At 43.9% G+C, this 128,714-nt stretch overlaps 1 protein-coding gene, 1 long non-coding RNA gene, 2 other non-coding genes and 3 pseudogenes across 4 annotated transcripts; 4 read left to right on the top strand and 3 right to left on the bottom strand.

The window, feature by feature from the left end:
* The first annotated feature begins 26,770 nt into the window (after positions 1-26,770).
* Positions 26,771-30,072, top strand: LOC138387267 (uncharacterized). Its single transcript, XR_011233931.1, has 3 exons — positions 26,771-26,942; positions 28,831-28,940; positions 29,803-30,072. It is a non-coding gene; the product is annotated as an uncharacterized lncRNA (long non-coding RNA).
* On the top strand, positions 28,015-28,121 carry LOC138388762 (U6 spliceosomal RNA). The gene has a single exon (XR_011234252.1). It is a non-coding gene; the product is annotated as a U6 spliceosomal RNA (small nuclear RNA).
* Positions 30,073-30,891: 819 nt separating the features above from the next.
* LOC138388784 (U6 spliceosomal RNA) lies at positions 30,892-30,994 on the bottom strand. Its single transcript, XR_011234274.1, has one exon. It is a non-coding gene; the product is annotated as a U6 spliceosomal RNA (small nuclear RNA).
* Positions 30,995-40,309: 9,315 nt separating this feature from the next.
* Positions 40,310-40,358, bottom strand: LOC138388945 (U7 small nuclear RNA; annotated as a pseudogene).
* A 243-nt stretch (positions 40,359-40,601) lies between these two features.
* LOC138385953 (protein FRG1 pseudogene) lies at positions 40,602-41,888 on the bottom strand (annotated as a pseudogene).
* A 1,751-nt stretch (positions 41,889-43,639) lies between these two features.
* GLDC (glycine decarboxylase) lies at positions 43,640-123,197 on the top strand. Its single transcript, XM_069476470.1, has 25 exons — positions 43,640-44,218; positions 44,808-44,886; positions 64,740-64,875; positions 72,097-72,261; positions 74,973-75,050; positions 76,045-76,192; positions 76,494-76,690; positions 77,637-77,733; positions 80,726-80,831; positions 81,761-81,900; positions 82,494-82,574; positions 84,303-84,400; positions 84,876-84,960; positions 85,132-85,173; positions 85,926-86,068; positions 94,793-94,868; positions 100,728-100,853; positions 102,178-102,327; positions 103,400-103,512; positions 105,401-105,542; positions 107,922-108,033; positions 116,990-117,085; positions 120,225-120,397; positions 121,670-121,750; positions 122,511-123,197. Exons 1-25 carry the CDS (start codon positions 43,964-43,966, stop codon positions 122,652-122,654), a joined length of 3,063 nt encoding a protein of 1,020 aa, XP_069332571.1. The 5' UTR covers positions 43,640-43,963; the 3' UTR covers positions 122,655-123,197.
* LOC138388643 (small nucleolar RNA U13) lies at positions 94,125-94,218 on the top strand (annotated as a pseudogene).
* Positions 123,198-128,714: the final 5,517 nt, after the last annotated feature.

Raw genomic sequence — 128,714 nt, 5'->3', positions numbered from 1 at the left:
CAGCCTCCCATAGTGCTAGGATTACAGGCGTGAGCTACCACGTCTGGCCTTGAGTTACTTTTTGTTTTTTGTTTTTTGTTTTTGAGACAGAGTCTCGCTCTGTTGCCCGGGCTAGAGTGAGTGCCAGAGCGTCAGCCTAGCTCACAGCAACCTCAAACTCCTGGGCTTAAGCGGATCTTACTGCCTCAGCCTCCCAAGTAGCTGGGACTACAGGAATGCACCACCACGCCCAGCTAATTTTTTCTATATATATTTTTATTTGGCCAGATAATTTCTTTCTATTTTTAGTAGAGACAGGGACTCGCTCTTGCTCAGGCTGGTCTCAAACTCCTGACCTTGAGCCATCTACCCGCCTCAGCCTCCCAGAGTGCTAGGATTACAGGCATGAGCCACCGCACCCAGCCTACTTTTTTTTTTTTTTTTTTTTTTTTTTTTGAGACAGAGTCTCACTCTGTTGCCCAGGCTAGAGTGAGTGCCGTGGCGTCTGCCTAGCTCACAGCAACCTCAAACTCCTGAGCTCAAGGGATCCTCCTGTCTCAGCCTCCCGAGTAGTTGGGACTACAGGCATGCACCACCATGCCCGGCTAATTTTTTCTATATATATATTTTTAGCTGTCCATATAATTTCTTCCTATTTTTAGTAGAGATGGAGTCTCGCTCTTGCTCAGGCTGGTCTCGAACTCCTGAGCTCAAACGATCCGCCCACCTCGGCCTCCCAGAGTGCTGGGATTACAGGCGTGAGCCACCACGCCCGGCCCAGCCTACTTTTTTTATATGGTGAGAAACAGGGATGCAGTTTTATTTTTCTGCATGTGGCTATCCAATTTCCCAGCACCATTTAGTGAGTAAGGTGTCCTTTCCCCACTGTATGTTTTTATCTGATTTGTCAAAAATCGGTTGTAGCTATATGGTTTTATTTGTGGATTCTCTATTCTGTTCCATTGATCTATATGTCTACCTTTATACCACTGCCATGCTGGTTTGGTCACTATAGCCTTGTGGTATAATTTGAAGTCCAGTAATGTGATGCCTCCAGATTTGTTGTTTTTGCTTAGGTTTGCTTTGGCATTCAGGCTCTTTTTTGATTCCATACGAAATTTAGTATTGGTTTTTATATTTCTGTGCAAAATTATGTTGCTATTTTGATGGAAATTGCATTGAACATGTAAATCACGTTGGGCAGTGTGGACATTTTAACAATATTGACTATTCCAATCCATGAGCATAGCATGTTTTTCCGTTTGTTTCTGTCATCTATGATTTCTTTCTTCAGTGTTTTGTAGTTCTCCTTGTAGACATCTTTCACCTCCTTGGTTAGGTATGTTCCTAGGTATTTTCTTGTCTTTGTAGCTATTGTAAATAATATTGAGTTCTTCATTTGACTGTCAGTTTGACTGTTATTAGTGCATAGAAATGCTACTGATTTGTGTACATTCATCTTGTAACCTGAGACTTTACTGAATTTATTTATCAATTCTAGGAGTCTTTTGAAGGAATCTTTAGAACTTTCTAGCTATAAGATCTTATCATTGGCAAACAGGAAGAGTTTGGCCTCTTTTCTGATTTGTATGCCTTTTATTTCTTTCTCTCAGCTGATTGCTCTGGCTAGTTCCTATATTCTTGGAACATGAATCGTTGAGGTTAACATTAGAATATTGTCATTGCAGTTATGCCAGTACAGTGGAAACACCCAACTGGGAAAATTCTGTGACTTTCAGTTCCAGGATCTTTATGTTATTTCCCAGCATTACTCCAAAGCCTTCATTTATTTTTATGTTATTTTATCTTTGCCAGGGTTTTCAATAATCACTCTGAATGCAAAATATGCTTGTTCATCCCTGTGTATTTCCAGGAGTAAATGCTCGGAAATAACTGCTATGCTATGGATATTTAGAATAATTTATATAACCCAAAACTTAGTAATGGGATCAAGTGATAGAAATAATTGCTTAAATAAATGCACTTATTTGGGCCAATAAAAGCTCTATGTAGCTCAAAATTCTTGGTTTGTTTCATGTTCATATAACTCGAGGGGGAAGGTAGGAGGTTAAAGGTGGCCAGTACTGACGGTGCCATTTGAGAGTCTCCCACCTAGGTGGCAGTAGACTGCCGCGCACGCGCAGTAAGACCTGGGCGCAGTGCGGCCGACTGCTTGTAGGGCCTCACGTGACCCCGCACCCACCTGTGCGTGCGAGCGCAGTTAGGCAGCGACCCCGGCGGCTCCGCGCAGCACCTAAACTAAGGCTGCGGCTTCGGAGCTGCCTGATCCTTGGGAGTGGGGTCGACCCACTCCTCACGGAGCAGGGAGGTAACTGGGCAGGAAGGAGGAACTGATGCCCAGGCACCCGCAGGATTCCTTTAGAGCGGGACCTGCACGTGTCCTCGCTCCCCACTTGGTAATAAGTTTCCACGCCCGCCTAGGGACCTTCCGGAGCGGTGACTTAAGAGGCGCGGCCTTCGAGGGGCCTGTGCAGGTCTCATCAGCTTCGGGGCTGGCCTGGGTCTGAGGGATCGCGTTGTGGTCTCCCTCCCTTAGAACCCGGGCCTCTTTGAAGTGGGAAGGTCCGGGTGGCCTTAGGTGTCCTCGTGTGGACCCCTTACAAAGGGGCTGCTTAAACAATGGCCGTGTTGTAAGTTCCATGTATTGGAGGCACCTGTGTGGAGCATGTTTTGCCCCCGCAGGTGTGAGTCTTCAGATGGGCAACCTGAGCAGGAAGTTTCTGAGGAACGCTTAGACTGGCCCGCTTTGGGCTGAAATTGAGAAAATTATAAGTGCAGGTGCACCCTGGTTTCATTGTGTATATCAGACTGTTACAACCTTTGTTTTTGCACTTTAAAGTTAGCTCTTCAGAGTGTCAAATTTGGGTCTTTTGTGCTGCCAGAGGCAGATGGCCAAATGTACCTAAAGTTCAACAAAGGTAAAATGAATTTTTTTAACTGCCTTAAGTGTCCCAGCTGCTAGACCACTGTGGGGCTTTCTTCCATAGTGTCCCCAACCGAGAAAGATGACTCAACGGATTTGGGCGGAGTCTAATTGCTAAGTTTCCTATTGCAGGTTATATTATACTTTGGTTGGTGTAAAGACTCTGTTTCAGTGCTACAAAACTCTAATTTCAGCTTATTTGAAAGATTCTGTGGTCTCTAGTCCCAGATGTTTTCTTGGTTTTGAGGGACACAGTGGGGATAAAGGGAACATGATATGCATGGTGGCAAGGCAAAAATGTTTACTCCACACACTCAACAAAACTTTTGAATTTGCCCCTACACTAGCACACAATTGGGTATGCGATATCAGGCTTCCAACTTTACATAGGAGACAAGGTAGTGAATAATTGCAATAAGGGGAATGAGGCTGGGCCCGGTACCTTACACCTGTAATCCCAACGCTTTGGGAGGCCAAGGCAGGAGGATTGTTTGAGGCCAGGAGTTTGAGGCTGCAGTGAGCTATGATCACACCACTGCACTCCAGCCTGGGTGACAAAGTGAGACCCTGCTAAAAAAACGAGTCATAAACATAATGGTGGCTGAATTGTCTAAAATTACTGTCTGAATGACTCATCTCCCATTCTACCAAAAAACTATTTCACTCAGATTTTTTCCCTCCATTACTCCATTGGTTCAAAATAGGATCATTTCTTTTCCATGACACGCTTTCTTTAGTTGACTGCCTGGACACCCATTTCCTTGGTTTTCTCCTACTTCTCTTATTGCTCCTTCTCAGTGTTTTTTGCTAATTCTCTCCCTTCTTTCAGTCTTTTAATGTTGGAGTGTCTCAGGGCTTAGTTCATGGTCCTCTTCTGTAGACCTAACCCTCACTTTCTTGGTGATTTTATCAAATCTCATGGCTTTAAATTTCATCTATCAGTTGTGCATCTCTGATATATAGCTCTCAAATTCCATACTTTTACATCCAACCACCTGCTTGACATCTCCATACAGACATCAGTAAACATCTGTAAATTAATGTTTTAATACTAAACTCATGATCTTCCTCCCCAAGCCTGTACCACCATGGCCTTCCCCATCACAAATGATAGCAGTTTTATTCTTCTAGTTTCCTGCTTTCTTTCTCTAATCCGACATTCAGTCATCCAAACATTCAACATACCTTTAAAATATGTTCCAAATTTGACCTTTTTTCACCCACCTTCACAGCTAACACTTTAGATGGATTATTATTGCAGGAGCCCCCTAATAGGTGTCTCTGCTTCTACCCTCCCTGCTATTTACCTACTCTCCCAGTCTCAGCATAGCAGCCAGTGATTATTTTATTTTATTTATTTATTTTTGAGATGTAGTCTTGCTCTCTCACCTGGGCTAGAGCACTGTGGCGTCAGGCTTGCTCACAGCAACCTCACACTCCTGGGCTCAAGCAATCCTCCTGCCTCAGTATCCCAAGTAGCTGGGACTACAGGCATGTGCCACCATGCCTGGCTAATTTTTTCTATGTATATTTTTAGCTGTCCATATAATTTCTTTGTATTTTTAGTAGAGACGGGGTCTGGCTCTTGTTCAGGCTGGTCACCAACTCCTGAGCTCAAACAATCCTCCTGCCTCGGCCTCCCAGAGTGCTAGGATTAGAGGCATGAGCCACCGCGCCCTGGCCAGAAAGGAAAGATTTAAAGTACTTTGTTATGTTCTCCTTCTTTTTAAGGATGTAGAACAAGAGATAATGTGGAAGTGTTTATCTGCGTAGGGCCTTTGCAGTTAATATGTCTTAAATGAAATTTATAGGAGGTCATTGTTTGGGAATGAGCTCCTACACTGACCCAACAGAACAGACCAAATCAATATAGAATCATTCATGCTAAAGTTCCATGGCCCCAAACCAGAACTACACTGTGCATCAACCTTTTGAGAAATCAGGAGAGAAATGGCAGCCAAATCCAGTTTTAGCCAGAGTGATAAGGAAGTCCCCTCAGCTGTAACCCTTACAGGGAAACTAACCTGAAGTAACCTGATGTTAACCAATCTGCTTTTTGTATTATGTTGTTTCCTTGTTCCTGCTCAAGCTACCTTTTAAAAACTGGGCTGCCATATCCAACAGAGTGCCTTTTCTAACTGTTTAAATGAGATGCTGCCCAATTAATCTCTAATAAAAGTAAATTTGATCTTTAAACTTGTTAAAATTTTGGTTTTTAATATATGTTTGTGATATGTAAGGGCCACTAAAGTGCAGGGCTCTCTTACCAGATCTAAGAGTATAAATACTGCCTTGTCAGGTATCTATGAAAAGCCCTAAGTACAGGCTACATCTTTCTACTGGACCACATAGTACAAATACAAGTTCAATAAAAACATGGCCATTTGAAAAATTAACACTCAGTAGACCTCAGCAATCCCCTTATGTTCTATTAACTTAAAACGATATTTGTATTGACTCACAGCCTCTCTGGGGGTCCCAGGAACTAGTTGATGGCAGGAATCTTCTACTAAATTGCTTCAATATATGCCTAGTTATGTGATGCATTATCACCAAAAGCCCGTAGTCTTTAGGAGGACACACCAAAGAAAGGATGAATTTAGAGCACCTAGATACTCACCAAAAGACTTGTGCTATAGTGGAAGCCATCTCATTTATAGTCGGTGAACTAAAGACTGCTCCCCAGATGTCTGTTAATGAATTAAACTCTTTTACTGCCCCAAATCTAACTTTTTAGTAATTGGAAATACATAAAAATAGGGTAATTTGACTCTATTCAAAGGAAGCCTAAAATTAAAGGCTTGGGAGCACAGAATTTGTTTGCATTTGAAATAAAGTATCTTAGTCTAGCAGGAGGCATTGAGTAAATCCTAAAATTTAAATGCATCTTACTCTTTTTGTGCTAGTGTAACAGAATATCACAGACTGGGCAAGTTATAAATAGAAGTTTATTGGCTCATAGTTCTGGAGGCTGGGAAGTCCAATATCAAGGCACAGGTAGGTTTGGTGATTCTCATTCCAAGATGGTGACTTAAATGCTGTGTCCTCCAGAAGTAAGGAACGCTTCATCTTCATTTGGCAGAGGTGGAAGGGCAAAGAGAGGGCAAGAGAGAGAGAGAGCAAGTTTCCTCCATCAAACCCTTTATAATGACATAAATCTGTTCATGAAGGCAGAACCCTAATGACCTAAACACCCCAATGGACCCCACCTGCCAGCACTGATATATTGGGGATTAGATTTTAACCCATCAATTTTGGAGGGGACAAAAACATTCAAACAATAGCAATGTGTAACTGAAAGCAGCTCTGTTTTAACATGCAGAGTAGTCTCTGTTTTACAGATAAAATAATTTTTTTTTTTTTTTTTTGAGACAGAGTCTCGCTCTGTTGCCCGGGCTAGAGTGCCATGGCATCAGGCTAGCTCACAGCAACCTCAAACTCCTGGGCTCAAGCAATCCTTCTGCCTCAGCCTCCCCAGTAGCTGGGACTACAGGCATGTGCCACCATGCCTGGCTAATTTTTTTCTATATATTTTTAGTTCTCCAGTTAATTTCTTTCTATTTTTTAGTAGAGGTGGGGATCTCATTCTTGCTCAGGCTGGTCTCCAACTCCTGAGCTCAAACAATCCTCCCGCCTCGGCCTCCCAGAGTGCTAGGATTACAGGCATGAGCCACCTTGCCCGGCCATAAAATAATTTTTCTCTCTAAAAAGAGCTTGGAATGCTACAAATGTATTATAGTTTGTTGATTAAGAATTATATATATATATGGTCTCAAGAACAATTGCCTATTTACCAATCGATTAAAAAAGATACAGCTACATATACTTGCATATATATTTTCAGAAGTGACCTAATGAAGCTTCAATTCATTAAAAAAAAAATGTGAAGACTTTGTTTCTGAGTATTTTTCCTGAATGTATTTCTGGAGTATTAACCAGAAAGATAGCTTGACAGTGTGAAAGACTGTATTTGATGTTGAAAATTCCATGAATTAGATTATTTTAAAATCAATTTTATGAAAAAAAGGATCCTGGTTTCATGAAGGTGTGTGTGGAGCAGAGCCCCAGCCAATCTGTGTTAAGCTGTGATGTGAACAATAAATAAACCTTTATTATGTCAAGCCACCTAAAATTTGGGGTCATTTGCCACAATAGACTGGCTGAATATCACATAGTTATTATAAACCTGATAGAATTGTTGTCAAGGTTAAAGAAAAATAATCTTGCCTAACAGCAGAAGCTCAGGTTCTAGAAAGATGGATGTCAAACCAAAGAGGACTATTTTTTTTTTTGATAAATGATTTAGTAATGAATCCTATTCTCTAAAATATTTATTCCAGACTAGAAAATTTTGTGTTAAATATTTGTCAAATTTCCTAAGGTGATTAAAGACACAATTGTGGTGATCCACTCAGAAACCCAGAGTTGGTATAAAGATTATTTTAAGCTGAAGATATTTGACATTCAACAGATGCAGAAAGAGGCTTCCTTGGGACTTCCCTTATCTGACTAAAAGTGGAAATGTCTGAGAAATGAAGACTGCCATAAATTTCCTGTTTGAGGTGGCTTCTACTCCCAGGGGAGAGACCTAGAGTAAACCTACCATAAATCCCCTCCCTGAGGGAGTTTTATGACCCTGAAAAAGACCACTGCTACCTGCATAAGCAAATATCACAAATTTTCTTATTTCCCATTTGTTCTCTTAAAAACATATTTTTCTTTCCCAGAGAAACTTATTTGTCCTCCCCACAGAAGCCTTTTCTGCACTCCTCCTCCACTTTTCCCTACTGTTGGGTACACTATATAAGCCCCGAATTCTAAGCACTCATTGGAGTTACTCACCACTGACACTCCTGTGTGTATGCACACTGCACATGTAAGTAAACTTTTTTTCATAATAATCTGTTTTTTGATGGTTTAATTTGTGGTTCCCAATCAATGATCCTAAGAGAGTAGGGAAAACATTTTTTTCCTTCTCTACATAATGAACCTAGAGATTTAATGTTTTACTAAAGTAAAATTTTAAAAAACTATGTGGCTTTTTTTCCTCTATCATGATGAATATAGTTTGTACACAAGGCAAAATTAGGATGTCAGGGGCATAGTATATTTTATTCCATACAAGAATTTGGGGTTTTTTTTTGTTTTTTTAGAGACAAGGTCTCACTCTCTTGCCCAGGCTGGATTGCAGTGGTGCAATCATAGCTCACTGAAACCTTGAACTCCCAGGTTCAAGCAATCCTCTTGCCTCAGGCTCCCAAGTAACTAGGACTACAGGCACGCACCACCACACCTGGCTAATTTTTAAATTTTCTGTGGAGATTCGGTCTTGCTATGTTGCCCAGGCTGGTCTTGAACTCCTGGCCTCAAGCAATCCTCCTGCGTCTAAAAGTGCTGAGATTACAGATATGAGCCAACATGCCTGGCTCCATGCAAGAATTTGGAAAGCCATGCAGAAGACAATATTTGTGAAGAGAAATGTAAAATAGATTTAAAAATTAAAAATATCTAAAAAGAAAAAAAAGATAAGTAAACAAATAAGAGCCTGGAAAGCCAGATGCCATAGTGAGACCTGGTCTCTTAAGAAAAAAAAAAAAAAAAGAATTTGGATTCCTGAAATAAAATGGAATAGCTGAAATTTTAAGTAAAATAAAATATAAAATTAGCCAGACATGGTAGCACACACCTGTAGTCCTAGCTACTTGAGTGGCTAAGGCAGGAGGAGGATCACTTGAGTCTGGGAATTGGAGGTTACAATGAACTATGATCCTGCCACTGCCCTACAGTTTGGGTGGCAGATTGAGACCCTGTCTCTTAAATTAAATAAATAAATAAATATAAAACATGGGATTTCAGTTGAAATGTATTACAGTTGAAGTATGTTACAACTGAAAAGTCTTATATATTTTATGAATTGGTTCTAGTAAAACTCAAGAGTAAAACCACCATATTGTTTTTATTAATAATATAGAATTTCGAATGTTCTGGTTCATGTCTCAAGAGTACAATTTCTTTTAAGGAATAGTCCTGCTGACCAATGTGAGGCTTTGGAGGTTCCTTTTAGTGCCGTGGTTTTCAAACAAAGTTGTTTAGGCCTTCTAACAGTTTTTGAAAGCAGTAATGGGATTTATAAGCTTTTCCCAGAATTTCTAAAAGTTTACTAGGGATTGTGGTATAGATGAAAGCGTATGGACTTTGAGTATAATTACTGTGGGTTCTTTAGCCACTGTCCTATATCAAGGACAGTCACTTACTTTACCTCAATTCCTCATCTGTAAATGGTGTTACAGCCAGATGCAGTGAAGTGCACCTACGGTCCCAGCTGCTCAGAAGGCTGAAGTGAGAGCATCAGTGGAGCCCAGGAGTTCGATGCTGTAGTGTGCCATGGTTGCAGCTGTGAATAGCCACTTCACTCCAGCCTGGGAAACACAGATCCCGTCTCTAAAAAAAAGTAAAAATAAAAAAAGTGTCAGAAATACTCAACTCTCAACCTAGGTGTCTGTCAATGGGTGAGTGAACAAAGAAAATGTGGTATACATACACATTCAGCCTTATAAAAAGAGGAAAACCCTATCATTTGCAACAAAATGGATGAACCTGGAGGACATTATGCTAAGTGAAATAAACCAGGCACAGAAAGACAAATACTGCATGATCTCACCCTTATGTGGAATCTAAAAAAGTTATGGACACAACTTAGGATGAGGGAGTAGAAAAAATAAATTTGGGCCGGGCGCGGTGGCTCATGCCTGTAATCCTAGCACTCTGGGAGGCCGAAGCAGGTGGATCGTTTGAGCTCAGGAGTTTGAAACCAGCCTGAGCAAGAGGGAGACCCCGTCTCTACTAAAAAATAAAAAGAAATTAGCTGGACAACTACAAATATGTAGAAAAAATTAGCTGGGCATGGTGGTGCACACCTGTAGTCCCAGCTACTTGAGAAGCTGAGGCAGTAGGATTGCTTGAGCCCAGGAGTTTGAGGTTGCTGTGAGCTAGGCTGATGCCATGGCACTCTAGCCAGGGTGACAGAACAGGACTCTGCCTCAAAAAGAAAAAAAAAAGAAAGAAAGAAAGAAAGAAAGAGAGTTAAATTTGTATAAAGTAAAGAGTGGACTTTACATTTGGAATGGGTTGTTTCAAACAGGAAAAAAAAAGAGTGGACTGATGGTTACCAGAGGCGGGGCAAGGGAGGGAATGGGGAGTTGTTGACCAAAGGGTACAAAGTTGCAGATAGGAAAATAGGCTTTGAGATCTATTGCACAGCAGGGTGACTATAGTCAATAATGATGCAGTCTCTATTTCAAAATAACTAAGTAAATTTCAAATATTTCACCATAAAAAATGATAGGTAACCAAAACAATGGATATGTTAATTAGCTTGATTTAATCATTCCACATTGTATACATCTAACAAAACATCATATTGTACCCCATAAATGCATACAATTATCATTTGTCAATCAAAAATAATATATATATTTTGATATATATATATCCCCCCTCCGCCAAAAAAAAACACTAGATGGCACCATTTAGACAAGATTTTTTGAGTCACTGACCCATTTTTCCCTCCTGACAAAATGCAAGCCAAGTTCCTTCCGAATGTGGAAACTTTCTTCCCCTGATGACCCCCTCCCCAGAACCCTGCTTCCCCAGGGACGCTCCCACTGGCCGGTCAGGGTAGCAGCTGAGATATGAAAGTTACCAGGAACTAAACTAGAAAACGAAGCACTTGTAGAGGCTTCTGGGGAGAGAAGATTAAATAAAAAACAGAAAAACAATGGGCCAGGTGCAGTGGCTCACACCTGTAATCCTAGCACTCAGGGAGGCCGAGGTGGGCGGATTGCTCAAGTTCAGGAGTTCAAGACCAGCCTGAGCAAGAGCGAGGACCCCCCCCTCCCCCGTCTCTACTAAAAATAGAAAGAAATTATCTGGTCAACTAAAATATATATAGAAAAAAATTAGCCAGGCATGGTGGTGCATGCCTGTAGTCCCAGCTACTCGGGAGGCTGAGGCAGGAGGATCGCTTAAGCCCAGGAGTTTGAGGTTGCTGTGAGCTAGGCTGACGCCACGTCACTCACTCTAGCCCAGGCAACAAAGCAAGACAATGTCTCAAAAAAAAAAAAAAAAAAAAAAAACAGAAAAAACAAAAAAAATCTAACCAGCAATTCTGTCTATTATATTTTCCTTTTAAAAGAATAAACAAAAATATTTCATCTTTGTGGTGGTGGAACATGGAGAGAAGGGAATCTTTCTGCATCAATTCCAAAGACCTCATTACTTCATCATAGCAGCAAGTTCTTTCAGCCTTTGTTTTCTTTTCTTCTTTTTAAAAAATCTTTCAAGCTGTATGAGAACTTGAAAGATAATAGAAAAAGAAAAAAAAAAATCTCTACTCCTTGCTTATTTTTCTTTCATTCCCACCTTCAATAAGTATTTCCTAAGTGTTTACACTGTACAGCTTAGTACATGTGTCAGTCTGTGGCTAAGGGTGGGAGGTTAGAAAATACATTTGTACAAGGTGAGCCCTCTACCCTTCAGACTGCTGCAGTCTCTTTCGTGGGGGAAATAAGAAGCTACATAACTGTCACAGTGTAAGGTACGATTTCTGACATGCTCATGTTTTGGTGGCACAGCACAAATGAAATCTTATCCAGAGGCATTTTGCCATCTTATATTGGCATAAGCAGGGAAAGGAGACAAACGAATTTAAGTGTGTAGAGAAGAAAAAATAGTATCTTTTCCTGGCCTATCACAAGGTTCACAGCTATGACTGCTTTAGCAAAAGACATGGAAGGCAGAGGCAGGAGAATTGCTTGAGCCCAGGCGTTTGAGACCAACCTAGGCAATAGTGAGACCCCATCTCAAAAACAAAAAAAATAAAAAGTAAGAGAAAAGCATACAAATTTATTTAAAGTGAGCTTTACATGATGAGGAGCCTTTATAAGAAATGAAAACCCAAAGAAATAGAAAAATTTGTGTATTTTTATGCTTGGGTTTGATGAAAAGTGGACAGTCATGCAAAAGTATGATTAAACAAAGGGGGTATGATCCAATGATAACAAACAAGGGTGGGGGAGGGATTTAGCAAGGTCTGTTCATTCAGATTCTTCTTGTCATCCTTGTGTGACATTCCTTCCTTCCTGGTATAGGGCAGGACACTTGTCATATGAGGGTCTTCAGGGAAGAAGGAAGAGAGAAGGTCAGAAAATGACCTTGCTAGGTTTTATGGCCTGCTTCAGAGAAGGGTGAGGGAGAGGTGAGAGTGGCCTTCCTGCTTCTGCTGTTTTCTCAATTTCCAAGGTGCCATATTTTGAAGAAGTGTTTTACATATTTTTCAGTATGACAAGCAGCATAATGGCTGCTTTACAAAGCCTGTATTGTATTAGGTAGTTTTTACTCATTTTTGAGATCATGAATCTATATTTTACGAAGACTGACTAAAGGCCCAAAGCCACACAATTAGAGGATGGCAGAATCTGGAATTTTTTGTTATTGTTTTGTTTTGGTAACAGAGTCTCACCCTCTAGCCCTGGCTAGAGTGTAGTGGTGTCATCATAGCTCGCTGCAGACTCAAATTCCTGGGCTCAAGCGATCCTCCTGCCTCAGCCTCCCAAGTAGCTGGGACTACAGGTGTGTGCCACCATGCCCAGCTAACTTTTCTATTTTTTGTAGAGACGGGGTCTCGCTCTTGCTTAGGCTGGTCTGGAACTCCTGAGCTCAAGCGATCCTCCTGCTTCGGCCTCCCAGAGTGCTAGGATCACAGGTGTGGGCCATCACACCCAGCCCAGAATCAGGAATTGAAAGTAGGTCTAACTGCCTCCTTAAGAAGCACCATGAGTGAGATGTTAATGCTTTTTGTTTTTATTTTTTTAATGGTTTATTTTTTCACAATATCACACTCATAAGTGTTTGTTGTAGTATGCAGAGTTTTGATAGCCAGAACAGAAGGGAAATGCCCGTCTAGACACAGCATGAGAAATGCAGTGGGCGGGGGGATAGAGGTGGGCAGGAAGGGCTGGCATGCATCTGATAGCAGTGAGGGAGGGTGAAGGAGGCTAGCTGCTACATTCCCAGACCCAGCATTGCCTTTATTAAGGAGAATAAAAGACAGGTCATTGAAAGCTGCAAGGAGAACAAAGCTCTGTTAATATACCTGACTTAGTTGAATTTTGAGGTTTTGCCACTTGACCTGAGGGCTCTGCCACAGCTGGGTTACTGTACTGTGCTTTCCTGCTGCCTCCTGAGTTTTGAATGCACCAACAGAGCTCACAGAGGCAAATATTGTAAGCCTTGCATGCATGTCTCACACATTTAAATGGTTTCTCTCATTTTATCACACACTTATTGAGCTCCTGCTATTCGGTTGACATTAAGCTGTAAGTTGGGAGAGCGAGAGGAATCAAATCAGGCCTTGCTTTATGTCTTGTTTGGGCCCTGTCTTCAAAATTCCTGTTAAATTTTGAACTCCTTGATGGCAGAGACTATGTTAGTATAGTCTAAAAACATAGACTTTGTTTTCAAGAAAAGACTTGGACTTGAGTTTTCTCTAACCTTACTGTATCTTTGGGTACAGAGCAACTTTTGTGAGTCTCAGTTTTCTAATCAGTACAATGGGCGTAATACTTAAACTTTCCTGTTGGGATGATTTTGAGTATTTAATAAGTCACAGCTTCTGGTGCTCAAAACAGTGCCTTGTATACAGTACGCTCCCAATATATTGTAGCAAACAAGAGAGTGGAGTAGAACCAGAACTGGCTCTTATTATCAAAGGAGCACAGGCTTACAGACAGCAACTTTGTGATAACATAGCCTCATGAGGTTTGGCGTGGTTCAGTAAAATATGTAGGCCCTAATGTCCAGAATCATCCCTCGTGTCTCTGGAATGTGTCCAGTTCTCGGCACACTGTGATAGTTCATTAATGCCCAATCCCTAGGGACCTTGAGTTTCTGACACTATCAAACAGCCTTCTTCCAAATTGAGTTGACTGACATAGAAAAAGAAGAACATGTGCTCTGAGTAAAGAGTCATTAAGTAATTGCCAATGAAAATGTTAAACATTAGCAATTCCCTCAGGAAATAAATGAAATCAAGCTATGCTGATAATGGAAATTATAAATAAAAATGAAAACTATGATCTGCAGTATGCAGAGTCCTGATGATACCCATCTTCAGGTCAGAGACAAATAAGCTTACAGAGTTAGTAAGGATCACAAGGAGCAAGTTTGAGGATTTGAGTGAACTCATCAAAGGACTCACATCCAGCCCCACAATACTTGGAGGGAAGCAGAGCCAAAGGCAGATCTGCTTAGGATCTCTTCGAACCTCAATCATGAAATGGTTTTGCCTCAAAACTCTTCACCTAAAACTGGAAGTGAATCCTACCTCCAGAACAAGGTCACTTGAAGAGATTAGAGAGCCCTGAGGACACCATGGCTGAATGCCAGAGAAGACTAATTTCCTAATGGTTCTGTCAAACCAGATACTGTGTGAAATTCATTACCCAAGCTTGAGCTGAACATGGCTGTTGGCAATGACAGACCTGGTTCCATCCCCAATCATAGCCCACTACAACCATGGACTCCTGGGCTCAAGTGTTCCTCCTGCCTTGGCCTCCCAAGTAGCTAGGTCTACAGGCACGCACCACCACCCCAACTAATTTTTCTTATTTTTTGTAGAGCCAAGGATCTTGCTATGTTGCCCAGGCTGGTCTTGAACTTCTGGTCTCAAGCAATCCTCCTGCCTCAGACTTCCCAGTAGCTGGGACTACAGGCGTGCACCACCACGCTAGATTAATTTTTGTATTTTTTTGTAGAGACGGAATCTCCCTCTGCTCACGCTGGTCTTGAACTCCTGACCTCAAGCAATCCCCCAGCCTCAGCCTCCCTGAGTGCTAGGATTACAGGCATGAACCACCAGGCCCGGCCAGACTATGCGTTTTAACAACAGATATTTTCTGTCTCTAGGACTGTAAAAAATTAAAAATAAAATAAAATCTGGGCCGGGCGTGGTGGCTCACACCTGTAATCCTAGCACGCTGGGAGGCCGAGGCGGGTGGATTGCTCAAGGTCAGGAGTTCGAGACCAGCCTGAGCAAGAGCGAGACCCCGTCTCTACTAAAAATAGAAAGAAATTATATGGACAACTAAAAATATATATAGAAAAAATTAGCCGGGCATGGTGGCACATGCCTGTAGTCCCAGCTACTCAGGAGGCTGAGGCAGTAGGATCGCTTAAGCCCAGGAGTTTGAGGTTGCTGTGAGCTAGGCTGATGCCATGGCACTCACTCTAGCCCGGGCAACAGAGCGAGACTCTGTCTCAAAATAAATAAATAAATAAATAAAAATAAAATAAAATCTGGCCAGGCACGGTGGCTCACCCCTATAGTCCTAGCACTTCGGGAGTCTGAGGCAGGAAGGTCCCTTGAGCCCAGGAGTTTGAGGTTGCAGTGAGCTATGATGACGTCATTGCACTCTACCTGGGCAAGAGAGCAAGACTCTGTCTCAATAAATAAATGAATAAAAATTAAAAAAATTAAAAATCGGGGTCAAGTCCATTTACATTTTATATACTCTTAAGGGACACGGCAGATCCAGTACAGGCGGAAGGTCGTCTTTGAGTTTAGCCTGGGGAGACCTAAGGGCTAACGGACAGAAAGTAGCGCTATAGGCCCAGAAACTCTTTCTTAAAAGAAGCGGAGGACGTCGCTGTTTTCGTAAACACGAGAATGAACTCGTGGAACGCGGAGAGCGTCTGGCGCGTCAAAGCAAGCCCAAACGGAGAGGCGACAGGTACCAGCCCTCACTACGCGTCACGCCCACGCGCGCCCCCCATTCCAGCTCCGGCTCTCGCGAGAGCTCCTAGTGGGGGACCGAGTTTCCCGGCGCGCCGCCCCTGCCTGTGGCACCCTTCCTCCCACCTTTTGGGTGACGATCGCGATAGTTGCAGATGAGGGCGAACACCTCCTGGACCACCTTCGCCCCCAGAGCCCAAGAAAGGCAGACAGCCAGAGTGTGTCTCCGCACCGGGAGGAAGAAGACGTGGAAATGGGATTTGGGAGCATCCAGTTGTGTGCTGCGCATGCGCCAAGGAAGCGGCGCTAGACAGGTGGGGAGGGTGAGCCCCGAAGGCACAGTCCGCACGGAGTCTGCTGCGCTCACGCGCAAAGTCGCGCGCGACGCGGCAGTAACAGGACCCGTTCCGCGGAGAGTGCTGGGCGACTTTTGTAGCATTTAGTGAGTCACGTGAGCCTCTGAGAGACTCCAGGCAGGTTCCGTTCCCTCCAGGGACACACACCTAAACTGGAGCGCTGTCCTCCTGCATCTTTTTGCTCCGCAGGGATGGGGACGTCCCCCCTAGTTCTTCGTCATAGAAGAAAAAGATGTTTAAGCAGGCGGAAAAGCAGGTGCATGGGGCGCTGTCCCGTAGCCCACACGGTTTCCTTCAGCCCCGTGGCTGGAGACCTCTGCAGTCTCCTTCCCCAAGTAGAGAAGTCCTAGGAGGGACTTCTCTTACCACGTGCAGGGGAGCAGAACGTCTAAATAGTTTAGTAACAAATGGAAAGAGAAGACCGAAATCTTACCACAAAAAAAAAATCCAGGCCACCATGGCTTCCCTGGCACATTCAAACAGATGTACAAGGAAAACATAATTCCAATCTTAAGGGAAAAAAGCGGGGAGGGACATGAAAGTAAAGAACATGGCCCGGCGGGGTGGCTCACACTTGTAATCCTAGCACTCTGGGAGGCCCAGGCAGGAGGATCCCTTAAGGTCAGGAGTTCAAGACCAGCCTGGGCAATATAGTAAGACCCCTCTCTACAAAAAATAGAAAAAATTAGCTGGGCATTGTGGTGTGCGCCTGTAGTCTCAGCTACTGGGGAGGCTGAGGCCCAGGAATTTGAGGTTGCTGTGAGCTAGGCTGATGCCACGGCACTAGATTCGGGGCAACAGAGTGAGACTGTGTCTCAAAAAACGAAAGAGAACACTTTTCAACTTTTTATGAGGCTTAGCATGCCCCTCATAGGGAAACCTAACAAGAACAGAAAATTGAAGGAAAATTATGTGCCAGATTTGCTGATGAATGTAGATGAAAAAAATCTGTAAGCAAAATAGTGGCGATATCTACTATTGTATAAAAGAAATACTTTATAAGCAAGTGAGGTTGTGGTTTTGTTTTGTTTTGGTGTGTGGTTTTTTGTTTTTGTTTTTTCCTTTTTCTTTTTTCTTTTTTAGACAGGGTTTTGCTCTGTTGCCCAGGGTAGAGTACAGTAGTATGATGTAGCTCACTGTAGCCTCAAACTCCTGGACTCAAGCATAGTGACAGCGGCTGCCACGTAGGCCTCACTAGCCACATTGCGGGCATGGCACACATAGACTCCGGCATTGGTGGGCAGCGCAGCCCTCAGCAGCAGGCGGTACTTGGAGCCATCCTTCCCCCCCACATACCTCCGCCCTCGGGAAGCTCAGGTGCTCTGCAGCAGCGAAAACCAGGTGCTGCGCGCCCTTCTCCCACACAATGGGTGGTGGCTTCCCCGGACCATGCATTTGGGCTCGGCTCTACACCACTTACTACCCACACAGGCCACGGAAAGCCTAGGAAGCACGGGGGGGGTTGGGCTGCCCTGGTCCCCCAGCCACTTTCATCGTGATGGCCGCAGAAGGCGTTGGGGAAGGACGGGCAGCGGGTGCGCTGAGGTCGGGAGCAGCAGCAATTCCCGGCCGGGATCTGCGTCTGGGCAAGGCACGCGGACTTCCCGCAGAGGCTACATCCACGGAAGCTTGGAGCGGGGCTGAGCCCGCGTTTTCTCGTGGATCACCCCAGCTGCAGTGGGCACCGGGGCAGATCTGTCGTACACATGCCTGACAGGGGCTGTGAGTTTGTGGGTGCTCCCTCCCTGCCCCCACTCCTTCTCCCTCGCCAAGTAGTGGCAAGCCAGTCCCTGCTCCCGCCAGGGGATCTAAGACAAAGTATTGTGACTGTCTCATCCACTGCCAGTAGAGGTCTCTGGTGCACCATAACTTTATCTCAGACCTTTATGCAATCAATCGTACACATGGGATCTCGTCCTAGTCCTATTTGCCTGACCTTTGGCAACATAATTCCAGTTGTAAGACGGTATAATAATTCAAGGTTTTATTCAGCAGTCACTTCTGCTCACACTCCAGCAGGTACATTGGATTACAATAACATCATTCTCTGTGAAACATAGACTTTATAGCTATAAGTTTGGCCATTCAGCCAAAATTTTTCCCAAGGGATTTTTATTTTTTTTTTATTTTTAATTTAATTTTATTTATTTATTTATTTTGAGACAGAGTCTCACTCTGTTGCCCGGGCTAGAGTGAGTGCCGTGGCGTCAGCCTAGCTCACAGCAACCTCAAACTCCTGGGCTCAAGCAATTCTTCTGCCTCAGCCTCCCAAGTAGCTGGGACTACAGGAATGTGCCACCATGCCCGGCTAATTTTTTCTGTATATTTTTAGTTGTCCATATAATTTCTTTCTATTTTTAGTAAAGATGGGGTCTCGCTCTTGCTCAGCCTGGTCTTGAACTCCTGACCTTGAGCAATCCACCCGCCTCGGCCTCCCAGAGTCCTAGGATTACAGGCGTGAGCCACTGCGCCCGGCCCCAAGGGACTTTTAGATGGAACTTCCTTATGTTGCAACAAAACTCACAAATAACAAACACAGACATCACATTGAATGCCCAACACAAAATGCCAGGGCCTATCAAGCAAATGGGAATACAAAGGGGACAAATGCCACCCCAAATGGTGCCTCCAATGGTGCTTCACAAATGCCCTTCTATATGGCTCCAAACAAATGCCCTGCCACAGGGCCAGAAGGTTCAAAACCTTCCCCAAATGGTGATGTGGTCCTCCCATTCCCTGGGAACCCCAAATGAGGTCTGAATTCAAACTAGTTTCTTTACTTCCAGTCAATGTCTTGACTTCCACTTCCAAATGGCACCTACAAACAAATAACCCAGAGGAAGGTCTGAAACCCTCCCCCCAATGGGTCGAATCAGGGTCTCAGCATGCATGCCAGGGAACTTACTCAAATGGCTGAAGCTGTCACCACAATTCACAAATCTGTTTCCTTCTCCTCAACAAATCTCAGATTGGTCAGAACTGTGTCCAATTCAGGGAAGAAGAGATGGCAGCTCCCCAGAGCTAAACAGGCTCAGGCAGCTGCTGGGAGAGTCCCTTTCTCTCTTTACTGGAAAAAGGTGATGCTCCTACCCATGGCATGTCCAGGGGCTGCTCCCTGTCTCTCCAGCAGTCGCAGGGTGCCTTGCCTCCAAGGAGCTGATGAGCCCACCCAGGGACACCAAATTCTGTTACCAAAAGCTTGGCACTTGTCACTGAGACCACATCAGAAGAATGAGGACAAGTAGTTGAGGAAAAGGAAAGAGAGATTTATTATTAATAATTTGTCTGCAAATGAGAAAAATGGCAGACTCCCATCTTAAAGTACCAATTCCTAATCATAAGCATAAATACAGGGCTTTTATTTTTTTTATTTTTTTTTACCCCGCCCCCTAAATACAGGCTTTTAAAGGGAGGTTTCAGCTTCAAGCAATTGCTATACTGTTCCATCTCAGGTGAAGACAATCTTGTGACCTCTGCCCCGACCTCCACCTGCCTGGCCCCAGCCCTCTACCCAGACAGTTCCATTGAGCCATCTCCTATAGTCCAAAGAACAAAGGACATTCCCCTGTCCTTCATCACCACTGGCCTGAGGCAGGAATGCAGGTTTTAATTCCCAAAAGAGTTGGGGAGGTTTTAGAGAGACATTTTTACTCTTTTTTAGGCCATTCCCTCTGTTACATTGCTGGGGGAAGCTGCCACAAATCCATCCCTGGACTAAGAGATATCATGGGCTTTTAACAGAGGGGCCATGTCCATACCACCAGGCCCGGCTAATTTTTTTCTATTTTTAGTAGAGACTGGGTCTCGCTCTTGGTCAAGCTGGTCTCGAACTCCTTGTGTCGTGACCCTCCTTCCCAAAGTGCTGGGACTAAAGGCATCAGCCACCACACGCAGCCAAAATGTGACACTTTGACATGTTGAACTGAAGAAGAAGCCTCAAGTTCTCTCTGACCTTCCCCCATTCCTCCCTGCCCCCACTGTCCTTGTATCTCTCCCAAAGCATGGGATGAAGTTATTCTCTGACGTCCCTTATCTGCCTAAAGTTCAGGCACATCAAAGAAGAGAACAATTACCTCTGCTCCCTTCCCTGAGTTTACATTAACTGGACTCATATAACAGGAAGAAACACCGAAGTCTGTCAACACATCTGGACAGACTTTTGTCACAAACCATTGGCTGCTGTGTGGGCCCAACAGACTGTCTCAGGACACTGCGTGTTCTTCACGCATTGAATTCCCCTAAAAATCATTTACTGCACACCCTAAAAATCATCGCCATGTCCCCAACTCCCTTCCCCTAAGAAGAGAGATGTACCCCAATGCATGGAGGGGTAATCACTGTGTAATTCTCCCCATGTGCAAGTTAAAAAATTTATATTCCATTTCTCTCATTAATCTGCATTTTGTGAGCTGATTTTTCAGTGAAACTTTAGAGGGCAAAGGGCAAGTTTTTGGCTTGGCCCCTACACCTCCTGGGGTCTGGCCCTCACCACTGTCACTAGCATCCCCTTTACGACCCAGACACTCTCCTTCCTTTGGATTTAACTCTGTGTATTAATAGTTCCAGCCTCTGAGGCCAAACTACAGTGCCTCCTCTACCCTGGTTAGATAAAATTTTGTTCCCAGGTTAATAGCTACCTGTTATTGAACATCCACTCTATGCCATGTACTTTTCTCTGCATGGAAGGTATCTTACCTCATTTAATCCTTCTAACAACTTAGAGGAAGATGCATTATCACTGGTCATATCTAAAGATGAGGAAGTGTGGAAAGAAGAGGGACAAGGAATTTAAGTTCACAATTCCTGTATTGGCAGATCTGAGGTTCCAACACTGATCCACCCCACTCCACAACCCCAACTTCACCGGGTACTGAGTTGGGTTTAGTCTCTGCTTCACCTCAGAGTCTGACCTCTGCCTGCGTTTGCAAGCCCGTCTGGAAACATTACTTGGATTTCTGATAGTTTCCTTTGCTTAACCATTTACCTTGTGCTGTGGTTTGAATGTGTGCCCCAAAGTTCACGTGTTGGAAAGTTTTTTTTTTTTTTCCTTTTTTTTTCTTTGAAATCTTTGCAACCAATGTGTTGCAAAGTTAATCCCCAATTTAACAGTGTTGAGAGGTAGGAATTTTAAAAGTTCATTATATCATGAAGGCTGTGCCCTCCAGTAATGGATTAATGCCATTACTGAGGGAGTGGGCTATCTTAGCAGTGGGTTTCTGATAAAAGAATGAGTTGGGTTTGAGCTCAGGAGTTTGACACCAGCCTGAGCAAGAGCGAAATCCCATCTCTACTAAAAATAGAAAGAAATTATATGAACAACTAAATATATATATATATATATATTGAGACAGAGTCTCACTCTGTTGCCTGGGCTAGAGTGCCGTGGCATCAGCCTAGCTCACAGCAACCTCAAACTCCTGGGCTCAAGCAATCCTCCTGCCTCAGCCTCCTGAGATGCTGGGACTACAGGCATGTGCCACCATGCCCGGCTAATTTTTTCTATATAGTTTTAGTTGTCCGGTTAATTTCTTTCTATTTTTTAGTAGAGGCGGGATCTCTCTCTTGCTCAGGCTGGTCTCGAACTTCTGACCTCGAGCGATCCTCCCGCCTCGGCCTCCCAGAGTGCTAGGATTACAGGCGTGAGCCACTGCGCCCAGCCAACTAAAAATATATATAGAAAAAATAAGCCAGGCATGGTGGCGCATGCTTGTAGTCCCAGCTACTAGGGAGGCTGAGCCAGGAGGATTGCTTGAGCCCAGGAGTTTGAGGTTGCAGTTAACTATGATGATGCCACTGCATGCTCTAGCCACGTGACAGAGGGAAAGCACTGAGTCAGTCTTCAAATAATTAGGGTGCATCTGATTTTTTGAAGTGAGCACTAGATGGCAGCATTCAGGTGGGATATTCTGTAGCAGACTGAACGGGCTTTTCTCCCTACCCAACCCCATGAAAAAACAGAAGCCAAGCGATCCTCTGGATTGCCTCAGTTGGAATCGCAACTAAGGGACCCTATTTGGGGATGTGATTGACAGAGGCTAAACTCAAGGAACTGCACTCAATAGAGGAGGGGAATGATAGTAAAAGTTTATGTAATATTTACTTATGGCAGACACTCACTGTTCTAAGCACTTTTACATATGGTAAAACAAAGAATAAAGAAATTAACAAAACTCCAACCCACAAGTCCCCTTCTGATATATGTATGTGTATATATATACATATACACACACACATATATATATTTTTTTCTACTTAGAGAAAATAAACAGAAAGTGATTTTTATCTTTATTGTAGTGGAATGGTAGGTGAATTTTTTTCAATCTCTTATATGTATTTTTTCCTTATTTTTCTTCCTTCTTTCTGTTATTACTTTTATTCATGCTTTCTACAAGTACTTCTTAAGTACATAATGTGTTCAAGATACTAAGTGTGTTAGTTTGGGGCCAAGGGTGGGAAGATAAAATTATTCATATATGTTTGTAGGGAAGGAAAAATAATTTTGTCTCTACACTTCATAGTTCTTAATTTGGACAGAGACTCCTGTGGAAAAGAAAAGGCCAATTAACAGGAGACAAACAGAAGTTTAATAGCATGTATACCTCATATATATATGGGAGATACCCATGTGAGTAAATCTCAGAGGTGGCTCTGAATTCATGCTTAAATATCATAGTCCCCTGAAACAAAGAAAGAAGAGGAAGGGTGCGGGGAAGGCCGGTAACGGGAAAATGGGAAGTAATCAGGAAAAGCACCTTAAACAAGGGTAAGCAAAGCTTGTGCTATGCAGATTTAAGTGGTTGCCTTCTTTCTTTCTTCTCCTTCCTTCCCTTTCCTTTCCTTTCCTTTCTTTCGACAGAGTCCCGCTCTGCCGCTCTGTCACTCTGGCTAGAGTGCTGTGGCATCAGCCTAGCTCACAGCAACCTCAAACCCCAGGGCTCAAGTGATCCTCCTGTCTCAGTCTCCTGAGTAGCTGGGACTACAGGCATTACAGGCATGCGCCACCATGCCCGGCTAATTTTTTCTATGTATTTTTAGTTGTCCAGCTAATTTCTCTTTATTTATTTATTTATTTATTTTTTTATATTCTTTTTATATATATAATTATACGGTCAGGAAGGAGAAGCTAATTTCTTTCTATTTTTTTTTTTTTTTTTTTTGAAGACAGAGTCTCGCTCTTTTGCCCTGGCTAGAGTGAGTGCTGTGGCGTCAGCCCAGCTCACAGCAACCTCAAACTCCTGGGCTCAAGCGATCCTTCTGCCTCAGCCTCCCGAGTAGCTAGGACTACAGGCACATGCCACCATGCCCAGCTAATTTTTTCTATTTTTAGTTGTTTGGCTAATTTCTTTCTATTTTTAGTAGAGACGGGGTCTCACTCTTGCTCAGGCTGGTCTGGAACTCCTGAGCTCAAGCAATCTTCCTGCCTCGGCCTCCCAGAGTGCTAGGATTACAGGCATGAGCCACCAAGCCTGGTCCCACAGTGTCACTTTCTGAGGTTTCAGTTACCCACGGTCAGCTGAGGTACAAAAATATGTAGAGTACAATAAGATATTTTGGGAGCAAGACCACATTCCCATAACTTTTACTACAGCATAATGATATAATTGTTCTATTTTATTAATAGTTATTGCTAATCTCTTGTAGTACCTAATTTATAAATTAAACTTCATCATAAGTATGCAAGTATAGGAAAAAACATAGCATATAAAGAGTTTGGTACCATCTGAGGTTTTAGGCATCCACTGGGGGTCTTGGAACATATCCCTTGTAGATAAGGGGGGCTACCATTGCTCATTAGAAGAGTTTATCATTTGACCCAGCAACTTGCTCTGGGTCAGGTCCTATTTGTGTTTTCCCTGTTGCCTCCTGCATGCTGATCTTATCTAGAAACTCACAGAGGTGATGGACATTCAATTCCTGGTTCCCTACACCTGAATAGTTTTGCTTATTCATTGAAACACATACTTTTTTACTCTGGAGCCAGAGATATGCCAAGCACTAGGCTGTGAGGTGTGTGCAAATGCCGATTTTATTGGGTCCCTGCCTCAGGTCCTTCCCTCCAAATCCCTGTCAAATTGGCAGTTAGGACACTAGGGGACATGCTGGCCACTCCCTTTGTATTTTCTTGAACATACATAATTCATACCTAAAGCATGAACTTTAGAGTCAAACAGACCTAGGTTCGATGAAATGGAGCAAGAGAACAGTGAAAATCCCAGCAGTACAGCCCAGATTTTGAAGAAGCAAGTGCTCAGGTTGACAGCAACACTCCAGTGCCGATTTTCTCAGTCTTATGTGATTTTGCACGTGGTAATAAGTATGTGGGCCCAGCCTCAGGCTGCTGAAGCCCCTAAAAGCACATGGTCTCTCCTCATATGTGAGGAAGGATTGTCTTTAGCCTCTGACTGGAGTCTAACCCCTCCTGGGCTTGAGCTTCTCTGACCCTCTAACAGTCTGCTTCCCTGCTGGGTTAACAGAGAGGAGACAGAAGAGTGTCAGTGGTTTGTAGGAACATTGCATGCCCCTGATAAGGGAGTTCTGAGGTAAATGGCAAGTAAAACATTCCAGGAACTGGACACTGCAGGGAGAGAATGAAATCTGGCCACACTGAGGTGGAGATTTTAATTAAAAAGGGAAAATACGATCCTCATTGTGTAGGCTCTTGGTCATCCTTGCCCTTGGGTCAGAGGCTAACACCAAGTTTCTGCAGAAGACATTGTGTGGGGGTGGGGAGAGCAGACTTTGGAGACTGAGTTGGTTCCTCTTCCTGTTGCTCCTCCGAGCGGAGAGGGAGAGACCCCAGGCCAGGCCCGGTTCGTTTCCAACCCTGCTTCTGCCCTGGGAACCCATTTCCTAGAACTGTAGGAGAATCCTAATCCTGGGATGAGGTCAGAGGGAATCTGAGAATGACTGATCGGATGTCAAGGAGATGGAATGCCACGATGGCTTGGCCCACTTACATTCTAAGTGGGATGTCAATGCCCAGGGCTGAGATGGACATGTATAATAGCTTTGGCAATCACTGACCTAGTTCTGGTTCCAAATACTTCATCCCCAGCTGTAGGTCTTGACCCACCCCAGACTCTGAGGTTAATCCAGTAATCTGGTCTCTAAGCAGGGGAAATACCTAGAAGCTTAGTTTTCCTTCTTAGCCTGGGATGGGGTTGGGGGTGGGGGCAATCCACTTGAACCTTATTTTTTGGTTCCAATAACTGAGATTTTGCCTGGAATAAAGATCCTGCCTTGTACCTCGGTTTTAGCAATGGGCACTCTATATCATTTAAGGCTCCTATCACCCAAATGATCTGCAGCTCCAACTGGGTTTTCATTACTCCAATGTCTCCAGGGCCTTACCACCTCAACTGTCTAGACCTTTCTTTGGAGTTACTGCTTGCTAGAACCTCTGCTCGGGCTGCTGATTGTGGCTGTCACTAACAGCTGAACTGGGAGATTTCAAGCTCCTGAAGGATTCCCACTTATACCCTAAAGTATAAGGGTATAAACTGGCCCCATGACCCTCCTCATCCCACAGGCTCTTCAGGCCCCACTACAGAGGCCCCACTGTCACCACCACCAGCCAGTCCCCGCCTAACAAAGTTAGGTGTTTTCATCTTGTGTGTGTGAAGGGTACCAGAATATGCCACCCCAAAAAATGCCTCTTTGGCACATGCATTATTTTGAGCCAAAGGCCATTGAGAACCAGCAGTTGCAAGAAAAGTTCTAAAAGCAGGGCACATGATTTCCTTTTTTAAAGAAAATTTACATTTATAAATGAAATTGCAACTGTAAAATTTGTCTCCCTCTTCCTACAGGGAAGAGGAAGACTCTAACAACTCTTAGCAATCGGAGAGCCACTGACTTAAGTCTGTATAACAAACCTTACTAAACAATCTTTGTTTACTATACTTCCTTGATTACCTTCCCATTTCTTGCCTCCCTCTCCCAGAAGCCCCAAAACTCCTTTTCTTTTGTTTAGTCTGAGATGTTTTATCAGCCCAAGTTTTGTTGTTGTTGTTGTTGTTGTTGTTTGGGTTTTGGGAGGTTTTTTTTGGTTTGTTTGTTTGTTTGTAGAGACTGGGTCTCCGACTTGCCTCTTGTTCAGGGTGGTCTTGAACTCTTGGCCTCAAGCAATCTCCCCACCTCCCCAAAGTGCACAGATTACAGGCCTGAGCCACCACACTGGGCCAGCCCACGTTTTAACCAGACCTCTAGGTTACTCATCTGGGTGTTCCTATGTGTACATGCAAGATGCACGTGTTAATAGACTTCTGTTTTTCTCTTGCTAATCTGTCTTTTGCCAGTCTAGTTTACAAAGCCCCAGCTGGAGAACCTAAGATGGGTAAAGGAAAAAAAAAAAATGTTTTTCTCCCCTGTATGCATTTCATCTTGACGCTACTCAGCCTTTTTCCTATTCATTTTTTGTGAGGACTGTGTTTGGGCTCCAACCTTTCCAAACGTATGGATGAACTGTTCATCTTCTTGCAGTGTCTCTATATCCAATGAACTCACTTTCCAAAGCGTGTAAAGGAGGTTCTATGTGCTATTCCAGAGGTCATTTTTGTAGAGATAAAGGAATTTGAGAGAAAACACCCATGGCTTATTTGCTCTTTTCACAAGCTGGCCACGAAGTGAACTTTGTAATTGACTCTACGATACCTGTTGGTGTAAAGCTCTGGCCGGGGAGTGCTGGATTCCATCATCGTGGCCAGCACTGCCCAGGAAACCCCATGTGGAAAGGCCTCAGACAAGGTGATCCACATAAAAATATTGCCCAGTACCACTACGGTCAGGGGCCGGCCATTTTGAAAACCTTCTCTTGTGGCTGTTCCCTTGAGCTGCTGCGGGATTTTCGTCTCTTCTTTAATCCCCAGCCATGGTAAGCAGGTGGTTGGCATGTGCTGCATGTCTCCCTCATCGCTCTTTCACCCTGCACAGTTGCGCTGGGACCTGGGGCAACTGCTCTCTCAGAGGTCACAGGGGTCTCCTGGACACACACTCCAATGAACATTTTCTGTTTCCTTTCCCTCTAACCTCACTGGGGCTTCTGGTCGGGGTGCCCCCACCCATTTATGACATTTTCTCCTCTATGGTCTCTAGGACACTATGCTATCCTGTCTCCTCTCTGTCAAGACTTCTCTTTGCTTCCTCCAGGGGCTTTGCTCTCTCTCCTCAAATATAGGTGACCCTTGAGGTTTGGTTGGATCCTTTCCCAGAGAGCTTGCCTGGACACTGTGTACTTTTTTTTTTTTTTTTTTTGGGACAAGAGTCTCACTCTGTTGCCCAGGCTAGAGTGTCATGGCGTCAGCCTAGCTCACAGCAACCTCAAACTCCTGGGCTCAAGCATCCTCCTGTCTCAGCCTCCCGAGTAGCTGGGACTACAGACATGCACCACCATGCCCGGCTAATTTTTTCTATATATTTTTAGTTGTCCAGCTAATTTCTTTCTATTTTTATTAGAGACGGGGTCTTGCTCTTGCTCAGGCTGGTGTCGAGCTCCTGACCTTGAGCGATCCTCCTGCTTCAGCCTCCCAGAGTGCTAGGATTACAGGCGTGAGCCACTGCGCCCGGCCGACACTGTGTACTAAGCCCCCCTCACCCCACCCCGGAAACTAGATAGCTCTCAGTCCAATCCCTAGACTGGACCTCTGGCCTTCACCCCACAGTGGCACTGGCCTGATCTGTCTTTCCCGTTGGATGTCTCTTCGTCTCAAACTCACCTTCCTAGAGCTAAAGTCAGCTTCCTACACCATGAACCCGCTTTCTTCCTGGACAGCCCTGTTTCCATTACAGCTGCCCAAAGCCTTCCATTTTCTAGACTCAAAACTCAGGAGTGACCTTTGAGTATTCCCTTTCTCTTGTCCCTCACCTGTAAATAGTAAAGGTTTTCATTATATCTTACTATTACAATATCAAGTAATATTTTTGTTTTAAAAAAATATTTAAGCTGGGTGCTCGCTTCGGCAGCACATATACTAAAATTGGAACGATACAGAGAAGATTAGCATGGCCCCTGCGCAAGGATGACACGCAAATTCGTGAAGCGTAAAAAAAAAAAAATGTTTAAGCTGGGCATGGTGGCTCATGCCTGTAATCCCAGTGGTGAGGAGGCTGAGGCAGGAGGATCGCTTGAGCCCAGGAGATTGAGACCAGCCCGAGCAACATAGTGAGACCCCCATCTGTTAAAAAGAAATTAAAAGGCTGGGCGCGGTGGCTCATGCCTGTAATCCTAGCACTCTGGGAGGCTGAGGCGGGTGGATCGCTCAAGGTCAGGAGTTCGAGACCAGCCTGAGCAAGAGCAAGACCCCCGTCTCTACTAAAAATAGAAAGAAATTATCTGGCCAACTAAAATACATATAGAAAAAATTAGCCGGGCATGGTGGCACATGCCTGTAGTCCCAGCTACTCGGGAGGCTGAGGCAGTAGGATCACTTAAGCCCAGGAGTTTGAGGTTGCTGTGAGCTAGGCTGATGCCACGGCACTCTAGCCCAGGCAACAAAGCGAGACTCTGTCTCAAAAAAAAAAAAAAGAAAAGAAATTAAAGAATCAAATAAAAAAAAGTTTAAAAATATTTTCAGGAGTGTATTCCCCTAGCATGATCCCTCCCCCCCAACTAATATTAAGCCTAATTATATACACTTTATTTATGTATATGAATCTCTCCTTTTTTAAAATGATTGAATTATTAGCATTTAAATATATAACCGTGTTTATTTCTACTCTAACTTTAAGAGTATCCCAACTCTCTCCTCTTGGTCTGTCTGTAGGTAACCAGGCTGGAAGGGCAGAGCCTCCTGGCATGCAGGAGTGGCCCTGAGACCCAGTTCTGACGCAGGGGATACAAGAGGAAGCCTGCAGATTCACCTATTAGATGAAGGTATAAATACATAACGACTCGATTGATTTCTTAACCCAATTCCTATATTTTCTTTAAAGAAACAGAATAATTTCTCCCAAGGAGGGCCACACTGCTGGAAGTTCTCAGCATGGTCTACATCCTGGTCTCTCCATTTATTTATTTGTTTTTGAAATATTAAGGGGGTATAAGTGTTTTCATTATGTGGATATCTTGCATAATGCTTTTGGTGTGCCCATAATCAGAATAGAGTTCGTTATATTATTTTATTATTATTTTTACATATATAGATTTTTTTGTAGAGATGTGGTCTTGCTCTTGCTCAGGCTGGTCTTGAACTCCTGAGCTCAAGTGATCCTCCAGGCTCGGCCTCCCAGAGTGCTAGGATTACAGGTGTGAGCCACTGTGCCCGGCCCAGAATAGTGTTCATTATACCCAATAAATAAGTTTTTATCCCACATCCACCCTCCTGCTCTCCCCATTCCTTGGTTTTTCATGTCCTTTATTTCACCTGGTCTCTCCCTTGAGGCCAGAGAGACACCTTCACAGCCTGCACATCTCCATGGATTTTGTAGGGGGACGTGACCAAGCAAGAGTCCCATGGGCACAGAAAGCAGATTGGCAGTTACCAGGGTTGTGGGGGAGGGAAGAGGGGGTAACTGCTAAATGGGTATGGATTTTCCTTTTGGAGTGGTGAAAATGTTTTGGAACTAGATAGAGGTGGTGGTTGCACAACATTGTGAATGTACTAGATCATGTTGCTGAATTGTTCACTTAAAATGGTTAGTTTTATGTTGTGTGAATCACACTCACTTCAATTACAAAAAAAAAAAAAGAGTTGTCACCAGCAGAGACACCATCCTGCATCACTCTCTATTCCCAGGAAGAAAAGGTATGGAAAATGGTATGGTACCTGCAGCATGTGTTGGTGAAGACCAAGAATTCTGTACTCTTTTTCTTTCTCCTCTGCCATGTTTTACTCAGAGGTATTGACTGCGTCTGAGATGGACGGGTCTCGTGTCAGAACCAAGAAAAGAGAGAAGAAGCCTGCAGTGATTTAGGAAAAGCATGTAATAAAAATTATTTCCATTATCATGAAGGGAGACATAAAACATGTATAAATAAAGAAATTAGTTACTGGACACAAACATAAAAATTCATTGATATATACCTTTTGTAAAATTATTAGAAATAAATAATTTAAATTCCCAAATAATATTCTGGCTTATGTAATTCTGAGAAAGTGATTCAGCAAATCACCCAGAAAAACCACTTCCATGACCATTTTCTTTATAGACACATCATCAAGGCCGTTCTCTGAAGCCCTTACCCCTAGAATCATGGTAAAGACTTTTTTTTTTTTTTTTTTTGGAGACAGAGTGTCGCTTTGTTGCCCTGGCTAGAGTGAGTGCCGTGGCGTCAGCCTAGCTCACAGCAACCTCAAACTCCTGGGCTCAAGCAATCCTACTGCCTCAGCCTCCCAAGTAGCTGGGACTACAGGCATGCGCCACCATGCCCGGCTAATTTTTTTCTATATATATTTTAGTTGGCCAGATAATTTCTTTCTATTTTTAGTAGAGGCGGGGTCTCGCTCTTGCTCAGGCTGGTCTTGAACTCCTGACCTTGAGTGATCCACCCGCCTCGGCCTCCCAGGGTGCTAGGATTACAGGCGTGAGCCACCGAGTCCGGCCGGTAAAGACTTTTAACTGTTCCTCAGCCTCCAATATTATTTCCTTTCACTGAAGGAAAGATTGCAAACATATCCCTCCATGGTGAAAAGCAGCTTCTTCCTGACCTGAAACCCATGTGCCTCTTCCCACAGCAGGGCCCAGTCACCCTGTACCTGCAGGCTGAGCCTCGGTGCCTCCGTCCCTGAGGCAATTCTGAACTTTGGGCAGGTGGCAGGGCCAGCTGGAGTCACAGGACACCCCACTTAATCAACACTGTGGAGTTCCTTTTGATTTTTTTTTTTTTTAATATAGAACACTTCACAAATTTGTGTGTCATCCTTGGGCAGGGGCCATGCTAATCTTCTCTGTATTGTTCCAATTTTAGTATAGGTGCTGCTGAAGCAAGCAACCTTTTGATATTTTTTTAAACATTTATTTGATGGGTGTTTTTTTTCCTGGTGCTTTCAGGGAATGTTTGTTCTTTTAATTTTCCCTTGAGGAGTAGAACAAGGTGGGTTGTGGCAGGTGTGTAAATGGTTCTTTGTGGAAACCTGAGTGAAAGGGTGCCCTGGTGGTGGCTTATTCCTAATGGTTCAACCCGCTAGCATTGGTGCTCAGGGCAGACCTTGAGTGGCCCGCCCCTGATCAGGATCTTGCAGGAGGACTTTGCGGAGGTTTTACATCTGGCTCAATACCTAGGCGACTCGGCATCAAATCAGCTTTGAGGCTGCCCCTCCATAATATTTAATATAAAGACATGTATTCGGGTCTAGGAGGTGGCAAAAGTACCCAAATATCCTAGGAGGTTTCCTTGACATCTGTTATATTGTACCTAACCTTACTCTGAATTGATCATACTCTCAGATCTTTTGAATGATAAGGCTTTGGACATTTTGGATCCTCTAGGCATTTATGACAAGATTTCAGCCCAGTGAATGACCAAAGAGGTCTTGTTCCTGTTGCATCATGTTGATTTACCCAAGTTAGGACATTGTGATGAAAGCAAATAAAAATAACAGTCTCTTTAAATATTTGGGTTAGAATAACACTTTGGTGTTAGAAGAAGAAGGGAGCCAGGTGGGTGGCCCACGCATGTAATTCTAGCACTCTGGGAGGCTGAGGCAGGAGGATGGCTTGAGCCCAGGAGTTTGAGGTTGCTGTGAGCTACGCTGATGCCACAGCACTCTAGCCCGGGCAACAGAGCGAGACTCTGTCTCCAGAAAAAAAAAGAAAAGTTAATAATACTGGCATTCACTTAGAATCTTCCTCCAGGTAACTCACACTCATTTAGGAACACTCATAGAAAAAAAGAGTAAAGGTGGCAAAGATTGTAGAGCTTTTGATCTAGGTGCTAAAACCTGGCTCCCAATCCTCTTTCCTAGCTTTGTGATCTTAGACCAGTCACTTTACTTCTCTGGGATTCCTTAATGTGTGTGAAAGTACTGGGCACACAGTAGGCCCTCTATAAATGTTAGTTTCTTTCTGTCTATAATAGGAATCTGCAAGGAAACACACATGCAAACCAAGAAAGGGAGATTTGATTAAGAGTCTTTCCCTGTTCAGTGCTATAAGAGATGAAAAATAATTTACTCTCTACACTTCATAGTTCTTAGTTGGATCTCTATAACAAAAGGCAGATTAATAAGAGAAAAACAAACAGACCTGTTTGTTTTTATTTATTTATGTATATCTTATGTATATAACCAGGGGAAAATGAGTAAATCTCTCACAGTAAATCTTACAGGGGTGGCTTGAATTCAGGCTTAAATCCTTGAGACAAAGATAGAAGGGTGTGGGTATAGTTATGGAACAGGTGACCAGGAAACATCTTAAACAAGGGTAAGGTTTGTTATGCAGATTTCAGTTGATGCTTTCTCCATTGATTAAGAGTTTCTAGTGGTTTAGAGTCATCCTTTCCTTTCTGGCACTCTTTTTTTTTTGTGTGGGTGGGTGGGGGTGGTGGTGGGGGGTGAGAGGGGATGGGGGGACAGAGTCTCACTCTGTTGCCCAGGCTAGAGTGCCGTGGCGCCACCCTAGCTCACAGCAACCTCAAACTCCTGGACTCAAGCAATTCTTCCGCCTCAGCCTCCCGAGTAGCTGGGACTACAGGCATGCGCCACTATGCCCAGCTAATTTTTTCTATATATTTTTAGTTGTCCAGATAATTTCTTTTTTTTTCTTTTATTTATTTATTTTTCTTTAATTTTTTTATTGCGAGTGGGGAACGCCAATGCAGCACACACACCATCCCACCCTGTCCAGCTAATTTCTTTCTATTTTTTTTTAGTAGAGACGGGGGTCTCGCTCTTGCTCAGGCTGGTCTTGAACTCCTGACCTCGAGCAATCCCCCCACCTCGGCCTCCCAGAGTGTCTGGCACTCTTACAATGGAGATTTCCTTTATAGATATTAATTTCCTTTTACCAAAGGATAACTTCTACTCTGTATTCAGAGCTTCTCCTCTGTCTACTGTTTTCCAGAATAACCAGTTCAAAATAATCCTTATGACAAAGTGGCATATTTTGAGGTGGCCTTATTCTAGTCTTCTATAGTAACATTTTGGGGTTGTGTGTCCTGAACCCCATCAGTACCCGATATGCCTCCATCCCCCTGAGGACCGAACTCTGATTTTTTTGTTGTCCCCAAAAATTCCTTCCTAAGGGGGCTTGGTGAGTCATGCCTACAAATGATAAAATCTCAGTAAACAGGTTTTTATGATGTGGTTTACTTCCCAACCTGATTCCAGTATAGCATCACATAAAAGATAGAAGACCCTTATCTTAACTGAAGCATTCCTTTCTGCTGATTCCTAGTCTTTTGGATGAAACCTAACTCCAGCCAATTGTCAACTAAAGAATCTAAATCCATCTATGACTTGTAAGCCCGCTCCCCGCTTGAGATGTCCCTCCTTTTGGGGCCAAACCAATGTATACCTTCCATATACTGATTGATGACTTTACCTGCAATTCCTGTCTCCCTGAAATCTATTAAACCGAACTGTAACCCAGCCACAGCAAGTCCACTTGCTCAAGGACTCTTGGGCCTGGCTCAGGTCCATGGCCCTCAAATTTGGCTCAGAATAACTCTTCTTAAATTATTTTACAGTTTGTCTCTTTTCCATTGACACCCATCACCCACCACCATTACATTGTTTTGTTTTGTTGAGACAGGGTCTCCCTTTGTCACTTAGGCTGGGGTGCACTGGTGTGATCATAGCTCACCAGAGCTTCGAACTCCTAGGCTCAAGCAATCCTCTCACCTAAAGCTTCTGAATAACTGAGACTACAGGTACGTACCACCAGGTCAACCTAATTTTTAAGTTTTTTGTAGAGATGGAGTCTTGTTGTGTTGCCCAGGCTGGTCTTGAATTCCTGGTCTCAAGCAATCCTCCTACTTCATCCTCCCAAAGTGCTGAGACTGTTGTTGAAACTGCAAGGGCTCTGGGAGGCTGAGGCGGGAGGATCGCTTGAGGTCAGGAGTTCAAGACTAGCCTGAGCAAGAGCGAGACCCCGTCTCTACTAAAAATAGAAAGAAATTTTATGGACAGCTAAAAATATACATATATAGAAAAATTAGCCAGGCATGGTGGTACACGCCTGTAGTCCCAGCTACTGGGGAGGCTGAGGCAGGAGGATTGCTTGAGCCCAGGAGTTTGAGGTTGCTGTGAGCTTGACGCCAGGGCACTCTAACCCGGGCAACAGAGCGAGACTCTGTCTCAAAAAAAAAAAAAAAAGAAACTGCAAGGGGATTTCCACCTGGGTCCAGTTGCTTCTTGCACAAAGATCCAATTATTGAGACAATGAGGATTGCCAAAGAAGAAAGGAAATTTTAATATGACAGATGTCTTGTTGAGATAATGGCAGAAGCTGTGTCAAATCTCTCTGTCCCACTCAGGGAGATCAAGGGCTTTTTAAGGAGGGGCCATGTGCCTTGGGGCAGGTCAAGGGGGATGGTGAATCTTGGCCTCAGGAAGTCTGCCCTGGGGCCTTCAGCATCTCAACTTCTATATCTTGCAGAAAATCCACCATTTCTGGAAAACAACTTAGAAGGTCAGGTAGTTAGTTAAGGGAGAGGATTATACAAAACACACAGGGGTCATTGAAATTTGTTCTTGGATCTGGTTACAGGATTATAGGCCTGAGCCACCACGGGCCGTACATCATTTTATATATGGGATTTGAGCATCTGTGGATTTTGGTATTCCCAGGCATCCTGGACTCAATCCTACTACAGATACTGAGAGACATCTGTACACTCCCCTTCCCATGTTGACTCACCAGGTGACCATGATCTGGGCTCCTGTTCCTACCTCTATCATTTCTGACGATTGCCCTAGCCAGACTGACAAGGAGCCATTATTGTAAGAGTCATGTCTTTCAAGGTAAAGAGACAAATTACTCTTTTTTTCCCAGCCCTTTCCCTAAACCAGTCACACAAAGCACTGTAAAATAAAATCACTTCTGCGTTTCCCAAATGTCTCGCTAATATTTATAGAATTTAGTGTCATCAACTGTTCTACGTGCAATGCCTCATTTACTTCTCACAGTAACTGCGTGAACTGGATACTATTTTTGTTTCTACTTTAGAGTTGAGGAGTCTGGGGTTTAGATTCATCCATGGCCGACAAACTAGTGAGTAGCAAGCAGAGGCAGGATTTTAATTCAGGCAACGTGACTCTTAACAAGCAATACTGCCTCCCTAATGAAAGTGTTGTATTTCTGTTAATAAAAAGTATGTCCCTTGCCTCTCAGCATTACCATATAGTTTGGAGGATACTAGAGTATCATAAGATACATGAGAGTTAAAAACAATGTTTAATTGACACATAGTAATTATATTTATTTAGGGGGTATGGTATGATATTTTGATATGTTGAACATACATGAGATTTTTTAATAAGAACACTGTTTTTGGCAGGGCGCAGTGGCTCACGCCTGTAATCCTAGCACTCTGGGAGGCTGAGGCGGGTGGATCGCTCAAGGTCAGGAGTTCGAGACCAGCCTGAGCAAGAGCGAGACCCCATCTCTACTAAAAAAAAAAAAAAAAATAGAAAGAAATTATCTGGCCAACTAAAAACATATATAGAAAAAAAATTAGGGCCGGGCGCGGTGGCTCACGCCTGTAATCCTAGCACTCTGGGAGGCCGAGGCGGGTGGATCGCTCAAGGTCAGGAGTTCGAGACCAGCCTGAGCGAGAGTGAGACCCCGTCTCTACTAAAAATAGAAAGAAATTATGGACAACTAAAATATATATAGAAAAAATTAGCCGGGCATGGTGGCGCATGCCTGTAGTCCCAGCTACTCGGGAGGCTGAGGCAGTAGGATCGCTTAAGCCTAGGAGTTTGAGGTTGCTGTGAGCTAGGCTGACGCCACGGCACTCACTCTAGCCAGGGCAACAAAGTGACACTCTGTCTCAAAAAAAAAAAAAAAAAAAAAAAAAAAATTAGCCAGGCATGGTGGCGCATGCCTGTAGTCCCAGCTACTTGGGAGGCTGAGGCAGTAGGATCGCTTAAGCCCAGGAGTTTGAGGTTGCTGTGAGCTAGGCTGACGCCACAGCACTCACTCTAGCCTGGGCAACAAAGTGAGACTCTGTCTCAAAAAACAAAACAAAACAAAACAAAACAAAACAAAACCACACCACACTGTTTTTGGTAGGAGGTAGAAGACCTCAATTTCTGCCAGCAATAAGGGAATATTAACACTAAGTGTATGGTGGGAGCTGAAGATGTGCAGGGGATTATAATGGCCATGATTCTTTCAACTTCAAGTGATATATACATATTTATATATAGTATTATATATCATATAATATCCTATACAATATATAATTATATAACATATATAACATGATCATTATACAATTATGTATTATATATTTAATTATATAGTAAGGGACTGTTGGGGAGTAATTACTGGTAGATGAAAGTTTCTGCACAAGGTTCAAAATTCTGTCTGCATAGTTGGTTTGATCTGTTTGAACTCTAACAGCCCCTTTACTGAGAGTCTTTAGGTTGAGATCTTATATATCTAGTAGACACCAATCGTCATTGCTGTTTTGCTGCACAGAGATGAGTGACTCACAGTGGAATGGCCCAAAGTCATTACAAAACTTCTCATCTGCCTCATCCCACATGCCTGCCTACTGCTGCCAGTGGAATAAAGAAATGGCTCTGCCTCTCTTGTGCCTAACAAATATGACATGGGTGTATTTTATGGCTGACCATAAATCACATCCAGGATTCTGCAGGCAATTGAGCCTAAGAGCTATAGTTCCAAGACTACACTCTGTGATAAAGAGAAGAGGATTGGAAAGGAGTGGGAATGCATCCTGGATGCAAAAAAGCAGTCTACCCTTTTGGTTACTAAGCATACCATAGTTACCTGTCTACCAGTAATTTTTTTTTTTTTTTTTTTGAGACAGAGTCTCACTCTGTTGCCTGGGCTAGAGTGCCGTGGCATCAGCCTAGCTCACAGCAACCTCAAACTCCTGGGCTTAAGCGATCCTATTGCCTCAGCCTCCCAAGTAGCTGGGACTACAGGCATGTGCCACCATGCCCGGCTAATTTTTTCTACATATATTTTTAGTTGGCCAGATAATTTCTTTCTATTTTTAGTAGAGATGGGAGTCTCGCTCTTGCTCAGGCTGGTCTGGAACTCCTGATCTCGAGGGATCTACCCGCCTTGGCCTCCCAGAGTGCTAGGATTACAGGTGTGAGCCATTAAGCTTACAAATAATAGCAAAAAGAGCATGCTTCCTGGAGGGTCTGGAGGAGACCAAAGAGTGAAGAATTCCATTCCCCAGCTGGGATAAAGCTCTGACAAAGTCCTTTCTTTTGGAGAGTGGGCCTTTGTTAAGAAGAAAGCCCTGGGCATATTTCACCATAGTTATTCTTCACCTTCCCCTGCCGGTTCCATGAAAACCTGGTGGGGTTCCTAGAAGTGAGGCTCATGAAAGAGTGGGAGCCCCTCTAAGGCTGCCGTTTCTAGGATTTTCTTCCCATCAAACTTGTCCACACTCAGCCTCCATGAATTCATCAAAATTACCGTTTACATACTCCTAGCAGTTTATAGCTCCAGCAGCTTCTGCTCTGGGTAAGCAGACCTTGGCTGTGTCTTTGGATGACCCTGTCTCTCCAGAATTTTAGGTAGTGTTCTGCCCTGCAGTCTCAGTTTTCTGATGTGTCTAGGAAAAGTAATTGGTTTTCAGTTTGTCCAGCTTTCTCTTGTTTTAAGGGCAGGGGTGATGACTTCCATGCTCTTTACATATTGGAACTGAAACTGAAAGTCCGGAATCTCTATTTATAAACTGACTTCTATAACATCTCACTGTGTCTTGTGGGCCAAAGCGGTTTGTTTTAGATGTGCAGGGTTTAACATTATCTGAGAGACAGGTTCTAGTAATCCCCCCCAAAGTCTGGTTATTTTCCTTTCCTTGGTAAATGGACGGTTATCTTTGGTGGATTTCAGGAGGACGCTTTACAGTATATACTTGTAGCAGAGTCATAAGATCTTTCTTCAAGGATCCTTTTTCAAGATTCTCTTCATCTAAGAGGCTCTGGGTTTATGAACTGGCTCAAGTCAGAGAATTGTTTAAGAGGCTGGGTCTCTCCATTTTGGTAACTTATATCAAGTTTTGGTTCACCAGATCAACCAAGACTTTAGTAGGCTACCTGTCAATCTTCCAGCAATAAAGGTCCCTGTGGATCATTAATTTCCTCTCTGACCCACTGCCCATTATGGCAATGTTGTCCATCTTTCCCCGTTGGCTAGTGCTGCCACGTGGCTTCAGGCTTTCAGCAAAGAGCCCATTTCAACAGTGCCATCTTACACCATCTTCTCACACCTGCAGAGGACAGCAACTAGACAACTTTTCGAAAATACAGATGCTCCTCTTACCAATGGATTTCTCAGTGCTTTGGTGAAGGGATTGTCCTCCGGCTCCTATTGAGGGACACACTAAAAAGGTAGAAGAGTGTGTTACACATGACAAATCTACTCCAACCTTCCTTTCTCACCAAGCCTTAGGATCCTTCTTTGCAGCATACCAAGGAAGTTCTAGTACCTTAATCTAATTCAATGAAGGCCATTGTTGAGTCTGGTTTCATCAACCAACTCAGCAAATTGTTAGAGACACTCCCAGCTGATTGAGCTAATATACTGAATCTAAAATCTCTGGTGCTACAAACAGATCAATAATTTCAATGTTACATTCCTTTTTCTTTGGTCTAGAATAAACTCCTACACAGAAATTCTCTGGTGGTAATATATATTAGCAACGTCTTGTGATGCGATTCTTTCCCTATGTAGGCTTCTCCTCTGCGCTAAGATCTGATTCTGGCCGTGGACCTGGAAGCGAAGAAGCATTGGCATTCTTTTGCAGGTTAATGTCTTCAGTAAAGTCATTACAGGATCTTAGAGCAAGGTATGGCCAGCCTCTCAAAGAGGGGAGGAGGGTTGGTTCAGCTATCAAGGGAGACTCAGTGGGAGTTGTGGGTTCAAGACAATAAAATTCATTCCAGACTACCAAAATGTCCCTGTTTGGGAAAAATACTCAAACGCCTTTCTCCTCTACTCTCACACCAACACAATAATCAACACAGAAGACTTCTGTGACCAAATGTAGGGCTGGGGAGGGGTTTTCCCCACCATCAAATGGACAATTAATTCTGCAACAGACACCAATTGAGTGCTCTCCAATTTAATTATGACACTATCTACCTGGAAGTAGTGCCAGATCCCACAGGTTGAGAGCTCGGACCCCAAGACTGTCCCTTCCCTCCATTCCCTGCGCCCCCACCCACAGACATCAGTGGGCCTCTGGAACTTCTGACCAACTGGCTTCAAGTTGGGCTTCTCATGACCCCCTCTTTGGGTTTGATGAATTTGCTGGAGCAGCTCACAGGGAAACAGGTACGTTTGCTAGTTTATTAGAAAGGATATTAGAAAGGATACAGATGAAGAGATGTGTAAGGTGAGGTATGGGGGAAAGGACACAGAGCTTCCATGCCCTTCCTGGGCACATCATCACCCAGAAACCTCCACATAGCTATCTAGAAGCTCTCAGAATTCTGTCTTCTTGAGTGTTCATGGAGGCTAAGTTACAAAGGCATGATTGATTAAACCATTGGCCACTGGTGATCAACTTGACGTTCAGGCTCTCTCCCCTCCTGGGAGGTTGGGGGTGGGGCTGAAAATCCCAACACTCTATTCATGCCTTTGTCTCTCTGGTGACCTGCCCTACCTTGAAGCTATCAGCCAACATTAGCATACAAAAAGACAGCACTACGGAGAGTCCAAAGGCATCCTATGCCAGGAAGTGGGTAAAGAACAAATATACATTTCACAGTATCACAGTCCGCTTTCCAAGTCTGAGGCTTTCTGATTAATCCCAAACTTTCACATACAGAGAATGAATAAGGCTGTGAATTCAACTTGTGTGGAAATTCAGCAATCCACAGGATCACACAATGGGTCTGGTTTGTAAATGCATTCTTCCTACAGCAACAGGAGTTAGATTCTTTTAGAGAATTGAAGTTCTCTAGTTTTCTGAGCTGTTAATTCTTTCTGTAAACTCCCTGGGCATTCAGCAGCAGCTAGCCCTCCCTATAGTTCTGGTAGCAGAGGGATCTAACTCAGAAACTATTTGGTCTAGTAAAGATCTGCCTCCAGTAGGCACTTTAATCACCACTGATAGTTCCCTCCCTCCCACCTCCCCCCACCCAGTGAGGACCAGAAAACCTGCTAGACAAATTCTGAAAGAGCTATAACACTATCCACTGATGGTTTAAGTAACTTTTTCCATTTCATGCCTAAGACTATTATTTTTTCATTTTCATCTAGTGATAAGGTCATCACTGACTTTAAACATAAGCAGGTCAAGTGGTAAATCCTATTTCTACCTTTGAGCATCAGGTTCCTGAAGCCACTTTTTTTTTTTTTTCCTATAAAAGCATTTCTACTGAATATTTTACTTGGAAAAAAGCCCAAAAGGATAAGACAGAAACAAAAGTCTTGGTCATTTGCAGTATCTAGCAGCTGTCAATTAGTCTCTCCTGTCCAGAAGTATCTCTTGCAAAAAAAGAAAAAAGAAAAGAAAATCCATCTTTCCAAGCCTTTTTAAAGAATTTTAGTCTTCTTTACTTATTTTAAGTTTGTGGTCCTGGAAGCTCTGAAATTTCTTTACATAATGATTTCACCCTGTTTTACATTCCCTTTGTCTTCTTCTGGGAGGTCATCTTGTTGCTTTTTTTTTTAGCACAGGACCTAATCTTTATAATTTCTTCTTCTTCAGTTGTTTTACTTTTTGCTACTGCAGTGCCTGCTTCATTGCGTATATAAAGCAGCTATTTGAGGCCAATAAAGCCTTTTTCCCATATTGAAAGACTGGTTCCCACTGTTCTCTTGGTCCAATTGCATCTGAATGCTCAACAAGTCCATCTGAATTTATTAATATAACGAGATATTTTCCACAGCCAGATTTCAGGGAAATTCTGGAATCAGACAATTTGACAGCTGTGTACTTCTCTGGAGGATGGGGGTTCTCCAGCTTCTTTATGTGGAGCTCCCAGTGTAAAAGTATCGTTGTCAAGTGCATGTATTTAGGTTCTTTTATTTATTGCAATGGCCATGGTTCCTGAAATTTCACACAAGTTTGTTACTGTGCACCAAATTCCAACAAGGTCAAACTGGGTTTCTTCATCCTCTTCTCTTTTTCTCTTCTTGTCTTTAATTTTTTTCTTCTTACTCTTAGTCTTTGTTCCCTAGAGCATGAGTTTGGTGGACTTGACATAGGAGTATTTGACCTTAGTTCTGATGAGATTTCTGCTCAAAGAGGTGGAAGCCAGCTCAAGACAAAATATCTTAACTGGAGCAGGAACCAGCAGGGGAAGAATCAAAGTGGAGGTGTAATAAAAACTCCCTGAAAGTGTATGCAATGGCTGGGAGTGAATGGGACTCTCAGGAATCCCTCCCCCTTTTCATCTGAACATTAAGAGTCCCCCTGAAGCCATTTTTGCCTTCCGTTACCGTCTTTGTTTAGGTTTATTCAGGAAACAATAAAAACACTCAACATATTTCAAGGACAGGGGGATTAAATGCCAGGAATAGGTGTGTACAAAACCACTGGAAGAACTGGAAGGGCAAAAAAACAGGAATACCACCACCATCTTCACTGAAGCTCTAGTCTAGTACACAGAGAAATTCCTGCTGGGAAACTGCAGGGCATTTGCACTGAGGGGTACCGGTTCCCTGCTGTAGCAAGGCGGTGGCTGGCGAGGAAACACACCATGTCTGCTGCAGCCATGCGTCTGTCTGCTCCTGTCAGTGAAATAAGAGAACAGTTCCTTGCCTTTATTTCATTTCCCATCCTCACACAAATAGTAATATATGTTTACAAATTTTTTTTTTTTTTGGTAGAGATGGGATCTTGCTATGTTGCCGAGTCTGGTCTCGAACTCCTATCCTTAAGCCATCCTCCCCCTTCCGCCTCCCAAAGTGCTGGGATTATGGGGGAGAGCCACCATGCCCAGCCATCACACAAATATATATTTTCTTTTCTTTCTCTTTCTTTCTTTCTTTGGAGACTGAGTCTTGCTCTGTTGCCCTGGGTAGAATGCAGTGGCATCATCATAGCTCACTGCAAACTCCCAACTCCTGGGCTCAAACGATCCTCCTGCCTCAACCTCCTGAGTAGCTGAGACTGCAGGGGTGAACCACCACACCCAGCTAATTTTTTCTATTTTTGGTAGAGATGGGGTCTTGCTCTTGCTCAGGCTGGTCTCAAACTTCTGAGCTCAAGCAATCCTCCCGCCTCTCCCTCCCAGAGTGCTAGGATTACAGGCGTGTGCCACTGCGCTCTGCCTACACAAATATATCTTTTTGGCAGAAGGCAGGTAACATCCAGAACAGTGGAGCCAAAGGAATCTGGGAATTATAGTTCTCTGGCTTTCCGTCCTAGTGATACACAGAGAGAACATAGACAAGAATAGGGATAAATGCAGATTACTATTCCCCTCCCTGCCTACCATGCATCTAGCACTGAAGGTACCTCCTAACTTTTCAACTGTAATTTCAACTCCAGATGGATGCAAAAGTTCTCAGAGACATTCAACCGAGCCCTCCTAGCTCACCACCTGCCTCTGCCTGACATACATACACATCTTGCCTACTGTTCTTTGTTGTACACTTTCCTGTTCTCCTTTCCCTGTCTACTTTTCTGCCTCCGTGGATAGTATTCGTGCCTGTAGGCTACACAACTCGGAGTGGGCAGAGCATGAATGAAGGAGCAAACTTAGAGGAGGAGAAAGAAAAAGAGGGGGCAGCTTCTATTTTTCCCTGGTCTTAAGTACAAGCAATGTTCTGATTCTCTCTTCCTCTCTTCCCCATATAGGAGAATTGGAATTCTGAAACTTCATTCTCTTGCTAAAACTCTCGCGAGACAGCTAGAGATCTTAGATTTACAAAAATTCCAGGTCTAGAGAGTTACTTTCCAACTAAGACGATAATGCAAAACGTATATCTTATTATCTTTTGCATTTTGACACACACACAAATACATGTACATGTAAATGTATGTACAATCTATCAATCAAGAAAGTTCAAGTCTACTGTTGTGTCAGTGCATTCCATGTACTATAATCTCTTTTTAAAATTCCATTTAGCTCTGTGAGATGAGAAAACTGAAGCTCAGAGAGGTTGAGTAACTTGCTAACTATCCCACAACGATTAATCCCCCCTCCCCCACCATCAGCTCATATGAGTCTCCATGAGATACGACAAGGAAAGACACCCTAAGATTAGTGAATGGAGACTAACCAACTGAGTCTGGCCTCCCTGTGAGAATCATCTTCCATCTCAGCCGAGTCCCCTAGGGACTTCACCCGGAGCCTTGTGGCTGTCCAACCCGATCCCGCGCCAGATCCTCACGGGTCGTCCCGCAGCCGCCCCTGTCAACATCGGCCGTAGATGGAGAGGGCGTAACTGAGGATGGCGAGCTCCAGGCCGGGAGAAGCGACTCCCCTGAGGGGCCGAGAAGGGGGTAGGGAGAGGAGGCGGGGGCCCATGCAGCCCCGCCCCCGTCCCTCTGTCCACTTTCATTGGCCAAGGGCTGTCTGGCCCCATCCCACCTCCCGCCTCCAGGGCGACGCTTAAAGTGTGCCGAGCAGGTGCCTTGGGTGGAGTAACAACTTTTGCGCAAGTGTCCTGGCTGAGCGCGGCGCTCATTCATTGCTCCCAAGCGTCCGTCCATCTGTTCGGCCTGCGGTCTAGCGAGAAGGGGCTCCAGGCGTCGCAGCTGCCACCCGGGGGACCGAGGCCAGAAGAGGGGCCCAGAGCGCGGCTGACTCTCGCGGGCTGGGGCAGGGAACGGTGGCCGGGGCCATGCAGTCGTGTGCCAGGGCATGGGGGCTGCGCCTGGGCCGCGGAGCTGGGGGCGGCGGCCGCCTGGCTGGGGGCATGGGGACGCGTTGGGCGCCGCGGGGCCGGGAGAGCAGTAGCGGCGGCGGGGACAACAGCGCGGCTGGGGCCTCGCGCCTCCTCGAGCGTCTCCTGCCCAGACACGACGACTTCGCTCGGAGGCACATCGGCCCCGGGGACAAAGACCAGAGGGAGATGCTACAGGCCCTGGGGCTGGCGGTAAGGACCTCCATGTGGCCCTCCGCGGCCTCCCCTCCTCCCCGCCCGACTTATGCCGACGCGGCCTCCGGGCTCCCGCCCTTAAGCTCGGCTGCGCTTCGCTTGGGACCCGCACCTCGGCCCCGGGCCCTGGCGAGCATGCGGGCTCGCGCTCCTGGTCCCGGTGCCTTCTCCCACCCTCCTACTTTCTCCTGCACTCGCTCTTCGTGCCTCAGACTGTGCATCTTTAAACCACCCCCGACCCAAGTCGCCCTGCGGATGAGCCCTAACTTTACAAGAGGTGCAGGAAGACCCCCTGGGCTTATCCGGTTATCTCCGGTTGCGGACTGAAGTCCAACCCGGAGTGGCTGAATCTCCACCTCCCTTCATGATTTTCTTTTCTCCCAGCGATTTCTGGGTTTTCTCACAGTTTTCCTTTTTTTCCTTTCTCCTTTTTAAATGGGAGGACAGTGTGTGAATCCTTTTTTCTTTAAAAAGAAACCCTAATTAGGCGATTTAAATGAGGTTCCCACAAGCCTTTGTAGATGCAAAACACATAAGTGGCTCTTAACTTAGAGGCACTTTCCTCTGCCTTGCGTTTTAATTTTAGAGCATTGATGAACTGATCGAGAAGACGGTCCCTGCCAGCATCCGCTTGAAAAGACCCTTGAAAATGGAAGACCCTGTTTGTAAGTGGCTGGGAGGGCTCCCTTAGACTCGGCTTGTTCTGGCCTGTTTACCTTTTGTGGTCTCTGAAAGTCCAGCTCTGGGGTAGGATTGCTCTGGATTGGGAATATGTGGATAAAAATAAAACAGCGGTAGGTATCTCTGGGCCGGGAGAGGGTGGGATATCTGTTTCTGTATCCTAGCAGGGAGACGATGTGGTGCTGTGTTTGGTCTTTATCCTAGGGTCCCGCCAACTTCCCAGGGGTTTTGTGGAGCACTCCCCACTTCCTACGTACCCCTTAGGGGCCAAGACTCATCCTTTGGGTGGAGAGGTGTCATCTCATCACCTCTGCAGATCAGGATCCTTTCAGAAAGGAAAATGAAATTGAAGTGACCAAAATGGGAGGAGACCCAGGCATCTGGCCTCCCTAGCCCAGGGTTCTTTATGTCATAGTAGCTTCACATTGCTCTCATCTCTCATCCAGATTTTATTATTTACCTCCCGAAAGGCAGCGGTACTTTTCAGGTCCGAATGGTTTTCCTAGAAAAACACACAAGTAAGATTTATACTTGGTTAAGAAAGCTCAGTTTACCCATACTTTCTTGGAATCTTATTTTGTATTTAGAATGTTTTTAATGATCTGAAGATTGCCCTTCAGAGATTTTTATGTGGGTATTGACTTCCATGGGGTGAGAGAATCCAAAGTCAAGGGCTCAGACAGAGCTGAAGAGCTCTTTAAAAAAAATCTCATGTGGTTATCTCATTTTCAATCAGAGATACTAATCTCTTTTCCTTCTAGGGTCAAGTAAAGAGAGCAGCTGTTTTATTTTGTTTCTGTGATAGAAAGGATATACTGTAGAGATGGCAAGCTTTATTTAGTTCTAAAGTGGACGACTGCAGATTTGGACACTGTCCAGTCTGTTGGCTAATGCTGTACCTGAAGGTGCTGAGGACTGCTGCCCTTGCTGGTTTCAAATCTGATGGCAGGGAACTTGCTCATAGAAGAAAATCTGCACCTTTTGTTGAATTGAACTAATTGAGACCTAGGGATAGCTGGAAGCCTTTTATATTTAAGTTTTAGGAAGTCAAAGTCCTGATTCATTGGATCTATGAAGAGTGAAGGGTTGTGTATTTTTAAAGCAAGACTTAGGTGAATATTTGAATAAGTAAATGCCTTCCTGAGACTTTGAAAGTCAGAATGTTTAGGTTGGATCTTTTTATAACATACATACTCCTAAATAAAATGTTTTTTTAAATTTTTTTAAGGGCATTAGAGCCTGGGAAATGTGTCAGTTGTCTATCCTTTTTTATTTCAGCTGGTTGGTTCTAGCTGACTAATTGGAACATCAGGGGATTCCAGTTCTCTCTGTCTTTGGAAGCAGCCTCCAGAAAAGTAATTTGCAACTTGAGTGTAAACTTTAAGCCCAGCAATTTTTGTGACATTTGGGGCCGGTTCTATCTGGTTATTCTGAAGTGACTCACAGAGAAAATAGTGCACAGTCAGGAGTCCCCCTTGCCCTGAACTGGACCTGCTCTCCAACAAAGCTTACTTCTTGGAATAGTGAGCTGGGCTGGTGCAGAGTGGAGGAGGATGCATCCACAAGGCATGAATGTTTGACTCTGAGATATGCACATGGCATGGTTATGAATGTTCTCCACCTGGGGAGATCAAACTGGTACATGTAACCTCTGATAGTAGCATTTCCATTTAATAGTAGAGCAGCATTACCCAAACTTGGTTTTATGTGCATTCCTGTGTTCTATTGTAGTCAGAGGAATTTTGGATCAAATATTGGTCTGCCATGTACAGAGAAAACTATAATAAAAGCTAGTTATAGGAATCTTAAGTGCTGTCAATGCTGAGTAAAGATTGTGAGAGTTGTAAGCAATGTAGAGATACTTGGGCTAGTTCTTCTGTGTAACTCAATAATCCCATACATTTATGTAGTGCCTAACATGTGCTGGGCACTCTTTATAATGCTTTCATGCATTTATTTACTTAATCCTTATTACAAACCTATGAAGAAAGTACTGTTATCATGTTTTTTATTTTTATTTTTTATTTTTTTTTTTGAGAGAGTCTCACTCTGTTGCCCAGGCTAGAGTGCCACGGCATCAGCCTAGCTCACAGCAACCTCAGACTCCTGGGCTCAAGCAATCCTATTGCCTCAGCCTCCCAGGTAGCTGGGACTACAGGCATGCACCACCATGCCCGGCTAATTTTTTCTATTTCTGTTTTTTTTTTTTTTTTTTTTCTTTTTTTTTCTCTGCAACAATTGAAGGAATAATTTTTTCTATATACATTTTTAGTTGGCCAGATAATTTCTTTCTATTTTTAGTAGAGACAGGGGTCTCGCTTTTGCTTAGACTGGTCTCAAACTCCTGACTTTAAGTGATCCTCCCTCCTTGGCTGCCCAGAGTGCTAGGATTATTGGCATGAGCCACTACACCTGGCCTGTAGTATCCACTGTACAGTCATGCACAAACCCAGTCACAATGGAATCACTCTGCCATATGCCAGCTGCCCCTGTGGAAAAGTGGCTTGCTGAGCCCATGGGTGTGGGCACACCCAGGCTGCTGCCAGGATGAGGGAAGGGGTCATGGAAGTGCAGTACTGAGGCTGCCTGTTGAAGGATGAGCAGTGATGCTGTGCCGGACAAGGCTGGGGCGGGGAAGAAGGTGGCACTGCAGCTAGAGGGACCAGTGTAGTGTGTACAGGACTGAGTGGCCTCACAGAATCATGGAAATACAAGTAGTTCATTAGTCATGAAGGATGCTCCCCTGCCATTTGGACATTTCAGAAAGTGCCTTGGAAATAATACCCTGATTATGAATTGGCCTCCTGCTAAGTTAAGTCATTATTCAGAGAAACAAGCAAAGCTACTCAATGCAAAACCCTATTTTTTTTTTTTTTTTTTTTTTTTGAGACAGAGTCTCACTCTGTTGCCCAGGCTAGAGTGAGTGCCGTGGCGTCAGCCTAGCTCACAGCAACCTCAAACTCCTGAGCTCAAGCGATCCTCCTGTCTCAGCCTCCCGAGTAGCTGGGACTACAGGCATGCGCCACCATGCCCGGCTAATTTTTTCTATATATATTTTTTTAGCTGTCCATATAATTTCTTTCTATTTTTAGTAGAGGTGGGGTCTCGCTCTTGCTCAGGCTGGTCTCGAACTCCTGAGCTCAAACGATCCGCCCACCTCGGCCTCCCAGAGTGCTAGGATTACAGGCGTGAGCCACCGCTCCCGGCCGCAAAACCCTATTATCTTGTTCAGGTGAATTCACCCGTTCTGTCCACATACACTCTCACACACATGCATGCACATGTACAAGACTAAAAGGATATATGTCAGCGGGAACATAGGTTTCTCTGAATGGTGCCATTATGAGTGATTTTAGCTTTCTTTTCATTACTTTGCACTTTCTGGATTTGTTACAATACTATGTATTCATTTTGTAATTAATGCAAAATTAAAGAGCACTTTAATTTTTACAATACTTTGTGAGGTATTGTAATTTTGTAATTAATGCAAAATTAAAGAGCTCTTTAGGAACCAAGTCAATCGCTTTTAGCTATGGTATGCCTAGCTCTGTAGTCTTTAGTGAAACCGTCTCAAGGTAACTAGATCAAACTAACCTTACAGAAGCTGTAGGGATTAAAGTTCACACAAAGTTGGACATTGCTGTGGAAGAGAGAGGAGAGACTAAACCCTCTGATGTTCAAATTATTCAGCTAGAGCTGAGGAGCTGAGCTGTGAGAATGAGACTTTTGGTGGACTTGTGCGAACTGAATGTTCTGGGGCGATTTTTAATGAATGGTTCATGGAGGGCAGTGAGCAGGGCAAGGGAGCATTGTGTAACTTAGCTGCAGGTGGCAACTCTCACCCTGGTCAGGTTAGGCACTCTCCTGAATTGACCACAAGGTCCCCTAGAACTGGGCAGCTACTCCCAGGCTGTGGCCATCAGTTGTCTTTCAGTCTTATGATGCTGATCAGTGGGTCCTGCCTGTAGCCCAGTCTGTGACAGGGCTCTCCTTTGGCCATTCCTGGGTTTTCACTTCCCAGCTTCTATGAATTATTACTTCATCTTTAACTAGGATGATCCCAATAGATTTTCATTAAACAACTGTGGGGAATAAATCAAGACCAGGCAAATAGAAAAGCAAAGGCTGTTTATTCTGAACTTGGCTATAGCAAGGAAGTCAGACTTGAATTTTGGCAGAAGAGGAACATTGTATAGTTGAAAAAAGGAAGGCTTCACATATGTCCCGATCGGAGGTTATTGACAGGGGAGGCTGTCTGAGGCTTCACTAGAAGTGAGGCATTCGATGTGCTTGGTTATGAGTGCATACTTGGCTTTGTCTGGTTGGTCCTCATTTGGAAGTTGTACAAAAACTAGGGAAGCTGACAGTTATTGACCAAATTCTGGCCATTTAAGGCCAATTATTACAGAAGTTAATGTTTAATGTCCTGTATTATCACTAGAGATAGCAGTCTGGGCTTTCTGAAAGTCTAACTTGTAGCAGCCTGGCTTCCTGGATTGTTTATGATAAGGGAATTAGTTTCCTGAATAGGTGTGAGTAAAGTTCTGTGTTTAAATATGGTCTGGCCATTGTCCATTTGTATATTCAGTCCCTCACAACACAGTCTGTCTTGTCCATACATTGTCATTAATTCTTGTTAGGCAGATGCCTGCTGAACTGATACCTTGGACAGTCACCCTGTTGCCTAAGTTGTTAAATGTTTATTGACTATCCACTATTGCAAAGCGCTGTGAGGATATACATATGAGTAAACATAGTCACTATCCTCAAGGAGCTTACTTCTTATCTTGTTAATATAAATTAAGTCAGAAGATTAAAAAGTTCCAGGTGCGGTGAGATCTATGGATAAAATGTCATGAGTATTCATTCAGAAAAGATGTGAAATAGGATGGAAAATAGGGATTTCTAAAACAGTTATGAGTTGAAATATATCTTCTGTTGGGAGCAAAGATTTTTCTACATTGACTGTGTTTTTTGCAAATATGTTAAATAATGAAAATACTGAAGGAAAGGTAGTGCCTTCACTGAGAAAAACGAAATGGCAAAATACAACGTGCAAGGCAAAATTAGGGGAGTACTTAAGTATTGTTGCAGTATCATCCTTGGTGCCAACTTAGAATAATTATGCTATCAATCATTTGGGAATATTGAGATAAATGTGGAAGTATATCCTAATAGAAGTGGAGGGGTGAAAATATTTATTTTAAAAACAATGACTCCTGGCCGGGTGTGGTGGCTCACACCTGTAATACTAGCACTCTGGGAGGCTGAGGTGGGAGGATCGCTCAAGGTCAGGAGTTCGAGACCAGCCTAAGCAAGAGTGAGACCCCTGTCTCTACTAAAAAATAGAAAGAAATTAGTTGGTCAACTGAAAAACAAACAAACAAACAAAAAAAATCCACCAATTAATCCTGAAATAAATTATAGTTAGTTTTTCCTCTTCTTTTTAAAATTAGAATGCCAAACTAGAAATCTCCGTCTTTATGAAGTATTCTTTTTTTTTTTTTTTTTTAGATACAGGTCTTTCTCTCTTGCCCAGGCTAAAGTGCAGTGGCATGATCAAAGCTTATTGAAGCCTCAAACTCCTGGTCTCAAGCCATCTGTCTGCCTCAGCCTACCAAGTAACTGGGACTAAAGGTGTGCACCACCTTGCCCAGCTAATTTTGTTATCCTTTGTAGAGACAGGGTCTTGCTATGTTGCTCAGGCTGGTCTTGAACTTCTGGCCTCAAGCCATCCATCCGCCTCAGGCTACCAAAGTGCTGGGATTACAGGCCTGAGCCACTGAGCATGACCATGAAATATTATTTTTTGCATTAAAATGGTTTTTGGGTTTTCTTATTTTTGACATGCTGACATCTGGTGATGAGGGGCCAAATTGGTCATGTGGTTGGGACAAAGAACATAAAACATTTTTCTTTTTGTCTTCATCTTGTTAAAAGATCATGGAGGCCGGGCGTGGTGGCTAACGCCTGTAATCCTAGCACTCTGGGAGGCCGAGGCGGGTGGATCGCTGGAGGTCAGGAGTTCGAGACCAGCCTGAGCAAGAGCGAGACCCCGTCTCTACTAAAAATAGAAAGAAATTATATGGACAACTAAAAATATATATATAGAAAAATTAGCCGGGCATGGTGGCACATGCCTGTAGTCCCAGCTACTTGGGAGGCTGAGGCAGAAGGATTGCTTGAGCCCAGGAGTTTGAGGTTGCTGTGAGCTAGGCTGACACCATGGCACTCACTCTAGCCCGGGCAACAGAGCAAGACTCTGTCTCAAAAAAAAAAAAAAAAAGATCATGGAATTCATCTAGCATCATCAAAGATATTTTATATAAATGGAACTATTTCCTTAACATTATTTTTTAAATTGACTCTTTTTTTTGAAAAGCCATTCTATTATCTCTTGCTGCATAAGACAGTACTGCAAAATTTGATGGCTTAAAATAATAAAAACATTTATTATCCTCATCGTTTCCATGAGTCAGGAATTTAGGAGCATCTTAGCTGATGGCTCTGACTTGGAGCATCTCATGTTGATGGAAGCTCAACCGAGGCTGGAGGAACCATTTCCTGGGTGGCTCACTTACACTGCTGGCAAGTTGGTGTTGGCTGTTAGTGGGAGGGCTTAGTTCTCCTCACATGGAGGGACTTACATGGGTCTCTCCACAGGCTGCTTGAGTGTCCTCACAACATGGCAGCTGGATATCCCAGAGCCAATGATTCAAGAGAAAAAGAGAGCCAGGTAGAAGTATCCTTTTTATGACCTAGCCTCAGAAGTCTCATAGCATCACTTACACCATGTTCTATTCATTAGAGTTAGTCACTAAGTATCTGGTCCACATTCAAGGGAAAGGGAACTAATTTTCACCTTTCAGAGAGAAGAGTGTAAACAAATTTGCAGATAAAAATTTTTTAAAATAGACTACTTTTTAAGAGAAGTTTTAAGGTCACATCAAAATTGAGATTTTCCCATAAGCCCTCTGCCCCCACACAGGCACAGCCTCCCCCATTATCAGCAATGGCCACCAGAGTGGCACATTTGTTGCAATGGAACCTACATTAATACATCTTTATTATCTAAAGTCCATGGTTTACACTGGAGTTCACTCTTGGTGTCATACATTGTAGGAGTTTGGACAACTGTATAATGACATGTATCCGTTATTATAGTATCATACAGAATAGTTTTATTGCCCTAAAAATCCTGTAGACACGTTTTTAAAACTATCACATTTATCCAAATTTGTACATATTTTCTATATTAAATGACAATTATTTTATATAACTTAGAAAATATTCTTAGCAAAATGAAATCAATTATACTGTATAGTAAATATGGCATTATTCTTAAGGACTATTAAGGTACATAGGACCATTTGCCCATACATAAAATGCCCTGGACTGCTCAGCTTTTTGGTTTTTAAACTGGTTTTTCCTTTGACCTTTGTTACCAATGGGTTAGTAAACTAATATTACCAAATCTCCTTCTGCAGCTTCTTCCATCTGCTTCTATTCCACATTTATTGAGAGGCATCTATGGGAGATAAAATACTGCTTTAGGCCGTTGGTGTACAAGAGTCAGGAGGTAGGCTGGGCATGGTCGCTCATGCCTGTAATCCTAGCACTCTGGGAGGCCGAGGCGGGTGGATTGCTGGAGGTCAGGAGTTCGAGACCAGCCTGAGCAAGAGCGAGACCCCGTCTCTACTAAAAATAGAAAGAAATTATATGGACAACTAAAAATATATATAGAAAAATAATTAGCCGGGCATAGTGGCACATGCCTGTAGTCCCAGCTACTCAGGAGGCTGAGGCAGGATTGCTTGAGCCCAGGAGTTTGAGGTTGCTGTGAGCGAGGCTGACACCATGGCACTGTAGCCTGGGCAGCAGAGCAAGACTCTGTCTCAAAAAAAAAGAGTCAGGAGATAAAAATGATAAAGATACACTCCCTGTCTATAGGTTACATCTGTTAGGGAGATAGATATTGAATAGCTTTATGGGTTTGCAAATAGGATGGATGCTTTGTCTGAGGTTATGGCATGAACAGGTGTGGAAATAGGTGGTTATTTGAGGTATGATGAACAGACCACGTGGGTAGAACTTTAGGTTGCAGAAGGGCATGGAAAAAAAGTATGGGACTACAATATGGACGGCTTAGCCATAAGGGATTTTTTTTTCCCCTCTAAGTAATGGGGAAACATTAAGTTATTACATTCCAGGTACAGTGGCTCGCACCTGTAATCCCAGCTACTTAGAGGCTGAGGCAGGAGAATCAATTGAGCCCAGGAGTTCGAGACCAGCCTGGGCAGCATAGTGAGACCCCCTACCTCCAAAAAAAAAAGAAAAAGAAATAAAAAGTAAAAGTTATTACATAGGGAAGTGGTAGGATTCATCCTGTGTTTTGCAGAGTGCCTCCGAGATCAGAGGCAGGGAAATCAACTGGGAGATTGTTGGAGAGTTTAGATGTGAGATGTTAAATGTGCGTTAGTTCAGGTTTATCAGGAAGCAGACACCAAGGCGATATTAGATATGGAAGAAATTTATTGGGAATGGGAGCAGGGGAAGGCAAGGGAGCCTTCAGACTAATGCAGATCTTTTTTTTTGTTTTGTTTTTTCTTTTGTTCCCCTTCTTGTTTCTTCATGGAAGAAGATTAATGCAGATCTTACTCTGGTAGAAGGGGACAGAGCTAGAAGGAAGACTGCGTAGAATGAGTCTTACACTGCAGCATGGATCTAAGAAAGTTTTGATCAGGCCAAGAGGGAGCTTTTGAGCTACAGCTAAGAAGTCTCATGTCTCAAAAGACCGAGTCTGCGTTAGTCCTGCTGGGCTTAGTCATTGGTGGGGGCAGCCCGTGACAAGCATGGTTTTGGTACAAACATGGTGGTTGATCCAGAGGGGCAAAGGTGGGGCTGGCAGTCAGTTTCTAGACTGGGTGCCTTGGAGTGATGGTGATGTCATTTATAGAGAGACGGCTGGGAGAAGAGCATCCTGGAGGGAGAGATCAAGTCCTCCTTGAGCGGAATTGGGTTTGAGGTTCTCATGGAACACGCATTTGGAAAAGTTGAAGCAAAAGTTGGAAAGTAGAATGTAGACCTCAAAAGAGAGATAAAAGATGGAGTGGCTGATTTAGTGTGTCTTCTGAATGAATTCATGGGAAGGAATGAAATTTCCCGGGGACGGAGCGTGGGGAACAAAGTAAAAGCCAGGATGTTGGGAAACAGCATGTGGAAGGAGGGAGGCAGAGCAGCCTGAGACGAGGTCATGAGAGTCAGGACAAGTTTCCAGGCACGGGGTTATGGACCCCTGTGTCATATTTTGGACCTTTCTTCAGGCACAGTTGGGAGGAAAGTCCACGTAAAGACGCAAGGACCCTCTGAGGTGGGAGGAGCTGAGGGGCTGCCTGTCTGAGGATCTCTCTGCATGAGAGGCAGGCAGGGCGAGACTGAGTGTCAGGGATAAGTGGAATTTCAGAAGAGCTATTGTGCCTATCTGGGTGGTGAGGAATCTAGACCCACCTGGGTGAAGGACCTGCTGAAATGGAATGGCATGAATTTGTAAGGTCTTTTAGGGTCTCCTCACCCCAGCACCATTCAGTGACCTGGCAGCAGGAACAGAGGAATATGGTGACTGAGTTCAGCTGAAGTGAGGACTTCAAGGTCCACTGGTCAGCTCAGGTCAACCGGGTTCGCAGAGAAGTGAGGCAGCCTCATCCACATTTCGCCTGTAAGCTCTAGCCAGCTGGTGAAACTGGGAGCCAGGGCCTGAGCTGCCCTGGGACGGGTGCTAGACAAAGTTGTGAGCTGCTTGCTATGTTCTGACTTATATTCTTTTTTATGATTATTCTTATTTTTTTAAAAGCCAGAACCTGAGGCCTTAATCACTTCTGTTCCTTCTGTCCTCTTTCCACCATACCAAATAGTGTTGTGCCTTGCTTTACTCAGTCTCAGTTGTGTGATGTGTGAATAACTTTGATCTCATTTTGACTTCTTTGTTTTATCTATTATATAAGCCCAGAGTATTTACAAAAATGCAAATTGAGAGTTTTAGTAAAGATTCTCCATGCCTATATCATCAACATACTAATTGATTGGGCAGTGAGGAAATAAAATTTCTGAAAAATCTGAAATTATTGTAGGCACTGCATTATTTAACAACCTTCTTAATAGCTGCAGATTTTCATTTATGAATGTTTCTGAAGAATATGCTTTTAGGGATGAAGTTGAACCAAATGTGAGTACAATTTGTACATTAATTTGTCATCATGGATTCCGTGATGGGTGAGTTACTGGGAAGAGTGAGCTAGCTGTATGTGAAAGTTTAGGTGAATTTTCATCACAACATGTTGATTTATGTATATTTTCTGAGCACCTACTATGGGCCTAGCAACCTGCTGTGCCCCTGCCCACAAAGAGATTACAATTTACTTGCTAAGATTCTGGGTTGGACTGCAAATTTCTCCATATGCCTTTGGTCTATAAAAAATTATCTTTCCCCCAAGCATGATAAATTGTTTGAGTTGGACTCTTAGAAGAACATACCCTTCCTTTCTTGTTCTTGCTCTGCTGGCCATAACAATGTATCCTCAGGGCAGCAAAGAGGAAAAACAAATACTCCAGGACTTCCACTGAGTCTCATTTCAAACTAACCATCTGGCCTGATTACATAGGTCAACTGGTGTTCCAGATAAATATTATGAATTGCAATGTTTCTCTGTACATTTATTTAAAAAAGCATTAACAGATTAAATGAAGAGAGGCTTCTTGTAGAAAGAAAGGAGTATGATCCAAGTCGAAAGAGTGAAATAACAGACATTGTGTCCCTTATCCTGCCTCCCACGGCAGACGCCGGTTCCCCCACAGCTGGTAGGATCTTGCAGCTGTGCATCTCCAGGGAGCAGGAAGCACTGCAGGGAGTGCTCACTTATGTGGATACAAGGGACCAAAGAGCCATCAGAAACACAGATGGGACATTGCTCAGCTCCTTTTGGGTGGAGGTGTCCTGAGGAGGGCTCTAAGCCTGGGGGTCATGCAGGACTGAGTGGAGTGGGGTGGGGCATTAATTGGCTGAATGGGGAAGAGCCTGGCAGGATTAGGGCCAGGGAAGTCGAAGCCCCAGGTAGGGCCTGCGTGTGTGCCCCGACCTCGTCCTCACCTGTGTGCTGCTCTGCTGGTCTCACGGTTTTCAATTCAAAGAGTTTCCACTCTGTACTAAAGGCATATGGATTGGCTTGGCTTCCTAGAATGAACAAATTCTTTCTCTCTTTTTTTTGAGACAAAGTCTTGCTCTGTCACCTAGGCTAGAGTGCCGTGGCATCAGCCTAGCTCACAGCAACCTCAAACTCCTGGGTTCAAGCAATCCTACTGCCTCAGTCTCCCAAGTAGCTGGGACTACAGCCCGTGTTGCCACACCGGGCTAATTTTTTCTATTTTTTAATTAATTTTTAAATTTTTTTTTTTTTTTTTTTTTAAGGCTGGTTAAGTGGAGCAGTGGGAGTGGAGAAGGAACAAAGGAATCTAACAGGTTGTGATCAATGAGTCATAAACACCACTGCACTCGGACCAACCTTTTTCTATTTTTTAGTAGAGACGAGATCTCGCTCTTGCTCAGGCTGGTCTCAAACTCCTGACCTCAAGCGATCCTACCGCCTTGGCCTCCCAGAGTGCTAGGATTATCTGCAGGAGCCACTGTGCCTGGCCGGAACAAATTCTGTGATATAAGTGACTTAGGTGGTAAAACCTTCTCTGCCCAGGGAGGAAAGTTGACAAATAGCAGAGTTGGGTATGTGGGCTGAGTAAGTGAGCTTAAGCTAGGTGGTTATGGGGGAGGGAAAAGGGTGCTGTAAGTGACTGGGTGTCCTTAAATAAGGAAAGGCTAAGCATGAGGATGGAATTTGTATCCAAATTCTGGCTTCCACTCAGAAAAATCAGAAATTCCTGACACGCTGCTGTTCATGGTCTGTTTATCTTGATTGACACCCCAGCCCCACCCCATGGTTTCCTGCACAGTTTGAAGCCAAGGATCTGGATGTTGGCAAGAAAAATCTGCCCAGGCAGTCTCTGTCCTCACATTCTGGCCCCAGTTTCCCCTTCAGCCTCTGGCGGAGGAAGGCCTTTCTCAAACTGGTGACATTGTCTGGGCAAATTCCAATATGAGCGTGTTGGTTTTCAGTCCTGATGATTTCCTTGGAGACCTTTTCCTAGTATCTTGCCAAAGGCATGGAGGGCGAGAAGCGAGAGGAGGCTCTGACGCTCGTTGATGGCTGTTTTGCGCAAGGTGCTGCTGGCTGGGCCGCCCAAATATGCCCTGTGGACGGCCCGTCAGTGCTGGGGACTGACAGGCACCTGTATGTTTCACAAGGAAAGTTTCATTCGAGGCATAATATTTTCCTTTTTAAATAAATAATATAGGCACATTGTTCAAAACTCAAAAGCACAAAAAGACATTCAGGGAAAAGCAAGACTCCTACTTCTATTATCAATTTCTTATCATTTCAAAGCTGTTTTGTTAACATATAAGCATATGTATATATCTTTTTTTTCTTTTAAAAATACAAATACTAACAATATATACATTGTGTGGAATCTTAGGCATTTCATTTTTGGATTGTCAAAGAAGCAAAAGCAAAGCATGGATACGGTTTTCCACATAATTCAGGCCAAAAAACACATAGTAAGAGTTGTGTTTGGAGTAAGGGGTAAGGATGGGAAATGATGCGTGCATGTGTGTGTGCTTACGCATGGCAGGTATCTTGAGTCATATAGCCTGCCTGTCCATTTCAACAACAGTTTTACAGTTCTTGTGCAAATGCACATATATAGGAAATTAAAACCTAGCCCTAGTAATGCGTTGAGTATTTGACAGCTAAATTGTCTTATTCCTGTAAGAAAGCATTTATTTGGTGTCATGGTTGGTACAAAATTCTTGGTATTTTAAGGCAAAGTGGCAAGGGAGCTGCTATTAGAAAGGCTCGTCTGTGGCATACCGTAAGGAGGACGCACTCATTCTGAATTCTGAGAAGCAGGAGCAGTGGGAGCCCTCACCTGCAATTCTTAGGAAGTGGTGCCAAGAGGCCACTGAACTCTGTTCTTGGAACATGAGGACCAGGGCATTATGCAATGCTCTGAGACAGAGGAACAAACAAGGTTAGAGGCAGGTGTTTATTCTGCAAGAAAAGAACTTACTGCTTAGGTTCCTGAAGGATTGCTTGAGTTCCTTCATGGCTGGGAGTGCAAAAACAATGCACAGTGCCTGGCTGTCCTGCAGAGCAGTAGCCAAGCATCTGGAAAATGACAGCTTGTCTCCAAGTTTCTCATTCTGTCCTGTTTCCCCCTGGTTAGTTTCATTATAATTTGAGTTCAGGAAGATAGTTACAGGAATTAGGCTTGTGCACAGGAGCAAGCTATTTTGTCAAGTTGGAAGGAGAAGTATGAGGAACGTGCCCTGCTGTGAGATGTGCTCTGGGGGAAAATCTGGTTTTCTTTCTCCTCCCTATTCCTAGTACTCAGATTTTTCCTAGGGCCATGCAGCCCAGGGTTTGGATGGCACAATTGCCTTTTTTTTTTAATTTTAATTTTTTTTTTTTTTTGAGATGGAGTCTCACTCTGTTGCCCGGGCTAGAGTGCTGTGGCGTCAGCCTAGCTCATAGCAACCTCAAACTCCTGGGCTCACGCGATCCTCCTGCCTCAGCCTCCCAAGTAGCTGGGACTACAGGCATGCGCCACCATGCCTGGCTAATTTTTCTATATATATTTTTAGCTGTCCAAATCATTTCTTTCTATTTTTAGTAGAGATGGGGTCTTGAACTCCTGACCTCGGGCGATCCTCCCGCCTTGGCCTCCCAGAATGCTAGGATTACAGGCATGAGCCACTGTGCTCAGACCACAATTGCCTTTTTATGATGCTTCTCTTACTAGGTAGGGGGAAAAGGCTGCCACTTTGGGATTGAGGACCTCATCTCCAACTGTTTTCCCTAGAAAGGGAGTTCTTTTCCTAGGCAGAAGTGCAGTGGTGGGCATTGTATGTTTAGTTAGGATCTGGGATTTCATTTAGACCCAATCATGCTTCTAAACTTGCATTTACAAGCTAGATTCTGCTAAGTTCAATTGCAGGTAGGTTCGGCAGGTTGATCTCTGATTGTGGACTTTTTCCTCTTTTCTCTCTTCCTCCCCATCCATTGCTGTCTTGGCTTCAAAGTAACTCAAAAGTCTGGGCTTCTAAATACGCTAGGTTGGTAGCTGTGGACCATTTGGCTAAAGTGAGGTTTGATGAGTGGGTATGAGAAATGGCAGCCAGGGAACAAACATTTGAAACAATTCAGGCACTAAGCTGTGTGTTGGAGGAGTACCTTTTATTTTATGTGGCTGGGGAAGTCGGAGGTCTTGGATATTTATCACAGTAAGAAGCAGCTTAACCCTCTGTTCATCAAGTCACAGTCAGTCTTTGCTTCTAGCTGGGAAGTTTGGTCCTGATGAGCAATGGATGAGGGAATGGGAAAGGCTTCTCACACCACTCACATTTGTAGAAGCATGACTAGACACCTACTCTACTCTTGATGGCTCAAGAGTGTCCATTAGCTTGGTCAAACGGGACAGCTCATTCTATTAATTCACTTTGTCTTCAACAGAATGTAAAATTGGGTATAAAGACCAGGCTGTGATAATAACCTACACAAGAGAATTCATATTATCCCCAAGCTGGATGGGGCAGAGTCTAGAGGTGCTTGAGAAGTCTGGGTAGTGCTCTAGAGACTAGAGTATATATTTATAGGATTAGAAACTTCTATGTCTTAACTTTGACCATATTTATGCTTCTGGGTCTTATCTATAATTATTTTGCCCCTCATTTATGCCAATTTGCCTTTAAAAAATTTCAAGTATCCGATTCAAGTGTGTAAGCAGATGCTCTGTGGCATGCTGATGTGTATCTGGAGACCCTGAACTGATGTGGAATGTGCCAGTGGGTTCCTGGCTGTCCAGTGTGGTGTATTCTCTTTCTTACAGCTGAGACATGGAGGTAGGGCAGGGCCTGGGCCTGGGTGGCAGGAGGCAGCTCCAGGAAGGGAGCTGGGAACTGGGCTGCAGGCGAGGCTGTCACAATTAGGCTTGACCTTTGCCCATTCCCTCCTGGACAGCTCTTCTGGGAAGTATGAGACATGGATTTTCTTGTGAAAGGAAAATTCAGACCTCTCCACCAGTCTAGTTGATCGTCTAGGGTCTCCAGACATATCGGCATCCCCCATAGAAGCACCGATGATTTTCACAGTTGAATGAAACACTTGAAATTTTAAAATGCCAATTAGTATAAAGGAAGAATAAAATAATGAGTTATAAAGACCCAGAAGTGTAAAAATGGTTAATCTTGAGACACAGAAGTTTCTAGCTGAGGGAGCCCCAGGAGGAAGTTCTTAGGAGCAGAGGGCCGCCAGCATTGTGGCCACCACTGCCCCCTCTGAACACCCCTGGAGTGGCTTTCCTTGGGTTCCCCTTGCTGAGGTTCCTGTTAACTCACCTGCCACAGTCTGATTTTTATAGGAGGGAAAAATGAAAAATTTACAATGACTAAAAGAAATCATAATAGAAAAAAGACAACTGTGAGAAGCAAGGCTTGTTGGTCCTACAGTGCCTGTGCCATATTCTAACTAGCTAGAAAAATTGGGTAAACACTTTGTGGGCTTCCCCATAGCTCGGCTTCCTGTCCTCTTCTAAAGTGGCAGGTGCCATCTTGCTTGGTTCTACTCTTCCTTCTCTGGCAAGTGAAAAAAGAGGCTATCACTAATCCCCAGCAATACTCTGATTCAATTTGACTTCTTAACTGAATCTGGTCTTGTGGAGCTTATTGTCCGGACTGTGAAGTACCCCACGCCCTTCCCAGGGTCCCAAGCCTCCCCTCTTCCTTGGGGGACACCTATACACCTACTTAGTCCTTCCCCGGAGTAGCCTCTGGTGCAGACCCATAACGTGTGTTTCATATCAGTGGGAATTAGCACACACAGCTAGGGCTATTACCACATGAGTAGAAAATAAAACCATAGTAAAGAGAACTTCTACAAAGGTCTACAAGCAAAATCAAAACAATGCATTTGAGCACGAACACATGGGGGAAGAGCATGACTTTTTGCCAAAGGAAGGTAGGAGGCTGATATCTTGTGTTCTGAGAGGGAGGAGACCTGGAGTTTGGATTTAGTTCAGGATTCTTCTCAGATTCCAGCACTGACCTCCAGGGCTCTTGTCATCTCCATGACCTGCTCCTGAATCTGCGTCCTTGAAGTACATTTTTCAGATAACTTGACCTAATGAGGGACCATAATTGTGGCTGTTGGCACACTAGCCAAATTCCTGTCTCTAATCTCATTATGTCTCCTGCAGCAGGGGTGTGGGGAAGGAGATTCCTGCACTGGAAGAATTATGTTGGTAGTTTGGCTAACTGAAGGCTGGCAGTTTAAATAATCCTCTTGGCTCCCACCAATTTCCATTTGGCGATTTCTAATTATTACAACTATGATCATGTTATTTTTCCCCATGCACGGAGCCAGTTAGAAATCAGCCATTAAGTGGGTTATCTCAGTCCTGCCTGTTGTGGAACAGAAGGACCGCAAGACTATATTGCTTTTCTTTCCCAGGTCAGGGTGCGAGAATGAGTGAGCAGTGCCCAGTGTAGAACTTTGGGTTGGGTAATAGTTTTGTTGGGTTGATCTCTGGCTGGGTCACACTGGGGGGCGGTGGGGAAAGCTGCTGCACTTCTGCACAGACTTCCGACACATTCAGAACTGTAGTATCAGCTCTCTTATGCCAGTGGATAAGAAGGTTGTTTAGTAAAGAGCATAGTACACACTATTGCTTGATTACTACTACTAGTAGAATTTTTTTTTTTTTTTTTTGAGACGCGGTTTCCTTCTCTTTCTTGGGCTAGAGGGTAGTGGCATCATCGTAGCTCACTGCAACCTCAAACTCATGGGCTCAAGCTATCCTCCTGCCCCAGCCTCCCAAGTAGCTGGGACTACAGGTGTGCACCACCACCACCTGTATTAGCGCCTGGCTAATTTTTTTTTTTTTTTTTTGAGACAGCGTCTCGCTCTGTTGCCCGGTCTAGAGTGCCGTGGCGTCAGCCTAGCTCACAGCAACCTCAAACTCCTGGGCTCAAGCAATCCTTCTGCCTCAGCCTCCCGAGTAGCTGGGACTATAGACATGTGCCACCATGCCTGGCTAACTTTTTTCTATATATATAATTTTAGCTGTCTAGATTATTTCTTTCTATTTTTAGTAGAGATGGGGTCTCGCTCTTGCTCAGAGCTGGTCTCCAACTCTTGACCTCGAGCAATCCTCCCTCCTCGGCCTCCCAAAGTGCTAGGATTACAGACATGAACCACTGTGCCCAGCCTAATTTTTTTTTTTTTTTTTTTTTGTAGAGATGGGGCCTCACTCTTGCTCAGGCTGGTCTTGAATGCCTGAGCTCAACCAATCCTCCCACTTCAGCCTCCCAAAGTGCCAGGATTACAGGCATGAGCCACCACGCCTGGCCTAGTAGAATCTTAACAATGTATGGAAAAATGTGTCTGGCAAAGTGCTGGAGTTCACGTTAGCCTGTGAGTGGGTTTAACTGGCCAGCAGGGCCCAAGAGTAGCACAGCCTCTCCTAAAAATGGCTGACAGAGCCTCCTTTATTAGTTTGCTAGGGCTGCTGTATAACAAAGCACCACAAACTGGGTGACTTAAGACAACAGGAATTTATTCTCTCAGAGTTCTGCAGGCTGGAAGTGGGAAACCAAGGCGTCGGCAGGGTTGGTTCCTTTTTGGAAGCTCTGAAGAATAATCAGTTCCATGCTCTCCCCTAATATCTGGTGGTTGCTGGCAATCCTTGGCATTCCTTGGTTTATAGCTGCATCACTGCAAACTCTGCGTTTGCCGTCTCATGGCATTCTCCTTGTTTGTGCGTATCTGTGTCCAAATTTCCTTTTTCCTATAAGGAACCAGTCATAGGATTAGGGCTGACCTTGGTCCAATATGATCTCATTTCAACTTGATCACATCAACAAAGACCCCATTTCCTAATAAGGTTATAGTCCCAGGGGTTAGGATTTCACTGTATCTTTTTGGGGGTTCCCAGTTCAACCTACAACACTCCACCTATACGCCTCCCTCCTGGATTGTGGTGCCGGTCTCTTACCATATCTCCTCGTGCCCAGGGTCTCCTCTCTGTGACCTCTCCACACCATCAATAGAATCATCTTTCTATAATGTAGAAAGAATCTTGATTTGACAGGCAAAGCCCTTCAGAAATTGTTCTCATTGAGAGCTGGACCTTTTTTGTGTCCTGATGGGGTGATGTGGAGCAGGGACCTGTCCCTCTTGCAGAGGATCTTAATTGAACCTGGCCGTGCCTGGCAGGCACTGCTAATTAATCTCCCCTCCTACTGGCCATCTGACTCACTCTGCCCCCAGAAGATTATTTCGGAAGTGATTGGATTTCTTGCATGGTTGTTCCTAAGCTTGCTGTCCTTATCTCCTCAGATGCGGGTTTATTATCTTTCACTTATTTCCTAAACTTTCAGCGGAAGAAGGCAAGATCATCTTCTGTAAGGCAGCTGAGTTATATTAACTCATTCATGCAAAACTGTCCTCTCTTTCCTTAATCTACTCTGTCGAAGTGTTAATGTATTTCCTGTGAAGGTGCATGGAGTAGGATGAGTGGGGCATGTGTGTGGGGTGGGGTGGGGTGGGGTGGAGAGTGAAAGTATTTTCCTCGAAGATAAAGAAGGATTGAATAGTATTGAGATAGTCCGGTAGGGTTAACAATAGAGCAACAATAAAGTCAATCAATTCCAAGTTTTCGGTGACCAAGTCCCTAAGAAGATCTTAAAGCCAGAAATTTGTCGAAGTAGTTAAATCCCAGTTAAACTTTAGTGGCATAATTTATCTATATGCAGAGGGGCAGAGAAAGCCATATAATGTCATTTGTATTTAAAAAGGACCCTTCAGTGGCATTGGTGTATTTGTAGCAGATCTCAACCTTGCCCCTTGAGGTTAAAGGGTAGAATCTGGAATTGGAGGGACTGGATTAGTAATCCTTTACTTTAAAGTGTGATCTGAGCAAGTGATCCTCTTCAACCCTCAGTTTCCTAGCCTGCATGAAGAGAATTTGGTACAATTCCTGGCAGAATAATGCTCAATAAATGTCAGATGCTATTATTATTTTGTTGTTATTATACAAATGTATTGTTGTTATACACTGCATCCAAGATCTTTTACATTTCTTACTTAATTACCTAGGTGCCATAATGGGGACGCTGGTTAAAACTGCATGTAGTTCTTTTAATACAATTGATACTTTACATTGTTGGGTGATGGGCTTTTTCTAAGTTGCCCTTTTGGACACAAAGGAAAAATGTCCAAATGAATAGAACAATTGTAGAGAAAATGTAGGCTGTGTGTTCTTTAAAACTGAAACTTAGCCTGCTTCTGGAGAGTATAAGGCGATTTAAAAGGGAAAACACTATTTTACTGAAAACGAGATAGATTTTTTTTTATTTAAAGTAAATACAAGAGAAACATAAAGGGAACAAAACAAACCTGGAAGAAGGCAAGGGTTAAAATAGGGCAATTCTGGCAAACAGAGCCCAGAAAAGAAGAAAGAAAACAATTGTGAGGGGCCAACCTCGAGGAGAAATGGAGTGGGGACTTTTTTTGGATTTCCACATACAGTACTTAGTGTTGGTTGGAGGGATGATTCTTACAATTTCCATATAGCTATTCTCATATAAATATTAAAACAAAATGAAGGTTTTAAATGCAATTAGGCTGCCTTCTGAGACATTTTCTCTCTGTAACATTTCTCTCTTTCCCACAATCAGGTGAAAATGAAATCCTTGCAACTCTGCATGCCATTTCAAGCAAAAACCAGATCTGGAGATCGTACATTGGCATGGGCTATTATAACTGCTCAGTGCCGCAGACAATTTTGCGGAACTTACTGGAGAACTCAGGATGGTAACGTATCTCTTGGGTCAAGAACAGGGGTGCTGTGATTTGCATGATTCTTCATCCTCCACTTTTCCCCACGGAATCTCCGAACCTACACTGAGACCCGCTAGAGCTGTCCCTGACCTCCAGGAATCTACCAGGTTTCTCTGCCTTGGAAAATTTCCTTGTTTGGATGTTGAGGAAATAGAAGTCTCTTCCCACTTCTATTCCCATGAAATCTTCTAGTACTCTAAATTGTGGATGCTGGTAATCTCTTCCTCTCTCCAACTTAATTTCCGTGCTGTCTTTGAGCAAGGTATGAAACCTGCAGGTGGGTGGGTTCAGAGCTTTGTTCCTCGTTGAAGAGTCTGGGACTTTAGGCTACATTTGAGCTAACTCAGTGTTGGAGTCCAGGAGATAATCTTAGTCCACTATCTTCTGTCAGGATTTTAAGGGGGACAGATAATCATGTCCCCCTTCCCCCCAATTTTCTGGGTTCATAACCAACTGAGAAAGAAGACATAGCATCAGATAAAGAGAGATCATAATATCAGCTATATTGCTAGCACTTTATACAGAAAGAGAACATGTGTCTTTTGTGGATGGGCTCTTCTAGAAAAAACAAGAGGAGGGCCTGAGCTGTGCCTGCTCAGTTACTTGTTCTGATCTTGCTTCACAAATTAGACAGCTCACTTCGACTCCTCTGTGTGTGTGCGTGCTCACCCACCTATGTTCCCTGCCCACTCTGGACCCCTCACTTATTGAACAAAACTGAAAGCACTTCTGCAATTGAAAAGGAAAAACAACTTCTAGTCCACTTCCCTGCTACCATGTCTTGCTATATGACGTAAAGAACCAAATAGAGGTTTATGTCCCAATGGTAAATAAGAAAGCATCTTGGGCATCCCTTGAGAGGCAGAGGCCGTGGTTCTAAAAGTGTCTGAGGGAAGATCAGGGCATTGCATTTTGCATCTTCTGCCCTTTGGGAAGTGCTGTCCGACTACAAAGGAGGAAAGGGGGAGACTCCCAGGCCTTTCTTTCCCTCCTTTTGGGATTGGTGCCGTTTAATATGACAGAATCTATGAATTGAAACTTTATTTCAAATGATGCCTTAGTGTTAAGAACAAGAAGTTTTTTTTTTTTTTTTTTTTTTTTTTTTTTGAGACAGAGTCTCACTCTGTTGCCCAGGCTAGAGTGAGTGCCGTGGCGTCAGCCTAGCTCACAGCAACCTCAAACTCCTGAGCTCAAGCGATCCTCCTGTCTCAGCCTCCCGAGTAGCTGGGACTACAGGCATGCACCACCATGCCCGGCTAATTTTTTCTATATATATTTTTAGCTGTCCATATAATTTCTTTCTATTTTTAGTAGAGATGGGGTCTCGCTCTTGCTCAGGCTGGTCTCGAACTCCTGAGCTCAAATGATCCGCCCACCTCGGCCTCCCAGAGTGCTAGGATTACAGGCGTGAGCCACCGCGCCCGGCCAAGAACAAGAAGTCTTATTTGAGAATATAGGTATACACTTAATCACTTCCAGTATAGAAACAACCAAACATGGAGAGTAATGATAATTCCTAGGTGATTTTTGTTTTAAGTTACTTTGTGTAAGAGGTAACTTCTAATATTTTTTTTTTTTTTGAGACAGAGTCTCACTCTGTTGCCCAGGCTAGAGTGAGTGCCATGGCGTCAGCCTAGCTCACAGCAACCTCAGACTCCTGGGCTCAAGCGATCGTCCTGCCTCAGCCTCCCGAGTAGCTGGGATTACAGGCACACACCATCCCTCCCGGCTAATGTTTTTTCTACTTTTAGTAGAGATGGGGTCTCTTTTTGCTCAGGCTGCTCTCGAAGTCTTGAGCTCACGGAATCCTCCCACCTGGGCCTCTCAGAGTGCTAGGATTACAGACGTGAGCCACTGTGCCCCGCCCCCTTTTAATTTCTAATAGGACCATTATGCTGTGAGGGGCAGAGTAAGTGGTAGTCCCTGCAATTCAAAGGTATTTATAGCAAGGGGCAGAGATTGTCTTCCAGATTAACATGTATAAAAATCAATTTTAGTAAAGGGAAAGTGGGATTCCCTAAATGAGAAATCATGGAATTGCCTCAGCAGGAGCTTTTGAAATACCCATGTACATGGTCCAAATCAATGTATCTTAAAAAATTGATTAAAACTTTGCATCTTTTGTCTGCTTTTCCATAAATGCATATGTAGTCCTGCTGGGTGTGCGTGCTTTGTCCTAGATCAGTTATTTGTGTCACATCATTATAGAGCCAGATCTGTTGGCACAGTCACTCCTGCATTATCATCCCGGTACATAGCTTTTAGTTTCAGCATACTCCCCTGCTTTATTAATAAGAGACCAGGAAAATCACAGACCCAGTTTGTCTGCTCTTGCTGTGTGTGTAAATATGTTTGCACAGCTGAACACTTCTTTTTCACTGTGGTATCGCTACAAGTTTGAATGGGAAACTACAAGGTTGATTTCAAAAACAAATGGTCTGTCTCTCTTCTACCTTAAAAAAAAAAAAAAAAGCCTCAAAAGTACATGAATGGGCTGCAGCATTCCAGCCATCTGAATACTAGCCAGCAGCCTTTGCTCTTGGTGGCTGTACAGAATATTCACCATATTGCTGCCCGGCTGTGAGTAGATGTGTTAATTTACTCTAGGAGCAGCCAGAATTCTGAGAGGAAGACAATCTCGTTCTGTGCTTTTCAGACTCTGTTTTTTGGGTGCATTTTAAATATTGTTTCTTTCCGTTCTCCGAAAGCTTATCTGAACCAGAGAATGATACTGCGCTCTCCCAGCCCTGATAGGGAGACTTCACATTATCATCCTTCTGAATGGTTTCCATAGAGATGGAACCAACAAAATCCGGTGACGTGAGTTGAAAATGAATGGACAACATAGCCTCGAAAGAATACAAACATTTGGCCTCTTAAAAATTCACATCAGGTCTAGAATTTATTTTATGGTGCCCACTGTCAGCAAATTTTCAACTGCTGATAACATCAGCAACTAAAATCAGATTGTTCGCATTTTCTTTGTGGCTATTTCTGTTTCGTATAATTTTGACCCCAGTATTAAAAGGAGAGTGTCTCAGGAGTGTTTGTCCTACTGCAAAGTCCCACTGCCTCCCTCCTTCCCAATTCCAAAAGAAAATCACAGGCAAAATGATATAGAATACTGATTATTTTGGGATAAATGGTAACGCCAGGTCAAATATATGAAGCCTCCTATTTAAGCTGAACTAAACGCCCTCTTGGATATACAGATACTTTTTTTGAATATTAACAATATCTAAAAACAAACCAATTTGAGTTCATTAGTCAGTTGGAACATAGACATTATAGATGACACTTTTTTTATCACTGTTTTACCTAATTGAGGCAAACAACCCCCCTGCCCTTTTTTTTTGAGACAGAGTCTAACTCGGTTACCCTGTATAGAGAGAGGGAAGTGGTGTCATCGTAGCTCATTGTAACCTCAAACTCCTCAAGCGATCCTCCTGCCTCAGCCTCCCGAGTAGCTGGGACTACAGGTGCACACCACCATACCTGGCTAATTTTTTTCTTATGTTTGGTAGAAACAGGGTCTCCTCTTGCTCAGACTGGTCTTAAACTCCTGACTTCAAGCAATCCTCCTGTTCTGGCTTCCCAGTGTGCTAGGATTATAGGTGTGAGCCACCACACCAAGCCAAGGCAAACACACTCTTGTATGCATGATGGCAAGCCCTTTGATAGCATTTTTTTCCCTCTCGAAATGAGGGTTTATTTATTATCCCCAGGCCTGAGATTCACTGACCCGAATCCTTTATTTACTTATTTGCAATTACATGCACTAAGAATCCTTTAATAGATCATTAAGAGTATTAATGCCTGTTTTATTTTAGCAGTGTAAAAAACCTGTAGACTCTAAAAGGAGGGAGATGTTATATTTGTCATCTTTGCAAGACAACAATTTTAAAGGTCTTTACCTTTAGCTGTGGTAATTAACATTACTTAACCTTACACTTAAAAAAGGGTTGAAAAAGGAGAGGAATGTTGAACAAGGGAAGGAGGGGAATATTAAATCCCAAAAAGTCTGTGATGTAAGGAGGGACAGTGTAGTCTAAGGTATGAAGGAATATGCTTAAGGAGTTTGGGAATTTTTCTTGCAGGCTTGGGAAGCCATGAAAGATATTTGAGTAGGGAAGTCAAATATACACATTTATACCACAAATACTAGTTAAGTTTCTATCTTTTAGCATTGTGTTAGACTAGTAAGGCAACGAAGAAAAAGGGATGGATATATGTCACAAGGAAGATTAATGAGAATTGGTCACTATTTAGGGCTAAAAACTTTTGTGGTATCTTAGAAGGAATAAGTATTCAGGACACAAAACTGTTTGGGGGTCTAGTTGGGAGAAGGGTAGGGAATGTGAAGGAAACGTGGGATATGATTACTTTGCATAAATAGTTTTTGGGATTTTCTTTTTTGTTTGTTTTTACTTTTTGTAGAGACAGGGTTTCGCTATGTTGCCCAGGCTGGTCTCAAACTGCTGGCCTCAAGCAATCCTCCCACCTTGGCCTCCCTAAGTGCTAGGGATCACAGGTGTGAGCCACCACGCTTGGCCAAAAATAGTCTTCAAGTAGAAATATCTAATATTATCTGAATGGAACTATAAGAACTTTGCACAGGTCTATGAATGTGTGCTTTTGAAATTAAGACCCTAAGAGAGGAAAAAAACCAAAATTTCAAGAGCTCGTGGGTCATTGAATATATTGATGGTATACTGAGTTTTAAAACACATACAGACATATAGACATGTAAATTTCCAAAAGGTATGGATTTTAAAAGCAACAGTTTTCAAATGTTCCTTTGAATTGAAAATAATTTATAGTTGCTAAGTTATAGTTGCTACTCGCTTGAATAATAGTTGGATAGTATGTTACCATTTCCAAAATACTTTATGTATATTAGTCTGATTTAAGTGTTAAGAAAAATCTCTGAGGCCATGCGTGGTGGCTCATGCCTGTAATCCTAGCACTCTGGAGGCCGAGGCGAGAGGATCGCTCAAGATCAGGAGTTCGAGACCAGCCTGAGCAAGAGTGAGACTCTGTCTCTACTAAAAATAGAAAGAAATGATCTGGACAGCTAAAATTATATATATAGAAAAAAATAGCCAGGCATGGTAGCGCATGCCTGTAGTCCCAGCTACTTGGGAGGCTGAGGCAGAAGGATTGCTTAAGCCCCGGAGTTTGAGGTTGCTGTGAGCTAGGCTGACGCCACGGCACTCCAGCCTGGGCAACAGAGTGAGACTCTGTCTCAAAAAAAAAAAAAAAAAAAGTTAGTAAATGTGTTCCTGAACTAAAGAAGATGGTTAATATGTTAGCTGGTGTCTTTAATATTTGGAAGTTAACAATTAAAAAAAAAAATTTAGTTTTAATCTCATCACACAGAGAAAACCAGTTTACATTTTGGTTCATGTACTTGTTTTTACAAATTTATAAAAATGAGATCACAGTATTTTATATCTTACTTTTAAAATTAATATATGGTGAGCCTCTTTCATGTCAGGAAATATTCTTTTTAAGCATCATTTTCAAAGAGTGCATAGTATTACATTATATGCATGTTGTCTAACTTATTTCATCATTCCCCTTTTAGTACATCTCTCTTCATGGTGGCAAGCCATGTGTGAAGGTCTTGTCTGATTTGAGATCACAACTTCCAGTTTTCTATGCCTTTTGTATGACCCCATTTTTGTTCAGATTCCTTTTCTACTGGCCTGCACCATGTATTGTGTGCCTCATTCATTCCAGTTCACCACCCAGTTAGAATGTAGCAAACTAATTTACAGTTGTTAAGCCCGGCTGTTCAAGGAGTTAACTGAAGCAAAAATTCATTCTGCTGTACACACACACACACACACACACACACTGTTATGCCAATAAGTTTCAGGAAAGTATTTCAAAGTCTTTTTTTTTTTTTTAATTTTTAATTTTTTTTTCAGCTCATTATGGGGGTTCAAAGTCTTGATATTATACTGCTTGGAAAGATAACTTCCCTACCCTACTTTCCCTCAAAGACAAGAAGATAATTAATTTTGAAGCATTCAAAAAAGAGCAAAGAAAGAAAGAAAATAGATGGATACAATATCCTGAACATGATTACCATAACAGGAGAGAAAAGGAAGGGGCTTAAAGAAATGAAAAGCAAAATGAAACAAAATAAAACACCGAAAACTTTTTCCTAAACTCTTTTGCCTTGGAAGTGCAAAAACAGTAGAGACGGAAACCAATGCCAGTCCCAGGCAGGTACATGGTCTCAGAGCTGACCCACTTTGGTGGTAGTTGGAGTGGGTAGATTTTTGGTAAAAACATGGCAGCTCCATCACAAGCCCTCAGTCACCCTGTATCTTATCATCTTATTTTATTTTCGTTAAACATTGATGAGTATGAAATGATTTCCTCTATTTATTGTCTCTTTTTCCCTATTAGAATATCTTCTTGAGATGAGGGACTGTTACCCATCTTGCTTATGAACCTATAGTAGTTCTTGGCATTTACTAGGCAGAAATATTTGTAGGATGGGTGAATGAATGAAGGAATTTTAAAAAAGGATGAAGGAACTAAGTTGGCCAACTCACATATCCAAAGCCACATTCTTCACTAATAACTGGAGAACATAAAATTATAATTCATGTCTACGCTGCCTTCTAATTATTTGTATCTTGAAATTTTTGGTAGTCATAGAGTTAACTTCCATTGGCTCTTAGTAACTGGATAGTGGGAGTTCTTAAGTGGACTTCTATTAAATCCTCAGCACATAGCACTTCTCCTTGTTAGCATAAAAAAAGATCCATAAAAAAGTGGGGGGGCGTTTGAGTGTTAGATATTAGATTCTGGGATGCTTTCCTATTATAAACTGAATGATGTTTTCTTTTATCTAGAGGAAAGATAATAGGAAATGAAATTTCTGTTTATAATGTCTTAGGTAGTCTCAAGTGCGTTTTAAGAGCCAGCTTAAATAAAAAAAATATATACAAGAAGATCCTTAAAATTGCAATGTAAGATAAAATAACAAAGAGGGATAGAAAAACAAGTAATTTGCTCAAACAACAAGATTGTTACTATGATTTAATTCTGAGCTTCTTTACAAAAGGTCACAAGAGAGGCCACCAATTTTCAGGTACTGAATTCTAAAATGAAGCATTTTGTGAGTTTCTGAACAGCAGAGTCACAGTTTGGACGTGGCCTTTGTTGCCCCCACAGGATCACGCAGTATACTCCATACCAGCCCGAAGTGTCTCAGGGGAGACTGGAGAGTTTACTCAACTATCAGACCATGGTGTGTGACATCACAGGCATGGACATGGCCAACGCATCCCTGCTGGATGAGGCGACCGCGGCCGCAGAGGCAATGCAGCTGTGCCACAGGTGAGGGCTCAGCCTGGCGTTCCTCCGGGTGAGGGACAACCTCCAGGCTGTCCGCTGTGCAGCCTGGTCAGGGCCCACACTGGCTGCACACAGCACAGGTACACACACACACACACACACACAGCCCTTTGTATGTATGAGACACATTGTATCAGTGTCCTTGTATCAGTTAGCTGAGGTAACAAAAAGATCTGAAATATTAGTGGTTTAAAAAAACCCACTATTGTCTAACATTACGTAAGAAAGACATTTCCTTTTCTCTACGTAATGTTAAGTCCAGAGGTAATGTTAAGTTCAGGGGCGTTATGGCAACCCTGAGATTTCATCAAGGACCTGTGCTCCCCTCTCTCTGCCATCTTCTCGAGGCTTTAGTTCTCATGTTCAGAAGACCACCGCAGGAGCTCTGGCCGTGGCATCTGACGCAGGAAGAAAAAGAGAAGGATAAGGAAGACTTCTAGTTAAGTGAGCCCTCTTTAAAGTGTTTTTTAGAAGCCTCCATTTAACAACTTTCCCTTACACTTCATTGGCCACCCCTTCCTGTAGGCGGCCTGGCGAAATAATTTTTTTAGATGAACATAGTGCTGCCCCCTACATATTGGTTCTGTTACCTCGGGTGAAGGGAAGAGAGGATACTGAGTAGGGACCGGCCCATCTATAATGTAGTGTGTATATATTATCATACTCTTTTAAGAAGAATATTGTTCTTAGGTTGTATTTAATGTTTTATAACGTGTTTTCTTTTCCTATTTTACAAGATAATGTGAACACTTCCACATTTCTTTAGTCAGCTTTATAGAACATGACTTAATGTCTCCATGGCAGTACTCGCTTGTGTGAAAGTACCATAGTTTATTTCACCTCACCTCTGTTGTTACACATTTAGTTTGGTCTCACCTTTTACTGCTGTTAATAATTATTCATATGCGTCATTATTATAAATCTTTGTCAAAACTTCTGAGTATTTCCTGAGGATCCATTTCTAGAAGTAGAGTACCTGGGTCATGGCGCACGGTGAATAATTGTTCTCTTCCTCCTCCTCCCCTTCCTTCATTCTTTGCCTTGTGAGTACTTTGTTATGTAACTTCTGGTAGCATTCTCACGTATGTGGTCATCTTTTTGGGAAATCTGCACACATGCATGGTGTGTCTGAGGTTTTGCATCCTAGGCCCCAAGTGTCCATGTAAACCTCTTCCTTGGCTTTCACAGCTTTGGAGCGGGGATGAGCCCCAAGCTTGCTCAGCACCTATGTGGGCCTCTGTGGTGCTTTCCAGCCATAGGCCTTTCTGTTTCCTGAACGGCCTTGGGGAGTGGGGTCAGGCTCTTCCTCCTGTCAGGGACAGACAGCAACAAAGGAATGCCATCCACCCACCTCTCTGGTGGTTATTCTCAGCTTTTCACTAATTTTTATCTTTTCTCTTGCTTGTTCCCAACTTCTCATTGCTCTCCCATTATTTCTACGGAAAAGCCTTCCTCTCACACTTGCAGACGCTGAGGGCTTCCTAGTTCTCCTTTCAGGGTTTGTCCTGAACTGCTTAGTGTGCAGGGGCTAATCACACGCACACTCTGCAGATGCCTCGCTTGCTTCCTCCTATCGCCCACTCCTGCAGGCTTGCGTTTGCATTACCCTTGAAAAGCAGCCTAAGGAACTTAGGTTTGTGTTTTTATTATCTTTAGCAAAAACGACCTTCCAATTCAGGTCATTTAGGCTTAGTTAGCCCTTTTCTTCAGATTTACTTGCATGCCAACTGTGAGTAGCATTGTGCATTGGATAATTAATTACTTCTGTATTTCCCCAAATCTACTTACTCTTCTATTAAATTTATGTTTATTATAAAAATAATACCTGTGCATAGCGAAAAAAATCAAATGGTTTAGCAGGATATAATGAAAAGTCAGACCTTCTTTTTCCAGTCCTGGCTCCCTGAGGGAGCCACTGTTGACTGTTCAGTGTGTAACTTCCTGGGAAATTAAATGTATACCACACAGTACATGTACCCCACCCGCACCTTCTCCTTTTATCCAGATGTGCTCATGATACATGAACTGTTAAGTGTCCCCACCAGTTTTTCCTGAAACCACAGGCTGCTAGACAGCCCTCAGGAAGCTCCAACTCTTCTTCAATAGCTCTGTGGCCCTGCACGCCTCACAGCCTATCAGTCCTTTCCCTCTTGAATTGAGTTTAGATAATCTCTAAATGCTAGTTTATAGATAAAAATTCTAAGATGTTTTTAATTAGAAGAGTTGATTTTTACATTTTCACTTTTCACTTATATCTAATCATTGCCTTTTGCTTTTCATTTTTTTTTTTTGTCATGGTGTTTTTTTTTACACTTTCAATGATTTTATGACTGAATTTGCTAAATGGGGTTAGAATGAGAATTGAATTTAAGTAGAATTCCAATCCGTAAATGTCATTGGTTATTAATGACTGTGGTTTTGTACAATGCCAGACTTATCCTAAGTAACACGTTTGCTTTGCACTTTTAGAAGGGAGTCTGCTTGTCATCTGGGCTCGGTGGCTCATGCCTGTGATTTTACCACTTTGGGAGGGTGGGAGACTCGGGCAGAAAGATTGCCTGAGGCCAGGAGTTTGAGACCAGCCAGGACAACATAGCAAGTCCTCGTATTTAAAAATAAAAATAAAAATGTTTTTAAAAAGCAGTCTGATATGTTTAATGTTCATGTTTGAATGTGCTTTTTCTTTTCAACAGGCACAACAAGAGAAGGAAATTTTTTGTTGACCCCCGTTGCCACCCACAGACAATAGCTGTCATCCAGACTCGAGCCAAGTAATTTAATTTTATCAGTGTTTTGAACTCAGGGGTCACATCATGCTCCTGATAGCTGCGTAGCTGCTGTTTCCCTTTTTTTCTCACTTCCAAACTGATTGGAGGTGAACTTGGTTTAAAGGGGGGTTGTTGAGTTTTGCTTTCCCTCCCACTTTCTTCCAGGGATCTCTCTGGTAAGTAAACGGTGTCAGAATTGAGGGGAAAATACACAGTTGCCTTTGCTTTAAGTATTACCAACTTTTGTTTTCTTTTGTAAAAAGAAAATTAAAAACATAAAAGTCATTTTAATGGTGTTTTGGAAAGTTTGAAAAATGGGGCAAAAATGGAACTCACATACAACTGTTATGATTTTGTGTGTATTCCTTATAAACATTTCGCAGGGCATGCACAATGCCTAGGTGTAGTATAATGTAGTTTAAAATGTATTATATTTGTTTAATGCTTTAAACAGGTAAAACAAACCTGGCACAACCATCACTGGTAGATATGTGCTTTCTCCTTTACAAAAGTTGGGCATTCTTCCCTCCACCAATACCACCATCCCTTCAAAAGGGGTTTTCTGACATGTGAATGGCATTAGATAGTTTTAAGAATCTAAGGAATTCTTCCTCCTTGTCTTACTGGTGCCTTTCCGGTTGCTTAAGACTAATCAAGGTGACAGTGGTGATGGCTCTGGTGTTACAGGTATTGGTTCTGTAGCTGTAGGAAGCGCCGATCCTGTTCCTCTCTCAGAAGCAGACAGTGACAGGACAGGGAGAAGGGGAGGGGAGTGGTAGGGGCAGGAGAGAGTAACAGAAGCTGAGCTGTTGAGTGCATTTGAGTTGCTGTGAAGCTCTGTGACCACTGACAGGCCAGGGGTGGGATGGGGTGGGCTTGGGGGCCATAGAAGGGAGCCACAGAAAATGAAGGCTGTCTTGCTGAAAAGACAGTTTAGTTAATTAATTTTCCCTTGTAAACTGAAAGCATGATTATTCTTTGTCCTGTGTGTTTCCAGATATGCTGGAGTCCTCATTGAGCTGAAGTTACCCCATGAAATGGATTTCAGTGGAAAAGATGTCAGTGGAGTGCTGTTCCAGTACCCAGACACAGAGGGAAAGGTAGAAGACTTTACGGAACTTGTGGAGAGAGCTCATCAGACTGCGGTAGGCAGACCTTACCCATCTATCTCCCATCTATCTTGTCTTTTGCTGTGCTGTCATTTCTTTACGATTATCCCATGGAATGGAAAAACTCCTTCCTCCATTCAAGTTTGTTTTGCTCACTGATTCCTGGCACATGGTAGGCATGCACTAAATATTTGTTGAATGAATGAGTGAGCAAATGGAGTGTGCAGGACATGAGTCCACTCTGCTGGTCTTGCTCTGGTTGAGATAACTTACCACTCTCCCCCTGCTGTCAGGGAAAGGTAGCAACCTTGTCCCTTTTTTCTCGTTTCCTTTCTAGAGCCTGGCCTGCTGTGCTACTGACCTTTTAGCTCTGTGCATCTTGAGGCCACCTGGAGAATTTGGGGTAGACATTGCCCTGGGCAGCTCACAGAGATTTGGAGTGCCCCTCGGCTATGGGGGACCACACGCAGCCTTTTTTGCTGTCAAAGAAAACTTGGTTAGGTTGATGCCTGGAAGAATGGTGGGCGTAACACGGTAAGCCACTCATGTTTCTCCCGTTTTATTGAGGTTATGCTTCCCCCTGTTCCTTCTCCTGTTCACAAATGTTGATTTCTCTCTGAATATAACTGGGCCGTGTTGGGTCAAGTAAGAAATTGTGCAGTGTGGATTCAGAAGAGAGAATCTGTGTGTACAAATATGTACATATGTGTACATTTTTGAGAATGTATAATTTACAATGTATTAGTATTGAAGTCATGTAAGTGAATTTGTTTAGGTTGCTAGAATCCTCTAAATACTGAATATTTTAGGTGTATTTTGCATTTAACCAGTTTCTCAAAATTACTTTCATGGCACATGGTTCTGTAAAGACAAGTGCAATGAGAGATTACAGAGCACACACTCGGTGTGCTCCACTTTATTTCCTAGAGGCTCCTACCACTTGGCCATTGGAGTGAGTTCCAAATGTGCTTTCTTAAGTGCTTATTAGTGAAGCTTCTCAGATTAAGAACGTAGTTAGGCCAGGCGTGGTGGCTCATGCCTGTAATCCTAGCACTCAGGGAGGCCTAGGCGGGAGGATCATGTGAGGTCAGGAGTTCGAGACCAGCCTGAGCAAGAGCCAGACCGTGTCTCTCCTAAAAATAGAAAAAATTGGCCTGTCAACTAAAAACAGGAGGGAAAAAAATTAGCTGGGCATGGTGGCTCACATCTGTAGACCCAGGTACTTAGGAGCTGGGGAGGCTGAGGTAGGAGAATCACTTGAGCCCAGGAATTTGAGGTGGTTGTGAGCTAGGCAGATGCCACGGCACTTTAGCCCTGGCAGTACAGCGAGACTCTGTCAAGTTTGGAAATTGTTTCTCTATAAACTGACATCCAGGTAGATTTGCTGGATTCATTTCAAGCTGGGAAGGAAAGAAGCAGATCTATTTATGGCAACTCCTGGTGCCAGCTATGCTAACTGCATGCTTTATTATTGGTCCAGAGATGTCACTGGGAAAGAAGTGTATCGTCTTGCTCTTCAAACCAGGGAGCAGCACATCCGGAGAGATAAGGCTACGAGCAACATCTGCACAGCTCAGGTAAATCACGTCTGACCTGACCACTTAGTGCCTTAATCGACAGAAATGAGCTACGAGCTACTCATTCATTTTGTTGATCCTCTAAGTCTCCATGTGTTCCTTTTCATAATTGGTTGCCGTTACTCCTCAGTCCAGTATCTCGTTCTCTTTGTAAGCACTAAGTTATCCTTTTTTGTTAGGAGGTGGTTGATACCTTTTGAGTTGTTCCTTTAGTTCTGTACTTTCACCCATCCCAGCCTCCTGCTTCCTGTAGCAACTGTTCCATATTCTTGTCTTTTTTTTTTTTTTTTGAGACAAGGTCTTGCTCTGTCACCTGGGGTGCAGTGCATCATAGCTCTCTGGCCCTTCCTGTGTGCCACCATGGCAAAGTTAGAAGGAATCAAGAAGCTGTCCAAGAATGGCAAGCTCTATTTTTTTTTTGTTTGTTTGTTTGTTTCAGATTTTTTGAGACATAGGGTCTATCGGGCGTTTGCGACATCCCCGATAAAGATAGGGTCCCCGGGCAGAATGCGTTGCAAGAGATGAAAGAAATAGAGACACAGACACAGGAATAATTTTAAGAGTGTGGGGAAATTGGAACCACCAGCACTATGGTGGCAAGGTGGTGCTGACTGAAACCCAGCACTTGTTTTCTATTTTCTTTGCCATGCTGCAAAATACAATGATCTCCTGTGAAAAAACCATGGGATACAATGAACAAAAGTCCCAGCTCCCCAAAAATCACAAGGTGTCTTAGCTAATTACCTTCTCCTTTCTAGAAGTGAAAACACATAATTCTTCAGTAGGTACAACCGTGCCTCAAGGTAAACTAACTAATTGTATCCCAAGCACATGCTATGTACATAGATAGCAATCATTAACTTCAGTAGCTGTGACCCATTTGATCAAGGAGCAAAGAAACTATATGCTTTCCACTAGGAGACTGGTTTTACATCAACCGAGGCATTGTTGAGAGAAAGGGAGAGAAGGAGCTTGGCCCAGTGTTCTAACAAGGGAAGCCTTACGACACTTCTCCTGGGCCGACATATTGCAATCTACCTCTGCAGCCATGAGAAGTTTTCATGTCAGGCTGCTCTGCAGCTTTTCATGTATGAGACCCCTTAGGCTCTGAGGTTGGAGCATGCTTTGCTGTACTCCCGGATTGCTGATGTATGCCCCCCAACTAGGCAGTTAACATCTGCCCTGATTTCACGCTTCTGCTCAGGCAATTCCTCCACCTCCTATCCTCTCACAGCCTCAGACATAACATTCCTAAGTCCCAATGGTCTTAATTCCATCAAGGGTCTCACCTCTGTCATCCAGCTGGAGTGTAGTGGCATGATCACAGCTCACTGCAACCTCTAACTCCTAGGCTCAAGTGATCTTCTTGCCTCAGCTTCCTAAGTACCCTGGCCAATTTTTAAAAATTTTTGTAGAGATAGGGTCTTGCTATGTTGCTGAGGCTGGTCTTGAACTCCTGGCCTCAAGCAATCCCCCCACCTCAGCCTCCCGAAATGCTGGGATTATAGGCATGAGCCACGGTGCTTGGCCCCATATGCTTTTCAATCCTGTTCTTTCTCTTGGCATTGCAGGTTGCACACTAGAATTTTCAGTTTTGCATCATTGATGGGGCATAGCTTATTTTCTTTTATCTTATTTTATTTTGGAGACAGGATCTCACTCTGTAGCCCAGGCTGGGGTGCAGTGGTGCAGTCATAGCTCACTGCAACCTCAAACTCCTGGGCTCAAGCAATCCTCCCATCTCAGCCTCCCAAGTAGCTGGGACTACAGGCATGTGCTGCCACACCTAGCTAATTTTTAAATATTTTGTAGAGACAGGGTCTGACTGTTTTGCCCAGGCTGGTCTTGAACTTCTGGCCTCAAACAATCCTCCTGCCTTAGCCTCCCAAAGTGTTAGGATTGTAGGCCTGAGCCACTGTGCCTGGCCACACATGGACCTTGAACTGCTGACATTGTGCGTTGGAGACCACAGTGCTGGACTAATGAGATGGGAGGGACTGTGGGAGAATAGAGTGGGCTGGGCAGGTGGTGAGTCTGAGACTTTTTGGTTCCTGACCCTTAACCACCCTCTGTCTCTCCTCCACCCCCCAGATGCCATCACTGCCAGTCCTTCCTTGCTCCCCATGCAGGACCCCCTCATGGAAGTATCCTAGAGTTGGGTCCCTTATCTCGGAGAGATTCTGATGCTGTGCTTTTCATTCTCTGTATCACTAGAGCACACATTTTGCTGTAAATATTTTTCTAAAACCTTAATCCAATGGTCAAGAGAGGTATCTTTACCAGAGAAAGTGATCTTGCTGTCATCAGGCAATAAGCCAGTAGGTTCTGGTTTTCTCTTTCTAGTATCTCCTGCCAACTCATTTTTTTTTCATTTCCTTGCATCCTTCATTTTCATCTTTGACAGTTCTTTGCCACCAAATTTTCCATTCATCTCTTGGTTGGGAGAAATTCAAGCTCTAGTGTTTTATTTAAGGCCGCAGGAGAATCGTAGTCCCTGAGATCTTATGCATCTGCTTCTTGCTTGAGTATAAAATCCTTAGATCTTGCTTCCACCTCGCTCCAAGGTCTTTTGCTCCAGTGTCTCCCAACATTAAATATTGCTTCTCAATGTGTGATGGCAGCCAGATCTTCCGCCTTGTGGGTGCCATGATTATGTTGCATGGATGAAACCCTTTATAGTAGTCAAATTTGAAGGAATAGTATAGTAACTCTACAGTGCCTTGGACGCTGTGTTTCCCCTCAGGTAGTCATCCAGGTTATAATTGGTCCGCAACTATCCTAGAGAATGCAGAAAATGTGATCGTTTTGTTCTGTCTCTGTTTTCAATTTCAGCATCACAAGTCAAGTACTTCCTCCCTCTCGCTAATTGTCTTCCATCTTGTTGATCTTGATTCATTCTTTCTTCCTTCTTTTCTTCTTTCTTTCTTTCTTTTTGTTTGACATCACACATTCATGTATGAACTTGATTCTTTAAATGTTCTTATCCTTTTAGGCTCTCTTGGCGAATATGGCTGCCATGTTTGCAATCTACCACGGTTCCCATGGGCTGGAGCACATTGCTAGTAGGGTACATAATGCCACTCTGATTTTATCGGAAGGTGAGTTGCTTATCTGTTTTAAAACTTTCTGGGCATAACAAGACTGATAAATTTGAGTGAATAAAATGGAAGACTTGCTACATATACACTGCTCCATGCAAAATTAAAAGTCAAAGGAGAAACTGGAAAAATATTTTCAACATCTATGATAGACTGTCAATAGTTTTAATATATAGAACTCTCACTCTCCCCCAAACACAAGAAGGATGAATACCCTGATAGAAAATGGGCAAAGGATATTAAGTATAATTTAAAAAGAAATAAGTATACAAATAAATCGCAATGGACATATAAAATTTCAACCTCACCATTAATTAAAGTAATGTAAATTAAAACAACGAAATAGTAATTTTTTCTATCACAGTGGCAAAGCTTAAGAACAATGCTGATACCATATGGGTGTGACTTTTATGGATGGCACTTAAATGATAGTATCAAAAGCTGTAAAAATGTCCATATAATATGATCCAGAAATTCTGCCTCTAGGAATTTATCTAAACTAAATAATCAGATAAAATTGTAAAGAATGTGCATTGAAATATTGTTTATAAAAGCCCAATTTTGGAAACAGTCTAAGTAATAATGATCAAATTATGGTACATTCATATATTTGACTATTATATAGTCATTCAAAATAATATAGATATTGATCTTAGGAAAGCAAAAATGCTCATGATATATTTAAATTATTTTAAAAAGTGTAATGAAATATACATATATTTGGTATAACATGCAGACACATGCACACACAAACAGTCATAATTTTTTATATATAGCATAGTAATAAAAAGGCTTAATTTGTCACTAAAAACACTGGCTAGGACCAGCAACAGACTGTAGTAGAATTTACCTCTTTATTTCTCTGTGAAATGTCAACGCCAGGAGGAGGTTTGTGTGTCAGAGATTGGTGGCTCTCCCATCTTGTCTAGGTCTCAAGCGAGCGGGGCATCAACTCCAGCACGACTTATTCTTTGACACCTTGAAGGTTCAGTGTGGCTGCCCGGTGAAGGAGGTCTTGGACAGGGCAGCTCAGCGGCAAATCAATTTCCGGCTCTACAAGGATGGCACAGTAAGTCGAACTTGCAGTGTTTTTATCGATTCTCTAAATTCTATTGAATTTCCCATTAAAAGGCTTCATACTTATTTTTTTAAAAATCAGCATTGGAAATTTAGGCATAGTCTTTTTTTTTTTATACAGAAGTTTCATTTTCAATATGCAATACTGTGACCTTTTCATTAAAGGATAGTTCGTCCTCTGGTTTCCTTAAGACTTGTGTTTTCTTTCATATATGAGACTCAAAGGCACATATTTTTCCCATAATAGTCCTCTCAAACATGACTTTTTCAAGTAAAGGCTCTGATAGGGATATAATAAGGTAAGTTAAGGGAAGGAAAAGGTAAACACATTTAGTTCCAGTGAGAGTGTCCTGCAGTCACTGGATTGTTAGAAGTCCAGAGGTGGCCGGCAAAACTCTAAACCTTAGGAAGTCTGGGCCAGGCCTAGTTGCCTCCCCCTAAGGGTCAGCTTGCATATAATGGTACCCTGATACTTGGCTGACCCGGAATGTTGTTCAGCTCCTTCTCCCCTTTTACCTTTCTTGGACTTCTGACACATTCATGGAGTTTAAAGCTACGTTTTCCATTTTGTTTTTGTTTCTGTAGCTTGGTATTTCTCTTGATGAAACAGTCAATGAAAAAGATCTGGATGATTTATTGTGGATCTTTGGTTGTGAGTCATCTGCAGTAAGTAAAATAAAAGCATGCGTTCCTTCCAATGACGATCAGAGGTGGGGTCCTAGACACTTTATCCTATTGTGGGCCTGAGTGTGAGGGAGCAGGGCCCAGGTGAGATATTGGCAGCTTGCTGTTAAAATTATGCCATTGACTGTCCCTTGCTATTGTGACTGCTGACAGCTAGAGGTCACTGCTGTAGGGCTCCAGAGAGGACCATGCAGCCTGGCCAGCTAGAAGGACTGCGGTTGGAACTGTCTCTAAAACAATGACTCACAACATTGGCATCCTGGCTATGTCCAATTCTGGGATAATTATTATACTCATTCATTGAATAAATATTTATTGAGGACCTAATATGTAGCAGGTACTGAGGACCTAGTCGTGAGTTAGACATTCTTCCTGCCCCCCTTAGAGATGTAGTCTAATGAGGATTTTGAAAAACAAGCACGGCCGGGCGCGGTGGCTCACGCCTGTAATCCTAGCACTCTGGGAGGCCGAGGTGGGCGGATCGTTTGAGCTCAGGAGTTCGAGACCAGCCTGAGCAAGAGTGAGACCCCATCTCTACTAAAAAAATAGAAAGAAATTATATAGACAGCTAAATATATATATAGAAAAAATTAGCCGGGCATGGTGGCACATGCCTGTAGTCCCAGCTACTCGGGAGGCTGAGGCAGTAGGATTGCTTGAGCCCAGGAGTTTGAGGTTGCTGTGAGCAAGGCTGACGCCACGGCACTCACTCTAGCCCGGGCAACAGAGCGAGACTCTGTCTCAAAAAAAAAAGAAAAACAAGCACAAGATTACCACCCAGGTGGTAAGTTATGATGGGCAATGTGTGAAGATGTTCTGTGAGCACAGAGGACACGCTCCTCACCAAGACTTGGAAGAAATTGTCCTAAGATGAGCTCTGAAAGATGAGCAGCAGTTATCTAGACCAAGATGGCACAATAGAGGAAAAGGAAGATGGGGTCAGGGTGTTCCAGACACCGGAAAAGCAGCCGGAAAGGTTAGGAGAGAGCTTACGTGAGAACTGTAAGCAGTTTGGTGTGACTGACTTGCTTTCTGAAAGAATGAAGCAGCAGGGACAAGTGAGCGTTTCCACTGCATGGGCTGGAGTGCAAGAGAGCAGTCAGCAGCTACCTAGGTGTGTGGCAGTCTGTGGCAAGGTGTCAGTCACAGCACCCTGCCCCACCTCGTGCACAGCCATCACCCAGGGCTGACTAAGCTCTTCCTCTAGGACTCTGCATTCAATGTAGTCAGAGATACTTGGTCCGTGCATTTGGGGAGTGTTTCTGGAGCACCCTCTGAGAGCTCAGAATGGCCACCCCGTCAGCTGGGCCATGAGCAGTAAGCCGCATATGTAATTACGTGTTCTGGTTATTCAACCCTCATCAGACACGTTTGGATGTACTTTCTCCTGTTCTGTGGGTTATCTCTCCACGCTGCTGATAAAGTCCTTTGATGCACAGACTTTTAAAATTTTAATGAACTCCAATTTATCCATTCTTTTTTTGCTTATTGATCATGCTTTTGGTGTCATTTAAGAATCCATCATCAAATTCAAGGCCATGCACATTTGCCTGTGTATTTTTTTAAATAACATTTCAGTAGTTTTAGCTTTTAAGTTTACGTCTTTGATCCATTTTGAGTGTTTTGTGGCCCTGCCATTCGGAACCCTGGATGGCCACATGTGGTTCCAGGCACGGTGCCCGCCCTTAGTTCCGTGGTCTCTCCATGCAGGAGCTGCTGGCCGAAAGCATGGGAGAGGAGCGGAGAGGTATTCCTGCCTCTGCATTCAAGAGGTCCAGCCCGTTCCTCACACACCAAGTCTTCAACAGGTTTGTGGCTCTTGTGTGACTTCTGCGTCTTGTACTGTGGCAATAAGCTAGGGAGCTCGGTCCAGGAATAACGGCTGTCTGTCATGTGGCCTGGGTTATTGTGGCTCTGCTGTGGCTCACTCATACGTCGTCACCGTAAGGACCCCATTCCTGACACTCTGGTGGCTCTGCTTCCTGGTGGCTCTGCTTTCTTGGCACTGTCAGGAAGAAGGGAGTTTGGATGTACAGTTGCCAGGCTGAACTTCATTCCCAGGAGCCCTGTGGTCTTCTTCTTCCCAATCTTCCTCTCCTGCCTACAGGCAGCTTCTTGTTGGGCATCCTCTGAGGTTCGTGCGGGTTCTGTGCTCTGATTTCTGATGTATAGTTGACATGATGCCCACCGCCAAACTGATCTCAGTGTGTCTTATCGACAGAAGGATGTGTATGGACGCTCATCTAATTTTATTGGCCCTAATTATGTGGTTTCTGTTCACAGCTATCACTCAGAAACAAACATTGTCCGGTATATGAAGAAACTGGAAAACAAAGACATTTCCCTTGTTCACAGCATGATTCCACTGGTAGTTGTTTGTGGCTTTTCTTGTCATGCCCAGCCCTATCCCCATCCCACCTCTGGGTTGTATAATGTGCTGTAGGAGAGACCAAGGGGTGGCCGTTGGGGGAGATGGGCGGGTTGATCAATGGACGGCTGGAAATCACTAATATGATCCATTTGGATTTGCTTCCTAAAGGGATCCTGCACCATGAAGCTCAATAGTTCATCTGAACTCACAGTAAGTAGGTCACTTCTATTAAGAGGGTGCTTAGTGAGGGCATCATTCTGGCTTCTACATAAGCCCACAACTAGTAAAATCTACTGGGACTGTGAGTTAGTGGCTACTTTAATAATCCTTTACCTTGCTATTCACCAATCTTGGAGAAACCCTATTTTTCTCACAACTCGATCATTCAAATTTATGTGGAAAAATATGTTTCTAAAAATTAATTAAATATATTGTATTTATGCCTTTCCTCCCTGTCCTCATTTTTTCCTTTTTTTTCTTTTCTTTTTTTCTTACATTCCAGAGAAGGAATGGGTCAACCCCCATGAGTGAAAGATACCTGCCCCCATTTTAAACCTGTCACGTTAAAGGCTTTATCAGATCAGGCATGGTGGTTCACACCTCTAATCCTAGCACTTTAGGATTTGGGAGGCTGATTTGGGAGGATAGCTTGAGGCCAGGAGTTCAAGACCAACCTGAGCAACACTGTGAGCCACCCCTCATCTCTACCAAAAATAGAAAAATTAGGTGGGCGTGGTGGCGTGTGCCTCTAGTCCCCAGCTACTCGGGAGGCTGAGTTCTTGCCTCATAAGATTGTGATGAGACTTAAATGAATTAACATTTAAAGCGCTTAGAACAGTGCATTGCACATAGTAGGGACTCTTCATCTTAGCTCATGCTACCATCATCTTTATTAAAATTGTCATTGTTACTGCTATTACAATATGCACATATGCATTTTTTCCTCCCTTCTTGCTTTTCAGCCTATCACATGGAAAGAATTTGCAAATATCCACCCCTTTGTGCCTCTAGAACAAGCTCAAGGGTATCAGCAGCTTTTCCGAGAGCTTGAGAAGGATTTGTGTGAACTGACAGGGTACGACCACATCTCTTTCCAGCCAAATAGGTAAGAGGATTGCTTTTCCTATTGTTTCAGCTACAGTTCCTCGTCACTGGGGTGACATGACTGGAGGGACCCAGGTAGTCTCATTCTATCTGTTAAAGCAAGTCACAGGGCCAGCCCTGATTGAATGTGAGAAGGGTCAACACACGGTGTGAATGCTGGGAGATGTGGTTCATTATGGGCCATCTTTGGAAACTAGCTAGACACATGTCGATGACACATCCCGGGAATAAGGATCGAGCACATGCGTTAACTCCCAACAAGGAGTAGTGTCTCCATCTAGTAGGGCCAGGAGAACCTGGGTCCTGCTTGGTTTGGTCACTAATTTTGAAAATTCCCTTCCCTCTTCCAGCCTCGGTCTCCTTGTCTATAAAGTAAAAACTTTGAAAAAGAACAGTGATTTTCAAAAGTGGAAGGCTCCAGCGAGATCTCCTGGGCACTTGTTAAGAATACAAATGCCTGGGTCCCCATTCTAGACCTATGGATCATAATCTCCAGGGCTTTGAGGCTAAGAATCTTTATTTTTAAGAAGCAGCCACGTGATTCTGATAAACCATGTGATTAGCCAATTTGGAGTCCACTGGATTTGTAATCTCTCTCCCTGCATGGGGGTAGATGATGGCTAATTAGGTAGATATGTGGATGGACAGGCAGGCAGACATGTCAACCGTGTGTGCGTTAACATCTTAGGATGTGTTCAGAAGATGAGGCCTGGCGTCTGCCCCTACGGTCTCCACCTCCTACCACTCAGCATGTGGTTCTCCCCTGCAGTGTCAGCATTGGCATCATCTGGAGGCTGGTTAGTAATGCAGACTTTCTATTTCAAGATACAGAAATCAAATGATTTTTAAACTGAGATGTTCATTGTTTCATTTTCAGAGACAGAAAGCAATCAGATCTTAATCAAATGTAAGCAAGTCTTGCTTTCTGTTTGGTAACACGGATTACACAGCAAAGCTATGCACTTTATAAAAACAGCAAACCCTATAAAACACAAACCCTTTAGGAAGAGGGCATATGGCAAATGAAAGGACACCATGCTCTTAATAATCATGTCACAATTCTCATTTCATAAATAGGAAGAAACCGACATCATTAAATTCCAGCATTAGTATACTTTCATTAAAACTTCATTATTCAGGCTGGGTGTGGTGGCTCAGAACTGTAGTCCTAGTACTTTGGGAGGCTGAGGCAGGAGGATGGTTTGAACCCAGGAATTTGAGGCTGCAGTGAGCTATGGTGATGCCACTGCACTCTAGCCTGGGCAACACATAGAGACTCTGTCTCAAACAACAACAGCAACGATGTTATTCAGTTTTTGTTGTTTTTTTTAAAATGTAAGTGAGGAACCTGAGTGAAGTCTTAACCTGAGGCAATAATACATGAATTGAATGTTCAAAATGAAGAAACTTCGCCCTCTAGTGATGGAACATGATCACATGTTCAGTAGCATACTGGAGAAGAATTTTCAAGATTTTTTTTTTAACCCTAAGTCATTAGCCTTTCCAGTAAATTGTGATCCCAGCCAGGGTCCCAGAGGACTGACCTAAGAATGAGGAAGTTTGCCTTCCCTTAAGGCAGTGGTTCCCAACCTTGGCTGGAAATTAGAATCACATAGTGACTTTATAAAACTCCTGATGTCCAGATCACAATCACCGATTGAATCATAATTTCAATGGAGAACAGCTGAGGTGAGGGATGGGCCCCAGGCATTAGTATTTCTTTAAAGCTTCCCAGGTGATATTCCATTATATGTACATACACACCATATTTTGTTTATTTATCCATCTGTGGATATTTGGGTTGTTCCAACCGTTTGGCTATTGTGAATAATGCCGCTATGAATATTGTTGCATAAATATCTATTGGAGTCCCTGCTTTCAATTCTTTTGAGCAGTACAGGGAGGTGTGTCCGTAAAGTATCCACCTGTTGTTAATGTAACGAGAACAGTTACATACTTTCCGGGCAGACCTCATATATCCAGAAGTGGAATTGTTGGATATATGATAATTCTATGTTTAAGTTTTTGAGGAGTCTCCATACCATTTTTCACTGTGGCTACACCATTTAACACCACTAAAGTACTAAGGTTCTAATTTCCCCACATCTTCCCCAACATTTGTTACTTTCTATTTCTTTAAAGAAAATAGCCATTCTGGTAGATGTGAAGTAATTTCTCAGTGTGGGTTTGATTTGCATTTCCCTAATGGTTAGTGATGTTGAGCATCTTTTCATATGCCTGTTGTGCGTTTGTGTATCTTCTTTGGAGAAATATCTATTCAAGTCCTTTGCCCGTTTTTTTTTTATAATTGGGTTATTTGGCGGGGGGTTGTTTGTTGTTGAGTTTTAGAAGTTCTTTATATATTATGGATTAACAGATGATTTGCAAACACTTCCTCCCATTCCCGTGGATTTCTTTTTCACTCTGTTGTTAGTTTTCTTTGATGCACAAAAGCAACTCTAAACTTTTTGATTCATACAGTAAACAAAAAGAATTATCACCTGATGTAGCACTCTATATCTGATTTTTTTTTTTTTTTGGTAAATATTATTCTTTTGTCAACCTGGATAGTCTCTGATTTTTGCCCACTATTAGTCCATTTTCATTTGCATCACCTTTTCCATTCCTACTATCGTGTCCTACCACGGTGCAAATTTAAATTTCTCTCCTGTGTTATCTTCCCTGACACGACACTTGAATATGTAGAGAGAAGGGCTCTGCATTGGAAATGTGGTGCCGTTGACCCACATACAAGCCGGCCCTTAATGCTGGTAATTATCTACCAGATAATTTGCCTGCAATCTGGTATACCTGTGTTTTATTTTGGGTTTCCCAAAACAGACCTTGAAACAGGGACATAAGTGCAATTAGTTTACCTGGCTGCTGATTCCAGAAAGCACGGTGAAGAAGTGCAGAAATGAGACAGGGCAGTGAGAAAAGACAGAAAACTTTGCATTAATGAGCAGGTGATCACTGTCACTGCGGGGTTCTGGAGCTCAATGGGGCACCACAGGAGACTGGGTGGAAGGAACCTCAGATTTCTCCCAGTGAAGAGGTGAGGAAGCTGGAGCGTTTACTAACTGCTCCTTCATTGTCCCAGTGCGGGGTGAGAAGCTGGAGTATTATCAACATCTGCCCTTCATTAGTTCAGGGGCTCTCCTGGGGGTCTTCACTCCCCTCTAGTTCTGGCCTGGTACTTGTGGTCTGTCTCTTCTCCTGCCAAGAACATGCTAGTTAGAGAACACCCTGAGGTGGATGATTAACACAGATGTTTGAGTTAAGATGCTGTCATTTTGTATCAATTTCCACAGAAGCTACAAGTGAACTTCACAATGAAAGAAAGGGCTACAGCCAGGTGTGGTGGCTCACGCCTGTAATCCTAGCACTCTGGGAGGCTGAGGCGGGAGGATCGCTTAAGGTCAAGAGTTCAAGACCAGAGTTAGAGACCAGCCTGAGCAAGAGCAAGACCCAGTCTCTACTAACAACAGAAAAACTAGCTGGGTGTGGTGGCATGCGCCTGTAGTCCCAATTACTCGGGAGGCTGAAGCAGGAGGATTGCTTAAGCCCAGGAATTCAAGACTGCAGTGAGCTGTGATGACGCTGCAGTATTCTAACCCAGGTGACAGGAGTAGGTGACAGAGGGAGACTCCATCTCAAACCAGGGGAAAAAAAAAAAAAAAAAAGACAAGCATGTGTGAGCCAGGAAACAGGTCCTCACCAGACACTGAATTTGTGGCACCTTGATCCTGGGCATCTCAGCCACCGGAACTGTGGGAAATAAGTTTCTGTTCTTTATAAGCCACCAGCTTTTGATATTGTTATAGCAGTCTGAACAGATTAAGGCAATAACCGTAACTTCTGGCATGAGAACTGTGCTTGATGTAGGCAGCCTTCACGGGTCTTTCCAGTTCCTTAGGACACTTAGATCCCAGGGGTGTTTAAAGTGCCTGAAAGAAAAATGTCAAGAAGCTTATCCCTACTTTCTTCCATTTGTTTGTTAAAGCACAAACCCAGGGAGGACTTCCAGCTTGGTGGAGAAAATAGTCAAATAATATTTAATTACTTTTCCATTTCCCACTGAGCCCCGTGTGGCTCACTTCAGCTTGTTCCCACTTTGTCACTCTTAAAAATCATTCAGCTGGTCACAAATACACTCTAGGAATTGCTGGTTTACAATTACCATGTGATGTTTAAGGTAGACAGAAAGTAATTAACACCTTCCTTGGATATGTAAAGTGAAAACAAGCTGGAATTATTATTAGCTCACTTGGTTTACAAGATTGAGGAAGTTGTTTTTGTCCTTAAAAACTGCAAACTGATCTTAAATGTAGATTGAGCTGCCTATTGCTTTTCCCAGAATCTCCTTCTTGGGAAGATTCTTCAAGTAGGGTGTGAACAGGGCTCTCAATCGCTGTCAAAATTGCTTGTGCTGTGAGAATCACCTGGAGAGCTTGTGAAATTGCTACACCCCACCCCCCAGGATTTCTGATTCAGTAAGTCTGGAGTGGAGCCCTAGAATTTGCATTTCTAACAAATTCCCAAATGAAGCTGCTTCTGCTGCTTTGGCCACCACACTGTGAAAACCACTGGTGGTGCGAGGTTCTCAGACCTGGCTGCATGTTAGAATTACCTGGGGAGGCTTTCCTGAATTCATGTCCTACCTACCCTGCAGGCAGAATCTCCCCTAGGGGTAGAGCCCAGCCTCAGAGTTTTTGAAGAGGTGATTCTAATATGCATCATTGGGTTAGAGAATTAGCTGACCTGGAGGTATATCAAAGAGGGACATGTAGCTAGGAGATCTTTGAAACTGGCCTTTGATGCCCAAACCATGACCAGAAGCATTAATGGTTTAGAGAAGGGAGGGTCAAACATTGCCTTTAGCCATCTCCCTCCCCTTCCTTTCTGAGCTCATTGTTGATGTCATTGATCATTTCTGATACGTTTTCCTCTCAAGTGTAGTGCAGCTTCCAGGCAGAATGCTCTGGAGACCTGTGAGCTCCCTCCGCGGCCCCTCCCCCCCAATTAGAGACTCATTTCCCAAAGAAACAGGATCCCAGGAAGAAGAGAAAGCAGGGTGAGAGATGAAGAGAGCCATCTTTGGGGAAATGTAAAGTAGTGAGAAGGATGTCCTCTCCCTCAATTTTCTTAACTCTCAAAAATATATTTTGATTTTTAAAAATCTCAAATGTATTACTTTTCTAATAAAATTTTAAATACACTTGCAAGTTAGGTGGCAATATGTCCATGTGACAGATGAGGTAACCAAGATTCAGGGGAATAATTTATAATTTGCCTGGAGCCAAACCTCTTTGAAAAGGGCTTTGATATGAGAGGCTAGAGGAACTCCAGGATGCCACAGAATCCATCTCTTTGTTAGATCTGCCTAGGAATGAGTGACTTTAACGTGTTCCTGGTGTGGGAGGCATTTAATAATAACTGCCGTATAAGCACTCCTGGTTGCAAACAACAGAAAATGGCTTGAGCTAACTTCAGCAGAGAAATACATTACAGGGAAGTCACTGGGTAGTTCACAAAATTGATGGCAAAGCTGGAGAATTAAGTATCACAAGTAACAAGACCTAAGAGAGACTGGCAGCAGAGAACAAATCAGAGTCACACCAGGGGGATAGTCACCACCCCAATGCGGGAAATTTTTATTTATTTATTTACACCTGAGCTGAAGCGATCCTTCGGCCTTGGCCTCCCAGAGTGCTAGGATTGCAGGCATCAGCCACCTCGCCTGGCCTCCCCTTACTCTTTTTTTTTTTTTTTTTTTTTTTGAGACAGAGTCTCACTCTGTTGCCCAGGCTAGAGTGAGTGCCGTGGGGTCAGCCTAGCTCACAGCAACCTCAAACTCCTGGGCTCAAGCAATCCTCCTGTCTCAGCCTCCCGAGTAGCTGGGACTACAGGCATGCACCACCATGCCCGGCTAATTTTTTCTATATATATTTTTAGCTGTCCATATAATTTCTTTCTATTTTTTAGTAGAGATGGGGTCTCGCTCTTGCTCAGGCTGGTCTCGAACTCCTGAGCTCAAACGATCCGCCCACCTCGGCCTCCCAGAGTGCTAGGATTACAGGCGTGAGCCACCGCGCCCGGCCTCCCCTTACTCTTAATTTCAGTCACCTGAGGTCGACATCCTCAGGTTGGTTGAAAAATATTAAATGGAAAATTCCAGAAATAAGAAATTCATAAATTTTATATTCAGCAATGTTCTGATTAACTAAAGCAAAATAAATCTAGCATTTTTGATCAAGCTAAAGCATGTTGCCTTCCTCTTGAATCACTAGCTCATAGCTCCAAGCAGTCTCTTCTTTCGTTCCTAGTCTACACCTGATTGGCCTTCTAAGAAAAGAAGTTGAACAGAAATCATGAGAAAAACATAGGAGTAAATATATAATGCATTTTTTGTGCTCTCTAACCATCAGAGAAAGTAGGACATTCATGTTGATTGCCTGAGCTGAAGGGTGGAATTCAATTTTTAACAAATTTACTAAACACTTATTGCAGAACTACTGCATACATAGTACTGTTCTGTATATTCCTTGTGAGAGAACATATAGAAATCTGAGTCCCAGACTCTACTTTCAGAGCTTACAATCTAATTCAGATGACAAGCACACAAAATAAATGTGAGATCTGTAATTTTCAACACATGTTACACGTGTAAGATGGTATTATCAGATAAGCATGTAGAGTAAAATGCTATGAGAGTTTCAAGGAGGTAGAGAATTATTCACTCAATCAATATTGAACATCCTTTACGTCAGTATTCTTGGCATAGAGAATACAATTGTGAACAAGGTAGATAAGGTTCTTGCTTTCAGGGAAGGCCTCCCTGAGGAAGTGACATTTGAGCTGAGGCCTAAATATTGATAAGCAGTCAAATGTACAAAGATCTAGAGAGGAACTCTCCAAGCAGAGAGAACATTTGGTGCAAAAGCCCCAGGGCAGGAATTGGCTTGCAGGGTTTCAGGAAGAAGGCCTAGGTGGCTGAAGGATGGCAGGAGACAGGGGTGTAGAGAGGCCAAAGGTTATGGGATTTGTGAGCCATGGCAAAGAGCTGGCTTCATTTTGGGGAAGGCTTTGGAGAGAGTTGCAGCTAGTTGCAGAATGGGTGGGATTAGGCTGGTAAGCACTGCACATGGATTTTCTCACCCCTGGTCACAGCTGCCCTGTGAGACGGTGCAATGATCATCCCCATTTTACAGGTGAGGACACATAGGGACAGGCAGATGAGGTAACTGGTGATGGGGATGGTTTCCTGAAGCATGGCATGTTCATTCTCTTGTTCTAAAAATAAGGACCATCACATGCACTAGACCCTGTTTTTTAGATGCCAGAAAACAGAAGAGCAGTCTTTGCCCTCTCCCTGGAAGAGAGCAGGGAGAGGTAAAGCTGACTTAGTACAGGTGATGAGGGATTGGGAGTCCCAGCTTTTATAAGCCAGGCTTTTTAAAAAAATAACTTGTAGCTAAACCTTCCAGTTCTATCAAGCAGGCAAGAGTTCTGTGAAGGAATGTCAGCATTTGCTCTCACAACTCTCTGAATCCTTGGGGAGCACCGCGCGCTCAGAGGAGCAGCAAGCCCGGCAAAGGGAGCACATAGCTCCTTGAGACGGGCCGACTGCACACCCAAGACTGCATCTGTCACTGCTGGCCATGTGGCCATGGAACGCTCTAGCCTCAGTTTCTTTATGTGCGAGGTGGGGGTGGTATATACCTCAGGGGGTGTGGGATGGAGGACAGAGGCATTTCAAATGGGACTAAAAAACTTATTACTCATTTCCCTTTCCTTCCTGCATGGGGTACTCAAAACAGTACGAAACAGTCTATGACTGAGTCATCATCGCTCACTGGAACATTAGTCATTTAGGACGCTCTGAGAATGGGGCCGTCCAGGACTGTGGAGATGAGTGTGGCCAGCCCCTAGCAGCCATGCGCACGCAGGTCCTGGGAAAGCTGACCCTTAGACTGGCAGAAGTGATGCCACGTTAAAAGTATATGGCTCCTTTGGCGATAATCGGGCCCCTGACGCAGTATTTGGTAATATGAAGAAACTTCAAAGCGTGACGACTGGGTTTTCACGCTCACGTGTCAGATGCCCCTGGCTTGAACCTTGTTACAACATCAACACATTACCCATCTAAGGGGGGCGGGGGGGGGGTAGGAAGAAAAAAGAAAAAAATTATAGTTTGTTGTTCTAACTGTGATGGTTTTGTAGTTGTATTTTCAAAAATAATTCTTATCTTTGAAAGATACATATTGAAGTTTGAACTAATGACATGATATCTGATGCTTGACATTTGCTTCAAAATAATTTAGTTCTGTACAAGAGGGGTTAGTGAGAGATATAATTGGAAACAAAATTGACCATAGTCCAAATCGTTAAAACTGGGTCATATGTACATGGTGGTTCCTTATATTCTTCTCTGTTTTGGTATAATTTTGCAATTAATAAAAAGGGATTTTTTTGTCAGTGCATGGTTCTGAGCAGGGGTCGAACCATGGGTAGGAATGGCTGAGCTTTAGTGCAGAAACTGAATGCTGTTGCTTTGGTCATTCAAGACCTTTTGGCTCCTGGGGAGATCCTAGATGAGCTTTCTTCAGTGTCTTGGAGAATGACTATGTCACGTGCTGGTGAACACGGCTGGTGCACAATAAATATTGAATGAGTAAATGATAGCCAAGAGACCAAAGCCCTGACCCATTTCCTGTCTTTGCAGCGGAGCCCAGGGAGAATATGCTGGACTGGCCACGATCCGAGCATACTTAGACCAGAAAGGAGAGAGGCACAGAACGGTGCGTACAGACCGGTGGCGCTTGCTCACCTCGGGGCAGCAGAGGCCCCAGCTCTCAGGATCCTTTTGTTCTGGGGGACACTCTCTCCAAGCCTTCTTGGAAGCAGATGGTAGAACATATAATTAAGAAACAAATTTCTGTGAACTAGCCATCATGATCCTTGACTCCAAGGCATCCCACTTGACCATTCTGAGGGAAAACATAAAAGACTTCTGCTTAAACCCAGAATGTCAAAGCCAGCCAGTTGGCTGTACAACTGCTCTCTTTCAGGAGCAGAGGGAGGAAGGGGCAGGAATGCGGCCATCGCGGGCATCCTCTGCTTGCCTCAGCCCTGGCCCTGGGCCTGGACGAAGGGCAGAGACCACGCTTTAATTCTTCTGTAACCCCCACTGTGCCTAAGCACAGTTCTGGCCATATGTATGCTCAAAAATATTTATTGAATAAATAAATTCTCCAGTAGATGATTCTCAGCTCTAAGCACCAAAAAGGACACAGCCTTGCTTCATTGTTTGCTTTGGATATGAGTCTGGTCTCCAGGGTCCCAGCTGCCTCTTGGGTTGTGTTGTAGGGATCAGCTGGGCTGTGGGCACCGCTAATCACCAGGGCAGTGCCTTTCGCAGTTGATCTAACACAGGCCTCAAATTGTGGCTGAAGTCAAGGCCTGTGTTCCTGGTTCCTTCATTTGGATGGGCCAGTGCTTAAGCAGGGGCAGGAGCAGGGCAAAAGCATCTGCCGGTCCCAGGAGAGTTCAAGAAAAAGGTGCAGGATGGTTCTGGCTCCCCAAGTAAGTGGGGCGGAGTGGGTGACGGCCCAATATTAGTCTATTCCTGGTTTTATTAAAACTGGAGGATTGGCCGGGCGCGGTGGCTCACGCCTGTAATCCTAGCACTCTGGGAGGCCGAGGTGGGCGGATCCTTTGAGCTCAGGAGTTCGAGACCAGCCTGAGCAAGAGCGAGACCCCACCTCTACTAAAAATAGAAAGAAATTATATGGACAGCTAAAAACATATATAGAAAATATTAGCCAGGCATGGTGGTGCATGCCTGTAGTCCCAGCTACTTGGGAGGCTGAGACAGGAGGATTGCTTGAGCTCAGGAGTTTGAGGTTGCTGTGAGCTAGGCTGACGCCACGGCACTCACTCTAGCCTGGGCAACAAAGTGAGACTCTGTCTCAAAAAAAAAAAAAAAAAAAAAAAACTGGAGGATTGCTTGTGGCTAGTTGCCTGGATTTTGCAGTAAAGAATTTCAAAATTTTTCACTTCTCTTTCAAAAAAGTAGGAAAAGAAGGAATATTTTCACTCTCCTTTCCTTGCTTAGCCACCCTAATTCCACAGGTGTGTTGTCCTAGGCCTTCGTCCTGGTTGGGAATAGAATTCATTTTTAAAGATCCTTGAAAAATAGGCCATTTGTGAATTCAATAAATTTCTGAACCCTCTGGCCGCTGTCAAGGCAGTGTGTGCCAGTGTGGAGATCAAGTGACAAAACCAGACAGACACAGACCCTGACATTCCAATGTCGGTTTGAATTCTTACCTTCCTAAGGAAGGGTTAGATTAGAGCTATAATTGCTCTTGGGACCTCAGAGTGTCTTAGAGCCTTTCCTAGAATGACAAAGCTCCAGTTGTCCCGTGAAGGGATTCCAGATGGCCCTGCCCCTTTTCTGTTTTTCCTTCGTGGTTTCCATGGCTGAGGTCCCCCTGGAACTCCTTCATTACCCTCCGTCACCAGCACGAGGTGCCCTGGGAGCCTTGTCCCCTTGGAAAAGGCGTTACGCATGTGCATCATGTCCTGTGTGATCTCGCCACCCCGCTCCTCCATCAGTGTCTGGCAAAGGCTTGTGACTAGCAAAGGACCAGATTCTTTCCACTCCGTAATGCTTCCCACCTTTCCTCATTTCCTAAATTTCCCAGGCTGACTCCAGGAAGTAGCTGGGAATGTCCAGGAGTTGGAGACCAATCCCGGATAGGTCAAGGAGAGAGAATGAGAAACCTTTGCAATTGCCCCGAGCAGAGTTGTTCTGTGACTCACCCATTCTTTCTGCTCCTGTTCCCTCTCACTGTTCCCATCTCCATCCGGGGTCTGTGATGTTTCTCCTGGTCACACCGTCCATCCTGCTCTCACCGAGGGCCCCTCCACTCTGCAGGAGGGAGGGCCTGGGTGCTGTATTTCAGGGAGGGGCGGAGCAGAGTGGGGCGGGAAGCCCTCCCAGCCACCGAGCTGCCAGAAATGCAAAGCTCAGAAGCCTGGAAATGTTGGCCTCCTGCTGGATCAAGGATTTTAATTAAAGCCGATGCTCTTAGTTAGGGGAGAAGAAAATGACTTATTCAAATAATCAGGGAAGATTTTTCCACATCAGTGATGTCTGAGGCAGCTGCTCGCACACAATAGACTCTAATGGAATCCAGCAAAATATAACCTTCTTTTTTGAAAAGGAGTGTGGGGAAATCATGAGCCACTGAACCACCTGGGCTCCTGATGGTTCTCTTCTTTCAAGCTGCTTTTTGAAGTTATTTTCACATTTGCTCTTAGGTTAAATTTCAGAGGTTCCTAAAATGGAATGCCTAAGTTCTTCATTTACCAGCTTGGTTTGGGAAAATACAAATTTACTTAACAAATATTATTATATTGCAATTACCATGTGCCAGGCACAGTTTTTAACATTTTATAATTAATATCTCAATTTGTTCTTCAAATATTAACTCAAGTTTGCTGGTCAGAGACTGAGTTTCCTATACAAAGGTTAAACATCAACTGACAAAAAAGTTATATATATCTCTTTCCAAAAAAGGAAAAAGCACAAAATCTGTATTGGAATATTTGTTCTCTTCCCAATTGCCTGAGACAAAGTGGTGGCCTTTGGCTGTTAGATTTTACCAATGGTAAGGCATCCATTCCCCCTGCACAGGAGCATTCTTCCATAGTCCCTCGCTCACTCTGCAAGTCTCTGAGGGGTATCTGTGCCAGCTCTATGCCTAGCACCCTGGGGAAGTAGGAAAACACAGCATCCATGCAAATGGGCCTTAAAAAAAAGCTGGATTTGTTGCGGATAAACAAGAGTGTCTAATCTGGGTCCTGTGACTTCCATGTCCTTCATAACATTAAAATTTTAAAGGGAGGAAAAATCAGCATTATTAAAAATAATAGGGGCCAGGCATGGTGGCTCAGGCCTATAATCCTAGCACTCTGGGAGGCCGAGGCAAGAGGATGGCTTGAGGTCAAGAGTTGGAGACCAGCCTGAGCAAGAGCAAGACCCGATCTCTACAAAAAATACAAAAGTAAGCTGGGTGCAGTGGCTCGTGCCTGTAGTCTCAGCTACTTGGGAGGCCGAGGCAGGAGGATCACTTGAGCCCAAGACTGTGAGGTTGCAGTGAGCTATGATGACGCTACTGCACTCTATCCAGGGTAACAGAGGGGGACCCTGTCTTTAAAAAAAAAAAAGTCAGAATTCCCATAGAAAACCAGAAATGTCTAAGAGTAACATAAATGAGTCATTGACAAAACCACTGAGGCCTTTTCTTTGTCCACTACTCTTTTACTTTCTCTCTCTCTTTTTTAAACTCACCACTGTACTAACGAGGAATCACTACTCTTTATACCAGACGTGTATTAGTTTTCTAAGGCTGCTGTAGCAAATTACCCCAAGCATAAAGCAATACGCTTTTATTTTCTTATAGTTACGGAGGCCAGGAGTCTTAAATTGGTTTCCCTGGGCTAAGGTCGAGGTGTTGGCAGGACTGGTTCCCTTGGGAGGAGGCTTTTTCTTGTTGTTGGAGCCACCTGCATTCCTTGGCTCCTGGGCCCTGGCTGCCGTCAGTCTGGCTGCCTGCTCCAGTTGGTCCTCCCACTTCCTCGGTGGTCGCATCTCCGTCTGCTTCCCTCTGACACAGACGCTTGTGAACACATTCAGAGCCCAACCAAAATCCCGAATTATCTTCTCACCTCAAGATCCTTCCTTCACTTAATCACACCTGCAAAGTCCCTTTTGCCACATGAGGTAAGGCCCACAGGCTGTGAAGACGAGGACAAGAATATCTTTGGGGCCCAGTATTCAGTCTACCACAGGATGGTTGACTTTTTTAAAGCTTACGTGTTTTTGTTTCAGCAGAATTTTCCCTGGTATGGATTCGTAATTTTGGCCTTCTATGAATATTTTATATTCATTTTTAATAATTTTTTCCCTCTCATTTATTAATATTCTGCCCCGAAGGGATCTTTTCATTTAACGATCCTTCTGTAGAATAAGAATACCTTGTGAGAAAGGACAATGACTCCAGCTTTGGTTCTTAGAAATTAAAGAAAAAAAAATGTGACCACAGATGGCAAGATTTTAAACAAGGATTTGAGGACTACACAGCATAACCAGCACAAGACCAGTAGCTATTCAGGAGCGATACAAACCTCTCAGCAGAGGACAAAGTGATTCCATGTTTGCCTTCGGTTAAAGTTCTCTTTTTGCACACATGTATTCTTAATTAGACTACGTGCTGTTTTTGAGGAAACAGCTAGAAGCTAAGTTTTTTCTCTGAAAGGCCATTTTTTTTTTTTTTTTGAGACAGAGTCTCACTCTGTTGCCCAGGCTAGAGTGAGTGCCGTGGCGTCAGCCTAGCTCACAGCAACCTCAAACTCCTGAGCTCAAGCGATCCTCCTGTCTCAGCCTCCCGAGTAGCTGGGACTACAGGCATGCACCACCATGCCCGGCTAATTTTTTCTATATATATTTTTAGCTGTCCATATAATTTCTTTCTATTTTTAGTAGAGATGGGGTCTCGCTCTTGCTCAGGCTGGTCTCGAACTCCTGAGCTCAAACGATCCGCCCACCTCGGCCTCCCAGAGTGCTAGGATTACAGGCGTGAGCCACCACGCCCGGCCTGAAAGGCAATTTTTAATAATGCCCATCTATTTCTCTTCAAAGGGGCTCCAGTACTAGTTCTGCGATCGAAATTAGGAGCACTATTTTTAGGGTAATCATTGCATCTCCTTGATGCTTTCTGTTTGGGAAAACATTGTAATGTGTTTTTTTTGTCATGGTGTATCATGTCTACAAGAGCATGTGTGTTTGTCTCTGCTCACATGTTCACATGATTCTTTGGAGGAAATGAAAAATTATTTGAATCTGGGAATTCTAACATTGCACCTACCATCCATTCTTCATGAACGCATCTTTAAGCTCTCATGTAGGCTTAGCTCTTGAGGCACTTCCTCTGATCTCTTCACCCTGAAGCTACACCTTTCATTCCAGATTTCGACTGCACCTCTGGACTGTTATTAATATCATGTGCCAATAAGCAAGTCGTGTGAGCCCATGGCAGGGCTTGATCATTTTTCATACTTAGTTTATGATTCTCATGGCAACTAACAATTCATTGCAGAGTAAGCATCCAATTAATGTTGACATAATGGGTCCATTGGCACTGGCAGGCCTTGCAATGATGTCTGCTATTATCATCCGTCCTGGATGGGCCAAGCAGAGCACTGAGGCTGTGATGTGGGCATTTGGGTCCTAGAGTTTAACTTTCAATCTCATGTTCTTCTAAGGTGCTTTCTACGTACTGTCACCAAGACAAGGTTAGAATAAGCCCAGGCCTGTTTTTGGTGTGCTGGGATAAGGGTAGATTGTATTAATGTTCTGAACATCTTCAGGGAGAAATATTTGGGGATTCAAATGGAAACTCCTTTTAGACATTGTTTTGCAATAACAAATAATTGAATTGTAGCAAAATTTTAAGGCACCAGTGGTCAGCTTAAATGAAAGCATGTGGTGCCTATTTAATTTGGGCATTAAGAATGTTGCAGGACTTTTCTGTCATTATTATCAGCCTGGTGATGATGTTTTCTCCTTCCTTGCTTCCTTTCTTTCTCAGGTTTGCCTCATTCCGAAATCAGCACATGGGACCAACCCGGCAAGTGCCCACATGGCGGGCATGAAGATTCAGCCTGTGGAGGTGGATAAATACGGAAATATCGATGCAGCGCACCTCAAGGCCATGGTACGCATCTTCCCCTTAGCAGATGGGGGTTCTGGGCGGGGAAGAGGTGCTGGGGCTCAGGGAGGGACAGATGATGTGTGTTGCTTTCTCTTGCATTCTAATGAAAAGAATGCAATTCCTCCTCCGCAGTGAGAGTCTACCCCTCCCTTCACCAACACGGAGAAATCCCCCGTCCTCTAATTCATGCCTGTGTAGGAAACGGAATGAATTATTCATGGTGGTAGTAAGAGTTATGCTTGCAGAACATGCCTGCCTCTATCTGCCCAAACTTCTCTCTCCTTCCCCTCCTTCCCCAATTAATAATCAACCTGGCAGTCACACTCAATCGTTGTGTTGGGAATTAAAACACAAATGTAGATTTTGCAAATGTCTCACTGTCCCAGCCCCTGGTGCATTCCAGGCAGTATTCCGCCCAGTTTCCTCCAGTGCCAACCCCCACTCCCAACCTCCCAACCTCCAGGAAGAAGTTGCTTAGCAACCGTATCTGCTTCCCACCAGTGGACTGGCGGCTGCATCTTAAGAGGGAAGGAAATCGGTGGAATAGCAATGTGATTTTGTCGGCGTTATTAGGCATGGAGACTGGGAACTCCATGTAATTGCCAGTCTAAGGGAAACTGGGAATAAACAACGCTGTGCATCTCTTCCATCCACCCCCTACCCTTCCACTGCCCATAAAGTTTTTTCTGACAGATATTCTGGGCCAGTACTTATAATCATTAAGTCTCTCCAATATAGGAATATAGGATAGGACCTCCTCCCCCACCCCCACATTTTCACATGTGCCTGCTCTGATTTGCTGGCAGAAAAAAAAAAAAAAGACAGGGACATGATTTTTATATATGCTTGCCTTCTGTAAAGAGGGAAAATGAGGGAGATTTTTTATCTAAGCAGGGACATTCCTTTTGGGAATTCTAATTTCAGCAGAATAGGAGGAAAAGGGGTGAGTGAGGCAAGATGAGCAGAGAGAGATTAACTATGAGAATAGATATGTCTAGAACCAAAAGATCTGAAATAATTACTGAGATAAGTTGAACGAAAGGAAAACCATCTGAGAGAGTTGGGCCCAATATATCCCCACATCTGAACCATTTTTTTGGTCTTGACCATAGACACCTAGCCCAAGAGGATCTTGCTATTTTTAGGAATGATTTACAAAGGTAGTCACGGCTGTGGACCTTTTATTGCTGTCATTGTATTTTGAGACAGTTCTAGGAATGCAAAGACCAAGACTTCATCTTTCTTAATCCTTTAAAATAGAGAGCAAGGATGGGGCCAAAAAGAAGTTTCCTCCCTTTGTCTCCCTCCACCCTTTTCTCTCGCACAGGTGGATAAACACAAGGAGAACCTGGCTGCAGTCATGCTCACGTACCCATCCACCAACGGGGTGTTCGAGGAGAACATCAGCGACGTGTGTGACCTGATCCACCAACACGGAGGACAGGTCTACCTAGACGGGGCGAACATGAATGCTCAGGTGGGGATTGTGAGAAGGGCTCCTTTAGCTCCCGCTGAGAAAATGGTTAAGTCGAAAATATTTCTGTCTGACTTCCGGAGAGTTGTCTTAAAACACACAATTGAGGTTGCTTTTCTTTATTGGCAGCTCAAACAAAGCACCCCAATTTCACTGGCACTATGGTTCCTAGAGGAGGCAAACAGGTTGAAGGAGATGACTGGAATGTTCTTAAACTATCTGGGGCTGCCATCTCTCTGTGGGTGCCCCCAGGCAAGAAGGCCACCTGGCTTCATGCCTGAGAGAACTCAGACCCCCGTTCTGGCCACTGGTGGCTGTTCATCTCCCATGGCCTTGGGTAAGCCACTTATCCTGGCCTTAGCGTCAGCAGCTGTGAAGTGGGAGCCCAAGGAGCCTGATCCTGACTACTTGGGGGTCAGAGGGTCTGTGTAACGTGACCCTCTGAGCAAATGGTGGGAGCCACTGGAGGAGAGAAGTGTCACAATCTTTTTGAGACTCTTGGTGGGGTTTTTTCTTTTTTTCTTTTTTTGACAGGGTCTCACTCTGTTGCCTGGAATGGAGCGCAGTGGTGTCATTTTGGCTCACCGCAACCTCATACTCCTGGGCACAGGCAATCCTTCTGTCTCAGCTACTTGGGAAAGTAGCTGGGACTACAGGCACGTGCCACCATGCCTGGCTGATTTTTTAATTTTTTGTAGAGACGGGGTCTCGCTCCTGCCCAGGCTCGTCTCAAACTCCTGACTTCAAGTGATCCTCCTACCTCAGCCTCCCAAAGTGCTGGCATTACAGGCGTGAGCCATCGCACCCAGCCTGTATTTTTCAATCTCAATTGGGCTAAATGGTCAACTGCTGTTTCCATAGAAACCACCGGCACTCTGCCTGTGGTATGCCAGGTTTTGACTGCAGAACTGGGCTGGTGTGGAGGACGTTTCTGTGAATACCATGGCTGTGTCTCTGCCTTGCCTTTTCCACATGGGGAGAGGACAGCATCAATGTCCCTGGCCTCCACTTCAGAGCGCCTTTCCCAGGCTCTTACCTTTTGACTTTTGCTTTTGGCCCTTTCTCTTCGTGGTAGGTGGGAATCTGTCGTCCTGGAGACTACGGGTCTGACGTCTCGCACCTCAATCTTCACAAGACCTTCTGCATTCCCCACGGAGGTGGCGGCCCTGGCATGGGGCCCATTGGAGTGTGAGTTTTGGGCTGGTTTCAGGATGGCTTTGGGGATAGAATGAAGAAATGTCCCTAGACTCACCACTGGTCCCATCAAGGTCTTCAAATGTTTAGGATACCTTCATTCCTAGTGCAGTGGTAGAGGCTGGATCAGGAGCAGTCAAAGGGGTGTTTTAGAATATGTCCAAAGAAAAGCATAATTACATTTTATTAACCACAATGTTTGGCCTCACTGAGCTGCCAGTGTGCATAGAGAGCAGGTATTAACAGAATAATGGATAGGAAACTGTACCTGAGCTTGGATCAGAACTGGAACATCAGCACTCAGAAGCATCTTTCAGACTTTAATTTAGATTTCCAAGCAACTTTCTGTCTTTCTTTTCTTTTTTTCAATCAGCTAATGGTTACGTTGAAAGTGAGTTGTATATAAAGTGTTGAACGCTTTACAACCTTAATTCTTATTATATGTGAGATAAGTAAGGAGAAAGAAAAACCTTATTACTAGAAATAATGAGGCCAGGCATGGTGGCTCATGCCTGTAATCCTAGCACTCTGGGAGGCCGAGGCGGGTGGATCGCTCGAGGTCAGGAGTTCGAGACCAGCCTGAGCAGGAGCGAGGCCCCATCTCTACTAAAAATAGAAAAAAATTATATGGCCAACTAAAAATCTATATAGAAAAAATTAGCCGGGCATAGTGGCGCATGCCTGTAGTCCCAGCTACTCAGGAGGCTGAGGCAGTAGGATCCCTTAAGCCGAGGAGTCTGAGGTTGCTGTGAGCTAGGCTGACGCCACGGCACTCACTCTAGCCTGGGCAACAAAGCGAGACTCTGTCTAAAAAAAAAAAAAAAAAGAAAGATAATTGGATGAAGTCAAAACAAGACTAAGGGAATGTTTCTTAGTTGTTGATAACTTTTTACACTGTTAAATTGAATCATCCTGTGAGAATAACGGTGAGAGCAGCTGTTTCCTGAGCTGCTTCAGTCTTCCAAAAATGTAGTAAAGGCACCAGTATTCAGGGTTGCTGGGAGTTTGACCTTCTTGATTTTTCTGCTTTTTTTTTTTCTTTTTTTTATACTTTTACTTTTTTTTTCCTTGGTGTACTCTTGGCCAAAGAATGAGCAGACACACTCTGCTTTTCTTTTTGATTATTATTATTTCTAGTAAATGAGTGAGCTCCAGCACCTCAGCTATGGGGCAGGTGGGGTGAATGATGCTCATGTGCTGGTCTCCAGTGTGTAGCTGCAGGGGGCATCTTCCCATCAGCTCCTTCTGTGTCCTGTAGATGCCTTGGCACAGTGCGTGGGGGCATGGGGCTGGGATGGAGGGGCCATGGGATGGAGCTTTGCATGAGGATTTCTGCCAAATCTTCCCCTGTGGATCTCAGGTGAACCACTCAAGTGCTCATGGCTGGTGGAGGCAGGACCACTTCCTGAACATCTGCCTCTTAGCAGGTGTAAGGTCCCTTCCGCTGTCAGAATTCCTCTGCTAAGAATAGAGCTTCCTGGCCGGGCATAGTGGCTCACGCCTGTAATCCTAGCACTCGTGGGAGGCTGAGGCAGGAGGATCGCTTGAGGTCAGGAGTTTCAGACCAGCCCGAGCAAGAGTGAGACTCTGTCTCTACTAAAAATAGAAAAAGTTAGCCGGGCGTGGTGGCATGGACCTGTAGTCCCAGCTACTCAGGAGGCTGAGGCAGGAGGATTGCTTGAGCCCAGGAGTTTGAGGTTGCTGTGAGCTAGGCTGATGCCACGGCACTCTAGCCCAGGTGCCAGAGTGAGACTCCCTTTCAGAAAACAAACAAACAAAAAACAACAAAAATAGAACTTCCTGAGAGGGCCCGGAACTTGCCTGTTTGGTTGGACTGGATCTTTTTACATTTTCTGAATCTGTACTTTAAAAAAACATGCAGGAAGAAGCATCTTGCCCCCTTTCTGCCCAGTCATCCCATCATTTCAGTCGAGCTGAACGGGGAGTCTCGGCCTGTGGGCACCGTCAGCGCGGCCCCGTGGGGCTCCAGCTCCATCCTGCCCATTTCGTGGGCGTATATCAAGGTGAGGCCTGAGAATGTGCACACATGGGTGGGGGCTGTGATGTGGGGTGGGGAACTAAGACTGCAGACTTCCCTCTTGGCTTAAAAACAAAGAAATCCTTGATGTGAGATGTGGTGCAATGAATAGTGCTGATGACTTTTGAGATTAGCTAAAAATCATTCCCTCTCTTCTTCATGACACTATTTCCTGTGGATTCTCCTAGTGGGTTTAACATCAGAGAAACTGACACACCAGATATATTTTTCCAGACACAGTTAAGTTCCGTGAGTCATATGGATGTTCTGGTCACGTCATTTGGTTTCCTGTAGGATTTATATAGCCCCTTCCGAGTGCAAAGCAGCACCCGTGCTAATTATTACACTTCGTTGAGATCCTGGGATAAATTTTAGGAATATGTCTCACTTTGCTTTATATTTCTTGTGGGTCTGGAGGATAAGATAAAAAGTAGTGGAAATTTGCTTATTTGGTGGTTTCCAAAAGCTCTTAGCCCTTTAGGGCTTGTGGAACTGCCCTCTGGTGGTTGGGGGTGGGGGGAGCGATAATTAGACTTTGTCAGAGAACAGGCTTCCTTCCTTTGTCTTTCTCCAAAAAACACTAGGGCCAGAGTTTGTTTTCTACAGCTCTTGTTCCAGCTGGCCTACCCACCTCCTGCACTGACCAGACTGAGGACAGGAACGCTTGTGCAGCTACTAATTAGAGCGGCTTCCCCAAACCTGTGCCTCTCCTTAAATAAAGGGTGGCTCTCGCTGAAACAAAACCCCCAAAACTCGGCCACGGAGATCGTGCCAGATGACTCTGCGGAACTGGCTGTCATGCGTGAACGGTGTGGCATTTATGATTCTTAACGAAAAGTTTCTTGGAAGCTGGAACAACAAATCTGTACCTCTGAAACTAAAACCTGCTTTTAAAAATGATACTCAAGTTATTTTGCAAAGTGTAACAGCATAAAAGTCTGTTTCTTTGCAAACAGAATCAAATTCCCATTTCCCTTTTGATCTCTGGGTTCTGTAAATGTGGGTTATTTGCATGGACATATTTGGGTTGGAGCTGATTTCCCACATATAGAAAATAAATGCCTCAAGGCTGGTTTGGCCATATGCCTGGAACACCGCACCTCGGTTGAAAAACTAAATAAATACAACAGGGTTTAAGCTACCCGCTCCCCTCCCCCCACCCCCAAGCCTTGGGTCTTTTCTTATTTCAGGCTGTTATTACTTATCCCCTGGGCTCTAGCACCGGCTTCTCTCCCTGCTGCAATCCCACAGGACTGTTCGCTGCTCTGCACGGAGTCCTTAGGGGATTCTTTCAGAATGCACATGCCTGGGCCCTGTTCTGGAGACACCAAACTTAGCATATCTGGGGGTGGACTTGAGCCGTCAGCATTTTTAAAAGGATGCTTGGTGATACATAGGTTGAGAGCCCATAACCGGCCGGACCACGTCCACGTCCTTCCTGGTGACAGTTTGAGGCTTACGGGGTGGAGTCACACGTAGTCCGCCTGACCCTACAGGGACTCCCAGGGGACAGTCATGTGCCTCCCCCTCCACACCTGGGAGTTTGCCATGCTTCTCGCCTGGAGTGCCTTCCCCTTTCTCTTTCCCTATCCAAATTCCTCTCAGTTTTAAGTTTCTAGTCAAGTTCTGACTCTGAGTGTAGGAACTCTTCTTTGACTGCCCTGGGGAAATGTGCCATCTTCTTACTTTAGATTTTGATATCACTGTTGTTTTATTTGGTGCTTTCTCATTTGCTTTACATTAGTTTTGTGTTGATACGTATTGAGACTCCATCATCCATGAGGTACTCGGGAAAGAAAGTAGGCAATAGAAGTTGGCACAATCTTGACTTCTAGGCTCTTTGCTGGTGATGATGTTTACCCCATATGATCACAGGAACTGATTAACCACCAAATAGGATAAGACCGAATCTGACGGTTGTTGAACATAAATAGCTTTGACTGTGGAGCATGGGAAGACAAACCATAGGAAATTGCTGCAGTGGGGATTTTGGCCAAGATCCCGTGGGATTGCTGGCAGTTATCAAGACACCGAAAATTCACAGTAAACACATACCACCACCCCGCAATCCTAAGATCAACTCTTTTCCCCCTTTAGATAACCACAATAATCAGCAGTCAACGTTGCCACATTGTAGGCTTTGTTAGTACAAAAGGAAAGTGAAATTACTCTGCAAAGGAGAAAACCAAGAATTATTTCAGGCCTAGGGCTGACAGATGTCCTTGTTCCACTCATCTCCAATCCAGAGTTATGGGTGGCTGGCTTTCTTCTTGGGCGGGATGTGTCTGGGGTTGTCTTTGGGTAGTGTCTTGACCACTGTGCTCCGCTGTTACAGTGGATGATGGTTTTTTTCCCTCTGTTGCAGATGATGGGAGGCAAGGGCCTTAAACAGGCCACGGAAGTTGCTATTTTAAACGCCAACTACATGGCCAAGCGATTAGAAAAACACTACAGAGTCCTTTTCAGGGGTGCAAGAGGCAAGTATCAACTTTAGTCTATCATCACCTTGATTTTTTTTCTTGGTCAAACTAAGTTTGGCCTCGATGTGGTTTTCTGATGTAGGTGGAATACTTCTATTTTTTTAGCAAATACTAGAGAAAAGTATAGAGGCTTGGATATACAGTTAACAGTTTAGGGGCATCACTATGCAAGGCTTAATCTACAAAGACCCGGTCAAAAAGGAGAGACCACCAAGAGATGTGTACATAAATTCTACGAGCTAGTTATTCACACAGTGCTATGAGAATGCCCTGAAAGAGTAGTTCAGACCGGGCAGGGGCAGGGTGGAGTAGTTGAGAGAGGCTTCTGGGAGAGCCATTTGGAATGGGCCTGGAAGGAAGAGCAGATGAGAACCTGAGTGAACAGAGACATAGGACCAGCCTGGAGTGCAAGGGAGGGCCAGGCTGGAATGTTACCTTGGGGCCTCGAAGGCACCGGGAAGGCTTGGACTTCACCCTTGAGCCACACTGTAGCCATTAAAGCTCTTTGAGCCGGGGAGTGAGGGGATTCATTGAGGCTGTTAAAACCATTAAGATGGTAGCACGAGCACAGGATGAACACGCTCTTACATGTAGAATCAGCCGGACTTAGTTACTGATGAACTGTGTGTGAACAGAAAGTTTTGGTAAGCCTCTTAGGGTTACAATAGAGGGAATAATACCTGGGGAAACAAAGTCACCCAGGATGTGATGGGAGGTGTTGGAACTAAAAACCAGCCCCCAGTGGTGTGGGCTCTTTGTTGACTGGGGCTGTGTAGATAAAATGACATCTAGACATTTGGCTCTGGGCACAGAATTTGAGCACTGAGTCTTGAATGTGTTGAGGCCCAAGGAAGAGTATTAAGAAACCAGAGCAAAACACGGCAAGCAGGTGGCTACATAAGAAGGGGCAGAAGACTGGGTACCTGGTCAGGGGGCCCTCTGTGTCCAAGACAACTCTCGGTGGCTTCTACCTATAATACTAGCACTCAGGGAGACCCAGGCAGGAGGATCACTTGAGCTTGGGAGTTTGAGAGCAGCCTGAGCAAGAGCGAGACCCCGTCTCTACTAAAAATAGAAAAATAAGCTGGGCGTGTCGGCAGGCACCTGTAGTCCCAGTTTCTCGGGAGGCTGAGGCAGGAGGATCTTTTGAGCCCAGGAGTTTGAGGTCGCAGTGAGCTACGATGGTGCCACTGCACTCTACCCAGGGTGACAGAATGAGACTCTGTCTCAAACAAAACAAAATAGTGCCTCTCCCCTAAAACCCCCCACTTACCCTTCCCACTTCCCTGTGGTGCCACCTCCTCCCAGAAGCCCTCCTCTTTTGGTAGAGTGGCCATCTGTCGTCCTGGCTCCCCTGTGCCTCTGGGCAGTGATTCTCCCACGCGGCCCTGAGGGCCCGGGCGGTTCTGTCTGGTTTCCAGGCACCCATACCTGGCCTATCACACACGAGCACGGACCAGCGCAACGCGCCTGTGGTGTTGCATACTGAGTAGAGACGGACAGTAGGGGGCGAGCAGCTGGTTTTAGTATTATTTTATTTATTCACTTATACTTCGTTCAGCTTTACTAAGGTATGATTGACAAATTTGAATTATTTACAATCTTTGTCTTGAACTGCTGCAGAGCTTTTGGTAGCCTTAGAAAGCAGTCTGGGTGAAATGGTGAGGCAGATGCCAGGCGGCAATGGGCTGAGACGTGGACGGAGGTTGGGAAGGAGGAGGGGAGACATTCATGGTTTGGAGAAGTCTGGCAGTGAAGCGGGTGGGGGCTGCAGGATGGGTTTTCTTGTTAAATATGAAAACAGGATTTAAGCTGCCAGAGGAAAGGCTGGAACTACGCAGCAGGTAGCCATTTCGAGCATTGTCTGTGGGCCCAGAATGAGAGCAGGGAAGAGACCCTGGAGCAGAAAGCAAAGCTGTCAGCAGCAGCGCGGCGGGGCAACAGCGACGACCTCCCTCGGGCTCCTGGTTTCCCAGGCCCAGCCAGAGTGTACATTTACATCTGCGATTTTTAATTTAAAGGCTAGTCTTGGCTTATAAATATGTAGAGGGGTGGCTCTGCAGTTTTAAAATAGAATAGAACTAAATAACAGAAAGCTGTGGTTAGGAATGTTCCCCAGAGAGTAGAAAAGAAAGTTGTGGGCAATGAAATGCTTCTGAAGTGGGCATTAAAGAATCCACAACAGCCACCGATTAATGCAAAATAGCTCCTGCGCTATGAAATGGATCCCGCTTGGCTTTATGGATCCGCATTGGCTTTAAGGATTAGCTTCAGTATTCGTTTTGTCTGATTATATAAGTAATGTATATATGCTCAGGATGGAAATTTTGAAAAATAATGAAGCATAAGAAAGAAAACTTAAGTGACCCATTATGCCCTTGATCAGACATAGCTGCTATTAATGAGGAATATAGTTTCCTGTATTTCTTCTTGGCTTTCTTTTAAACAAAGCAGATCATATTACAAATACAGTGGGTTTTCTAAAATTTTTTAAATTTTTTTGAGACAGGGTCTTGCTCTGTCACTGGGCTAGAGTTCAGGTGTGTCATCATAGCTCACTGCAACCTTAAACTTCTTGGTTTAAGTGATCCTTCTGCCTCCGCCTCCCCAGTAGCTGGGACTGCAGGCTTGCCCCACCATGCCCAGATAATTTTTCTATTTTTTGTAGAGAGGGTGTCTCACTCTCGATTAGGGTGGTCTCGAACTCCTGGCCTCAAGCGATCCTCCTGCCTTGGCCTCCCAAAGTGCTAGGATTACCACGTGAGCCCCTGTTCCCAGAGCAACAATGAATGTGATTTGAACTGGGTGTGGGTGTTGTGGCTCCCCAGGAGAGAGGGACAAGCACCTATTATGTGCTTAGCATTTAAGTGATAGCTTTAGGCAGTAGGGACTATCCCAGTCCTGGGGGATTTGCAGCACAAAAAGATGGATGGAATATCTATTTGTTTTGACATTTTACCTCAGAATTACATAATGAGTAGTACTTCTCATTCCAAGGAGAAATAGATTGGTGATTACAGACTTTATTATCCAATCTCGAAGTTTATGAAACCAAAAATTGTCTCATGTTTGACCTGGTAAACACATTTATTACACGATTTGAGGCTTAGTATTTTAGGGCCTAAAAAAGAATCATCACTGTACCTCCAGAGGGCTCAAAATAGAAATGTTCATAATAAACACATTGTATTCTAAAATGCCTAATGGCAATATAAGAGTGTTTTTCATCTTAACCATATTCACCAGCTCTAAATAAGACTTTGGGATTACGGATGACTGAGGCAATCATTTTAACGAACTCCAGAATTGCCTTTATGAACCATTTCTTTGAGAGATTTCAGTACCAGTTACACCGTCAAGGCTTCTGATTTTGAGAAGCAAGGAAGTGACAGGCAAGAATTTGGAGCAGGGAGTAGCAGTAGTAGGTCTACAGTCATGTGTCACATAAGGACCTTTTCATCAAAGATGGGCCAGGTATACTACGGTGGTCCCACAAGATGATGATGGAGTGAGCCAGGTGTGTGGCCCGCCTCTTTAATCCCAGCTACTCGGGAGGCTGAGGCGGGGGGATTGGTTGAGCCCAGGAGTTCAAGGCCAGCCTGGGAAGCAGAGAGAGACCCCTTATCTTTCAAAAATAAATAAATAAATAAAATGGAGTCGAAAAAATTCCTATTGCCTGTGATGTTGTATCCCTTGTAAAATCATTGTCCAACTCGTTAGTCACATGTTTGTGGTGATGCTGGTGTAAACAAACCTGTGCTGTTAGTCATACAAAAGTATAGCACATATAATTATGTGCATAATACCTGATAGTGATTACAAATAATTTTGTTACTGGTTTATGCATTTACTATACTATTTATTATTAGAGTCTACTTCTTGTAGTTATATATATATATATATATTTAAAAAGCTAACTGTAAGACAGCCTCAGGCAGGTCCTTCAGGAGGTTTGCAGAAGAAGGCATTGTTATCGTAGGAGATGACAGCTCCATGTGTGCCATTGTCCTTGGAGACACAGTGGGCAAGGTGTGGCAGTGCAAGACAGGGATATTGATGACCTTTACCCTGTGTACGTCTAGGCTAAAGTGTGTGTTTGTGTCTTAGTTTTTAACAAAAAAGATGAAAAAGTAAAAAAAAAAAAATTACAAACAAAAAAGCTTATAAGGATATAAAGAACACATGTTTGTACAGTTTTACAATGTGCTTGTGTTTTAAGCTGTTATTACAAAAGAGTCAGTTTTAGAAAATTAAAATGTTTATGAGGTAAAAGAGTTATAGTAAGCTAAGTTTAATTTATTACCGAAGAAAGAAGAGTTTTTAAAATGTAGTGCCGCCTAAGTGTACGGTGTTTTTCAAGTGTACAGTAACGTCTTAGAGCGTTTCACATTCACTAACCGCTCACCGACTCACCTGGAGCAACTTCTAGGCCTGTAAGCTCCATTCAAGGTGAGTGCTCTATACAGCTGCATACTTTTTAAAACCTTTATGCCATATTTTTACTTTTTCTATGTTTAGATATGGAAACACAAATACTTACCATGGTGTTACTGTTGGCTACTGTATTCAGCACAGTAAGTTTCTGCATGGGTCTGCAGCCCATAGCGTGGTAGGCCATACCATCTAGATTTGTGTCAGTACACACTATGGTGTTTGCACAGCAGCGAAAGCACCTATTTCTCAGAATGCATCCTCATCATTAAGTGGTGCATGACTACACTTATTCTGCTAGGATGAGGAAAGAAAAGAAATTACCTCAGGTAAGATGATACATTTTTGAAGGAAGAATTTAAAAAATTCACAGGTGTCTAGTCTTGTGGAAGGCTAAGCTCACTGTTTGATCTGAACAGAGTTCCCATTAGTGGGAGTATATGACTTTGTTAGTATCCCAAATGTTTTTTTGTTTTTGTTTTTTTGACAAGGTCTAGCTCTGTAGCCCAGGCTGGAACGCAATGACACAATCATAGCTCACTGTTACCTTGTACTCCTGGCCACAAGGGAACCTCCCTCCTAAGCCTCCTGAGTAGCTGGGACCATGCTTGGCTAATTTTTTTTTTTTTTGTAGAGGCAAGGTCTTGCTATGTTGCCCAGGCTGGTCAAACTTTTGGCCTCAAGTGATCCTCCTGCCCTGGTCTCCCAAAGTGCTTGGCTTGCAGGCATGAGCCACCAGGCCTGGCCTCAAGGTTTTACATATATTTTAATTTCTTAGATGCCTTTTTTTCTTCTTAAACCTTAAACCCAATTCTGCCTGCAAATTCCTGTTCCTAAAGAGGTTTCCAGATGGCCCTTTTTTTATGGGTGGGCAGGGGTCTGAATGCTCCATTTACCTTACCTCATTCTCAGGGAAACAGCCAAGAGTTTTGATTCTGTGGTCATGGTTCTTGGATTGCAGCTGAAAAGATTGAACAAGCATTGTTTGCCCATGTAAGTGTTATAGGATAATTACCTAGTGAGTTCTGTCTGAGTTCCGTTCCTAGGCAGCTACTTCTGAAGAGGCAGGATAAGTAGGGGTCAGTCCCTGCTCTCAAGGAGGGTGTAGGGAAGCCCTATTTTTCCGTAGCACATTCCCATGTTGCTTTCAGCTTAGGAAGACAATCAACATATTAGAGCCAACTTATAGCCAAGCCACCATGTTTCTCTGCTTCTCCATCTTCCCACCCGCTCCTCTCCTTGTCACTTTGACTGGGCATCTTCTTAGCTACAGTCATGGTTATGGGCCCAGGGGAAACATCTACTCCACGAACATTCACACTCGGGCTGTTCAGTTTAAACAATTTTTACTTGACATTGCTCTGACTCACCATATGCCATAGAAGGTTTGTGTATCTTTCTCCTAAAAGCTGCAAACAAAGACAAACATCTTGGGGTCTGGCCTCTGAGGGCCACCAAGTTGAAATTTCATTGCTTTCAGGGCTCAAGCAAGCAAGAGAAAGAGAGAGGGAGAGAGAGATAGAGAGAGAGAGGGAGAGAGAGATAGAGAGAGAGAGAGAGAGAGATATGCTGAAATTCCACTACGGTTTCCATTTGAATGCAATAGAGTGTGGATTTAGAAAATAACATCTGAACCTCATTTAGAAAATGGAGCTCTTCCCAGACCACTTGGCTGTGGCGGGCGGTGGGCCTCTGCAGATGAGGTCTTGGTATTAGTGGTGCTATGTTGGCCTTGGCTTGATGGTGCCTTTCAGCTACTGAATCTCTGGAAGACTCCAGAAAGAGCAACTCCTCTCTGTGTCCCTCCTTTCTTCCCCTTCTGCTGTCTGAGTGTCCTTGAGAGCCTTCTTCCTCTTTTTGTCACAGTGACCATGGTGGCAGCCAGAAGGTCAGAGAAGAAAGGGCAAATAGGTTGATGCTGGACTCCCCAGGTGGGGTAGCATAGCCAGGGCTTTCAGAGTCCTGGAATTAATAGTTGATAGTCCCATGACTTTCCCCTGAACCAGGGGTGGGGAACCTGCGGCCTTCTTATTTTGAGACTGTTCTTTTTTAAGCACCAAAGGAGGCAAGGAAAGCTTCATCTTTCTCTGCTGCACCCCTTTTTATAAAAGGATTTGTTGTGTAAAATTTGGATTCAGTCAAAAGGCTGCACTTAGGTACCTAGAAGGGCCTGAACATTCCACTGATTATTCCTTTTCAGCACTTTTTTCCTGAGTTTAGCTACCCATGATAGACCTCTATACTTTTGAATCACACTCCTTATAAATTTATTCTCCGTGATTGTTAGAAAGCATGTTTTAAAAATATGCAGTTTCAGGTCTGGGCATGGTGGTTCATGCCAGTAATCCTAGCACTTTGGAAGGCTAAGGCAGGAGGTCAGGAGTTGGAGACCAGGCTGAGCAACAGCAAGACCCGTCTCTACAAAAAATAAAATTAGCTACAGGTGCAGTGGCGCATGCCTGTAGTCCCAGCTACTTGGGAGGCTGAGGCAGGAGGATTGCTTGAGCCCAGGAATTTGAGGTTGCAGTGAGCTATGATGACACCACTGCACTCCAGCCTCGGCAACAGAGCAAGACCCTGTCTCAAAAAAAATTAAATTAAAAAAGCAGTTTCAGTATATTCAAAGTCTCAGGTTCTCATAGTTTTATTTTCAAACAAAACCAGTTCTTTCATATTTATTCCTTATATAAGAGAGAGAGCAGTTCACAGCTTATCTTCAGGGGCTGGTAATGACTGGAGCGATTCCACACAGGCTTGAGAAGCTGCTCTCGGTGTCTGTAACAGGATTCCTTCTTCTGAGAGGCAGGAGAGCAGGTTAAGGAGTGCGTTACTGTCTCATGTGTCGATACACTGCTCGAAGGAAATCCGTCAGTTAGTAGACCATGCAATCTGGGAAGCGCCCAGCAGTGTTGTTCTGTTTATCCAAATGCTGATTTAATGGTTTATTCTTGATGACGTGTGGGTGGTCAGCAGCTCATGCTGGGGAGCTACTGGCTACATAGGCCCAGAGAAACAATGTGTTTACAGACTACAGGTTGAGTATCCCTAATGTGAAAAACCAAAAACATTTTGAGCACCAACATGACTCTCAAAGGAAATGCTCATGGGATTATTTTGGATTTAGGGATGTTCAACCAGTAAATATAATGCAGATACTGCAAAATCTGAAAAAATCCAAATGGTCAACATTTCTGGTCCCAAGGCTTTTGGATAGAGGGTACAGAATGGTAGAGCGAAGTGAATTGCCCCACGCAGACTTTGGCCTCATCAGCTCCTTCCCTCTTGTGGGATACTGTTTGACCACATCTATTTCTAATTCCTAGTTTGCAGCCTGAAACCAAAACCTCAATGGTCCTTTATAAAGCAGCAGTCCTCAACCTTTTTGGCATCAGGGACTGGTTTCATGGAAGACAATTTTTCCACAGGCAGGGGTGGAGATGGGGGTGGGGGGAGGCGGAGCTCAGGCGGTGATGCCAGAGATGGGGAGCGGCTGTAAATACAAATGAAACTTCGCTTGCTAACCTACCACTCACCTCTTGTGTGCCAGCCCCCACCAAATTTCATGAAAGACAATTTTTTCATGGAGATGGGGGTTGGGGGTTGGCGATGGAGCCCTGTGTCCTGGTCTCTAATAGGCCATGGACCCCTGGGGATTGGGGACAGCAGCTTTAAAGAATCTCATAAAATTCTGTATGTGACTTATGGATATATGTTTAATATATTTATATATACACAGAGGAAACAGTTATTTGATGTTGAGGGTAAACTTCCCGAAAAGTATCAATGGATCTTTAACTCTAGAAATGTCTTGTATGAAGGGATCAGGACTATGATGACATGTTTGTTTACCTGTTGCAAGTAGATTTTAGGTTCTTAGAATAGAAATAATCTCACACCCAGACGCCTCTTGTTGAATCTTCTAGTAACACCTCTCACTTCCCATCAGCCACGATCAGGCTTGTGGGTGTACAGTGAGCTAAAGTCAGGTGCATTGGCCCAATGTGCTAAAACTTTATTTATTTATTTATTATACATAAATGGGCCGGGCGCGGTGGCTCACACCTGTAATCCTAGCACTCCGGGAGGCTGAAGCAGGAGGATCGCTCAAGGTCAGGAGTTCGAGATCAGCCTGAGCAAGAGCGAGACCCCGTCTCTACTAAAAGTAGAAAGAAATTAGCCAGACAACTAAAAATATATATAGAAAAAATTAGCCAGGCATGGTGGCGCATGCCTGTAGTCCCAGCTACTTGGGAGGCTGAGGCAGAAGGATTGCTTGAGCCCAGGAGTTTGAGGTTGCTGTGAGCTAGGCTGACTCCACGGCACTCTACCCGGGGGAATAGAGTGAGACTTTGTCTCAAAAAAAAAAAAAGTAAATGGAGTCTTTATTGCCACCTATAAACTTACTGAGTGCTCATGGCTTCTGAATCCTCATTGATACACATAAAAAGTTTAATTACTTATGCATTTTTTTGGGTAAAACAAGCTGGTGCAAATCTTCAGCTGAATCAATTTTCCCAAACAGGTTACGTGGCTCATGAGTTTATTTTGGACACAAGACCCTTCAAAAAGTCTGCAAATGTAGAGGCCGTGGATGTCGCCAAGAGGCTCCAAGATTATGGTAAGTGGCCTCACGGTGAGTGGCGTTAGCTGTTCCTGCAGTGCCCATGCTGGCTGGGGACCCCTTCCTGAAAGCACAAAGGGAAAGCACAGGCGCCACAGCAAACGGATCTGTGGGGTAAATGAGGAGCCCAGGGTTTTCGGCAACCTTCAAAATAATAGAGAAAAAACTTTCCATTATTACTGCACTGGTCCTGCCTTCAAAAGATATTAAAATATACATCTTGAATCCATCAGCAGCCAAGAAAAGATGTCTTTATGGTTAAAATTTAAAATTCCAGAAAAAAAAAAAAGGAAAAAAGATTTCTGCTCTTTGCCTGTGTTTCTGGTAAATTCTCACCCCCACCCCACTCCTGGTAAACAGGTGTATGAGAAGGTGAGCTGTTGTAATGGGGAATGAAGTGGAGCAAGGAACCTATAGAAGTGCTCGAAATGAACAGCACTAGATTTTACCACCACCTCAGTCAGGACAGAGCTGTTTCAGCTGCTTCTAGAGTGGAAGAAATTGGTGTATATTGTTTTCACCCAAAAAAATTCAACATTCTGTGAAGCATTTTGAAAGACATGGGCCCGTTGTATATGAGTGAATGTTCTTTCGACCTAACCCTTGTTAAAATACATTTTCCTTGTGAAATTATTAATATCAAGGACCTCTCAACTCTCAGAAAGGCTAAGTTGGGGAGAACATTGCCTTTTGGTGAATGTGGAGTCCTAGCCGAATTGTTTTAAGAAGGAAAGAGAAAAAAAATTTTTTAATTTAATAGTTTTACTACTGCATCATAGTGGGAGTCCCACATGTGAAACTCGCTCCCCTCTCTTCAATAAATGATCTTATCATGTAGTTACACTGATAGTAAGTGGGAAAACCAGAGAAAGGTTTCATTAATAAAATTAGCAATCACCTCCTGAAAATCTCCTCCTGGCAGCTCTTACACTCTGACAGTAGAACTCCTTTCTTCTGACTCAACCTCCCGGCTAGTGACTAAGCGTGGCTAATTCAGGATAAGACTGGCACTTGTTGGGTGTGCTGTCTACATCACACATCTAACTACAACAGCATTTGCAGGGAGAGAGAGGGGGGCTAGGAGACAGGTGGTAATTCAAGTTACCACCCAGTATTTCTGAGTCATTCTATCTCCTGACCTTGATGTTATTTTGATGTTAAATAGAATGGTTTCCACACTTGTGCAAAGCCCAGAATTGTCCAGGTGCCTGCCACGAAGTAGGCACCTAGCATATATGTTAACAAATGAGAGACTGAATGAATAGCTATGTTTAAAAGTAGGTGTGGCTAAGACCCAGGTTCTGGGTCTGAATCTGAATTTTTAGAAAAGAGGACTAGCAATCTGTGTATTTAACAAGCACCCCCCCCCCCCATAAGTCTCAGACAAGTTTGGGGGCATACTGCCTTAGGACAGAGGTTCTTATGCTAATTGTCAGCTCACTATCAGAATCACCTGGGGAATTTTTTTTTTTTTCACCTGGGGAATTTTTAGGACTCAGATTTCTGGGCCCTACCCTGACTTCTTGAATTAGAATCCAATGCAGGAATCTGTTTCTGAAACAACTTCTCAGATGGTTCCAGATATGGAAACCACTACAGCAGAATATGTTGGACTGAATTTGCTCACACATGGAATAGAGGGCAGCCTTAATAGGAAATCAGCTTGTTCTAAAAAAAAAAAAAAAAAAAAAAATCCCTTTCTCTTCGGGTGACACAGGTGTATGCATTTGTCAAAACTCATTAAATGATACAATTAAGATTTGTGCATTTTACTATAAGTGTTATCACAAAAGTATGAACACATTGGATTCTAGTTAATGATATGCATGCTAAAGTGTTTGAAGTGTACTGACAACTGACAACCGCAATGTACTTTGAAATACATAAAAAATAAGATGGATGGATGAATAGATGTGTGAGAAAACAAACAATAGCAATGAAGAAGAATCTAGGTGGTGGGTATGTGGATGCTCAATTACAGTCCTTTCACCTTATCTGTGTGTTTGGAAATTTTTACAATAAATGTTGGGGAGATACTCTCAACGAATGCAGGCACGACTAATGCACCCCATGCAATGGTGATGCTCACCGGAATTTAGGAAACGCTGCCCTCCGGGGCAAGATGAGCTGATAGGTATATCAGCCAGGGAGGTTGTTTTTCATCTTTTAAAGATTTCACAGAAAAAGTGTAAGAAATGGCAAAAAGTTGTTTTTGGCTTTTGTCCAGGAAATCTCTCCCTTGACCACATGTCTTGTTATGTCATTGTCACGTGAAAATTTTTAGAAACATAGAAATACACTGAGCCTGTTTCTGCATGCTGCCAAACTTGTTTCCCCATCTGTACAATGGGGGCAAGGAGATTTGCCCCAGGGTCCTTAATGCTTCTTGCTTCATTATTTAACTTTTGACAGGGTCTAATATTAAATATTTTCATTTCTCTTGATTGTAAGTAATACACGATCATTATGGAATGATTCTAAAACTCAACCAAAGTGAAATAAAAGTCTCATCATTTCTGGCAATAGTCCTGTTAACATAATAATATTCCTTTCAAGTCAAGGCATCTTCTCTCATAAAATATATATATATATATATATATATATATATAAAAGTACTTTGTCTTTTTTTGTTTTTGTTTTTTTACTAGAATGAGATATTATAAAAAATATCCTAGTTTTTACAAAAATAGGGTATTAATATAAAAAGTATTTTTGAATGGTTACCCGACTTAACAAATTTACATACTTTTGAATGGTTGCATATTTATTGTAAGGGTGCCATGTAACATTTGCTTAATCAATTCCCCATAGTTGGATATTAGGCTGTTCCTGTTTTTCTTCTATAAACAGTGCTGAGCCAGGTGCCTGTAGTCCCAGCTACTCGGGAAGCTGAGACGGGAGGATCGCTTGAGCCCAGTAGTTGGAGGCTGCAGTGAGCTGTGACCACGCCTGTGAACAGCCACTGCTCTCCAGCCTGGGCAACACAGTGCTGGGATGAATCCCCAGATACAAACAAACATACTTGCACATGTATCTGACGGTTTCCTTAGGGTAAATGATAAGAGGGCTGTGGACTTTTCCTCCAAACTGAGGAGGCCAAAGTCAGTGAGGGAAGTTCTCCTGTCTCCCTTTGCAGGATTTCACGCCCCTACCATGTCCTGGCCTGTGGCAGGGACCCTCATGGTTGAGCCCACGGAGTCGGAAGACAAGGCAGAGCTGGACAGATTCTGTGATGCCATGATCAGCATTCGGCAGGAAATCGCTGACATTGAGGAGGGCCGCATCGACCCTAGGGTCAATCCACTGAAGGTGCATAGGCGCTAGCACCTTATTTGAAACATCCTTTTGAGTAGAAAATGGTATCTGAACAGTGTGCCAGTGACCCCTGAACTCTCATCTGAAGATGATATTCTTGCCTAGAATGAGAACGTTCTGAGAAGATGCAATACAGCAGCAGTCACTCAAGCATCACGTGGCTGGGAAAGCTACTCGCCACACACGCCCCTTCGATTGCCCTGGCAGGGAGTGGAGGCTGGAGGACTGCCCAGCTGGCGAGTTCCGAACATTCCACGTCTCTGTTGGATGCACAGTAGTGAGATTAGGGCATAAATAAAATTTATGTATTTGCCTCGCAAGCCCATTATAAACACAAGTTCCTGTACCGGGGCAGTTACTTCTGAGAACTGGATTGGTATTTGGCCTGGATGTTTTTTAAGGTTTATGGCCCGTGTGGGAGTAGAGTTTGATAGGCATTTTTCCCACCTCTTTCAAAACATGTTAATTTTATATCTGGTTAGAGTCCTAAGTTTCTTGTTAGGTCCAGACATTAAGCTGGAGGATCATGAATGGAGGATACCATGAAGGCTGTGGTTGTGTCTTTATGGCTACAGGCCAGAGAACAAGGCAGAGGCTGAGGCAAGTTCCAGAACCGCCTCGCTGGAGGTGGGCTGCAGGCTGATGGCTGGCAGAGGGCAGGCGCCTGGCTAGACGTGTTTCCCAGGGTAATGGGGGGATAGAGTGTGATTATTTTTACTGTCATTTATTTCTCATTTCTCTCTGGAGACTGCTGATTCTTTCAGGGTCTAGGCTGCTTTTAAAAGTGGAAATAGACACCTCAAAGAACATAATATTGAGTTATAAAATCAAGTGGAGAATACTCCTCATTGGATGATACAGGGTTTTAAAATGTGCCAAATTATCCTCTATGCTTTGTATTACTATGTGCAGTAATAGTATAAAAACATGATAAAATGGTAAACACCAAATTCAGGATAGTGGTTATCACCGGGGAGGGTATATACAGGCAGCTCCAACTGCGTTGGTAATGTTTTATTATTTTAAACATGAAGCATATATGACAAAATGCTAATTTAACTTTGCTGGGTGATGGATGTGCTTATTACTGTAACTTTGTGATATTTGAACTGTTTCACAATGTCCAGTATTCTACCCCCCAAACTGAAATGAGACGACAGCCTCCTCTCCCTGCACTTCCGCCAGAAGCTCCACGGTTGAGGTTGAGGTGACGTGCAGGAGAAAACAGCGTCTCTGACCCCTCTTGCCTCCGTGTCTTTGTCTCAGATGTCTCCACACTCCCTGATGTGCGTCACATCCTCCCACTGGGACCGGCCGTATTCCAGAGAGGTGGCGGCATTCCCACTGGTAAGTGCCAGCGGGGATGCTGCTCACAGGCGCAGGCCATCTCCTTCCCCGGGGGGGTCGCCCGCTCTTGGTCTCCCCATTAGAGAAACCGTGTGTGGTACGGTTGTGAACTGGGAGTCACGAGAGGGCGAAAGAGCAAAGGAATTGGCTTGCAGGGGTGAGGGCCAGGTCAGAGGGTCACCCGTGGGTCTGGGAACCCTCAGGGAGCGGAGGGATGGAGAGGGATGGAGCCTCGCAATCTTCCTTCCTTTTTGTTTTTGTTTTTGTTTTTTTTTTTTGAGGCAGAGTCCCGCTCTGTCACCCTGGCTAGAGTGCCGTGGCATCAGCCTAGCTCACAGCAACCTCCAACTCCTGGGCTCAAGCAATCCTCCTGCCTCAGCCTCCGAGTAGCTGGGACTACAGGCATGTGCCACCATGCCTGGCTAATTTTTTCTATATATTTTTAGTTGTCCAGCTAGTTTCTTTTTTTTTTTTTATTTTTTAGTAGAGACGGGGGTCTCGCTCTTGCTCAGGCTGGTTTCGAACTCCGGAGCTCGAGCGATCCTCCCGCCTCGGCCTCCCAGAGTAACTAGGATTACAGACATGAGCCACCTCGCCCGGCCTTATTTATTTTGACATAACACAGCGTTGGCTTTTAACCTCTCAGAGTACTTGTTAGGCTAGTGGTGTCTTAGGCTGTGGGAATATCATTGCCACTTCCTTTCCCACAGGAGAAACCTCTCAGAATAACCCACAGCATGTCTGTCTTTTGTCTTTGCAGCCCTTTGTGAAACCGGAGAACAAATTCTGGCCAACCATTGCCCGGATTGACGACATATATGGAGATCAGCACCTGGTGTGTACCTGCCCACCCATGGACGTGTATGAGTCCCCATTTTCTGAACAGAAGAGGGCCTCTTCTTAGTCCTCTCTCCCTGAGTTCAAAGGACTGATCTGATGTCTCTCCTTGGAGCATTTGATAAGCAAGAAATATTTCATCTCCCACCACAGGCTCAAGTAGGGGTTTTATATACTGTGTATATCTGTGCGATCTCTGTCAAGGTCAATGTAAATGCCGCTGGCGTAGTGAGTGGAAGCTTTTCGTTGGAGGGTTGGTTTGCTTCAGGACTCCGCTTCCAGGCAGACCACTTGCCTTCGTTCGGAGCCATCTGGTTTTTTGCATAGAAATTTTTAGGAACTCTAACTTTCAATGTGGCAAGTTTGCAGACATTATAGAGGCTATACTGGAGACTGAATAGACACATTTTTTTGTTCCAAATAAGTCCTGTGGACTGTGCCATCTGTGGGAAATCCCAGGGCAAATGTTTACATTTTGTATACACTGAAGAACTCTTTTCCTCCAACTAACTTGCCTAATCTATAATAGCATTTTTGAGTGTTTTCCTCTTTTTCTGTGTGTGTGGGTTTTTTTTTTTATCTGCATTTATTAGTATTCTAATAAAAGCATTTCAACTTAATGAATGTCCTCCTCTTGTTCCATTTTTGTTTTACCCCCCTCATACCCTAGATTCAGAGTGAATGAAGGGTGCTGAGAACACCCAACCCAATAGCTATGGTTACGCGATCAGTTTTGCCTTAGACTGACTAAAGAAGGTGTGTGTCTTGGTCAGCAGTTAAGGCCACTTTGGCCCTTTTTCTGAGAACTGGGTTACACTGCATGTAACTGGAACCCAGCTATCGGAGTTCATTCAAATAGCAGTTCGTCCTTTCTGGTTAAGTCCAGGGGTAACGAGCCAAGGAACGCTGCTCCTTCAATCATCCTGCTCTGCCACCTTTTATATAGTTTTCATCCTCATGGTCTCAAGATGGCTGTTGCATATCCAGGCATCACGTACCCACTTTAGATAGGAAAAAGGGGTAAAAACAAAAGACAAAGGGTAGATTCCATCTAAGTCTGCTTCTTTTGAAATGCTTTCCAAGCGGGTCCACCCAGTAACTTCTGCTTATTTTTAGCTGGCCAGAATGGGTTCAAAATGGCCACTCCTAGCTACAGGGGAGTGTGGGGAATTCTCACACCTGGGCATGCTACTGACACAACAAAATCAGGGCTTTGTTAACTTTACAAAGGCGGGGGGAAGGGAGAATGGGTTTTAGGCAGGCAACTGGCATGCCTGCCACAAATGGACTCCCCCCGCCCCAATAGTAAATGCTTCACGTGCTCTCACCTGACCCTGGCACTCGCTCTCACCGTCACTGCCTGGTTCCTTACGCGGCAGCTGACTCAAATAAGCATTACTCGCGTCACCTGGCTTGAAGCTAGTGCTCTGGACAAAAGGTCTGCACGCACTACTGGATTCTCTGCGAGTAGTTCACTTACTCTCACACTTAGAAGTTTGTAGGACAGTTTACTTTAGCCTAACAATGTAGTAGGGAAGTGAAGGGATCCACGGTTCCATTTTTACATATTAAATGATAACCTATTGAATATGTCTCAGGTGTCAGGCACTATTCTAAGTGTTTGGAATATATTATCTCGCTTGACCCTCACAACATTCCGTTTTGCACCTGTGGGGAAGGGGACAGAGAGATGCCTAAGGCCACACGGCCAGCAGGTTCCAGGGAGAGGCAGAATTTGAACCCAGGCTGACTGGCTCCAGTGTCTGTTGGCTAGAATGGGATACTATGTTGCCATAGTAACTGCAAACCTGGAGACTCTGCCCCTCCTGTGCTGGAAACTGCTCTCGATACAGGTCAGCCCTTCTCAGGAAGCACAAGCATGTGAAAGTAAATAAGTGACACGAACAGAGTTCTTTTTCTACTTTCTTCATCAGAGTGCAGTTGAGTGCCAGTGTCGTGTCCATGGTGGCTCATCCATTACTTGACCCAGAATCTGTCAGAGGCAAATGCGGTGACAAAGAGAAGTGAACCATTCACTCTTTACTGTGAAATCACTAACACTTGTGCCAGCGTTCACACCTCTGCACCTTGTCCCCTGTGCTGTCCTGCGCTTGGAGCAGTCTTCACAGCCGCCTTTGCTCCGCTGGCTCCTACTCGCTCTTCATCTTTCACTCAGATCTTCAGAAAGGTCTTCCTCACTTCTCTGTGAAATAGGCTCTGTCTGTTAGTTTGTATCTGTTTTTTTTTTTTTTTAAGACAGAGTCTCACTCTGTTGCCTGGGCTAGAGTGCTGTGGCGTCAGCCTAGCTCACAGCAACCTCAAACTCCTGGGCTCAAGCGATCCTTCTGCCTCAGCCTCCCGAGTAGCTGGGACTACAGGCATGTGCCACCATGCCCAGCTAATTTTTTCTATATACTTTTTAGTTGTCCAGCTAATTTTCTTTCTATTTTTAGTAGAGATGGGGTCTCGCTCTTGCTCAGGCTGGTCTTGAACTTCTGAGCTCTAGCAATCCTCCTGCCTCTGCCTCCCAGAATGCTAGGATTACAGGTGGGAGCCACTGCGCCCGGCCTGTTAGTTTATATCTTGGCACTCAGTTTTCTCCTGCACTCTTAGAACAATTTGTAATTACTTTTTCCCCCTGTTGCTCAGTTTTTGTCTCTTTGCCTCATTAGACTAAGTCCCCTGAGAGCAGGGACCATATCCCCTACATCATTTGATTCCTAGTGCTGTGCCACGGCCTTATACTTATTAATAGTATGTGTTCAACAAATACAAAGAAATTAATTGGATAAAGAAATGATCCCTGATCTCAAAGAGGCACATGGACATGGAACCAGTATTTCCAACGTTTGTGCAAAATGCCAGGCAGGCTTTGAAGATGGGGCCTCTGGATAGGCTTTGTGTAGAACGTATCTCCGATTAAAAATTTTTTTTGGTTTATTATGGCAAGGTATACATATTATGGCAAAATGTACATAGTATAAAATTCAGACTTTAACCATGCTTAGAAGGACAATACAGTGGTATTAAGTACATTCACAATGTCATGCAGAAAGTACCTGCTGAGCAGCGTTTTAAAGACTAGGAGTGTGAGGCAGATACTGCACCCGTCCTATGAGTTGGGCCTCCCTTCCGCATCCCCACAGCCATGGGCTCCAGCCGCACCCACCTGGGGCAGGCCACAGGCCACCGTCAGAGCCGTTCTCGCCTTGCAAGGTGTGATGAAGGGCAAGGGCCCCAGCCCATCTGGGGGTTCAGGAAGCCTGTATGCCCTGGGAAACTCCCCAGCCCTGGCTAACGTCCATCCCAGAATGGTCTGCCCCAGAGCCCTGTGAATCACTAAAAGTGCTAACATTTCAGCTTCCAAACTACTTAACCTCTGATGGCGTCTTCCACCCCAAAATGGCACCTAAACCCTTAATCTGGATGAGGGGGCATCAGTTTTGTCGTTGGAAGCCCGGCACCCCTCATCCAGATAAAGGATTGCCTCTCAGCTTTCTTTGTTCACTTTTCATGGAACTTTCCAGAACTAGAGGCCTTTAAGAGACAAGGCTGGAATTAGTCAACCCTGCATCCTATATGCAAATCTTACCATTTTGAGAGAATGTCCCTTTTTCCCTGGGTTTGGCTGAAGCTTCTACAGCTGGTCCCAGATGGGGCCCTGGTGCTTTGGCTTCTGCCCTGATCTGCTGGGCTCACTGGTCCCCCCAGCACTGAGTTACACAGCGCCCCCCCCGACCCCGCCCCAACCAACTAGCTGGCAAGAAGTGAGGGGACCGTACTGGAGCCCAAATCTGAGGCCAGAGAGAGGGAAGTGGGAGGCAGGGGAGTGAACATCTGCGAAGCTGAAAACTTGAGTCCAGAGAGCAGCAACTCCTGAGGGCCGTGCTGGTGGCCACGTCCCAGGATCACTGTAGCCCAAGATAGGAGGCCAAGGGGGCTGGAGGACGCCCTTGCTTATTGCCTGTCGTGGACGTAGGTGGGCGTCCTGATATGTAAGATTAACGTACAGCATGTTTGTGTGTGTGAATGTATGATTTCCTTTTCCTTGCTGCTGCCTTTTTCTTCCTTCTCACCTCCTGTTTGTAATATGTAACTCTCGTCCCTTGCTTCACTAAGTGCTTCGTCTCACCCTTTCCCTGCTCCTCCTCCCGTCTGTCTGGTTCAGGCAGCTGTTGCTTTTCACCTCGCCAAGCACCAACTTCCCAGCCTTGGACACCTTGTTCTGGAGCTTCTCCCACTTCTCCCCACCTCCCATGCGTGCAACTCCCTGGGGATGGGGACAAGTCCCTGATATCTTACAAGTTATGATTCTGTCGTCAGATCACTCATACCAACCTTTGGAAAACATAGTGAACTTGGAGCAAGGGGTGGTTTCTGGTGCTTGGAAGTGGCAAGGGTTTTCCTAAAAGTAATGCTGCTAAATTAGAATGGTTTAATAGGCTTTTATAGTTTAACCTAGTAACCTACCCATTTCCTCTATGTCATTGTTTCTATGGAAATATTCATATAAACAAGATTATTTCATTTTTAACCTGTATCAAGTCAAAGATTATAGCTTTCATTGCTTCACAAATTTACTTCTGAAATGCAAGCTAGAGATTGCCTGTGATTTCTTCTCAATTCAATGGAATCTATGGAGGGTTGAAAAAAATCAACTACAAATCACTTTTTAATGGAACTGCATGGAGAGAAACAGCTCTCTGGGTGCTGTAAGAGGTCTAGGGTTTTCAGAACTGACACACACAAGAGAAATTTTATTGTGTTTATTTATTTCATTGTTGCATTTTCTATAACCTCACTAGTAAAGTATTTGTATAGTTCTGGGTATGACGTTTTTAATTTCCTACAGAAGAACTTCTGAAGAACATTGGAAAAAAACAAAAACCAAAAAACTTGGTAAGGCTCAGAAGATTTAAGTGCTTTAAATAACAGCCAGAATCTTAAACTCCCAGAAAACAGGGTGGAATCCATCCGCACCAGGAGCGAGGTCAGTCATCCTACAAAAATGCAGACTTTCCCCCAACGGTGCTGCCACTGGGAACTTGATCTGAAACTGCTACTTGCTGCAGTAGGACCAAGCAGCAAAGTAGAACTAGATGCAAACAGATTCTTTCTTTAACAGTCTGGCATAAAGAATGGGGGAAAAAAAAAAAGATAACTTGCTTATGTTCAAGACATTTCATCCAATATAACTACACAAGAATATTAATGTTCCTTGACATAGAAAATCTAGATGTTTTTATTGGTTAAAAGAAGTTGCTTCAAATACATTCCAAAAGACAATGAGAAAAATACTATCTGTGGAAGTAGAAAGTTGGGACAGGCTGTTAAATAGGCTTGCCAATAGCAAAGGAATGAGTATGGTATGTGGTGTCAGCTGCGTTGGAGGGTGGGAATGGAGGGTTAGCTAGCAACACCATTTCTGTACTTTGTCATAAAGCCAGCCTTTAGCCTGGGACAGTGTCTGCCATTTAGAGAAGTGCTGTCCACCCAAAGACTAATGGTACCAAGCATGAGGCAGTTCTGGGAGGAGCGGCTGAACACAGGTGCTATAGTTAAACAGGCTTCATATAGTCCTTAAACAATTTCATTATTTTCTTGAAATTAGTTGCATTTAGGAATGAAGCCTGTGGTTTTTATAGTATGAAAATGAGAAGACTCTCAAAGAAATAAGTGTCATGTAACAATCATTGTCATGTATTTTTAGATGAACTTTAGTGAGGTTATACATTAGTTCTCTCTGGAGTGGTGTCCAAACCTGGCTGTCAAGGGCAAAAGGACATAATATAAAAGTAAATTCTGAAACAAATAACAAAGGGAAGCAGAAAAAATAGTGGAAGGTAACATAGCCTTGAGTTTACATTCTAGCTCCACTAACGACTAGCAGGGACATAGGGCACCTAGCTCTGAGACTGCTTCTTTGTTTGTAAAATGGAGATAATGACATTTACCTCACAGGGTGTGAAATATACCAACAGTATTCACTTCTTTTTTAGACACAGACTGAATAGATGTGAGAACTATTCCCATCCGTGCTTCGAAGACATGAGCATGCTGGTGAAATACTCCTCTTCATTTTTAAAAAAAACATAGGTTCTAAAGAAACAAAAGGAAACCTCCAGGT

This window comes from Eulemur rufifrons, chromosome 7, assembly GCF_041146395.1.
Source record: "Eulemur rufifrons isolate Redbay chromosome 7, OSU_ERuf_1, whole genome shotgun sequence".
Classification (NCBI taxonomy): domain Eukaryota; kingdom Metazoa; phylum Chordata; class Mammalia; order Primates; family Lemuridae; genus Eulemur; species Eulemur rufifrons.
This window is presented reverse-complemented; position numbering and strand designations above follow the sequence as displayed.

What these genes read in the sequence shown, in the direction of transcription:
- GLDC (XM_069476470.1), top strand. Translation starts at nt 43,964, where the DNA reads ATGCAGTCGTGTGCCAGGGCATGGGGGCTGCGCCTGGGCCGCGGAGCT. An exon ending in CACTCTGATTTTATCGGAAG is followed by an intron (nt 80,832 to 81,760) that starts GTGAGTTGCTTA and finishes CATCTTGTCTAG; the next exon opens with GTCTCAAGCGAGCGGGGCAT. An exon ending in GGCATGGGGCCCATTGGAGT is followed by an intron (nt 103,513 to 105,400) that starts GTGAGTTTTGGG and finishes AAAAACATGCAG; the next exon opens with GAAGAAGCATCTTGCCCCCT.